Here is a 144,179-nt window from a genome sequence, read left to right as displayed (position 1 = left end):
ATCAGTCTGCTCACTGACCAGGGTGTCCCATGTCTTTTGCTTGGGTTCAGGCTCAAGCAAATAATTTCATCTCTCTGCTGGGACAACATTAACAGTTAATCGAGATGGCCAACGCACCATTTTGGCTGCTCTGGAAGCTACCAGGGCAACAACAATCTTTGACCCAGTAGACCAGTCTTCCCTTTCTTGCTTGCCTCGTGTGAGGAGAGTTTGTTGAGCATTAGTAGTGGAGGACAGGTAGGTGACTTTTTTAGACCTGGAGTGCGAAGTGAACAAGGTAAAGCGCTTGTTTTTGCATTACGTTAATCCTTATGCACACATACTGCCTCACAGTTTCCTGGTTTAAAAGTGGCCAAAGACTTTGGGTGTAAATTTCTTGCCAATACGCTCTCATGCACTGTTCACGTTGGAGCTGGAGAGTCATAGGATGTTCAGCAACGGAATTTTCCCCCTCCCTGTGTCCTGACGTAATCTGGTTTCTGGTTCACACTCAGGTTACCATGTGGCTGTGGTTAGCCCAGGCACGGCCCCTGGCACCCTTGCAGTGCCAACCTGTCAGTGCCAAAGGGAGAGCAGCAAGTGGGGTTGAGGGCGGAGGACCTGGATAGGGGGGTCTGAAGGGTGGGGCTGAATAGGGATGGGGAGGGCCTTAAGCTAGGGGAAGGGGGGTCATTGGCGACCCCATAGCGGGAGCTGAGTGCCTAATGCCAGCGAGTGCGGAGATGGTCTTAGCCAGCGAGTAGAGGTGGAATGGGGTGTCTGGGGCTGCCAGGGGATTGGAGTGCCCAAACTCTGATTTTGCTGGCATTTTTAGGTCTCCACTCCAAACAAAATTTTAAGTGTAGGTGAATGGTGAACCAAATAGCAGCAACCGTCGCAGTGGGACTCTCACCAGCTGCGGACAACAATTAGAAAGTTTTTTTCCCGGAGAATTGTGCCCATTAATTTTTTTAAATTCTGGGGACCATTCTTCCATCCTGCTGTGCTAATGCTTTAGCGCAGGGGACCGGGAGAATCCCACAGTGGGCAATTCACAGGATTCGCGTGCTAGTGTCTCCGAGTGCCAGATTTTCGGCAGAGTCAAGTCCACGCCTGAAATCAGCAAGGAGGCGCAAAGACTAGATAAATGGTCATTTCAATATAATTTGAATGAGATAGTGGGTCTGGGACTGAAGTACCAGGCCCATTAGCATTCCCCACCACACCAGAGTGATTTCATCCATCAGGGGTTACAGTAGCTCCCCACTTTTGGGGAACTAGCGACCCTGCTGAAGCAAAGGGGGCAGTCAGGGCTCCCCAGTAGGTCAAGTAATGGGGATGTGCCCCTGGGCATTGGCCCCCAGCACCGCCCAAGGGACACGTCAGCACTGCCCATGGGGCTTGGGGCAGTGCCAAGGGATGGAGCAAATGGGGATGAGGCCTAGGGGACAGGGCTTGATGGGGCAGGGCCTAGAGGCAATCGGTGGTGGTGGGAGATTCACTCTGCAATCGGGATCAGTGGGGGAAGAAGGAAGGTCAGCAATTGTGGTAGACTGGGGGAGCTGGGTAAGCCTGGGATGGGTGGCATCCTGTGGGGAAGGGTTGGCATTGCAGGGGGTAGATCAGGACTGTGGGGGGGTGGGGGGGTGGAATAACTGTTGAGGGGAGGTGATCAGTTTGGGGGAGGGCTGAAGATCAGGATGGGGGTGGGGGGAGGGTTCAGAGCTGGGCCTGGGAATGATCAGGGGGCCAGTGATTGGGCTAAGGGGATGCAGAGACCTGTCGTTGCAGGGGTTGCGGGGCCAGCCAGCATTCAAGCTGACCAGCAATCGGGAGGTCGGCAGTGCAGGGCTGCTGCGTATGAGCCAATCTCGGTACTGCGCTGATTTCAGCCTCTCCAGCAGGGTTAAATCTTGCCCCTTGAAATTTAATGATATTTACACCAGTGGCCTCTGCAGTGCTCAGAGTGTGGGAGATTCTTCTCTCAACTCCAACTGAAAAAAACAGCATGAATTACTCTAGTTTTCACGCAAATTCAACACATAAAATTTTTTTTGGAGAATTTTGGCCTCTGAGTTTGGGGAGTGGGATCTTTGAAATTCTCTATGATATTTTGTGGGTTTTCAGGCAGATGATCTGGATTGAACAGTGAGGATATTGAATGTGTAAACAGTCTATATTTACACAAGATTTCCCTTTGAAAGATCAAGGACTATTTGGACAGAAATTCCCCTCAGGATATAAAGTCATGCAGAAGAGTCTTTGATCAGTCGGACTGTAAACTGCACAGTGAATTATATGATCTCGACATTTATCCTCTACTCTCCCACATCCCCACTCAGCAGTGGAATTTGAAATATCACCCTCTTCTTCCTTGCCATGCCCCAGTTAAAATGGATTTACCAAACTGACTGACTGCAATTCTAATTAAAGGCAGTGTGGATACATATCCCAAGCCAGCTAGGGTCCTCTTTAAATATGCAATTTGAAATCTGATGATGTCACTGGGATCTGCCCTGCTACTTTAACTCAAGATGGGAGTAATATCTTTTCGCTGGTTGGGAAAAACCTGCTAGAGATAGCAGCCAGACCAGGTTTCTTTGTGAGGTTCTCCAAAAGTCGGCAAACCTTTTGCTGACCTGCCACACCATGGTGCATCTCACCATGGCAGGGTTGTAAAATCCGAGCCAGAATCTCTGACAGTGCAGCACTCCCTCTGTACTGCAATGGGCTCAAGTTTCTGGAATGGGGCTTACGCCCACATATTTCTGCCACTTGGGCTCATTATTTTATTGTTGAACATTAATTTCTGCAGTATGCCACAATCCACTGACTGAAATCGTCATTCGATGTGTCAATTTTCAGAGTAGCACAATTGCAGGAACATTTATATTTCCCACCTTGTGATTGCTATAAGTCTTAAATGTTTCAATTCAGGGTATGGTTGATGTTTCTGTCTATAGACTACCCTTGTTTAACATGGAACATAGAACATAGAACACTATAGCACAAGCAGGCCCTTCGGCCCACAAGTTGCGCTGATCACATCTATACCTACCAAGCCATAGAACTATCTGTAATTTCCAATGTCATTAGATCCCATACACTCATCCAGAAGTCTTTTAAAAGACCCCAGCGAGTTCGCCTCTACCACCACCGACGGCAGCTGATTCCACTCACTCACCACCCTCTGAGTGAAAAACTTCCCCCTAACATCTCCTCTGTACTTGCTTCCCAGCACCTTAAACCTGTGTCCTCTCGTAGCGACCATTTCAGCCCTGGGAAATAGCCTCCGAGAATCCACCCTATCTATTCCTCTCAACATTTTATAAACCTCTATCAGGTTGCCTCTCAACCTTCGTCTCTCCAGGGAGAGACCTAGCTCCCTCAACCTATTTTCATAAGACGTGCCTCCCAATCCAGGCAACATCCCTGTAAATCTCCTCTGCACCCTCTCAATAGCTTCCACATCCTTCCTGTAGTGAGGCAACCATAACTGCGCACAGTACTCCAGGTGGGATCTGACAAGGGTCCTATAAAGTTGCAGCATTACCTCCCGACTCCTAAACTCAATCCCTCGATTAATGAAGGCCAGTACACCATACGCCTTCTTGACCACATCCTCCACCTGCGAGGCCGATTTAAGAGTCATATGGACCCGAACCCCAAGATCCTTCTGCTCTTCAACCCAGCTAAGACTCCTACCCTTGATATTGTACTCCTGCATCCCATTGGTCCTGCCAAAATGGACCACTACACATTTATCCGCATTGAAGTCCATCTGCCACTTCTCCGCCCAGTCTTGCATCCTATCTATGTCACGCTGTAACTTCTGACATCCCTCCAGACTATCCACAACACCACCAACCTTCGTATCGTCAGCGAACATACTAACCCATCCCTCCACTTCCTCATGTAGGTCATTTATGAAAATGACAAACAGCAAGGGTCCTAGAACAGATCCCTGGGGCACTCCGCTGGTGACCGACCTCCATGCAGAAAAAGACCCATTGACAACCACCCTCTGCCTTCTGCAGGCAAGCCAGTTCTGGATCCACAAGGCCAAAGCCCCTTGGATCCCATGCCCTCTCACCTTCTCAAGAAGTCTTGCATGGGGGACCTTATCAAATGCCTTGCCGAAGTCCATGTAAACCACGTCCACCGCTCTTCCTTCGTCAATGTGTTCAGTCACATTTTCGAAGAACTCAACTAGGCTCGTAAGGCATGACCTGCCCTTGACAAAGCCGTGCTGACTATTCCTGATCATTCTAAACTTCTCTTAAATGCTCATAAATCTTGTCCCTCAGAATCCTCTCCATCAACTTACCAACCACTGAGGTCAGACTCACCTGTCGGTAATTTCCCGGGCTATCCCTGTTCCCTTTCTTGAAAATAGGAACCACGTCTGCAATCCTCCAATCCTCCGGAATCTCTCCCGTCACCATTGACAATGCAAAGATCATCGCCAGGGGCTCTGCAATCACTTCCCTCACCTCCCACAATAACCTGGGGTACATCCCATCCGGTTCCAGCGACTTATCTATCTTAATAGAATTTAAAAGTTCCAACACATCCTCTCTCTTAATATCCACATACTCAATCTTTTCAGTCTGCCACAAACCTGTAGTACAACCTCCCAGATCACTTTCCACCATGAATACTGAGGCAAAGTATTCATTAAGCACCTCTGCTGTGTCTTCAGGTTCCACACAGACTTTTCCCCCTTCACCTTTTATCGGTCCTATTCCTTCTTTTCTCATCCTTTAACTCTTCACATATTTGTAGAACGCCTTGGGATTCTCCTTAATTTTACCCACCAAGGCCTTCTCATGTCCCCTTCTGGCTCTCCTAATTTCCTTTTTAAGCTCCTTTCTACAAGCCTTATACTCCTTTAGATCCTTAACATCTCTTAGCTCTCTGAACCTTTTATACACCTTTCTTTTCTTCCTGTCCAGGTTCACCACAACCTTCGTGCACCACGGCTCCCGCGACCTACCAAAACCTCTTTGTCTCATCGGAACTTTGTCGTGCAGAGCTCCAGTCAAACATTCCTTGAAAATCCGCCACCTTCCTTCAGTACTTTTCCCCAAGAACACGTCCTTCCAGTTTATTCGTCCAATTGTCTGCCTGATGTCATCATATTTCCCCTTACTCCAGACAAACACCTTCCTAGCCTGCCTGATCCTATCTCTTTCCAATGCTATCATGAAGGCGATAGAATTATGATCTCCATCCCCCAGATGCTCTCCCACCGAGAGATCCGTCACCTGTCCTGGTTTATTAGCCAGCACCAGGTCAAGTACAACCTCTCCTCTCGTAGGCTTATCCACGTGCTGTGTCAGGAACCCTCCTGAACACATCTAACAAACTCCTCCCCATCCAAACCCCTTACCCTAGGGAAGTTTGGGAAATTAAAGTCTCCCATCACGACAACTCTGTTATTACTACATCTCTCTAGGATCTGTTTCCCTATCTGCACCTCAACTTCCCTGTCACTATTGGGCGGCCTATAGAAAACACCCAGCAAAGTTATCGACTCTTTGCTGTTCCTGACTTCCACCCACAGAGACTCCGTAGACAGTCCCTCCACAGCATCCACCTTCTCTGCAGCCATAACACTGTCTCTGATCAACAGTGCCACTCCGCTACCTCTTTTGCCCCCCTCCCTGTCTTTCCTGAAGCATCTGAATCCCGGCACCTGAAGTACCCAGTCCTGTCTCTGAGACATCTAAGTCTCTGTAATGGCCACCACATCACATTCCCAAGCAGCAATCCACGCCCTAAGCTCATCTACTTTGTTCACTACACTCCTGGCATTAAAGTAGACACACTTCAGACCCTCAGTCTGGGCACTTCCCTTCTCCATTACCCGTCTAACCTCATTAAGGATTCATGATGTGACTCCCTAGCATGTTGGTTTTGAGGCATTTTCCTCTCAGAATATTTTTCATTAGTTTATGTTGGAAAAGCTGTTGATTTCCAGTTTTTGCTGTGCCTGAGTCTCTGCTATTTCTCATTAGAACAGTATAGCCTCCAGCTATTTGTGAAATTTCCTCATGTTCTATATGAGAGGGCTTCTAAAGGTCAAGGTTCATTGGATCAATGCCGAATTAGCAAATTGAAAAGTGCCTAAACTATAGAGATCGGGCAACAAGAACAAATGACAACTGTTCTCTTTGGGATGCAATGCTTGCTGAACTTTTACAGTGCTCCCACCTATCTTGCCTTCCTTTGATTTTCTCACTATCGTCAGTAATATAAAAAGCACAATAAAGAAGTTGTATTTATCCAACTTCCCAAAGCACTCTATAGCTTATTTGGAGCATAGGATCCCTTGCACCTGTTCCACCATTCAGTAAGATCATGGCTATTCTGCATCCTGACTCCATTCATCCACCTCTGCATCATGTTCCTTCATACCATTGGCTAGCAAAGAAAACAAGTGATCACAGATTTAAAACAATGAGATGAGGGAGCAACTGCTGCTTTTTGTGGGGTGAGAGATCCACATTTCCATAATGAAGAATTGTTTCTGAACTTCTCCCCTGAAAGGGCTATATATTCAGCTTTAAAAAAAACAGAATTACAGAATTGTTACAGTAAAGAAGAAGGCCATTTGGCTAATCATGTCTGCACCAGCTGTCCAAATGAGTATCATGACTTAATGCCATTCCCCTGCCTTTTCCTTGTACCCCTGCACATTGTTTCTATTCAAGTGATCATCTAATTCCCTTTTGAATGCCTTGATTGAACCTGCATCCACTACACTTCCAGACAATACGTCCCAGACCCGAATCACTCGCTGTGTGAAAGTTTTTCTCACATCACATTTGCTTCTTTTGCAAATCACTTTAAATCTGTGCCCTTTCATTCTTCATCTTTTTCCGAGTGGGAACAGTTTCTTCCTATGTATTCTTTCCAGTTCTCTTCTCTCAGCCTGCTTCTCTCCAAGGAGCACAGTAGCAATCTCTCCAATCTATTATCATAACTGAAGTTTCTCCTTCTGGAACCATTCTTGGAAAGCTCTTCTGCATTCTCTCCAATGCATTCACATCCTTCTTATAGCGTGGTGCCCAGAACTGTGCACAATATTCCAGCTGAGGTCTAACTAATGTCTCGTACAAGTTCAGCATCAACTCCATGCACTAACTTGTATTCAATGTTCGTATTAATAAAGCCTAGATTACTGTATGTTTTACTAATACTTCTACAGATGAATACAGAACTGGCTTGGTCATAGAAGACAGAGAGCAGCGGTGGAAGGATGTTTTTCAGAATGGAGATCTGTAGCTAGTGGTGTTCCACAGGGATCAATGCTGGGATCTCTGTTGTTTGTAGATCCAGAGGAAAATGTGGGTGGTCTGATTAGTAGGTTTGCACATGACACAAAGATTGGTGGAATTGCTGATAGTGCTGAGGATTGTCCCTGTTGAGGATATAACAGGATGTGGATAGGTTGGAGACTTGGGCACAGAAATAGCAGATGGAGTTCAATCTGGACAAATGCAGGGTGATGCATTTTGGAGGATCAAATTTAGGTATGAATTATACTGCAAAAGGCAGAACCCTTAGGAACATTAACATATGGAGGGGTCTGGGCATGCAGGTCCACAGTTCCCACACACAGATGGCCAAGGTGATTAAGAAGGCATATGGCATACTTGCCTTCATCAGCCGGGGCACTGAGTACAGGAGTTGGGAAACCGTGTTGCAACTATATAAAACCTTGGTTAGGCTGCATATGGAGTATTGTGTGCAGTTCTGGTCACATTATCAGAAGGATGTGGAAGCTTTGGAGAGAGTACAAAGAAGGTTCACTGGGGTGTTGCCTGGTCTCATGAGTGTTGACTATGAGGAGGGAATGAATCAACTAAGATTGTTTTCACTGGAAAGTCGGAGGCTGATAAGACCTGATAGAGGCCTACAAAATTATGAGAGGCACAGACAGGGTGGATAGTCAGAGGTTTTTTCCAAGTGTGGGAGTGTCAATTACAAGGGGGCATAGGTTCAAGGTGAGAGGGGGAAAGTTTAAGGGAGATGTGCGGGGGAAGATTTTCACGCAGAGTGGTGGGTGCCTGGAACGTGCTGCCAGAGGATGTGGTGGAAGCAGGAACATTAGCAGCATTTAAGAGGCATCTGGATGGGAACATGAGTAGGGATGGAATAGAGAGATACAGACCGAGTAAGGGCAGAAGATTTTCTTTAGTTAGGGCACTATGATCGGCACAGGCTTGATGGGCTTAAGAACCTGTTCCTGTTTTCTTTGTTTTTTGTTCTTTGTATACACATGACAGCCTCACAACTGGCAGCGCAAACTTGGAAAATGGGCCCTTGTGAGCACTCTTATAGAAAGATGATCATTGGAATATAATTTCAGTGCAAGGCACTGGGCACATCAGAGGAAAACAGATACTTGGTGCAGTTTTTGCTGGAATTGTAAGTAGATTTGACCTTAATTAATCATGGCTGATATGTTGACTCACCCTCCACCTTTTAAGTGGGAGCCGGATCAATTCTTGAGTGGGGCAGAGATCACATAATCTGCAAATCATGTATCTTTAGAGCAGGTCTTCCCAATCAGTGGGTCACCAACCCAGTGGGGTCACAAAACAAATTTTGTGATTGTACCTCTGAGGCAGCAATGGCTATCGTGGGACTCAGACTGATGTCTGACAGCTGTGAGGCCTCTTTAAGTCCTCACATTCTTTTCTATTGGTGGGCGTGACCTAATGCACTGCACTCTGAAGCCCTGTTGCAGCTGCTGAGTAGGGGTTAGTTTTTTTCAAAGAAATGCTGCTTTTCCATCAGCTTCCCTAAAATTCAGCTTATGTTCCTCCGCTAACTCCCCTGCCCCCGCTCCAACCCCTGGTCTTGGCATAAAGCCTCCCGCCCCTGTCCTACTCCCCACTCAGCAACTGGAATAGCACCTTCCCACTGCTCAACAGCTACCGTACCCCCAAATTTTCGCTCTAGGACTACACAAAGTCTGAGGTAATAAAATGGTGTCACACCAGAAAAATGTTTGGCAATGTCTGCTTTGGAGAGAACACTGGGTCCATTTACTCTCTTGGAGTTGTTTCAGTCATCAGGGATAGGCAAACAGGAACCTTCCAAAATATTCCTTCACTGTGTTTTTTGTCATTGGACTCACAATGCCGAGTCTTTTCTCTATTTTAGAAGGTTATATGACTTCCTTGGTCACTGGGGGGACGGAGGATTCGGTGGCAGTGAAGAGAGGCAAGAGGAGACAGGTTTTTAGTCTTAACACCCTAACCATCATGAGGTGTGAGGCAGAATTGACGTATCTGCATCTTTATAAAATTCCTCTCACGATTATAGAGTTATGCTGAACAAAGAGTGTGAAGAAACAATTGATTTTTTTCCCTTTTGTTTTTCTTTTCCAGGGTAATTGCAAACATGAAAGTTGCAATCCAGCCTGTTCTAATTGTTCTATTTCTGAGCAGTGGCACTTGGTGTCAGGACATGTCAAACTATATAGAGCGCATGGAATATTTTTATGAATGCCCGAAAGAATGCCGGTGCCCTCCTAACTTTTCTAATGCCTTGTACTGTGACAGCCAAAAGCTCCAAGAGATGCCCAAAGTACCATCAAGGGTCTTGTATGCATACATTCAAAACAATTTCATTGAAGCACTTTCGGAGAAGTCCTTCAAGAACAAAACTCATTTGAGCTGGATAAACTTAAATAAGAACAAGATCACAAGCAGCAAAATCGATAAGGGTCTTTTTCAGAGGATGGAAAACCTGCTCTACCTATACTTTGATGATAATAATCTTGAGGCAGTGCCTGCACCCCTACCCAGTAGTCTAGAGCACCTACACCTGGCCAGGAACAAGATTTCCAGCATTCCTGAGGGAGCCTTCGCCAATCTAGGGAAGCTGATGGTGCTTGACCTGCAGGGGAACAACCTGAGGGACTTTATCATTGAGGCAAACACGTTTCGAGGACTGAAAGCTCTGATGCAGATCAATTTGGCCAAAAATGGCCTGAAGGCAATGCCCCCACAGCTCCCCTCTTCAACCCTGCAGCTCTTCTTGGACAATAACGCCATCACAGCAATCCCACAGGACTACTTCAGCAGTATGCCCAGGCTGTCCTCCGTCAGGCTGAATTATAATGAGATCTCTGACACTGGAATTCCCGAGACCGTTTTTAACGTGTCGTCCATAATAGACTTGCAGCTGTCGCACAACCAACTCACCTCAGTCCCACCCATCCATTTTAGTCTTGAACACTTGTACCTTGACCACAACAAAATCAAAAGTAAGTAACTGGTTATCATGAAGCCATATTGTTTTGCGAATGAGAGCAAATGCATTTCAAGCATAATTCACAAACTTGGCAAGTCACAGTAATATGGTTCAGAAATGAGCAGATATGACAGATAAGCTATTCATCATAGTTGTCCTGTTCCTTTGCCAACTCTTAGGTACTTAAAGGTACTTGAAGTAATAGATCACCAAATTGTTGGCTCTGGTATTTGTGAGATTTTAGGACAGGCGTTATGAAGTTGCAATTCTGAGGCAGAAATTTGTCTGCTGGGAGCGAACTCATCAACATAAGAAATAGGAGCAGGAATAGGTCATTAGACCCACGGAATTCCTACAGTGCAGAAAATGGTCATTCAGCCCATTGGGCCTACACGACTCACTGAAGGACCATGTTACGCAGGTCCAACCCCCACCCTATCCTATAACCCTGCACATTTACCTTGGCCAATCCACCTAAACTGTACAGCTTTGGACTTTGGAAGGAAACCAGAGCACCTGGAAGAAACCCACGCAGACATGGGGTGAATGTGCAAACTTCACACAGTCACCCAAGGCCCTGGCACTGTAAAGCAGCAATGTTAACCACTGTGCCACCGTGCTGTTCAATAAGATTATGGCTGATTATAGCCTCAAATCCATCTTCCCATAACCCCTGTTGATCAAAAATCTGAGCGTTGAATATATTCAATGACTTGACCTTCATTTCTCGTAAGAAATCATCAGAATTTGGACATGAAGATTAGTAGACATTGCAGAACTTTCTATTCATAAATTATAAAATTACACCAGACGAACCAACAGTTCTACTTGGAAGCTCATTCCACTAGTTCATTATCTATTAGATAGAAGAATTCCACCTGACTTCCCTTTTTACTCCTACATTTGAGTTTCTGCCTATCCTTGACTGCATAGGTGGGATTTTACGGCCTCACTCAAGCGAGACTGAAAATTCCTGCTCAAGGTCAACAGGCGTTTCCGTTATCCATCTCTCACCTACTCAGATTCCTTGGCGGGAGGGGTGGTAGAATTCGGTGCATGTTGTTAGACAATTTTGAATCCTGTGCAAGAGGCTATTTAACTTTTACTGTAATCATTGGAGTAGAACCTTATCAAAAGCAGACCACAGTTCCAAGTACATATCTAATTTAGTTTGCCTTGCCCACCATTATCAATGATGTCCTTGGAATACTTTGAAATCTTGGTGAAGCAGGACATTCTGTCATTCATGTTGGATGTTCTTTAACATGCTAAAGCTTTTCCAATAATTATCCATTTGACCTCTCAAAATTGTTTCAACTTCCTAATGTTATTGGGCCAACATTATATCATTTAAAGCTTCATTCATTTCCGTCTTCACTTCCTTTGAGACTTTGTTGATAAAACTGTCTGGACTCGGTGTACTATCTATTTTATTCTCTATGTCTGCAATCCTTGAAGGCCAGACCCTGGTTAAGGATCTGAGTTCCAAACAAAACAATTGCATTTATATAGCAACATTCATGACCTCAGGATGACCCAAAGTACTTCACATCCAACTGAAGCCCAGTCACTGTTACAACTGCAGCCTATGTGTGCAAGGGAAGGTTTAGAACAAATAATTTTTTTGTTAAATAGAGTTGATTGAGGGATAATTAGTGATTGAGGGATAATCACCTGTTCTGGGAATTACACATATGGAAACTGATGAAAGTCTGCCTTGGTGCACCACTAGGAGTGGGATGAGAATTGGAACACTGTCTTTGTTTCCTATATATCAAACAATGGTGACTTATATTGGGCTGCAATTTTCCAAGTTCCAGCAGTGCTTTAGAGGCCATTCTAATAATGTTTCAATTCTTTCTTAATTCGGAGATTTGTAATCAAAATCTGGAGATAAAAATGAGAAGCTTCCCCTATTTAATTTCCATTCAGTTCATGCAGTTCCATCACATGTTCAGTTTGCTTTATTTACACTGTTTCATTAGCTTTCAAAGTTAAGCTGCTGCCTTGTATGTGATACACAAAGAAATGTAATTGTATAAACACAGTTCAAAAATCTTTATAAAAGTAAAGTACTGCGGATGCTGAAAATCTGAAATAAAAACAGAAGATGCTGGAAATGCTCAGCAGGCCTAGCAGCATTTGTAGGGAGGGAAAGAAATAATGTTTTGGGTCAGTGGCCTTTTAGCAGAACTGTAAAAAGATCCAGCCTACCAGCCTGCACATTCAACAGATTATCCTGTGTCGTATCTGCATTGCCCAAATCTCATGATTTAATCAAAAACAAATTGAGGAAGAGAAGAGAAAAGATGGATATGGGATGGGGTAGAAATTGGAAGCCAGGTTGAAGAAATTTTCAGCTCAAAGCAAGGGCAGGAAGCAGCATGTGGCAAGACGCTGAACACAAAGTCATCAACATGGTCAAAAAAGAGGTGAGGGAGGTTGCCCCATGTAGGAGTTGAAAAATGTTCAATGAATCCCGTTGTGAGGTGGGCATGGCTAGGACCCATACAGGTTACCATCGCAGAACCTTTTATTTGGAGGAAAAGAGTGTCTTTGAAAGTTTGCTGGTGATACAAAGCTAGGTGGGAATGTATCTTGTAAGGAGGTCACAGAGGCTGCAAAAACATAAAGACAGGCTAAGTGAATGGGCAACAAGGTGGCAGAAGGAGTATAATACAGGCAAGTGTGAGGTAATTTGCCTTCATTGTAAGAATGGAAAAGTAGAATTTTAAAAAAAGGACATGAAACTTGTAAATGTTTCAAATTTGTAAATGTTTCTGTTTTGTTCAGAGGGGTTTGATTGTACCCTACAAGGGACACAAAGTTAGCATTCAGGTACAAAAAATAATTAGGAAAACAGGTGGCATGTTGGCCTTTATTACAAAGGTATTGAAGTAAAAGACCCTAGAGGACTTATTTCAAAAAGGGAGGGAGGCAAAATGTAGGAAACTATAGGCCAATTAGCTTAACACCTCTGTTGCTGGGAAATTTTTAAAATCCATTATAAAGGAAGTAATAACGGGAAGTTTAATCAAAATGCAATCCATTAGAGTCAACCTGGTTTAATGAAGGGTAAACGATTTGGATAAGAATATAGGATGCACAGTCAGTAAGTTTGCAGATGACACCAAAATAGGAACGGAGTGGACAGTGAAGAAGGTTATCTAAGACTACATCAGGATCTTAATTAATTGGCCCAGTGGGCCAAGGAATGGCAGATGGAGATCAGTTCAGATAAGTACAATGTGTTGCATTTTGGTAGGACAAACCAGGGCAGGACTTACACAGTTAATGGCAGGGCCCTGGGAGTATTGTCGAACAGAGAAACCTAGGGTGCAGGTACATAGTTCCTTGAAAGTGACATCACAGGTAGACAGGGTGGTGAAGGCGGCATTTGGCACACTTGCCTTCATTGGTCAGAGCACTGAGTACAGGAGTTGGGATGTTATATTACAATTGTACAAGATATTGGCAAGACCACACTTGGAATACTGTGTCCAGTTCTGGTCACTCTGCCACAGGAAGGATGTTATTAAATGGGAAAGGGTGCAAAAAAGATTTACAAAGGTGTTATTGGGACTGGAAGGTTTGAATTATAAGGCTTGGACTTTTTGCCCTGGAGCATAGAAGAATGAGGAGTGACCTTATATTGGTTCATAAAATCATCAAGGGCATAGATAAGGTGAATAGCCAAGGTATTTTCTCCAGGGTAGGGGAGTCCAAAACTGAAGGGCATAGGTTTGATGTGAGAGGAGAAAGATTTAAAAGGGATCTGAGAGACAACTTTTTCACATAGAGGGTGGTGCATATATGGAATGAGTGCCAGAGAAGGCGGTAGAAGCAGGTAAAATTACAACATTTAAAATAAATTTGGACAGGTAGCTGGGTAGGAAAGGTTTAGAGGCACATAGGCCACACATAGGCAAATGGGATTAGTTCAGTTTAGGAAAACTGGTCAGTATGCAAGAGATGGGCCGAAGGGCCTGTTTCTGTGCTTTATATCTCTATGACTTTGTGATTCTGTGAAAAGGGTGCTCTTCTCAAAATATGCCTTGGGATCTTTTAAATCCACTTGAAAGGGCATTTGGATAAACATCACATCTGAAAGTCAGAACTCCAAAATTGTAGCATTTCCTCAACACAGCATGAGTGCATCAGCCTTGATTGATATACGGAAAGCAGGAGGACGAAAAATACACACATATACTGGGAGCCTCTGACCTTGTCTGCGGCTGGGATTGTGCAGTGTCACTGCAGTGAATGGAGTTTTGGCTGAGTGCAAAATTCTCCATTCTGGCACCAGGGCAGGAATGGACAAGATCAGAGAATCCTACCCATAGGGCAGGATTTTACAGCCTCACTAGAGCAAGACTGGAAATTCCTGTCCAAGGTCAATGGACATTTTCATTGTCATTCCTCACCCACTCCAATTCCAAGGCAGTTAGGGCAGTAGAATTCCAGTGTTAATGTCTAAACAGATGGGAGACTGACAAATAAGCTTCCACAATGTCACTACTAAATAGTGGCTTGATAGGAACAGTGTGGGAAAAGAGCATTGAAATGAATGATTGTAGTGAATGGCAGAGCAGGCTCGATGGGCTGAATTGTCTACTCCTGCTCCTGTCTTCCTGTGGATTACAATCATCTATCGAGAGAGGGTGGATAGGGAGTTCCCGTTATGAATGCTAATATGGAATGTGACATATAAGAGTTAATCAAAAATTGGAACAACAGGAAATCATATTTTTGGGAACACTTGCTTCAGTTTTTTTTAAGCACAATATAGACGCAAACGTTTCATCATCATGTCCATTATTAGTTATGTAGTACCCAGTTGCTCCAACATTCCTGAAAATCTGATGCCTAAACTTAAGCAAGTTACCGTCCCCTGCAGGGCGAGAAACACATGTGAGAGACAATTCCAAACTCTGCCAGCTGAGAGCTTGAAGCAGGAAATTGCAGCAGCAATGCGCTTATGGCATCTATTGAAGATGCTAGACAAAATGCCAGCAATATCCTGGAGTACATCACCACAGGCAAGGTCCCTGACTGATCTCCACACATGGGAAAATTATCTGATCAAATAATAACTCCACTGCATATTTTGTCTATCAATTCTAATTTTCTTACATCCTTTATTTATTACAGATGTACCTGCGGGCAAAGTTTGCTGTTGTTTGAGATGGTCCCAGAAATCTTAAATTCAATAATCATTTCTCTGTGAATCTCATTATTTTCTTCAAACTGTGATTTGTACTTCCAGAAATCTCTTTGGATTATGAAAGCCTTCCTCTTATTTCTAATACTCTGGATCAAAAAATGAACTGGAGTAGCCATATAAATAATGTGGCTACAAGAGCAGCTAAGAATTCTGCAGCGATTAACTCATCCCCTGACTCCCCAAAGCTGTCCACCATCTAAAGGCATAAGTCAGGAGTGTAACGGAATACTGTCCACTTGACTAGATGATTGCAATCCCAACAACACTCAAGATGTTTGACACCATCCTGAACAAAGCAACCTGCTTGATTGACACCCCATCCACAAACATTCACACACTCCAATGCATAGTAGCAGCAGTGTGTAACATCTACAAGATGCACTGCAGGAAATCACCAAGTTTCCTTTTGGCAGCACCTTCTAAACCCACACTGGCTACAATAGAAGGGCAAGAGCAGCAGATACCCGAGAACACCATCACCTGGAAGTTCCCCTCCAAGCCGTACACCATCCTGACTTGGAAATACATTGCCGTTTCTTCACTATCACTGGGTCAAAATCCTGGAACTCCCTCCCAAACAGCACTATGGGTGTACCTACACCATATGGACTGCAGGAGCTCAAGGAAGCAGCTCAACAGCACCTTCTTCAGGATAATTAGGGATAAGCAATAAATGTTGGCCTAGTCAGTGATGCCCGTATCCCATGAATTAATTTTAAAAATTCAGAGGAGCTCCTGGAGTGGGATGCTGATTGAAGGGACGATGCCATAGATATTGGCTGAGTTGGTTGGCTGGCTGATGTGGATCAGGTTGATGCTTATCCACAGAATTGGTCCCTGTTCCAGTTGGATTTGAAACCTGCCGCCTTGCCCTGCAAATGGTGGTGGTCAAGACCTTACCCTTAGACAGAGAAGTGAAGAAGATATTCATATGCATTACCTTCCATTTGCCAATCTGGTTATTATTTAACTCATTGCAATATGGAAAATCATTCTTCTAGTCATCATACTTAATGCAAAAGTAAACATGTGTTGAATTTAACTGGGTGAACCTAGCAACTGGCATCCCTTCCTTCCTGCACTGTTAAAAACAATGGATTCTAAGGTGTAACTAATGGTGCATGAAATGAATTCAGTTGCATAGTTTGGTGGTCATCATTTTGTTGGCACGCTTGCTTGCATTGTGTGACTCTCACTATAGCCCTGATTTTAACCTGGGGCAGGATTCACAGACATGTCAAGCCAAAATGGTCAGGTTCTGACTGGATCCCCAGGTGGGGAACAAGAACTAGAGAAAATTGAGATGAGATTTGAGCCAGTATAGCCTTCATCGACCCAAAATTAAAGTCATGGACCATCACAATAATGTCATTGGATCACAGCTTTATCTCTCTAATTAACATCCCCTACATAACATTGCCACCAACATCCTCCCTCCCCAAAGATATCTGGATGGGCAGCTATCACTAGCAGCTATCACTAGACATCTGGGCAGGCAGTTAAAATTGCATGACATGTAAATGGTTCAAGATAATCTGAAATGTCGTTTTAAATTGCTCACTCCACCGACCACCATTCAGCCCACTCCTGCTGGGAGAATGGAGATAAAATTAAAGTTTTAATCTTTCTCTAAATACAAGCTGTGCCTGTGCCACTGCTCAAATCTGATCGATGGTCAAGTTTCACATTATCAGGCTTTGAAGTTCATGCGCAAAGTAAACCGCAAGTGCCTTCCTTGTGAAGAGCCTGTGTATCGAATGCCTGCAAGGTTATCCAAATCTCCAAAACTCATCCAGATTAAAGTCAAAGTCCGATTACACCAATAGCACCTAAAAAGCTTCATAAATGGATGTGTTTTTTTAAATTCATTCTTTCATGGGATGTGGGCATCACTAGCCATTGCAAAGGGCAGTTCAGAGTCAACCACCTTACTGCAGACGTGAAGTCACATGTAGGCCAGGCCAAGCTAGAAGGATAGTTTTCCTTCACTGAATGAGCCAGATGGGATTTTACAACGATCAACAATGGCTTCATGATGACCACCATTAATGTGACTAGACTTAATTTCAGATTTACTAAATGAATTTAAATTCCAGCAACTGCTGTGGTGGGATTTGAACCCATGCCCACACAGCATTAGCCTGGGCTTTTAGGATTACCAGTCCAGTCTGACCAAGATCACAAGAAATTACAAAGGGTTGTGAATTTAGCTCATCTGAATCCATTTACATTTCCCGCTACCTCGGAAAAGCAGGCAACATAATCAAGGACCCCATGTGCTCAGGACATATTCTCTTCCACCTTCTTCTGTCAGGAAAAAGATACAAAAGTCTGAGGTTACGTATAAACCAACTCAAGAACAGCTTCTTCCCTGCTGCAATCAGACTTTTGAATGGACCTACCTTATATTAAGTTGATTTTTTTTACACCCTAGCTATGTTTGTAACACTAAGTTCTGCACTCTCTCGTTTCTTTCTCCTTAATGAATGGTATACTTTGTATAGCATGCAAGAAACAATACTTTTCACTGTATACCAATATATGTGACAATAATAAGTCAAATCAAATCAATGACATTTCCACTATGTCATCACCTCTCCTGAGATTTTCTAAAGGCCTGTGTGAATGACATATCCACAGCACATGCTCAAAGTCAGACAGTCAGATAATTGGTGATCCATAACATTACAATATCCCCGGAGGAAGATGGGAATATTTGTCTCAGTTTTAAGCCCCTCCAAACTGTCTAGTCCACTCTCCACTGGCTCCCCACTATGCCATTTGAAAGAATGCACTAGAGGTACTCAACTCATTGCCCTTTAACTGCCTCTCATTAAACACCATCATGAGTAGCCCTTCCTCACCAGTATGGACTTCCTCATCATGAGACACTCATAGCTGGAAATTCATTCATATTTTTGGGTGCTAAATGTCCTCTTATGCCCCCAGTATGTTGGGCAGAAATAAGCTGCTCATCATTTTATTGCTGGGGGGCTTTTTGGTCTCCATGGTAATGAGGCCCAAGGCCCAATATCATGTGCACAATGGGCCTACCTATTCAGATGTTGGAATTGCTGACTCTTTCCTTGGGTCTGCTAAAATATTTAGATCTCTCAGCATCATTGAGAATGAAGGGCAAGATTGAAAGTAAATTCAATGGTGACCTAGCTTTTCTCTTGAATACAAAATTAACCTACAGCTGTGTTGCTTTTTAACCCACAGATATTAATGGAGCTCAGGTCTGCCCCATACCGGTCAACACAGTTGACCTGCTGCTTGCAAAGGACCAACAGCCTCGTCTCCGTTACCTACGCCTCGATGGCAATGAAATCAAACCTCCCATCCCACTGGAGCTCTTGATGTGTTTTAGGCTTCTTACTGGGATTGTGATTTAAACAAGTAAGATCTGCTCTCCAAATCAGTTCAGAGAGAGAGAAGAAAAAAAGATACGCAAGTCTTGCTGGTCTAGTGCTTGCAGTTTGAGATGATTCCTCGTTGCATACCTTCTAAACTGGATAAAAAAGGGGACAATTAATAATCTAATAATGGCAGAAACACATTGGCAGAAATTCAAGTGTGTTAGCTTGGAATAAATACTGTTAGGAACTAAATTGAAATGAAATCTCTGGCCACTAAAAGAACAGTCAACCTCCTAATATAATTGTTTGGGCAGATTTTCCAAGCCCTTACTTGTAGTTAGGTATTTGGCTCTCTACAAGTTTGGATTGGAAAATTGATATTTTTCAGTCCATTTTCATACCTACAGTATTTCAGATTAAAGTGTGATCTGCTTATTACTTCTGGTAGCAGAATCTATCCTGTGTTGAGATTATATGTTGATCCTATCTCTGTTGAATTAACTGCTCATTGTTTGATAGAGGGGTTACAAAGCATGCATTTAAGGCACATTTTAGGTCAAGGTCATGTCATCTCTGACACATCTTTCTATTTATAATAAAAATCGAATTTGGAATCTTAAGCCATATTGTACATACTCCATTCAGAGCAAAAACAATATAACTTGCTTTTTACCCCATCATCATTTGCCTCTGAGCATTGATACTTCACCTGTTAAAGCGCCACCAGGATATATCCCATATACAAAGCAAGACTACAAAGACTGGAAATCTGGAACACGAGCATGAAATGTTGGAAATCCACATTAGTGGAAGAAATTTAGAACTCTCTCCTCACAAAATGCTGTGGGTGTTTGGGTATGATTAGAACTTTCAAAATCAAAATCAGCAGCTTTGTGTTATGGAGGGTGTCAAAGGATAAAGAGCAAAGGCAGAATTATTTTTAATATTCCTTCAGGGGATGTAGAAATTATTGGCAAGACCAGAATTTGTTGCCCATCCTTAATTTACTCTTGGGAGCAGTTAAAAGTCAACCATCTTGCTGTGGGTCTGGAGTTGAATGTAGGCCAGACCAAGTAAGACAACAGATTTCTTTCCCAAAAGGATACTAGTAAGCCTGATAGGTATGTAAAACAATCAATGATAGTTTCATGGTCACCACAACTAAGACTACAGTTTCTGGTTCCAAATTTTAAATACTGCTGAATTCCACTCTCTGCCATAGTGGGATTCAAACCCAAGCACACCTGCTTATGTCTCTGGATTACTAGTCTATCAATATTCCCACTATGCTACCATCACCCCCAACGGTGGATTCACCAAGATCTAACTTGATTACAGGGTAGGTTTGAGAGGTTGAAAAGTCTACTGATTTTCCAAATGCTTCTAACCATAGATAAAAATAAAGATTGGTATCTCGGTGAGGACTTTAAGGATGGGATTTTATAGTCTTGCTTGGGTGAGATCATAAAATCCTGCCCAAGGCCAACAGAAATTTCCATCCATGGTAGGCAAGGTGGTAAGGTTTCGGCCTAAGTTTTTCCCAAACTACCAACTTACCTTTTCTCTTGCCAGATACAGACAAACGCTTCACAGCTTCTTTACATCAATGCTGTATATTCCTGTCTATCAGCCAGCTGCACCAAGTCGCCTTTTGGACATTGTCTCCATTCTGACTACACAACAACTGTCTTATCAGTCATTGGACTGAGCTTAATCCTTCATAATGGCTTAGAATTCAGTGATATGCTGTAATAATCTAAACGGTAATTTCAAACAATAAATCATGAAAGAAAATTAACTACAAAACAGAAACAAGAAATAAAAAGAAACTTTTTTAATATTTTCAGTCGATCAATAAGTTTGTACATTACAATTCAATTCCGTAAATGTACAAAACCAATCCATAAAATGCTAGAAACAGACAGAAGGTCAGTCTGGTGTCTGAGAGTCATTCAGTCCATCATTTCCCAGCTGCTCTTTGAAAGAATTATCCAATTAGGTTCCACTCCCTTGTTCTTTCCCCATAGCCCTGAAAATTCGTATATAGATCCTTCTTGAAAATTACTGTTGAATCTGCTCCCACTATCCATAGAGGCAGTGCTTCACAAATTGTGACAACACACTGCATTTAACAAAACTTCTCACTCACTCTCCTCCATCTTAATTCTGTTACCAATGACCTTAAATACTTACTGACCCTAAGTGGAAACAGTTTTGTGATTTGCAAGTAGATATCTGTGTAGTATTGAGCAATTGGTCCCAGTGAAGGATTACTAGCACATTACTATATACTTGAATTGTGCTATATATAAAAGGAGAAATGCTGGAAGTTTATATCACTGCTTGGGAGCCTAATGATCGTCAGCTCACCTCATAACCAACTCCCGAAGCATGGAAACTATGGGCATAAATGCCATCTCACTGAATTAACTGGACATTCACAAGGGAACTGACGTGACACAATGACATATTGTGATCTGATAATACTGCTAAAGCATCACAAAAATATGTTCTGAAACACAATTGTTTTATATTCTTAGGAGCAATAGAGAAACCTAGACAGTATGATAGAGGGCATGTCTATGTTTAATTAGATTCTTATGCATCAAATGTGCTTTATTATGCAATAATTTAGAGTTAAGAAGCTTATAATAATAGAAAGCTGCTGTGTAATATGTACGTCATTACAGCATTGCAAAACTTTACAATAAACATGCATGGACAAAATTAATTTATTTGCATTTCTGATAAATAAGCTACTGGGGCATTTTTATATTATCACAAGAATAATAAAATGTCAAAGAAAATGGTATCTGTCTAACTTATTATGATTCGTGGAAAGGGGAAGACCTATAGGATGAGCTGACTAAAATTTCAGATAAACATGTGAAATTGTGATTTTGTCCAAAAATTCTCCCTGTGCTGTTTGGTGAAAATAATTAACTTCTAGCATTATACTACTGCTTAGGCCCTGGGGACAGCTCTTTTAGCCAAGTTTTTTCTATTTTCTAGTCATGCACTTAAGGCAGATTTTCATCTGTTCCCATAGCTAGTAGTTCCCTGAACAGGTCGCTAGTCTACCACCATGGGGCTTATAGTGTGAGGGGCGCCACTCCACATCAAGCATGCTGACTAGGAATCTCCACCCATCTTACTGCCATCCGTTGGCAATGTTTGGAAGGATTTATAGCTTGACATACTGAAACCTATTTGACCTCATTATGAACATACCTTCCTTGACCATCAAGTCCTGGGTGGGACTCAAACCCAGAGCTTCTGGCTCAGAGGCAGGGATGCTACCCATTGTGCCAAATGAACTTTAGCCAAATTTGTATTCTACTTCAATGCTTACTGACTCTTATTGGAAACAGTTTTGTGATTTGCAAGTGGATGTCTATGTAGTATCGAGGACATATCCTAGTAAAGGATTAATGGCACATTAGTATGCACTTGAATTGTGCTATATATAGAGGGGGAAATGCTGGGAGTTTATGCCACTGCCTGGGAGCCTCATTGATCACCTTGCAAACTCAATCACATAACGTCCACGATCGACTCCTGAAACATGGAAATGATGGGCGAGGCTCCCACAAGAAATGCCATCTTGCACCATATGCTTGTTAAATTAACTGGACATTCACAAGGGAACTGACATGATACAACAACATATTTGGATATCTCATTGCGAAACATAAGAACATAAGATCTAAGAGCAGGAGTAGGCAATTCAACTCCTTGAGCCTGCTCCACCATTCAATACAGTCATGGCTGATCTCATCTCCACCTTCCTGTCAGCTTCCCAGAATCCCTCATCTCGCTATTAATTAAAAATCTATCTATTTCCTCTTTAAATTTGTTTAGAACATAGAACATAGAACACTACAGCACAAACAGGCCCTTCGGCCCACGAGTTGCGCCTATCACATCAACACCTACCAATCTATAGACCTATCTATAACCCCCAATCCCATTAAACCCCATATACTCATCCAGAAGTCTTTTAAAAGACCCCAGCGAGTTCGCCTCCACCACCACTGACGGCAGCCGATTCCATTCACTCACCACCCTCTGAGTGAAAAACTTACCCCTAACATCACTTCTGTACTTTTCTCCCCGCACCTTAAATCTGTGTTCTCTCATAGCGACCATTTCAACCCGGGGAAATAGCCTCTGAGAATCCACCCTATCTATTCCTCTCAACATTTTATAAACTTCTATCAGGTCGCCTCTCAACCTTCGTCTCTCCAGGGAGAAGAGTCCCAGCTCCCTCAACCTAACTCCATAAGGCATGCCTCCCAGTCCAGGCAACATCCTTGTAAATCTCCTCTGTACCCTTTCAATAGCTTCTACGTCTTTCCTACAGTGAGGCGACCAGAACTGCGCACAGTACTCCAAATGAGGCCTGACTAGGGTCTTATAAAGTTGCAGCATTACCTCCCGATTCCTAAACTCAATCCCTCGATTAATGAAGGCCAGTACACCATACGCCTTCTTGACCACATCCTCCACCTGCGAGGCCAATTTAAGAGTCCTGTGGACCCGGACCCCAAGATCCTTCTGCTCTTCAACACTACTAAGACTCCTGCCCTTGATAGTGTACTCGTTCATCCCGTTGGTTCTGCCAAAATGGACGACTACACATTTATCCGCGTTGAAGTCCATCTGCCACTTCTCCGCCCAGTCCTGCATCCTATTTATGTCCTGCTGCAACTTTTGACATCCTTCCAGACCATCCACAACACCACCAACCTTTGTGTCATCAGCGAACTTACTTACCCATCCCTCCACTTCCTCATCCAGGTCATTTATGAAAATGACAAACGGCAAGGGTCCTAGAACAGATCCCTGGGGCACTCCACTGGTGACTGACCTCCATGCCGAAAAAGACCCATCCACAACCACTCTCTGCCTTCTGCAGGCAAGCCAGTTCTGGATCCACAAGGCCAAAGGCCCTTGGATCCCATGCCCTCTCACCTTCTCAAGAAGTCTTGCATGGGGGACCTTATCAAACGCCTTGCTGAAGTCCATGTACACCACGTCCACTGCACTTCCTTCGTCAATGTGTTCAGTCACATTATCGAAGAACTCAACTAGGCTCGTAAGGCACGACCTGCCCTTGACAAATCCATGCTGACTATTCCTGGTCATGTCAAACCTCTCCAAATACTCGTAAATCTTGTCCCTCAGTAGTCTCTCCATCAGCTTACCAACCACTGAGGTCAAACTCACCGGTCGGTAATTTCCCGGGCTATCTCTGTTCCCTTTCTTGAAAACAGGGACTACATCCGCAATCCTCCAATCTTCCGGAACCTCTCCCGTCTCCATTGACGACGCAAAGATCATCGCCAGGGGCTCTGCAATCACTTCCCTCGCCTCCCTCAGTATCCTGGGGTACATCCCATCTGGTCCCGGTGACTTATCTATCTTGATAGAATTCAAAAGTTCTAACACATCCTCCTCCTTGATATCCACATACTCAATCTTTTCCATCTGATGCAAATCCGTAGCAAAATCTCCCAGGTCAGCTTCCACTGTGAATACTGAGGCAAAGTACTCATTAAGCACCTCTGCCATTTCTTCTGGTTCCACACAGACCTTACCCCCTTCACCTTTTATAGGTCCTATCCCTTCTCTTCTCATCCTTTTACCTTTCACATATTTATAGAAGGCCTTGGGATTCTCCTTAATCTTACCCGCCAAGGTCTTCTCATGACCCCTTCTGGCTCTCCTAATTTCCCTTTTAAGCTCCTTTCTACAGTCCTTATACTCCTCAAGATCCTTAACATCTCCTAGTTCCCTGAACCTTTTGTACACCTTCTTTTTCCTCCTGACTAGGTTCAACACAGCCTTCGTGCACCACGGTTCCCACGACCTACCAAAACCTCCTTGTCTCATCGGAACGTTGTCATGCAGAGCTCCAGACAAACATTCCTTGAATATCCGCCACCTTCCTTCGGTACTTTTCCCTAAGAATGCCTCCTTCCAGTTTATTTGTCCAAGTAACTTCCTGACTTCTTCGCATCTCCCCTTACTCCAGACAAACACCTTCCTAGCCTGCCTGATCCTATCTCGTTCCAATGCAATTGTGAAGGAGATAGAATTATGGTCACCATTCCCAAGATGCTCTCCTACCGAGAGATCCATCACCTGCCCTGGTTCATTCGCCAGTACCAGGTCAAGTACAGCCTCTCCCCTCGTAGGCTTATCCACATACTGCGTCAGGAAACCTTCCTGAACACACCTAACAAACTCCTCCCCATCCAAACCCCTTACCCTAGGGATATTCCAGTCGATGTTTGGGAAATTGAAGTCTCCCATCACGACAACTCTGTTATTAATACATCTCTCCAGAATCTGTTTCCCTATCTGCACCTCAACTTCCCTGTCACTATTGGGCGGCCTATAGAATACACCCAACAAAGTTTTCGACCCTTTGCTGTTCGTAACTTCCACCCACAGAGACTCTGTAGATAGTCCCTCCACGGCATCCTCTTTCTCTGCAGCCATGACACTGTCCCTGATCAACAGTGTCACTCCACCACCTCTTCTGCCACCCTCCCTGTCCTTCCTGAAGCATCTGAAACCTGGCACCTGAAGTACCCAGTCCTGTCCCTGAGACATCCAAGTCTCCGTAATGGCCACCACATCACATTCCCAAGCAGCAATCCACGCCCTAAGCTCATCTACCTTATTCACTACACTCCTTGCATTAAAATATATACACTTCAGCCCCTCAGTCTGGGCATTTCCCTTCTCCACCCCCTGTCTAACCTCCCTCTCATACTGCCTGCAGTCCTCCCCTACCTGGGAGCTAACCTCCTCCGTCCCAGTCTCCCCATCACAATTCCCTCTGTGAACACAGGGTGTTCACTCTGGGGTACAGGATTCCACAGATTCACAACCCTTTATGTGAAGTAATTCCTCCTCATTTCTGTTTCAAATCTTCTACTCCTTAGCCTAAAACTATGGCCTCTTATTCTAGAATGCCCAACAAGGGAAAACATCTGCTGTACATCCACTCTATCAATCCCCTTTAGCATCTTATACACTTCAATTAGATCTTTTCTCACTCCTCTAAACTCCAGCGAGTATAGGTCTAAACTGCTGAATCTCTCTTCATAAGACAAGTCCTTCATCCTTGGAATCATTCTAATGAACTTTCTCTGAACCGCTTCGAATGCATTTACATCCTTCCTGAAGTAAGGGGGCTAAAATAGTGTGCAGTATTCCCCATGCAGACTTACCAATGCCCTATACAGTTGTAACAGCATCTCTCTATTTTTATACTTGATTCCATTAGCAAAGAATGCCACAATTCCATTTGCCTTCCTTATTACCTGCTGCATCGGCATTCTAAACTTTTGTGCTCATGCAGAACACCCAGATCCCTCTGCACTGAAGCATTTTGAAGGTTCTCTCCATTTAGATAACAAATTGCTTTTTTATGCCTACCAAAATGGATAACCTCACATTAGTCCATGTTAAATTCCTTCTGGCAAATTTTTTGTCCATTCAGTTAACTTAATATCTATTTGTAAGTTTTTTATTTCCTCATTGCAAGTTGCTTTCCCACCTATTTTAGTGTCATCTGCAAATTTGACTATCGTACATTCTATCCCTGTATTCAAGTCATTACTATAAATTGTAAATAGTTGGGGCATGAGGACTGAACACTGTGGCACCCCACTAGTTACAGCTTGCCAACCAGTAAAAGACCTATTTATCCTCATTCTGTGTTTTCAGTTCATTGGCCAATCCTCTATCCAAGCTAATACATTAGCCCCAACCTCATGGAATCTTACTTGGTGTATTAACATTTCGTGTGGCGCCTTATCAAATGCCTTCTGGAAGGCCACACATTACATCTACAGAATTCCCATTATCCACCCTGTGAAGAACTCCAGCTAAGTAGTCAAAAAATAATTTACCTTTTATAAAACCATGCTGACTCTGATGGATTGTGTTTTGACTTTCCAAATGACCCATTACTATTTCTTTAATAATAGATTGCAATAATTTTTCAGTAACATTTTAACCTAACTAGTTTAACTAACTGGAAATCTTTGATGACACTTCAACTGGCAATCTCTCGATGCAATGAATATGCACTGAATTAAGAATAAGTAGCACACGGAATCCTGGAATGGCTACAGAATAGAAAGAGATCACTCTGCCTGTCATGTTTTTGCCATCCTTTTGCAAGAGCAACTCAGCTAATCTCACTGCCCCAGCATTTTCACAGTAGCTCTGCAAACCTATTATCTTCAGGTCATTACCAAATTCCAAATTGGAGTTTGATTACCAAATTCATTTTCAAAAGCCACAATTAGATCTTCTCCTTTGCAGATTATGTTTTCCAGATCCCAGCTATTCACTGCATAAATTAGTATTTCCATTGGTTCTTTTGACATTCATCTTTCATTGGAGCCCTCTGGTTCACAACTCTCCTGCTAATAGGAATTGTTTCTCCCTATCTATTCTGTTCAGACCCCACAAGATTTATTGTGACCGAAGTACTCTTGAAATGTAGTCATTGCTGATCTGTAAGAAACACAGCAGTCACATTTGCACACACCAAGGTTCCACAAAACAGAAATATAATAATAATCAGATCACCTGTTTTTTGTGATGTTTTTTGAGGGTCAAATATTGGCCTAGACACCAGGAAGAACTCCTCTGCTCTTCTTTGAGCAGTGGAATCTTTGATCCCCATCAGGGAGGGAAGATAGAGCCTGGATTGAACTGCTCATTGAAAAGACAGCACCTCCAACAGTGCAGACTTCCTCAATACTGTATGGGAGTGTGAGCCAGAATTATGTGTAGAAGTTCTTGATTGGGACATGAACCCATCTCCTTCAGACTCAGAGAGAATATTATCAACTAAGCTACATCAGACACCACCATGGCTAAATGAGGATTCACCAACACTGAAGAGGAGAATGGAACAGCACAACTGATGAGAGTGTAGAAGGATGGATTAGTAAATTTGCTGATGACACCAAAGTTGGAGGAGTTGTAGACAGTGAGGATGGATGTTACAGTTTGCAGAGGGACATAGATAAGCTGCAGAGCTGGGCCGAGAGGTGGCAGATGGAGTTTAATACAGAAAAGGGTGAGGTGATTCACTTTGGTAAAAGTAACAGGAGTACAGAATATAGGGCTAATGGAAGGACTCAGTAGTGTTGACGAACAGAGAGATCTCAGGGTACTTGTGCATAGCTCCCTGAAAGTTGGCACCCAGGTTGATAGGGTTGTTAAGAAGGCATACGGTGTGTTAGCTTTTATTGGTAGAGGGATTGAATTTCGGAGCCGTGAGGTCATGTTACAACTGTACAAAACTCTGGTGCGGCCGCACTTGGAGTATTGTGTACAGTTCTGGTCGCCGCATTATAAGAAAGATGTGGAGGCATTGGAAAGGGTGCAGAGGACGTTTACCAGGATGTTGCCTGGTATGGTGGGAAGGTCTTATGAGGAAAGGCTGAGGGACTTGAGGTTATTTTCATTGGAGAGAAGAAGGTTACAAGGTGACCTGATTGAGGCTTACAAGATGATCAAAGGATTGGATAGGGTGGACAGTGAGAGCCTTTTACCTCGGATGGTGATGGCTAACACAAGGGGACATAGCTTTAAATTAAGGGGTGGTAATTATAGGACGGATGTCAGAGGTAGGTTCTTTACTCAGAGGGTAGTAAGGTCGTGGAATGCCCTGCCTGCAGCAGTTGTGGACTCACCAACTTTAAGGGTGTTCAAATGGTCAGTGGATAGGCATATGGATAACATTGGAATAATTTAGGTTAGAGGGTCATTAGATTGGTTCCACTGGTAGGCGCAGCATCGGGGGCCGAAGGACCTGTACTGTGCTGTAATGTTCTATGTTCTAACTGTGAGAACACCACTGAAGTACCAAGGAGGCAGTGTGGCACCTTAAAGGGCAAAAAGGATCCAAGAATAAAGGTAAAGTCCACAAGTATAAGTGTATGAGGGTTGAATTGGAAAGAGAGGATGTCTTGGTTAGGCCTTTCTCTTCCAATCACCACTACTTTATTAGAACGTAAGAATTAGAAGCAAGCGGAGACCCTCAAGCCTGTTCCACCATTCAATTAAGATCATGACTGATCTTTTATCTCAAATCCACATTTCCCCTGTACCCCCACATATCTGGTGGAGTAAAAACAGAAACTGCTCGAAATTCTCAGCAGATCAGGAAGCATCTGTGGAAAGACAGAGTTCCCGCCTGGATTTTCTCACACCAGTGGAGATTGGGTTGGGATCTGCCAGGGGGTCGGGGGGGAGGGGAGGTGGTGGTGGTGGGTGGTCACATCAGGACAGTTCATCGATGTGTTCCCACCTCCGTGGGACTTTCCCAAGGTTGACTGCTTGTTCCATAAAAACACAAGAAATAGGAGCAGATGAAACCACTCAGCCCTTCGAATCTGCTCCACCATTTGATAAAGGCTGATCTGATGTGGCCTCGACACCACTGTTTTGTTTCTCGCACCTGCCCTCCCTCCCCAAACCTCCCCACCTCCTTGGTCATAATCAAAAATCTGTTTAACTCAAAGAACAAAGAGCAAAGAAAATTACAGCACAGGAACAGGCCCTTCGGCCCTCCAAGCTTGTACCAACCATGCTGTCCAGCTGAACTAAAACCCCCTACCCTTCCAGGGATCATATCCCTCCATTCCCATCCTATTCATGTACTTGTCCAGACGCCCCTTAAAAGTCACTATTGTATCTGCTTCCACTACCTCCCCCAACAGTGAATACCAGGCACCTACTACCCTCTGTGTAAAAACTTACCTCGTACATCTCCTTTAAATTTTGCCCCTCGTACCTTAAACTTATGCCGTCTAGTAATTGACTCTTCCACCCTGGGAAAAAGCTTCTGATTATCCACTCTGTCCATGCCCCTCATAATCTTGTAGACCTTTATCAGGTCGCCCCTCAACTTCCGTCATTTAAGTCAGAACAAACCAAGTTTCCACAACCTCATCTCATAGCTAAAGGCCTCCATACCAGGCAACATCCTGGTAAAACTCAATCTTGTATATATTCAATGACCCGACATCTATTGTCCTCTGAGGGAGAGAATTCCAAACAGTAATGACTCTCTAAGAGAAGAAACTCCTCCTCATATTTTCTTAAACAGAAGACATGCAATTTTGAAACACTGCTCCCTAGTTCTAGATTCCAATTAGGGCCAACTTTGTGTCATTTTGAGCTGAACTTACATTTTGCCAACATCAGAATGACATCCTCGGAACCCTCAATTACAATGCTAAGGTTGTCAGCTCAATTGGATGATCTCCTGGTGGAAGGCCAGAGGCTCCACGATGGGGCTGTGAAAGTGGAAAGCTGCAGCCTAATCCCATGAATAGGATGAGTTTCCCCTTTAACCTGATAGCCCAAGAATCTTGGGCTTTTCAATTTATATTGTGATAGCAGGCAATAAGGGTGCCTCCATATTGAGACACCATTGCCACCTCCTAACAGTGTCCATTTCTCCTCATGAAGCTGCTGGCCTGACATAGCTATGGACCCTTTAATTGGTCCTTCTGGTTTCTTGTCCAACTGCCATCCTGAATCAGATGGAGCTCCTGGAGAAAGATTCTTAATTGGGTAGATCGAGACTGACATCCTGCCACACGTACTTCTAGGTTCTTGACCTGGAACTGCATCCATATATCAGGATCCGGACAATCTCGGATCGATGTTTCAGGTCGATAGTGTTTATATCTGGTAGGCCTGGCCAGTGGTAGTAGGCAGCAAGGGGGAGATGTGCCAAACATTGAACAGGAAACCTCACCCCATCATAGTCCCTACCACCAGCTTTTACTTTCAGTGGAATGGGGAAAGATGTAACCAGCAGCATAGGGGATGGGAAGAATGAAATGGGTTCTTAGGCAGAATGGTGACAATAAGCCTGAATTCCCAAATTTCCACTATGGCCAAGACAACATTGCCTGGAATTATTGAGAAAAAAAATCTCAATGCTAGGAGACTTGTTTCCTCTTTTGCACAAAAACAATGATTCTGAAAAATGTTAATATTACGCAGATGTTTCATTCTGAAGGTAATTTTTTGGCTTCCTGCTCTAAATGTCTCCTCCAGGATCAAATGTCTCTTCCAGGATCAAATTCAGAGCTGCATTCCAAACAAATTTCTGTCTAAAGTAATAAAGTTTGGAAAGTTACCTTTCCATTTAGTGTCCCGTCTTACCTCTCTGCAATCTGTTGATGCTATAGATTGTGCTCCTTTGGACAGTTCCTGAAATACTGTCCTGTTCCTTCCTGTAACAGCAGCTTGCTTAGATCAAGGCAGATTGTGAATCCCTCACACCTGCACAAACAATCCCCGCACAAGTGCAACTTTCTAGTCTTCTTCAAACATTCCCTTCATAAACAAGCATTGGTCTCTAGGAATTAACTCAGTTTTGCTGCTTTATTTAGGCTTCTTTGTTTGAAAAGGAGCTAATCTCTCAATTGCAGCATTGCCAAACTTTCAGTATTTGAAAACAACATACCACAAAACTTTTAAATTAAGATTCTCTTACGTGACTATTGCAGCTGCCTTGGCCTGTAGCATCAATGCATGGGAGCAGGTTTTAGGGTGAGCAGGGGAAAACGGGTGAGCACCAATCTTGCCTGATGCAAGTTTGTTGCCTGGGCTGTTTTAACCTCATATTCACCCTGCCAGCCTTCTGCCAGATGTGAAGAGATAGCTGGTCAGATTTGAGTGGGTCAAGAATTGTTGTCCCAGAGGCAAGCTATGGGAGGGAAAAATTGAGGCCATCATGGGTGGACAGCCATTGGGAAGTCCTTCCATTGTCCTTCCTTCCTGGTTGGAATTCCAGCTCCTCTTGGTCACAAGGGAAAATGTTTGAATTAACTTAAGAAGGTCTCCTCCTTCTTCCTGCTGGAATTTGCAGAGGTCAGTGGCATTGACATCCAAATGTCATGGGCCCCACTTTGCATGTTGTAACAAGGCTCCTACAGAGTAAGCTGGCGACCTATACAAAATGGTCCAGTTAAGTTGATAGTCGGTGGGGATCGAATGGGAAAAGGATGATCAGTCTTACATTGAAACTTACCTAGATTATACACTGCAGAATGTGCCCATTTGCTTCAATTGCTCCATAGGAGCCTCCTCTGATAAGGATTTAAACTGGGAAGTTCAGATTCTCTCTTTACATGGAACAAGTTCTGACAGTGCTCAGGCGGACATTCAGTACTATCTTAGATCTGAAGCCATCTATTTTTATTGTGCCAATTGGTATGGTACATCGTGCATTGGCTGGGCATGGACAGGTGCCTCACTGAGGATGTTTTGAACTGAGGCCACAATGCCAATAGAAGAAGCACCAAGGGACAACTTATACACCTCTTTAGGGTTGGCATAAAGCAGCACTGGCAGAGACCCAGGGCAAGTTGTCAACTAGCTGCTTGACCACAGCTGGCAGCCTGAATGGGCAGGGGAATTGAGTAAAGATAGAAACTGCCAACCTTGAATTAAGTAAAATACTGATGTGTCAGTGTGGTTCGTAGAATCTTGCTTAATATGTTGACATCAAACTGACTGAAACATGAAGATCATCGGGGAAAACAAACTGTAGTTAAATGTAACTCACACTTTCAAACTATATCTAAATCATAGAATCCCTAGAGTGCAGAAAGAGGCCATTCAGCCCATCGAGCCAGCACTAAAGTTCAAGTCCAATACAAGATCTTGACTTAACTTTGCGTGACTGGCAAGTACCCAAGCAGATATTGGCTTTTATCTGTGCATCGGTCTCAGTAGTTGTATGCATTGTCTGGTCTTTTGGTCTAGTCTGGCACTCTGGCTCTGGTCTTCCTTCCTTCCTTCTCTCCTTGTGCTGGTTGTCGCAGCGATGTTCACCGTTGTTGTAGCTCGTTGGTGGGGTGAGAGAGAGAGAGAGAGAGAGATTCCTGATTGCGCAGCACCCGTTATACCCTGTTTGGTTTCACGCCCCCTTTTGGCCATTGCCAATCAATTGATCAGAACTTGATCACCCTGAGTGATAAGAGGGCAATCAGGTGCTACCACACCAACCTCTGGGGGTGTCCCCAACAGCCGTGTCTGTAGATGCTGAAGGCACATAGGTCACATACCTCCCTCCTAAATAAGGGTTCACAGTGCCCAGAAAGTCTCTTTCATCCTGGAGATGAAACAAACCAGTGTGATTATAAAGTTCCTTTCACCCTGGAAATGACCCATATCCTGTTTATTCACTCATCGCGTTGCAGTCTTTTTGTCTCTGTCTTTAAACTGTAGCCTGTCATTCTAGTTCTTGCCCAATTGTCCCAGAGTGCTTTACAAATTGCCATTTTAGATGGCCCGTTTGGCCACAAGTACTACATACATTCAAATAATAACAGAACATAGGGTCAGGAAACTACACTTTGTACTCAATCTCCTCTAATCAGGCTGCATTGCCATCTTGAATTCAGTTCCCTTTCCCATAAACACAAGTGCCCAGTCTGACATATTCCTGATCATCACAACATTGGACATGAGCTTTCAGACATTCCGTCATCCTTTTTATCTTTCCCATGCCTTGCCTTTCTGTACACAGTACATAGCTTACAAGACCATACTCAGTAAAAATGTTTTAACACATTGTGTGTTGGTCCCACTGACTGCCCAGGACATTGAGATCCTCGGGCTGTGTGGTCTTTCATTTCTGCAAAGAGGTTTAGCCAAATGGAACAGCATGTTGATAGAAAGTCACCAGCCTGAATTTTCATGAGGATGGAGAGGGTCCCTGGGTTAATCAAAATTAGAGGAAAGATGTAAATCCATGAAGGAACAGTTCAGGGAAGGTTTACCAGACTAAAACATTGAATTATTTTTGAATTATTGAAGGCTGCTTTTCCGAGGCTGAAATTAGACAATGTCAATGGATTGGAGGCTAGTTTGAGTGATGGATTGGGCTTTGTTCAAGATTCTTTGTGGTTTCTTGCGGTCTTGGACTGAGCAGGATCCATACCAAGCCGTGACACAACCAGAAAGAATGCTTTCTATGGTGCATATGCAAAAGTTGGTGAGAGTCATAGCAGACATGCCAAAATTTCTTAGTCTTCTGAGATAGTAGAGGCATTGGTGGACTTTCTTGACTATAGTGTGGGCATGGGGGGACCAGGTCAAGTTGTTGGTTATCTGGAAACCTAAGAACTTGAAGCTCTCGACCATTTCTACTTCGTCCCCATTGATGGCAGCACAGTAATAGAGTAGTTAGCACTGCTGCCTCAAAATGCAAGGGACTTGGGTTCGATTCCTAGCTTGGGTCACTACCAGTATGGAGTTTGCACATTCTCCCTGTGTCTGTGTGGGTTTCCTCCGGGTGCTTCAGTTTCCTCCCACAGTCCAAAGATGTGCGGGTTAGGTCGATTGGCTATGCTAAATTGTCCCTTAGTGTCAGGGGGACTAGCTGGGGGTTGTGGGGATAGGGCCTGGGTGAGATTGTGGTTAGTGCAGACTCAATGGGTTGAATGGCCTCCTTCTGCACTGTAGGAATGCATGGGGTTATGGGTATAGGGCCTACGTGGGATTGTGGTTGGTGCAGACACAATGGGTTGAATGGCGTCCTTCTGCACTGCAGGGATTCTATGATGTAGACAGGGGTATGTCCTCCACTACGGTTCATGGTTAGAATGTAGAAATCGCTGTGGTCACAATAGATGAATAACACCAATGGGTTTAAATTGAAAACTACATGAAAGAGAAAGGAGAAGGATAAACTTAGATGGTGTCAGAGGAGCTTGGAAGAATTAGACTGAATGATTTGTTTCTATGTTGTAATTTTAATTTAGTATTAAACTATTCCAGAAAATCTAGCCATCTGTGCAATGTCATTTCAATCAGTAAAGAACGCCTGATCCAGGAGTTAAATTCGACAGGAGTATTTTATGAATTAATATTTTTCTTCAGCCAATTTTCCAACAATATTTTCCTCACACTATAAGCCTTGCTTTCCAAACATCGGGACTCTGAGTGGAGACTGGGTGGTGTTCTCCGGCCTCCCAGCTGCATGTTTCTCGGCAGTGTGCCGTTCACTCGTGGCGGGATTCGCTGGTCCTGCCGCTGTCAGTGGGGTTTCCCATTGATGTCACCCCAGCTTGAGGGGGTGCGCTGACAGCAGGACCAGACAATCCCGCTGGTGTGAATGGCCGGAAAATTCCATCTACTTAAATGAATGCCTCAATTTCTGTATTATGCATTGAGCAGCCAAGGCTCTTTCTGGGAGTGCAAGTACACAAATTTCTCTGGCATGGCAATCACTACACATTGCATTGTGGCAGAAAACCATGTGGGCTTACTGGCCATCGTGTGTGGGGTCGTTAAAGCTTTGTGTCAGGACTGTTCAGTTCTAAATTGTATAGAAAAAAACTCAGCACTGTGCCCCACTGAGCAGTTCAGTAACTAAGGGAAAAGAGTAACATTTACATGGTACCCTTCACAGTGGAGAAAAACTGCAGCAGGCGACAGTGCAGAGGGACCTCGGGGTCCTTGTGCATGAGTCGCAAAAACCCAGCTTGCAGGTACAGCAGGTGGTCAGGAAGGCAAATGGGATGCTGGCCTTCATAGCGAGGGGGATTGAATATAAAAGTAGGGAGGTCTTGCTGTGGCTGTATAGGGCATTGGTGAGAGCGCAGCTGGAGTACTGTGTGCAGTTTTGGGTGCCGTACTTACGCAAGGAGGTTTTGGCCTTGGAGGGAGTGCAGAGGAGGTTTACTAGGCTGATGCCGGAATTGAGGGGGTTGAGCTATGAGGAGAGGCTGAATAAACTAGGCTTGTACTCGTTAGAGTTTAGAAGAATGAGGGGAGATCTCATTGAGACGTATAAGATGATGAATGGGATGGATAGGATAGAGGTGGAGAGGCTCTTCCCGCTCAGAAAGGACAGTAGGACTAGGGGGCACAGCCTCAAGATGAAGGGGGGGCAGTTTAGAACAGAGTTGAAGAAGAACTTCTTCACTCAAAGGGTGGTGAATCTCTGGAATTCTCTGCCCATTGAGGTGGTGGAGGCTGCCTCGCTACATATTTTTAAGACGCGGGTTGATGGGTTTTTGATAAGAGAGGGGATTAAGGGTTATGGGGAGAGGGCGGGAATGTGGAACTGAGCCACGACAGATCAGCCATGATCTTATTGAATGGCGGGGCAGGCTCGAAGGGCCAGATGGCCTACTCCTGCTCCTATTTCTTATGTTCTTATGTTATGTTCTTATGTCCCAAAGGACAAGGCAGCCAACAAATTACTTTTTGTTGTGTTGTCACTGTTGTAATCTAGCAAACATGGCTGTAAGTTTGCAGGGAGCTGGAATGGCTCAGTGGGTCGCTCTCTACCCCAGAGTTGAAAAGGTCTGGGTTCAAATCCCACTCTGGGACTTGGTGACTATTATAGAGCCAGCAACTAGCCAGTGTGTTGTTTCTGGTTCCCACAGCTCAGGTAAATGGGGTAGGTTAGCAGGAAAAGGTGCATCTAGTTACAAAACCAAAGTTGTTGATGTGAATGAGTGATTATGCAGTATTGTGGCAATCCATATAACATGAGGAAAAGGAGATGGTAGCCAGAATGATTTGGCTTTTGTGTTGTTGGCTGAAGGATAAATATTGGCCAGGATTCCCTGGCTCTTCTTCAAAACAGTCCATCCATCTGAGTGGCTTACGGGCCCTTAGAAGAATTTCCCATCTGAAGGACAGCAGCTGTGATAATGCAGCGCTTCCATAATACTACGCCAGAGTGTCATTTTAACCTTTTCACTGAAATCTCCGGTTGTTGGGGGTGGAGTGGTAGAGTGGTGCGAAAAAAATGGAAGGACTCAGAACAAGGGAACTACCAACGAACCACAGCTGAGAAAGAAGATTAGCATAAAGTTAAGCATTGCAATGAACCTAAATTCTTTGTAAGGGGAAAGATTTCCTGCTTTAGGCATCCCTGTTGCACTCTGAAAATCTGCAACCCCAGCTGTGAGTTTCCATACAATTAATTTAACTTAATGGAAAGTTTTGCCTAGGAAAGGTACTTTGCAAATGATTAATGTACAAATAAAATTAAACAGCAACTTCAAAAAGTAGTCAGTAAAGAAATGTGATTGCAATGCTTTGTGGTGAAATTCCAATGTGCGCATACATTGATAGGTCTGTATGAAAATACTGACACAAAACAGATTGATGTCATTGTGAATTGGAAATAGAATTGTGAATAAGTGTGTTCATGTATGTCAATTTTCCTAAGTACTTTTCATTAATGGTTAATCCAAGAAATAAGTGAAACTGCAAACATTCAAAATTGTGATCAGTTATGGATTAAAAGTAGGCTGTTAAATTATTTATTGTTTATTATTCTGTTCCATGGCTTCTAAGCATGTCCCTCAGTATTTTTTCTGGCACATCTTAATATTTTCTGGCACTTCTCTGGGCAATTCATTCTGATTTACTCATTAAAAATAGAGGCTTGCTGTTTTCCTCCACTGTTTTTTGGACTGCAATCAACACTCTCCTCAGCCCCCAGGAATCACAAGCCAAATAAGCCTGGCTTTTGTCAAAGACAGCTGGTCCATGTCAGAATTAAACTGTATGACCGGTCTCTGTGGGCACTGGGACTAACAATCTGGACTTTTAGCTGTAGGGCTTGGTTTAAATTCGGAATCAAGTTTCCTCTGATTTGGTGGGTTTGTTATCATGGAATTGTCAATGCACAAAAATGAGGCTATTCAGCTCAGTGTGTCTAATTTGAAGGTGGAATGGTGGCACAATGGTTAACACTGCTGTCTCACAGAGTCAGGGACCTGGATTTGATTCCAGCCTTGGGTGACTGTCTGTGTGGAGTTTGCACATTCTCCCTGTGGCTGCTCCAGTTTCCTTCCACAGTCCAAAGTTTGATGGATTAGCCATGGTACATGCATGGAGATAGGGTGAGACCAGGGGCAGAGAGTAAGATGCTCTTTTGGAGAGTTAGTGCAGTCTCAGTGGGCTGAATGGCTTCCTTCTGCACTGTAGGGATTCCATAGCTAGTGCTAGTTCTTCAAAGGCTCAATTCACCGAGTGTCACTCCCCTGTCTACTTCCTGTAGCACTGCACATTCTTTCTTTTCAGATAAATGATCAAACTCCCTCTTCAATGCTCCAATTGTCCGTTTGTCCACCATGATCTCAGGCAATGTGTTCCAGATCCTAACCATGCTTCCAGAAAATGTTTTTCCTTGTGTTGCCATTGTTTCTTTTGCTAATTATCTTAAATCTGTGTCCTCTGGTTCCCGATCATTCCACCAATGAGAATAGTTTTTCCATATCTCTGTCCAAATCTGTCATGGCTTGGAATAGCTCAACTCACTCTGAACTTTCCCTTCTCCACAGAAAGTAGTCCCAACTTTTCCAATCTATCCACATAACCGAGGTTCCTCATACCTAGAACAATCTTTTAAATCTTTCCTGTATATTCTCCCAATCATGCCCTCACATCCCTCCGAAAGTCCAGAACTGGATACAACACTCCAATCTATTACATCAACTGCGACCATTATTCATATCCCTATCATTGCCATTATTTATAAATAGTGATGAAACAATGTTCCAAAATACTTCCACAGAGGCACAATCATAAAACAAATGGACAAGTTTACTAGACTGTACATGGGGAGACGAGCAATAAGACCAGGTAGATACTGAGGTTGGGGTTGAGTAGAGAAAGATTTGTGTTCCTGGATAAGCATAACTCAATAGTAACAAAATAAAGTCATACCAATTTGTCTGGAGATAGCTGACTGTAATTCCAAAATTCAAACCTTAGATGTCCTTGGGATTGATTTTAACTCGTCACCCAATCATTAATGGGAAAGTGGCAACCTGAAAACTAGTATTCGTCTACACTGACATTATGACTCATCACTATCTTGGTTGGGGTCTTTAGACGGGTGGCCAAGGCGCACGTCTTTTTCAGACTGGAAGCCATTTTCATACGAATATTGGAGTCCTATAGTGTGTAGGGAAATCCCATTGTGATATTGAAACAAAAAGGAATAAGATGTGTGCTGCACAAACTCTGTCCCTTGTACCATATGACCCAATGGGAGGCCTACCAGAGAGAGTCCAATAAGGTAGGAAAGAGATCCAAAAATAACACCAAAAATCACTTTACTTTTTTATTTTTGTGGGGCCAGGAGAGGCAGAGTCTCTGCTATTGACACCAGAAATATATTTCAGACAGCTGAGGGCCCATGAGTGCCATATATGAGATTAGCTCCTATGGACCCCATTCCTGCCTTCAACCCAGTGCACCCTTTGTGTTTATTCTGTTTTCTGAGATGGTCATGGAGCCCCTGAGTTTTTCACAAACACCCACCCAGTATGGTAAACTGCCTGCCCTTGCTCGATCGAATTGGATGCCCAAACCTGAACGTGGAAACAGTTCCGCCCTCCAGCTGCTGGCTTTGTGGTGAGCTTCACTTGATCCATTGTTTCGGGTATGCAGCTTCCCAGATCCACCTCATGTCTATTTTTGATGAATGTTAACAATTGCCACTATTGCGTAAATGTGTGTGAGCAGGCCTGAGGGAAAGGAAGATTACACAAAACTGGTCCAGTTCAGTCTTTTAAAAAATTGTTACAATCTCTTTTTGTTTGATCTGTGGTAATCCAATTGGGATTAGAGAAGACAGAAGAGGGGTGTTTTGGAAGATTTTGCTTCAAGTGTGGAGTCTCATCAGACTGAGCTGAGGATTTTTAAAAATTTATTAGTGTCACAAGTAGGCTTACATTAACACTGCAATGAAGTTACTGTGAAAATTCCTGGCCTTGGAATTGGCCTTTTGAGGGAGGATATTCCTCTCTCTGATCTGTATCAATTGAGGTTAAGAGCAAATAAATGGAGGGCATTGATTGAATGGTTACTCAAGCACACAGAGATAATTACTGACACAGGAGTAAAGTGAAATGAGGAGATATACACCTGTAATGTTTCATTCTGTAAAGAAATCTATACCAAGTAGACTTGCCTTGTGTTTCTTCTTAACCTACTCGCTACCCAGATTATTCATTACCCATGCTCCCATCCAGGATGAGAATGGGAACTGGTGTAATTACCCTTAAAATCTTGTGACATAAATTTGACAATCTCATCCATTGCAATCTGATGGGGTGGTTATAGGTTCACATCAGTCCAGAGGAATTGATGTGTAATGTAGAAATTTAAGGTATGATGGTGGTGAAGTGGTAATGTTATCAGAGATCCGGCTAATTCTCGCGGAAGAGGGGTTCAAATCCCATCATGGCAGCTGGTGGAATTTAAATTCAATTAATAAAATCTGAAATTGTCTCAGAAATGGCGTCCATGACAACCATCATCAATCGTTGCAAAAACCCATCTGGTTCATTAACATCCTTTAGGAAAGGGGATCTGCCGACCTTACTTGGTCTGGCCTACATGTGACTCCAGGCCCATAACAATGTGGTTGACTCTTAACTGCTCATTGAAATGGCCGAACAAGCCAACTCACTTCAAGGACAATTAGGCATGGGCAACAAATACCCAATTGCAAGTGACATCCACATCCCACGAAAAAAATCATTATTTAGACTTTCCTGGCCCCCCATTGTCCCTGCGTTGCTCTCATTTAATCACAACATCCCTTCAACCATGAATCGAGTATCTGCCAGGAGGCCCAACTTCAGTAGAAAATAACCAAGCTGATGAAAAATCCTACCAATCTACTATCTTTGGATTATATCTGAGAGGATGAAGTAAAGGAATCCCTACAATAAGCCTAGGGTCTTTTAAGAGACTTTTGGATAAGTACATGGGCCTTAGTAAGATAGAGGGTTATACGTAAGCCTAGTAGGTAGGGACATGTTTGGCGCAACTTGTGGGCCGAAGGGCCTGTTTGTGCTGTAGTTTTTCAATGTTCTATGTTCTAAGCCCATCAGACATTCAGCATCTCTCAATTTATTCACCAGTCTGTTGGATTTGACTGATTTGACGAAGGGGCAGATTCCCGAAAGCTAGTGGCGTTTGCTACTAAATAAACCTATTGGACTTTAACCGGGTGCTGTGAGACTTCTTACTGGATTTGACTGATGCCAGGGAAGATCCTGAAGGTTCACTGACTTTGCTCTGGGGAGCTACAGGCTTCAGCTTCACTCAGTACCTGTCAGCCCTTGCATTCTGGTTTTTAGTTGTACAACAACAACAAAAATGGCAAGAATCTTGAGTAGCACTGACTACAGGAGATGTACCTTGGAAAAATCAAGGAGTGTCCCTGATTGGAAGATCACTCTGGCGAAATCACTTTGCGTATTCTATCTGCAGACAAAAAACTGACTTGAGTTTTCTCTTCATAATTGTTGATGTACTGACCTCTACTGGTACTTCTCAAATATAATTTATTTTAAAATTTATGTGGCAAAAATTCCTTACCCAGTAAGATAAAATTTCAACATTAAGAGAAAGTTCATCAAAAAGCAGATTGCACTCAAATTTGATTGAATTTTGAAAGATTCAAATCTCAACAAATGTCCACGCATGTTTCTTTTTTCACTATAGAATTATTGAGGCTGGAAAATTGTAGAAGTAGTTTCATGATGTTGAGGTTCTGAAATGAATAAAATGGTTTAAGATCAACTGTTTTTAATTAAGCACCCAACAAAAAAAAACTTTTTTTTGCTAAATATCTGTGTTCACTACGAGGAAGGGATAACAGTACTGGAAGGCCATCACTGCTCTGTCTGGTAAACTACAGAAATGAACACTTTCAACTGGACCTGACAATGGGCATTTTGTTTTTAACACCCCTGCTAGAGAACTTAACACACTTGTCCCCATCACACCCCAGGACTTTCCATCCACTCTGCATCTTCTCCTGTAACCTCAAAATTGTATCAAAAAGCACACAATTGCACCAGTATCCATTTTTCCATTTGCCACATTGACCACTCCATGGCTGCCAACCTTAACATTATCCGTGTCCAAATTGTGGGCAGTTCTGAACACCTGCCCAGTTTGAACTGGCTGAAGGCGGCGCAGACTTCTTTTAAACAAGACACTTGCAGCCAGCTGCAAGGGAAGGTTTGATGATATTGGCCCAGCCTGCATTTAAATCCAGGTTCTAGGAATGAAAAGCTTAAAGTTCAGCAAAAAACTATTTAGGATGGATACACTCTGTTATGACCAATGCAGCTTAATGACAAGGAATCCTCACAGAATGGGTAAAATCTGTTTTGGAGCTAATCTCAAAGGAACTCAAAGTCTTGAAGAAATATGAGTTATATCAGAACAAGGTTGTGGGAAGCTCATGGACTTTTGTGTCACTACAATTAAGATCTTTTATCTGTCTCTTCCACTTTCCTCACTTCCCCTTAAGTTTTACCTTAAGTTTTTCCCTCCATTATCCCTCCAGAGATTTCCCTGGTTTCTCTTGCCATGCCCTCAATGAACTTACCTTATCCACAAGACCAAAATCCAGCTGTCTTGACCCTAAACTACTGACTAAGCCCTGCCCTCTAGGCCCTGCTCCCTAGGCCCCAATGCCTTGACACTGCATGATGCCTGGTGGGCAGTGCCAAGGTGCCCCCCTAGTTACTGTTGCAGAGTGGCAGTGGTCCCCACCTCCTCGTCTGCCCCCCAGTTGGCCCTGTCCCCAAAGGCTCCATCCTTTGGCACTGCCAGGTGCTTGGTGGACACTGCCAGTGTGCTAGGCTGGCAATGTCAGGATGCCCAGTGGACAGTGCCAGAGGGCTAAGCTTACACTGCCAGGCTGACACTGTCCATGGAGCACTACCCTCTGCCCCCAGCCTTGCAGGTGTGGCCTGAATGGTCTCTGTCATGTCCTTGTTGAGGGGGACCATATGTAATCCTCGCTGGAAAGAGCCTTCACTAATGAGGCCACAGAGGCATTCTATTTAATTTAACTATTACAATCATCCCAATACCCTTTTAGGGCATGAAGCTGATCTCATCAGATATCTGGTGCCGGTAAGATTGTAAGAGGCGAGAAATCGGGCACGAACCTGATTTCTCGGATCTTTCACAATCTTAATCGGCTCACTCTGCCCATTGGCCAGCAGAGCAAAAAAGGTAAGATTGCAGCCATAGAGTTTTTTAACACAAAAGAGGGTTTTCAGCCCATTATGTTTGCGCCTCCTAAATGACATCCTCTGTGACTTATTGGTGCTTATGCCCTGAATCTCTCAGCAGCCTGTTAGGATTGCCCAGACTTCTTGCAACTACATATTCCCTGTCCAGCTGAGTGAGATTGTTCTCACCTGATTCATAATGCTGATAATATTAATGAACATTAATATTGTAATATTAATAATAATTATATCAAATAATGATTTGGATGTGAGAACCAAATACAACATTTCAAAGTTTGCTGATGACATCAAACTAGATAGGAATGTGAGTTGTGAGGAGACTGCAAAGAGGCTTCAAGGATTCAGACAGGCCAAGTGAACGTGTAAAAATATGGCAGATAGAAAATTCGAAGAGCCAAATTCTCATGAAAACAGGAGAAAATCCTGTTGGTTTATTCGTGGGACTCGCAGAATGAATCTCCCACACTCTGAGCACTACAGAGGGCCTCAGAGAGATTCACACTGAAAATCTGGGGGTGGAGTCTATTCCCATCCGAGAGGCTGGCAGCATTGCGTTGAGCGGGCTATTGCGCAAGCACTCATCTGTCAGCGCCGAGATCAGCGCATGTGCAGTGGCTGTTCATCGTCAGGCTCCGGACTGCTGGCCAGCCCTGTGACTCCACATTGCTGCACCTCCAACCCCTTCCACTCCCTCAGTTGCTGGCCTCCCAGATCTCTCCAGACTAGCCCCGATGTCTTCCCCCACCATCCACCCAGCAGCCCTGAGGAGCCCCCCCAATTGGATGGCCAGTCGTGATCTCCTTTTCCATGCTTCTGTCACTGACCCCTGTACAGAGTGACAGTGGGACCCCCCCAGCCCCACTGATCGACTTCCAACAGGATCCACCTCCCAAAGATCTCACCCCTCTGATCCTGCCCCCTTGGGTACTGTCCAATGCACAGAAGGCAGTGCCAAGATGCCTCTTGGGCATTGCCAGTTTACCCCTTGGGCAGTTCCAGGGGGCCAGGGTGGCACTGCCAGGCTGCCACTGCTCAGGGGAACACTCCTCTTATCCCTGACCTCCTGGATGAGCCTCAATGACCTCTGGTCTCTCCAGTAGGGTTGGGCACCTGTTCCTCGCTAGTGGTGAGCAGTAGTAAACCCTTCTGGAGTGAACCACTCCTGACGGTGTGGACGGGAAGACACCACCAGTCCCTTAATGACATTGAAAATCAAATTTAAATATTGAAATCATCTCCGTGCCGTGAGTTGATGACTCCAAAATACCTGGAGCTGGAGATGCATGGTGGCTGTGGTGCCTAGCAGGGAGCCTGCTAAATGGCCTGCACTGATGTCTCCTGGCCCGTTGCACTGCTCGAGCAGCATAGCGGGCTGGGAGAATCACTCCCATAATGTGCCTTTAATGACAATATCTGAATAAAATTTCAGATTGCACAGCATCCAACTCTACCACACTACTACCTTTTTTAACCCTTTCTATCTCACTACTGCTTTGTTCAGCCCTTCTGCTGCCTCTGCACTGCCCACCTGCTGATCTCTCATCCTAGATGAGTAGCACTTTCCTCCAATTACACTTGCAGAGACAGAATCCATTCTATTTAACCCTCATCATGAACTCTGTCCCCTTGTCATCAATTTAACTTCCACTCCCATCCATTATCTCAAGCTGAACCAGACTCTTTGCAACTTGATGTCCTATTCCAAGTGGATGTGCCTTGCTCTGCTCCTGTTGGGATGGGAGTTAGGCTTGGGGTTAAGGGTCATTTCAGAAATTCTGGGGACTAAGCGGAGAAGATCAAGACCAGAACCTTGGTCCCATTATTTCTCTGTAGTGGAGACAGAGAAGCAAGGATCCCTGGAGGCACAGTGGTCAGGAAAACTGGCTCCAGAGTTTAGGTTTATCATACAATGAAACAATTTCTAGCTCCTGAGCTTCCACTCGGTTTTCCTAATTTTCTGCTGCACCATAGCTGAGAGATTGGCGAAGTGTTTGGAGTAAACAAAATAGCCAGTTTTAACCAATGACACCGTTCCTCTGAGGAGATGCTGCAAATCACCCTTAGAGGAACTTTAGCTTCAGATGGCTTTGTTCAACAGAAAATGGCTGTAATTTGCAGATGCGTGTCTACATTTAAGTGCTGAATGTGACTAAACACCTGTCTTTACTAGAAAGAAAATCCCCATAACTTCTCTACCATAGAAGCCAAGGAAGCCAAGTCACTGAATATATTTAGAAGGAAATAGGCTCTAAAGGCATCATAGGATATGGGGACAGCATGGGAGTAGAGTATTGAGATGGAGGATCAACCACAATCATATCAAATGGCAAAGCAGGCACAAGGGGCTGAATGGCCTACTCCTTTTTTTATGTTTCTATTGCCTATAACAATGTTATGAATTATGATCACTTGCTTCAATTGCATTGTCATCACAATTTGGCACCTGCCACCAAGATAATTTTTCAAAAATTTTACTGTCTGTCTCCAGTTCTTTCTTCTTTCATGAGCTTTTTTTTTGTTTAAACTCACAGTGTGATATATCCTTGAGTAAATATTAGCAGACTGGCTTCCAGGTTAATGCTTGAAGCTTGATTTGTAGCACATATCTAAATTTCTCTTCTGGCTGTTAGTGTACAGGGAAAGGTGGCTACCATTCAAAAGCTGCCTAATGAGATTTCTTATACTATCACATATTCTCCCTTCAACCAGATGTCAACAGGGTGCAGCAGAAAGGTCATTGAGCATTCTTTTAGCTCCCTGATGAAGTTTTTGTGTTCTTGACACCTCTGGTAGACTATTGCCACACAACCCAGAGAAAGTATGTGAAGTATTTCTGGCATCTTATATATCTTGCACGATTCTCCTCTTAGATGTAGCGTACAACGACAGCAATCATGCTCAAGTCTCTTGCTTGACATTAGAGGCTGATGACCATATCTTTACTAGGATCCCATCTGGAGTGTGCGTGATCTGTTGAGACCCTGACTGTCACTGAACTTATAATCCAAAGGGCCAGCAGAATGGTCTAGGAACATGGGTTCAAAAGCTAGTTTCAGTAATTGTCACAGATTGCTGTTAAAAAAACCCATCTGTTTACCAATGTCCTTTAGGAAAGGAAATCTGCCGTCCTTACCCAGTCGGGCTTACATGTGACTCACAGCAATGTGGTTGACTCTTGACTGCCCTCTGAAATGACCTAGCAAGCGGCTCAGATCAAGGGTAATTAGGAATGAACATCAAATGCCAGCCTTGCCAGTGATGCCCACATCCAATTAAACATAGGAAAGAGAGGAGTGGAAATCTTACAGCTATTCCAATAGACCACCGCTCCATTGTCTGGTCATAGTCAACAAAACAGCAACAAATTTTCTGACACCTGGATTTGATTGGTTCCAGGAAGAGTTTTGGTAATATGGGGGTGGAATTTCCAATCATATCCACAAGGCCAATGAAATCCAGGTTGGGCCTTGGGCTGGGAACTGCAGCTAGCATTTAGACCTCTATTTGCAGGAGCAAGGTGCCCAATGGTTCAGCAGGCATCCTGCACATCAAGTGGCTTCTGAATTGGCAAGTCCTTTCTCGGTTGTACTCTTTGAACGTTAAATGGCAATGGTGCCTACCATTCCCATACTTCTATCTTCATACTTTATTCACCACATACTCCTTTAAGGAATTGAACATAATTTGAGATGTGAATCATAGTGGGGCAGACAGCTCCTTGGTTTATGCCGCATCTGAAAATTGTCACCTCCAACAATGTAACATGCCTTGATGTGTGACAATTTATGTGCTCAAGCTCCAATAATGGAATTTGAGGCAGTAGTGTAGATATATTGTGTTGTCATCACTGGACTAATAATCCAGAGATCCAGGATAATGCTCTGGGGACTCAAGTTCAAATCCCTCTATGGCAAATAGAGAAATTTGAATTCAATAAAAATCTGGAATCAAAAGTCAAATGACAACCATGAAACTATTGTTGTAAAAACCCATCTGGTTCACTAATGTCCTTTGGGGAAGGAAATCTGCAATCCTTCTCTGGTCTGACCTACACGTGACTCTAGACCTACAGCAATGTGGTTGATGGTTGAATGCCCTCTGAAATAAGAAGCTACTTAATTCAAGGGCAATTAGGGATGAACAACAAATGCTAGCTCAGCCAATGGTGTCCACGTTTCAAGACTGATTAAAAAACTTGGCTGACTCAGAGGTGAGAGTCACAATTATCACCAAAGGCCGGATGGGTTATTGTTTGGACTACAAGTAAATAATTTGTTTCAAATCCATTGAGCATTTATGCAAAAACAATGCTAATTGTCATTTTTAACCTAACATTTCCAAATAGCACATCCAGAAATCTTGTGTAATCTGTCCTTCTGAAATAAGACAAAGAATAAATAACTTAAGAGTTCATCAGGACTCAGAACTGAGTGAAGACATCAGACACAGAGCAATGAAACAGAATAAAAATCAGAGACCTGAAATTAAATTTCAGAGATAGATAAGAACATAAGAACATAAGAAATAGGAGCAGGAGTAGGCCATCTAGCCCTTCAAGCCTGCCCCGCCATTCAACAAGATCATGGTTGATCTGAAGTGGATCAGTTCCACTTTCCCACTTTCTCCCCATAACCCTTAATTCCCTTGTCTACCAGATCCAAAGAGGTGGGAACAGTAGAAAGTAAAAAAACAGATTTGCATTATATCACCCATTTAGAATTTTTATCCTGGGTTGTAGCATAAGATAACAACAAAGGTAATGTGAATTAACTCCACAGAGGCCAGTGTCCCTTCACCAGACACCTTTCATTTACAAACTCAATTCCTCTTTAAAAAAAAAAATGCTTCAGGTAGAAAGTCAGAATCCAGAGCATCAGTAGCATTGACCTTCCTCAATATATGTACAAGTGAGGCTCCCTGATTGGCAGGCAATCATTGCCTCAATCAGGGAGCTCATTCTCTGAGAGGCTAACCTCATAGGCCTCATTGAGGTCATTACAAAATGACTTAATACATCATTGGAAAAGCCAGAATTTATTGCAGACTCCTAATCGTCCTTGAGAAGGTGATGGTGAACCACCTTCTCAAACCACTGCAGTCCATGTGGTCTAGCTACAAACACAGTGCTGTTAGTAAGGAATCCCAGGTTTTGACAAAGTGAACATAAATATAACATGATTAGACAGTGTTATAGATCCAACCATGTGACTCAGAGAGTAAATTGCAGATAATGGGGTTCCTTCATATTTGCTGCCCTCATTCCAATGGATGGTGGAGGCTGCAGCTTTGGAAGATGCTGTCAAAGGTGTTGCCTTGTTTTCCTGTAGTAGTCTGTCCATGCATCCTTGTGGCCACAGCTCATTCTGACCAGATCACCATCTCAAGACTTTGGTTTGTCCACTGATGACAACTGAAGCCAGTACATGAACCAGCCAGCCATAGTGTAGTCACAGTAGAATTGGCTGGCTTGCTGCAGCCACTGTAGTTTCCTTGATTCATTTCATACAATCGACATGGCAAACGTTTTTGATGCTGGGTTGGATCAGTCTACAGGAATACAACAGCACAATCATGTCCCTGTATTAGTATAGATCCTGAAGTTGATTTTTAATGGTCCAGATTTTAGTTTAAGAATAGCAATGAATAACAACTGGCAGAAAACAAAAGCAGAAAACAAACACAGATACCATATCCAGGATCTGCTAATCCACATTTAAAAAAGGAAATCCAAACGTTGCTGTCAACGGAGTGCACTGCAACAATACTCAGAATAGACACAGTTCTACAGTCAATATAATGCTGTGTAGTTGCCACATTTAACCAATAGTCATCCATTAAACATGCCTGAGAACATGAGAGCTGATGCATTTCAGAGAGTATTTTTAATGGCATAGATGATAATCACTTCCAAACAACTTCTCTGGCCCTGAAAATGTAACTTTACTAGTGTGGGTTTCATTCCTTCAGAATTCAAATATTGTTGGAGTCTTTCTTCCTTTTTCTCTCACCTTATCGCTCTCTCTTAATCCCATCTTTTTTATCTTACTTTCTCTGAGTGTTTTAAATCTCATTTATACTTCTTGCTTTAAAAGCTGTATATCTCAACGATAATTTTCCAGTCTGCATTGTTTCTTGCCTACTCACCGATCATAAGATCGTAAGATATAGGAGCAGAATTAGGCCATTCAACCCATTTGCTCTGTCATTCAATCATGGGTGATAGGTTTCTCAACCCCATTCTTCCACTTCTTCCCCGTTACCAATGTCACAGATTTTGTGCAGAGGATCTTTTGTAGGACAGAGCATATAAAGCACTGTCCGATGCCAGAACTCTCCATTCACCTGACGAAAAGGGAGTCCCCTCGAAAGCTTGTGAGTTTACTATCAAATAAATCGGTTGGACTAAAACCTGGTGTTGTCAGACATTTTACTGTGTTTACCCCAGTCCAACGCCGGCACATCCACATCATGCGTATTTCAGGCCATTATTCTTTGTACCACATCAGTTCATCAACACAGGTTGTTCATCTAATTGTAAAACTCTTCCAACTTTGAGAAGTTTACTATTTTGAATTTGATGTTTGTGGAGCTTTGCTTTGATACCAGTTATACTGGCTCAGTTTTTCATTTATGTGAATAAATCAGATATCAACACAAGGGGAATGATAACAATGTTTGCTGATGATACTGAATTAGGGAGCATGGTAGGCTGCGAAGAAACACACAAGAATTGCAGAAGGACATGGAGATTTAGTAGAAGAAACAGATAGGAAACAGCTGCAGTGTAATGCAGAGAAAAGTGACTCATTACACTTGTTTTTGGAAAAGAAATAGTAAAAGATTCCTAACCGAATGCAGGAATAGAATCAAGGTACACACCAGGAGTATGATGAAATACCCTCCAACTGCCTGGATGAGTGCAGCCCCAAGAAATCTCAAAAAGTTCAACACCATCCAGGACAAAGCAATCCATTTGATTGACATCCCATCCACAAACAATCACTCTCTCCTCCACCAGCACACAATAGTAGCGGTGTGTAGCATCTATAATATGCACTGTAGGAACTTACCAAGGCTCCTTGGGCAGCATCTTCCAAACCCAGGTCTGCTACCATCTAAAAGGACTAGGTAGCAGATACCTGGGAACATAATCACTCATCATCCTGACTAGGAAATATCTCGCCATTCCTTCACTGTTGTGGGGTCAAAACCCTGGAACTTCCTTCCGAACAGATCTGTGGTGTGCTGACACCACATGGGCTGCAGCAGTTCAAGAAGGCAGCTCACCACTACCTTCTCAAACACAAGTAGGGATGAGTAATAAATGTTGGCCGAATATTTTAGTATTCCATCTTGGGAAAGTGAAAAAAAAACACAGCGTAAAGAACAGCTCCACTGGCCAGTACGGAGGAAAAGCAAGATCCAGATAAACATTGTCACTGTTGATTATTATTGATTAATTAATCAATGCACAATCAGGCCTCGTGAAGCATGAGGTTGACCTCAGCAGAGTTGGGCCTCAGGACGGGAGTTGGACATTTAGGGGGCGGGGACCTTATTGCAGGGGTCAGGCCTTGGAAAGGTGGGATTTTGGACCTTGGGGTGGGTGAGGATTGGTGAGTAGGGTCTTGGAGGTTGGTGTTGGGTTGCATCAGGTTGGGCCTTGAGTGGGGAGAGGATGGATTGGGCCTCGGGGTCTGGATGTCAGGTCAAGTCAAGCATTCAGGTGGTGGTGAGAGTGAGATTTAGGTTCTCATTTCATTTCATGGGAGTGGGGGGAACAGCGTGGGAGGTCAGAGTGGTGGAGGAGACCACTCAGAATAATCCAAAATTTGCGATTTAAATCACATTTTCAAATGGTTCCAAGTGCAAGGCAATTGCTTTTCTGGGCAACTGTTGTGCAAACCTCATCTGGAAATATCCAAAGAGGATTCCTCCATGCATCTTTGGGATACTCAGCCCTCTCAATACAATGCTGCGGAGCTCAGAAGTAACAGCCCAAATTATTTGCAGCATGGTTATAATCCATGTAACCATGGATTGGCCTTGTGGGATCTTTTAGTGTTTAAGTCTCTTTTCGGAGCTATTCATCTAACCCCGTCATTATGTCCTTCTTTTCCTTCCTCCTTCATATATTTAACTAATTTTTGATCGATTGATCTACGGTAGTCATTTCAACTATTCCCTCTGCCTACAAGTTTCAGCATCCTTAAGATAAAGAGGTTTCTACTGAATTTGGAATTTGGGAATGTTTCAATCTTTCAAGGAGCTTTGAGGGTGTCCTTGAAGCATTTCCTCTGCCGTCCTGGGGCTCACTTGTCACGTCAAAGCTTCAAGTGAAGCAATTGCTTCAGGAGTCTCATGGCAGGTATGCAGATGATGTGGCCCACCTAGCGGAGCTGATTGAGCGTGGTCAATGCTTCAATGCTGGGAATGTTAGCAGATTTCTCTGTTCTGTGCAATAGCGATCGGCCCTCTGCCCCCATCCCCTGTACAGATAGGGCAACTGCCCTTCCCCACACACAGTCCGGTCGATCACTGCCACAAGGATGCTAGTTGCAGATTGCGCAGTGCTCCCCCCCCATCTGATCCCAGTAGCAGAGTGTGCAGCATTACCCCCGCCTGCCTCCCCTTAAATCCTGCCCCTTAAATACTGTTGAAACGAGAAACATGTTGCTGGAGCTTTTCATCTTGCACCTATCAGGACAAATGCAAAAATGCCAAATTTCAAACAATGACAACAATTTAAACTGCAGGAGAAAAGGGGGCTGATTGGTCGAGGCCCGTTAGCTAGGCAGTTAGCATGTTTTGAGAATAATGCCAATCATACAGGGACCAATCCCCATTTTGGCTGACTGGGGTGTGCTTCTTCACTCTGCCCCACAGTAAAATCAGAGCAAAAGCCAAGGTTCAGTGATTCTCGAATATTTGAGGATGTAATCTATCATAGAATCCTACACAGTGCAGAAAGAGGCCATTCGGCCCATTGAGTCTGCTCCAAACACAATCCCATCCAGGCCCTATCCCCATATCCCTACATATTTACCCACTAATCCCTCAAACCTATGCATCCCAGGACACTAAGGGGCAATTTAGAATGGCCAATCAACCTAGCCTGCACATCTTTGGACTGTGGGAGGAAATCAGAGCAGCTGGAGGACCACACAGACACAGGGAGAATGTGCAAACTCCACACAGACGAACCCAAATCCCTGGAGCTGTGAAGCAGCAGTGCTAACCACTGTGCTACTGTGCCACCTTAACCTGTAGAAGAGGTCAGTAGTTCTTTTAAGTGAAGATTGTGTCTAACTGTATTGAATTTCTTGGGGAGGTAATATGGAAGTTTGATGAGGATAGGGCACTTGATCTAGTCTGCTTTAATTTTGCAAACCTTTTGGCAAGATTCGAGATGGCAGAGTGGTCAGCAAAGTAAAATCCTATGAGATCCAATGAAAAGTGACCAGTTGGATCCAGAATTGACTCACTGTCAGAAAGTAACAAGGGTTGGCAGGTAATTTGGTGACTCCAGTGGGTTCTACGGGGCACAATACTGGGTTCCTTGATTTTTGTGGCAGATAATAATGATTTAAATTTAAACGTAGATGACATGATTAAGGAGTTTGCATGAGATATTAAAATTAGACATATATTTGATAGTGAGGAAGAATAGTCGGGATTTTCCACGCAATCTGCCACATATTTCGTGGCAGTGGAGACAGCCTCCCATTGGCCGGCAGAGGGACCTTCTGGTCCTGTTGTTGTCAATGAGGTTGGCCATTGACTGCACCCCTTGCTGCCGGGAAACCTGCACAGGGGTGTGCCATCAGTGGGACTGGAAGATCCCATTGGCGTAAACATCTGGAAAATTCCAGTCACCACGGAAAGTTATCAAAGGATTGGTCAGATGGAAAGGAAAGTGACAAATACAATTCAATCCAGAAATGTCAGAGCTGATGCATTTGGGGAACGCCAACAAGGCAAGGGAATACTCAATAAATGAAAGGGCACTGGGAAATGTTGAGAAACAGAGGAATCTTGATGTTCATGTCTACAGAGCCCTGAGGACGGCAGACAAATGGAGAAGGTGGTTCAGAAAGCATATAGGATATGGTTCTTTATTAACCAAGGCATAGAACACAGGAGCGGGGAGGTTATGCTGGAACTGTATAAAACATGAGTTACACTGCAGCTAGAGATCTGTGTACAGTCTGGTTACCACATTACTGGAAGAATATGATCACATTGGGGGGGATGCAAAGGAGATTTACTAGGATATTAAGATAAAAGCAAAATACTAAGGATGCTGGAATCTGAGATAAAAACAGAAAATGCTGGAAAATCTCAGCAGGTCTGACAGCATCCATGGAGAGAAAATAGACATGATGTGGAGATGCCGGCAATGGGCTGGGGTAAACACAGTAAGAAGTCTCAGTGAGATGCTTTGACATCTTCTCCAGAGTCTTCAGCATATCATTGATGAAGATGAACATCTCACCAGGGCCATCCTCACACCTCCATTTCTTGCCTTCAAACAACCGCACAACCTCAAACAGACCATTGTCCGCAGCAAACTACTCAGCTTTCAGGAGAACAGTGACCACAACACCACACAACCCTGCCACAGCAATCTCTGCAAGACATGCCAGATCATTGACATGGATGACATCATCACATGTGAGAACACCATCCGCAAGGTACATGGCACATACTCTTGCAACTCAGATAACGTTGTCTACCTAATATGCTGCAGGAAAGGATGACCCGAAGTATGGTACATTGGGGAGACCATGCAGACGCTACAACGGATGAATGGCTCGATAATCACCAGGCGAGACTGTTCCCTTCCTATTGGCAAACACTTCAGTGGTCACAGGCAATCGGCCATTGACCTTCGGGTTAGCATTCTCCAAGGCGGCCTTCACGACACACAACAACACAGAATCGCTGAGCAGAGACTGATAGCCAAGTTCCGCACACATGAGCACGGTCTCAACCGGGATCTTGGGTTCATGTCGCACTACCTGTGACCCCCATGACTTGCCTGGGTTTGCAAAACCTCGCTTACTGTACTGTCAGGAGACAATACACATCTCTTTAACCTAATGATCTCTCCACTCACATTGTCTGCATCTTGAAAACTTGAATAGCAGGTTAGCTGTGAAGGCTCACATTCTAATCAGTATTCTGTAAACTGTGTGTGCTGTTGAATGCTCTGTCTGAGGCCAGAAATCTCCATTCACCTGATGGAGGGGCAAACCCCGAAAGCTTGTGAATTTACTATCAAATAAATTGGTTGGACTTTAACCTGGTGTTGTGAGACTTCTTACAGAGAAAATAGAGCCAACGTTTCGAGTCTGGGTGACCCTTCGCCAGTTAAGAGCAAGGAATATCAGCAGAGATTTATACTATGAGGATGGGAGGGCCGGGGGACGGGGGGGGTGCTGTTTCTTCTTCTTTTCATCTCATACATCAATTTTTATCATGCTTCTTTCTCATTTCCATTTTCCACTTCTCCATTCCAGGTCCCCTTCTTGCATAAAATCCTACTCCAAGAGTTCAAACACCACCAATGGCAACTGATAGTACTTGACAATTTGTGGACTGGCAGCATCAAAAGAAATCCACTGGGTTCACCAGTGACTTACAGAAAATAGAGCCAACATCCCATTGCCCAATTAATCTATGTGTAACTGTAGAACCCATACAATATGATCAACTCTAAATAGTCTCTGAACAAGCTATTCAATGATAAACTCAATCACCCAAGATGTCAACACCACATTGACGACATGTTCTATTCTAGATAATTGCGAGGTGAAGGATGGAACTGAATCTATTCTTTACATACTTATAAGCTTTTGTTTATGGTGAGATGCATAACAATTTAGAACAATGTTTAGACATTCATGTATCAAAAGTCTACAAAGGATCTCTAAACTCAGCTAATGTTCTGGGGGCCCAGGTTCAAATCCCGCCATGGCATATGGTGGAATTTGAATTCAATAAAAACATTTCTGGAATTAAGAATCTACTAGTGACCAGGAAGCCAGCTGATTCACTAATGTACTTTAGGGAAGGAAATCTATCATTCTTACCTGGTCTGGCCCATGTGTGGCTCCACGATCAATGTGGTTGACTCTCAAATGCCCTCTAAAATGGAGGGCAGTTAGAGATGGGTGATAAATGTTGGCTCAGCCAGCAACATCTGAATGGCAGGAATTTTCCTCTCTACACTTAAATTAATTTGAGGTAAAGCATTGTCAACATCAAAATTACTTTTGATTTTTTATTATCGTCACATGTATTAACATACAGTGAAAAGTATTGTTTCTTGCGTGCTATCCAAACAAAGCATACCATTCATAGAGAAGTAAAGGAGAGAGTGCAGAATGTAGTATTACAGTCATAGCTAGGGTGTAGCGAAAGATCAACTTAATGCAATGTAAATCCATTCAAAATATGACAGCAGCAGGGAAGAAGCTGTTGTTGAGTCTGTTGGTACGTGACCTCAGACTTTTGTACCTTTTTCCCAACAGAAGAAAGTGGAAGAGACAAAGTCCGGGGTGCATGGGGTCCTTAATTATGCTGGCTGCTTTGCTGAGGCAGCATGACATAGACAGAGACAATGGATGTGAGGTTTGCATGATGGATTGGGCTACATCCATGACCTTGTTTCCAAATGCAACAGTAGTTTATGAAAAATAATATCTCACAATAACATTTGCGTAAATCTCTGAATAAAAGTGGCCCTTGGATAATAGATGGTGTCGGACTGAAGGCTTTACACATCAGAATGCAAATGTGCAGTTATTGGCAGAATCCCATCAGTTTTGGATTGGAAGATTCACTAACAGAAAAAGTTCTTGTTGCACAGATCCAGCTTTGCTACAGCAGGACACTCCTGTGTTGCAGATTGTGGAAAACCTTTCATTTACATAGACCACAGCTCATTTGGAAATCTTACAATGCTGTGTGGCTTTTTTGCTGAGACACTTGCAGAGGTAGTAGCATTAGGTTACACGAGAGTAAACACTTTGTCCCAAAGACCACTCTTTGCAGCAGCAGCAGCACACACTAAGTAAAGAGCCAGCTCCACTTCATTCAAGGGCAGCTCCTGAATCACATAAATGTACCTCCCTCTGGAGTCCTGAATTGCATCATCACTGGTCTACATCTTGCTACTTTGGACCATTTCAGAGGGTAGCAGCTGAGGGTGAGTATTTGGGCTTTTGGATTCATTTTAAGCATCTAAATTTTTCATTTTTTGGTTTTCATCACTGTAAAATTATAAGACAACCTTACGCATACTAGGTGCCAATTTTACGTGACTATTCCTGATGTAAAGTTCTTCACTATCCTGCAAGAATGATTATATAGTGGTGGAATCAATTAAGATCATAGTTCTGTATGGCAAATACAAAACTGATACTGAAAACATTTGTTCAATAAACAAAAAAAGTCTACTGTTCTAATTTCCAATCGATTGAGCATGCTACGGATGAAAATCTTATACTAAATTCTATGCAGTGACATACAGGATAACAAAGAGCAAACTGTTTTACCTTTTGGGCTATCGGGGGAATGCCAGAAGCTTCATTCAGCCAAGTTAAATAAGACCTAGATAGATACTGACAGTCATACAAGTAAATTGAAAGCAAGCCTACCTCTGAAATATTTATCAGCTCAACTCTTAATTTGCAATGAGAGAAACCGAAGCTTTCGTGAAAAAATGTGAAAGGTTCTGAAATCACTGATCATCTCTTCCCATTTTATTCATATTTAAAAAGAGAAACTTTTTCTGAATCTGAAGTTAACCTAAGCATTCATTAAAATATGAGCTGGCTTGACGGCAGTCGTTATGTTAATTTGATTCTGTCTACAGCCTTTGAGCCAGATTGAGTGTATTGGCTAAAAAGAGACACAAGGCTTCATTTGTAGCTCATCCGTCCAAATATTTTACTCTTTTGGCTGAAGAGTTTGTGTGAAGAGGTCTGAAAAGGAAACTAGTGTGAAAGCCATGGGTTGCACAGCAGTCCTCTGCCCCCAGAGGAATTTCATACAGTCGTGATGAGAGGAACATCATACACACAGACCTGCTTTCATATGGGAAATTCTGTCTGTAAATAGAAATGCAATGAAAAAAGTTGCCAGCCTGCACTAGCTGAATATAATTTGTTCTGCATATATACAAGGAGGCATTATTTGAGATGGAAGTAGCTTTCTTGAAGGAACAAGCCCTTGAATTTCAGTTGCTTTGTACTAGATAAGTTCTATATATTAGGCATAAGTATTCTTTGTTCTTTGCAACATTGCAAAGAGTAACTATTTCGTTTTCACAAGATCATAATCTAGATACCCTAAAAAGAACTGTGAAGATTATTTTTGACTACACAAATTATGAACAGAACCATTATTCCTGCAAGGTAGAGCAGAAAATGCAGTGCCACTTTCAAAAATATTAAGGGAGCTGTTTCTTTATCTCTTTAAGAATTACAGAATGAAGACCTTTGCCTCTGTAGTATTGTTGGGACTTCTAATCCTAGAGGCTGCTTTTGCTGCTCCTACGAAGAATGAGGAGAAAGCCAAGAAATTGAAACAGATACAATTACTACCTGATGATTTTGCAGAGCCTGAATTTATGAATCAGGATCCAACGAATTACTATGATTACGGCGACGAGCTGACCATTAACGAGCCACTGGTAATGGTTTTAACTTTTCCAAGGACAACTGTTCTGTTGCATACTCTTTGAAACTTCTAAAAAATAGTCCCTATCTTTTTGACTAGAATATATTAATCAGTAAGAGGGCTTTGTTACTATATTTAATAAAACAACTTTTCTTCAAACTGATACTGGTAATAGTTTGAAGGAAATATTTTATAAATTGTCCTGTGTTGATGTTGTTTATAAGCTTGGCATCGGTTCCAGTGGTTAGATATCCCCTAAGGGATAGATAGTTAGCCCAGATGAACCATTCAGTGTTAAAGACTAGTTTCCATTCCAATTCTCTTCCTACATGTAGTGGTGCACTAAGGCAGACCTTTGTTGGTTTCCATCGCTAGTAATTCCCAGAACAGGTCACGAGTCAGTCACCAGGAGCTTATCGTTTGAGGGGCACCACTCCACATCAAGTGTGGTGGATCAGGAGTCTCTCCCACTCTTACTGTGAGTTATTGGCGTGTTTGGAAGGATTCAAACCTAGAGCTCCTGGCTTAGAGGCAGGGATGCTACCCATGCACCACAAGACTCCTGAAGGCCAGTTTCAACAAATTAATTACATTGCTTTTAAAGTGTCACATAGAACTGTGTCTTATTAACTCCTGTGTGTCACATAGAACTATGTCTTATTAGCTCCTGCGAATGAATTGTGTGGAAATTATGAAATTATTCTTTTCATTCACGACATAACAATAGCCAAGATGTCATAGAATAGTAAAGACTACAGCACGTGATGGTATTACTGCCCAAGAACAATTTAGTTCCATTTAGATAACACTGGAGAACCAAAGGCACTTTTGAACAATTTTATGATACACTGTACAAATAATCGTAGGCTATTAGCATCTAGTTTAACTATTGGGTTATTTTAGAAACTTTTCATAACAAACTGAGCAGACTGCTACTCTCTGCTCAGCTTATTGACATGCTTGCCATAGCTGCTAAACGACAATGCTGATTTCAATGATTTGGTTCTGGAATGTGACCTCTATGACCAGCATGATGGGGCTCAACACTAATGAACCAAAGGCAGCAGAGTTCAGTTCAGAGTCCATCTAGAGTCTAGGGATTACAGACAGTCAGACTCCTTGCCTCACAGGCTGTCGGTTAACCGAGCCTGAATTCCTGGAGATAGAAACACACATTGGAAAATAGTGTGAGTTTACCATGCCTATGTGGCTGTGTGGGATGTTTAATAAACTTTATAGATTATACTTTAGGAATGTCATTTTGGGATGGAGGAATAGTATGCTTGGTGCTTCCATGTTTAAGCTATCCAAAACAAAACAGTATGCTATGAAAAGAAGTGTATATAGAATGATTTTGTAGATTTAAAGAAGAATAAATGATTTATTGAATCCCTACAATGCAGAAGGAGGCTATTTGGCCCATCAAGCCTCCACTGACAAAAATCTCACCCAGGCCCCATCCCCTAACCTCATGTATTAATGCTGCCAATCCCCCGACACTAAGGGGCAATTTAGCATGGCCAGTCACCCTAACCCACACATCTTTGGAGTGTGGCAGGAAACCAGAGCACCAGGAGGAAACCCAGGCAGACACAGGGAGAATGTACAAGCTCCCGAGGTCAGTCAACCAAGGTCAGAATTGAACCTGGCGCCATGAGGCCACAGTGCTAGCCACTGTGCCACCATGCTACCCGGTGTATAAAATTCTCTAAACTTATGTAATAAACATGGCCATGATTACATTCTCATTGGCAAGAACTGCAACTTTGGTTATCATGGATCATCATTAGGTGGCAATATTCATTTGCAAGATTCATTAAAAAAAATGTTTACACCATCATAGCATAAACATAATGATGCGGAGAGCACTCAGAACAAAATGAATTATGAAATAAGTTTACATGGTTGCATATCTTGTTATGCTCTTCAAACAACGCTTAAAACTCCAAGCCACTGAAGTGCTCTGTGCCACTACTAAGATGCACTTGAAATCCTGAATCAGTGAGGAATGGGATTAAATAATGTGATAAATATGGCAGGAAAATTCTCTGGCTAATTGACAAAATAATATTTCTAGCAACAAACTCAGTTATTCAAACAAACATACATACATCTGAGAGTCAACAAACCACTATATCAGCTTTCCATCATTTGCGGCTGGCTCTGAAGCAGATTCCATATGAAAATATGGAAGATATTCAGTCACATTTTACTAATCAATGAATTATAGTGTCCATGTTTCTTCCTTCATAATAAAATGACCACAAGTCATATTGACATTCCCTTTTAACATCACAGTCAACAGTCCAAATCCTAAATCTGGGTTCAGACACAATCTATGAGACAGAACAAAACCATCAATGCAGTGGAAAATTCTAATCTTTGAAATCAAACCAATAACATGGTAAACCATTGGGTCTCAAGCATTATATTCAGCAAACTAAATAAGAGTGACAATTGCTCTTTCACTCATTTTGTATGTTGAGAAACACAATCAATTCCCTGAGCAAGAACCTGATCATGCGTTTACCTGATCGAGTGCATGTCTAATATCTCAGGAATGTTCCACAGCCAATTAAGTGGAATCATAAAATGATTACAAAACAGAACGAAGCCATTCAGCCCATTATGTCCCTGCCATCCCTCCTTAAGACACAATTTAGAAGTGCTTTTTAGGTGCAGTCGCTGATGCAATGTAGAAAATTTGCATAAAACCAGCAACATGAAAATGACTAGGTCATTTATTTTGGGTGTTGATTTCTGGATAAGCTTTGTTCAGATGCACCAGGGACAACTCCTCAGTTCTTTGATATAGCCCAATGAGTCCTTTCACGTTCACCTGGGAAGGCAACCAGAACCTTAGTTTAGCATTTCATACAAAACGGAAACACCTCCAACCGGACAACACTCCCTCAGTACGGCACTGAAGTGTCAGTCTTGTAGAGTTTTGTACTTGAGTGCGATCTGAACCCATAACTCTTTAACACACAGGTCTGTCTGCCAGGGCAGAATACATAGCAAAATGCCACAAAATGTTTCAAACATAGAAACCACAGATCCTAAAGAGAACGTTATTATTTCTAACCTTGTAGCCGCTGCTGGGACATTTAACATATATAGTCTAATAGCACAGAAGCATTCTGAATTCCCCTCTGCTCAACTTTAGTAAATTGGTTAACAAGTTGGTTTCATTTCCTATCCGTTCTATTGTCGCATCGGTTTAACTTTTATAAACAGATGCACAATTATATTAAAATTGCACAGATGGGGATTTGATACCAATGCTTTAACCAGTATTAATTTAGCTTGCAAAGCTGAAATTAAATCAACTGAAGACTAACACAAAAATCCACCATGACTTCTTACTAATTTCAAAATATTTTGACAATAAGGGAAAGAAGTTTTGAAAATGTTTTGTCCTCTCTCGATAACTCACCTTTCAATGAAAGTACGTTGAAATTTCAAACTGCTTCCTCAGAAATATCCACAGCCTCAATGGCACCACTTGCCCCCATTCAACATCATCCTCTCACGTTCCAGTCTCAAGCTGACACGGCAACAGTGAGCAGAACTAAATCACTTGAGCCCAATCCCAATGGATCACTCCACTAACTATGTCAGGTGTTCCTCAAAACTGGTGGCCAACTATTAGGAAATCACTCAAATAGGTTAACACTAAATTATTATTGATTGTATGTATGTACTGCAAAGAGTTGGGAACAAGTGTGATTTTAAAAATAAAAACAGATAGTTTTGCTGTTGCTAATATAAAGAACATGGTTCAACATCGCTGATGAAATGTGTGTATGACCACATTTGGTGTGCTTTTTCTCATAAACCACTGTCTTCCGACAAGTATTCATTGCATAATATAAGAGTGATACATTCACTTTTATTGATTTATTATTTACCTCTCATCATGAAGAAGTACATTTTGTAGTGCAGTGGCAAGTCTACCTGCCTCTGTACCAGTTTTGAGCAGCGTTCCGAGTCCCACCCCAGAACTTGAAGACTAAGGAAGGTGTGTCCGTAACCTGTAAGCAGATTGATTATCAAAGTGGAAATCCATACAATGCTCTGAGGGTGAGCAGGAAAGTTTCCTGCTTAACTGGGCTTAATGTGAAGTCTGACTCCAATTCTCTTCCCACACTTAGTGGCGCACTAAAGGCAAATTTTTGTCTGTCTCCATAGCTAGTCATTTCTAGAACAAGTCACTAGTCTGTCATCAGGAGCTTATATCTTGAAGGATGCCACTCCTTGATGTGGAGTTCTGCCCCTTAATCTATAGCTTTCGGCAATCTGGAAAAACTAGCCTGGGAAACAGTCTGTGCTTTGCTCGCTTTATGCATCAATAGGTGTGGGAAGCTTCTGAGTCTAATTGTTACAGTGAATGGAATTGCTGAAATTAAGTGAACAACTCATACCTTTATCAGCAAAAAGCCAGCCTTGGCTCAGTGGTAATACCCCCAGCTCTGACTTAGAAGATGGATGGTTTAAGCCCCACCCCTGAGTGTTAAATGAAGACTGTAGTCTGACATGCTGTTCTAGGCACAAAATTTAGCTTCAATACCCTGAACTATGGGCAAGGAAATTGGTCAAGTTTGCTGATTAGAGGCCTTTCTGGAAGTGTGTGTGTGTGTGTGTGTGTATCCAGTGGGGTCAGGAACCTGTCATTTTCTTCACAGAATGAATTAAATTTTTGGTTGACAAGGGAGTCAAAGTTTATGGGGATCAGACAAGTAAGTGTCTTGTCTGATCCCACAATCAGGTCACAATCAGATTAGTCATGATCTTACTGAATAGTGAAGCAGGCTTGATGGGTTGAATGGCCTATATCTGCTCCTATTTCTTCTGATCTTATGTGATGCCAATTGTCACAAAAGTTCACAATCAGGAAATTACAGATTCATTACTTCGATTTCAAAGAAAGAACAAAGAAAATTACAGCATAGGAACAGGCCCTTCAGCCCTCCAAGCCTGCACCAACCATGGTGCCCGACTGAACTAAAACCCCCTAGCCTTCCAGGGACCACATCCCTCTATTCCCAGCCTGTTCATGCATCTGTCCAGACCCCCCTTAAAAGTTACTATCATATCTGCTTCCCTCACCATCCATGGTAGTGAGTTCCAGGCACCCACTAACATCTGTGTAAAAAACATGCCTCGTACCTCTCCTTTAAACCTTGTCCCTCACACTTAAACCTATTTCAGTTTTGATAAGTTGCTGAAGGAAACATTGAATCAACACTTTCCAACCCACTGGACGAAGAGGAGGTTTTGACGAGACCTTCAACATGGCTACTGGAAAGAAAGGCCACCCTTCGTCAATGTAATTGAATCTTTTGAGGAAGTTTTGAGTTGGTGGATGTGAATAGGCTGGTTTATAATCTGTACCTCACCTGCAAAATGTTTTGGACAACATAGCAAGATAGGGCCTTGTAGGATGGTGACCAGGATTTTGAGCTGAATAAGAAATTTGTCACATCATTGTAAGAGAAGATGGTTAATAGTTTTACATGGAGTTTCTCAAAAATTGAAGTTTTTTGGTGATCCAGGTGATGGCATAGATTTTCAGGTGATATAAAGATTTGTGGAAATGTTAAATGAGAATACATAATTATGTTGGAGAAATTAGTCTGGATTTGATAGGTGCCATTTAATTTAACAGAATATAATGTTATGGATGAGGGAATTTTGATAACTTTCAGTTGACCAAAAATTGACTGCTGATTGAACAACGCCTTGTTTATAAAATTCATATCTTTGTTTTCAAATCCCTTCACAGTCTATTCTTCTATCTTCATCAGGTCCTTCAGTCCTACAACCCTTCAACCCTCTTAAGGTTTCGACACTCTAATTCTATCTTCTTGAACATCCCTGTCCCAGCTTGTGAGTCTATTGTCAAATAAATCAGTTGGACTAAAACCTGGTGTTGTCAGACTTTTTACTGTGTTTAATCATCCCACCATTGGTGGCTGTGTCTTCAGCTGCTTGGGCCCTAAGCTCTGGAATTCCTTCCCTAAACCTCCCTGCCTCTCTTTCTTTAAAGATGCTGCTTAACACATTAAAACATTGGCCAAGATTTTGTTTACCTGTTTTAATATCTCCTAAGTAGCTCTATGCCTAATTTTGATAGTGATGTACTTTCAGGGTGCTTTGGAACAGCTTACTATGTAGAAGGTGCTACATAAATATTGCTATTGCTATTTAGATTTTTACTGTGGGGCTACTATGAGCAAATAGCAATTGACTATGGATTCCTGATATAAAAATATGAGAATTGGCTCACAATCACATAGCACTATGTGCTTTGGCTGATAACATACCAGTTCACCTGATTGAGTAACTGTTCTATCATCTTAACAAACAGGAATTGGATACCTAAGCATTGGTGTCATCCACAGCAATGTATCTGAAAATCTATTCCTTCAGACTTTTAAAGATGTCTGATTCAAAGGAATTGGGTTTAAAACTGCATCTTTGGTCCTTAGTAGGTCTGGCTAATCCCCAGGGACATCCTCTCGGTTACCAGATTTATGATGAGGTGATTCTTCTGTCTGATCGGGAATGGGTGGACAGGTGACTGATAAAATTTAATGCGGAGAAGTGTGATTCATCTTGGTGGGAAGGATGAGGAGAGGCAATATTAAAAAAAGGGTGCATTCTAAAGTGGGTGCAAAAGCAGAAGGATCTGGGGCTCTGTACAGAAATCATTGAATGTGGCAGGACAGATGGAGAAAGGTGTGTTGTCGTAATGTTGTTACAATGGTATAACCCATGGGAGATTGTGTAAACAGATTGTGGGTTCGTTCATTGAGATTAAGCACATGAGAACATATATGGGTAGAAAGCTTAAAGACGTTAACAGAGAGCTGTGTGTGAGGGGTCTGTCCACAGGCAAAAGTGCAACTAAGACTGGGTCTCATGACATAGTTCCCTTTAAGTGATGCTGTGCTGCTACCTCATGAAGGCATATTACAACATCCCCCTTATTAAAAAAAACATGCCCCTTCTTCATGTTTAGTTACAATTTCATGAGTGTATAGAACTGAAGAAGCTATAAGTCTCAAAAGCAGAGAGGGAATCTGCTAGTAAACCCAGATCTTGAAAACGATAGCCTTGTCTGGAAGCGTCTTTGGTTTCTCATGGTGATCTATGAGATTGTCATTCTTGGATGGAAGGAATCTTTTAACATTTTAAAGTTCTAATATGTATATTTTGCATAGCTGATAACCACTAGATTCACCTAATAATTATTTTGAAATAGATGCAATATCCAGCTCTTGGTGTCTACACGACCATATCCATCCAATGTGCTTTCTGATTGGATAATGTTAACAATGTGACATTCAGTCATGTGAAAAGCTGAGACCAATCAGATCTGAGAATTTTGTATTCTACAACAAACAGAATTCTACAACAAGCAGGCATTACACAAAAGCAGAAAAAAGGTTCTAAAGTATGATGCCCAGGTCTGTAAGGGACAGCAGCATGGCATCACTAGGAGAGAAGTATTCTGCCATTTGTCCACTCATTCAAAGGCCAGTGCATGGCTGAGCAAAGGTTTGAAAAACTAGATTAAAGGGCAAGTCAGTTATAAAGTATATATTTTTTTTAAATTCCCATCAGCTGCTGAAATTGCAAATTTCAAATCTCCTAACAAGAAATGAGCAGGATCCCAAGAATGTGACCCATTTTCTAATATCCTTTGCGTGCTTGTGCGGTGGCTTTCTTCACAGCTTGGAATGTGGGGATAATCCATGAGGTAATCAAATACTGCATTGGGCAGGAAGTCACCCAGACAGCAGCAACTAAGGAATATTTGATTCAGTTTTGTGGCTTTGAGATGAAAGGGGACAAGTCACAATTCAGTAATCACAGACATTTTACATCAGTGAAACAAGTCAGAAGAGGCCTGGTTGGAAAATCTATGCTTTTTCTGCTGGTTCTTCAATGTATGCAGGAGTTGAAACATATTTCAAAATTGAACACCAGCAACAAATTTTACTGATAATATTTAAGATAAGCACCTTGCACTTTTGGCCCAGGAGATTCACTCCATGTGATATCAAGAAACAGTTGGAGGCACGGGATACTGCAAAGGCAATAGGCCCTGATAGCGTTCCAGTAATGGTTCTGAAGACTATGCTCCAGAACTTGCCGCTCCTCTAGCCAAGCTTTTCCAGTACATTTACAACACTGGCATCTACCCAACAATGTGGAAAATTACCTAGGTATGTCCTGTACACAAAAAGCAGGTCAAATTCAACCCAGTCAATTACTGCCCAATCAGTCCACTTTCGATTATCAGTGATGTGATAGAAGGGGGTCATCGACAGTGCTATCAAGCAGTACCTGCACATCAATAACCTGCTCAGTGATGCCCAGTTTGGTTTTCGCTAGGGTCACTCAGCTCCTGACATCATTGCAACCTTGGGTCAAACATGGATGAAGGAGCTGAATTCCAAAGGTGAGGTGAGAGTGACAGCCCTTGATATCAAGGCTGCATTCAACTGAGTGTGGCATCAAGGAGCCCTGGCAAAACTGGGATCATGGGTATCAGAGGGAGAACTCTCCACTGGTTAGAGTCCTATCTGGTACAAAGGAAGATGGTTGTGATTGTGGAAGGTCAGTCATCTCAGCTCCAGCACATCTCTCCAGGAGTCCTCAGGGTAGTGTCCTAGGCCCAACAATCTTCAGCTGTTTCATCAATGACCTTCCCTCCATCATAAGGTCAGAAGTGGCGATGTTCGCCGATGATTGTGCAAAGTTCAGCATCATTTGCTACTCCCCAGATACTGAAGCAGTCCATGTTCAAATCCAACAAGATCTGGACAATGTCCAGGCTTGGGCTGACAAGTGGCAAGTGACATTCGTGCCACACAAATGTCAGGCAATGACTATCACCACTAAAAAACACTCTAACCACCACTCCTTGACATTCAATAGTGTTACCATCACTGAATCCCCCACTGTCAATATCTTTGGGATTACCATTGACCAGAAACTCAACTGGACTCACCACATAAACACAGTGGCTACAAGAGCAGGTCAGAAGCTAGAAATACTCCAGCGAGTAACTCACCTCCTAACTCACCTCCCGCCTATCCAGCATCTACAAGGCACGTCAGGATTATGATGAAATGCTCTCCATTTGCCTAGATGGGTACAGCTCTAACAACACTCAAAAAGTTTGACATCATCCAGGACAAAGCAGCCTGCTTGATTGGCACCACATCCACAAACATCCACTCCCTCCATCACCAACGCTCAGTAGCAGCAGTATGTACTATCTACAAGATGTGCCGCAGCAATTCACCAAAGACCCTTAGACAGCACCTTCCAAACCCACGATCACTTCCATCTCGAAGGACAAGAGCAACAGATACATGGGAACACTACCATCTGCAAGTTTTCCTCCAAGCCACTCACCATCCTGACTTGGAAATATATCACCGTTCCTTCAGAGTCGCTGGGTCAAAATCCTAGAATTTCCTCCTAAACAGCATTGTGAGTCAATCCACAGAACATGGACTGCAGAAATTCAAGAAGGCAGCTCACCACTACCTTCTCAAGAGCAGCTATGGATAGGCAATAAGTGCTGGCCAGCCAGCGACGCCCATGTCCCACGAATGAATTTTTAAAAATCAGAACTTTAATCCAATTTCATGTACTGCTGCATATTTCTTCTTTCCTCTTTGGATTTAGAAACTCTGCCTGTTATTACCATATAGTTAGGTTTGGCCACACATAAAACATAGAACATCTTCTATTTGGATCTGGAAACTCTGCCTGTTATACATTTATGGCTTTAGGGCTTGCTAAATCTCGCTAACTGTCCCAGCTGGAGACAATACACATCTCTTTAATCGTGTTTAACCCTCTCTCCACCCACAGTGCCTGTACCTTTAAGACTTGATTACCTGTAAAGACTCACATTCCAACCATTATTTTGTAAATTGAGTTTGTGTCTTTGTATGCCCTGTTTATGAACTGAAATCCCATTCATCTGATGAAGGAGCAATGAGTGCTCCGAAAGCTAGTGGCTTTTGCTACCAAATAAACCTGTTGGACTTTAACCTGGTGTTGTGAGACTTCTTACTGTGTTATACATTTAGCTAGATTTAGTCACTAATTAAGAACTGCAAAATATCAAAACTAGTAACAGGAATAGGCCATTTAGCCTTTCAAGCCTGCTCTGCCATTCATTTTGATCATGGCTGATCATCAAATTCAATATCCTGATTCCTCCTACCCCCCCAATTCACCCCATATCCCTTGATCCCTTTAGTCCCAAGAGCTATATCTAATTTCTTCTTGAAATCAGACAATCTTTTGTGAGAGTGAATTCCACACATTCACCACCCTCTTGGTGAAGAAATTTCTCCTCACCTCAGTTCTAAAAGGTGTCCCTCAAACTATGACCTTTTGTTCTGGACTTCCTAACCATTGGGAACATTCTTTATGAATCTACCCTGAGAAAGGAATGATTGGTCAATTTTTTCTCCATCCACCAAACAAATCAGGAAAAGTTAGATGCAGTTATCATTCTGATTAGAAGTTACTCATTAACAAAATGAAGATTATTAACCCATTTCTTCCTGCAAAATGAGATCATAAAGCCCTTGAAAAATAGATATTACACTACTTGTCAAAACTCAAAATTGTACAGCTTTGAAGAAGACATTCTATCCATTCTGTCTCTTTGATAAAGCTGTTCAATTAGTCCCATTTCAATGCCCTTTTCTAATATCAAGGAAAATCTTTCCTTTTCAAGTATCTAATCAAAATTATCAATACAAAATGGTTTATTGGATGTGGTTCATAGCTAATTTATATGGACAGATTACATAACTTGGCTTGTAATCCCTTGAGTACAGAAGACTGGAGCAGAAGATTTTAAAAACTCATCCATGGGCTGTGAGCCTCATTGGAAAACTGGCATTTGTTGCCCATTCCTAATTGCCTTTGACCACCACCATTTTGGTTCAATGTTGTTAGGAATAGATTTCTAGGTTTTTGACCTAACAATGTCATAAATTTGGGCCTAGCCAATGATACCCAAATCCTATGAAAAATTGAAAGAAGTACTCCAGCGCAGTTCTGAGGGATAATTGCACTATGAGATATGCCAGGTTTTGGAAAAATACGTTAAACTATGGTACCCTCTGCCTGCTTGTGTAGCTGTATAAGATCCCAGGGCACTATTTCAAAGATGAGGAGGGGGTTTCTCTCCCTTGACCTGGCCAATGTTTTTCCCTCAGTCTACATCACAAAAACAGAATGGTTGTCAATTATCATATTGCTGTTTGTGGCAGTTACTGAGTGCAAATTAACTATTGTGTTTCAAAAAGTACTTCATTGGCTGAAAAGTGCTTTAAGACATCTGATGGTCATGAAAGGTATTACATGTGCAAATATTTCCTCAGGGTTTTGTTGTTGGCCACTTGGCCTTTTGGCTAAGATCAAGTGTACTATCAACATGCTGAGCTTGCTTGAAATCATTAGGTTACATTTCAGCTTCATTTGAAGCAATTTATAAAAGCGGCATCTCGGCCTTTTGGCTAAGACGCAAATGAGATCAAGCCTTAGAGGAGGTGCAATGCATACTCCAATCAGCTTGGATCACGTAGATCTAGCCCAAGACAGGAGGTGAGAGCCATGTCTTGTCAGCTTGAATCGGGAATGTTTCAAATTGTTGAATCTCTGAATTGGACTTGATTGGATTGAATTGGAATAAAAACAAAAAAAACCCATTATCAGCTGCTACAACAATGACCTTACCTCCATCATAAGTGCGATGTTCATGGATGGTATCATACTTAGAGTTTTGGACTCCTTACATATGGAGGGATTTAATTACATCGAAAGCTATTCAGAGAGTGTTCACTTGGTTGATTTCTGGGATGAAGAGTTTGCCTTATGAGGAAATGGTGAACAAATTGGGCTTGACTAGAGTTTAGAAGAATGAGAGATGAACTTATTAAAACATATTAGATTTTAAAGGACTTGACAAGTAAGATGTTAAGAGAATGCTTGCTTTTGTGGGGGAATCTACAACTAGGCAGTATAGTTCCAGAATTAGCGGTTGCTTATTGATGATAGAGATGAGGGCATTTTTTTTTCTCTCAGAAGGTCATAAATCTTTGGAACTTTTTACTCTGGAAAGCTGTGGGAGCTGGGCCATTGAATATATTCAAAGCTAAGATGGACACAGTCTTGAACTACAGGGGAGTCAATGGTTATAGGAACAAGCAGGAAAGTAGAGTTGAAGTCAAGATCAGATCAGCCATGGTCTCATTGATTGGTGGAACAGGCTTGACGTACAGCATACTACTGCTCCAATTTTCTCTGTTCACAATGCCACACAGAATTCAGTACAATTCATAATTTCTCAGTTACTGAAGCAGTTGATACCTGCATGCAGCAACATCTGAACAACATTAAGCTGAGGTGATAAATGCCAATTAATGTTCAAGGCACACCATTGCTAGGCAATCATGGTATCAACAAGAGAGAATCTAATCATCTTCCCTTAACAATCAATTCCCATTTGTAAATAAGACCGTAAGCAGGTCTGGAGCTGAGGAGACCTGATGATCCTAAACTGAGCATCGATGAGCAGGTTATTGTTGAGTAGGAACAAAATACTATGGATGCTGAAAGTCTGAAATAAAAACAAAAAATGCTGCAAAGATTCAGCAGGTCTGGTAGCATTGGTGGAAAGAGAAATAGAAGTAAAGGGTGCAATTTTACGGCCTCACTCGACCCAAGGTCATAAAATCCAATCCGAGGTCAACGGACCTTCCCATTGTCCGTCCCTCACCGGCTCCAATTCCCATGGCGGGCGGGGTGGTAGAATTCTGGCAAACGTTTTGAGTCCATGTGGTCTTCTTTATACTGGGGAGCCTGAAAGCAGATCGGCTTGCAGAACACCTTCTCTCAGTCAGCAAGCATGACATCGACCTTCTCATTGCTTGTCATTTTAACTCACCATCTTGTTCCCATACCCACATTCCCATCCTTGACTTGCTGCAATGTTCCCCTGAAACTGCAGGGAAAGCATCTCATATTCCAATTTGGCACTCTACTTGAGTTCAAAAACGTCAGGTCATGAACTCTCTCCTCCATTTTGATATTTTTCCCCAATCCCTCTCTCCCACAGGGCCACCTGTAACTTATTTTGCTTTGATAGAGCACCAATCCTTATTCTACAATTAATGCATTCTGCTATCTTACCTTTATGCCATCATGAACATCTTCTTTAGACTTTAATACACCATTAACAGTGCCTTTGTCTTGTGTCCATGACATCTTTGTCAATCTCTCCTGAGTTCCCATCTATTCCTGAACTTCTATTCTGTTCCACCTTCTCCATCTCCCCTCTCCAGCAATATAATCCATCACATTTGTACTCCTTTTTAGTTTTGAAGAAGTCACATGGACTTGAAATATTAGCGTTACTTCTCTCTCCACAAATGGTGCCAGACCTGCTGAGTCTTTCCAGCATTTTGTTTTTATTATTGTTGAGTAAATGCTGCTTGATAGCACTGTTGACAACCCCTTTCATCACTTTACTGATGATCAAGAGTAGACTGATGGCTGGGAGTGGGGTGGTAAATGGCTGAGTTGGATTTGTCCTACTATTTGTGGACATGACATATCATCATGCAATCATAGAATTATATAACACCCTACAGTGCATTCAGCCCATTGAGACTGCATCGACTCCATGAGAGTGTCTTACCCAGGCCCACCTCCCCCTACCCTACCTCCATAACCCCACATATTTACCCTGCTAATCCCTCTAACTTACACATCTTGGGACACTAAGGGACAATTTAGTAGAACCAATCCACCTAACCTGCACAGCTTTGGACATTCGTGGGAAGTTTTCCACATTGTTGGGTGGATGCCAGTGTCATAGCTGCATTGTACCAGCTTAACTATGGGCAAGGCTAATTTTGGAGTGCAAGTCTTCAGTACCACAGCTAGGATGTTGGCAGGATCCAAAATATTTGCCTTCAACTATTTTTTCATATCAGGTGGAGAGAACTGAATTGGCTGAAGACTGGCATATGTGCTGGTAGAGAGGAGGTTAAGATAGATCATCCACTTGGTGTTTCTGACTAAAAGTGGTTGCAAATGTTTGAGCCTTGTCTTTTGAACTGACATGCTGAGTTCTGGGTGCTCTGCTTTCTTCCCACTGAAAAAAGATGCACAGGTTATGTTGGATGACCATGCCAAATTGCTCCTTAGCACCGGGGGATTAGCAGGGTGAACACATGGAGTTATGGGGATAGGGTCTGGGTGGATTGTGTCAGTGCAGGCTCGATAGGCCGAATGGCCTCCTTCTGCACTGTAGGGATTCTATGATTCTATGACTTAGACCATTATCTGGGTTTACTCATGCCCACATTTGGTGTAAACCTAAGAGAGATGCTAATCCTCTTGGTCCTACTCATTGACCAAACCTCAACAAGCAACTTTATTAAATGAGTTTAGAGAGAGGGAGAGGGTCAGACCTTACAAGATACACTTTAGGAAGCACTTTAATGTTCCTCTTGTGAAATGGATGTTGGGAATAGGGATCAAAGGCAAGTGGATTTCTTGCTATTAAATTCTATGTAATCTCTGATACCCATATCCAAATGTCCTGACAGTGTGCTCTAGGCGAGTAACCCTTTGCGCTGGCAAATGTCTCGCCATACATCCCTCTACAGGTTTAGTGGTATGTTACAATGAGAGAAATAAAGGCAAGCTATAAGTAGCCGAAAATGTAACATTAGAAATAGAATTAATCCTAGAAAAAGGCATACTTTGAAATGACATCTTCAAAAGGCATTTTGTTACATTCACAAGGTTCATATTTGAAGTCCACAATTTGCAACAATTTATGGTATGTTCTCCCATTGGAAATGGGTGTTGCTGGCAAGGCTAGCATTTGTTGCCCATTCCAAATTGCCCTTCAAATGAATGGCTTGCTGGGCCATTTCAGAGGGCAGTTAAGGGTCAACCAAAGACTATGTAAGGGCGGCAGATCTCCTTCCCTAATGAGCAATTGTGATCCAGATGGGATTTTACAACAATTGATGCTAGACCATCACCATTACTGAGAAGATTCAGATCTTTTTGAATTAATTAAGTTTAAGATCCACCAGTTGCCATGGTGGGGTTTGAAACCCTGTTAGCAAAGTATTAACCTGGATCTCTAGATTAACAGTCCAGTGATATTACTAACTACTATACCACCATCTCTCCCTGAATGACTTAATATCGAATGAAAGAAAATCAAAAGTTAGAAAATAAGAAAACCAAGACATTTTTGTCTGGGTATACAGTCTAAGAACTATTAGTACTGAAATAGAATTTGGACACATGAGTAAGTTTGATGCAGTATGGACAAATTCATTGGCTGTTAAGTACTTTGAGATGTATGGTAGTTGTAAAAAGTACTATATCAATGCAAGTCTTTCAGTTTTAGAAACTTGTCAAGATTGTGTTTAGGCATCAGACGTTACTGCCCTCATGTGGTAGGAGACAGCACACAGATTGGATTGTGACTGTCCCAGTTGCAAAATATAAAATCCAGGTAAACGTGGAATGTCTTCTTCAAATTAATAAACTTAATGGTGCCTTTTTGGTCCTATAGATCGAGATTGGTAGTCTGGAACCTTCCGGGAACAGAGAACTTGTTACCTATGATAGTGACTACGAGGAAGAAGAGTTTGTGCCCCATGAACCTTTGGATCCTGGTGCTCCCAGTGTGCCGGGTCTCGTTGGCCCCGAGTCGAAGGAAGGTTTGTAGCAGCAACAGTGTGAGATTTTATTCAGAATCTGGGTCTATTTGCACTAAATGGAATTTTGGCTGATTGCCACAATTTACATTCCCAGTATTTTACAAAAGTGTAAATATAATTTAAAACTTAGTGTGGTTTATACTCATTTTTTCGCTTTTAACGCCACAATTTCTGAATGAAGGTTTTATTTTCAACATATTTGTTGGAGGTGACAAGGGCCCTTTTGTAATTTGCTTTTCATTGTAATGTTGGCTGCTTAAAGGAACGTTTCCTCAGAATGCTCCACCACAGCGTGTGACTTTCCGCTGTTTATGATCTGACCACAGCAGACAAAAACTATTCAAAAGTGTTAAATTACATCGAAAATTCCAGACTCCGGCTACATTTATTTCATGGACAATGAAGTCAAATCCAAACGCAACATCCACATTGCCTGCAAAATTAATACACAGGGATTTGCAGTCCAATAGGCTGCAATATGAGTGTTTTAAACCGAGATCAGCGTTCAAAATTGTCCCAAATATGAAATATGTTTCAACTGATATTCTCCACCCTCTTCCAAACCTCACTTGTTTTCCTTGAACAGGTCATGTTTTATTCATGTAGCATATCACATGGCAGCATCATGTTTTTGTTACCAACCTAGTATTCCAGAAAACTGGACAAATAATCCAGAGACATGGGGCCTTATTTTACCATTTTGATTCTAAGTGCTGGGCGGACTTGAAACTGGGAGTATTTCAGATCTGACTTTTAGACCTGTTCTTCGGCACCCCCATATGCGCTCTGCCTACAAAAATATCAGCGAGTCTGAATCGCACTGCACAAGCCTGTGGGTGGGGCTTAGCGCACCTGAAATGCTGCAGCTCCGATCGGCACCTCCAACTACGCACGCACAGAAAAAATGATAGAATGCTGCTCCTCTACCACATCCCTCCTGGGTTCAATAATGCCTCTCTGTGGCCCCACAAACATTGCCCCACCCCCCCAGCATTGCTGACCCTCTTATCCCCCCCACCCCCTCCACCACCCAGATTGATTGCAAGCCCCCCCCACCCTCCCAATCGATCTTAAGCGGAGAGTTGTCAGATGCTAGGCACTTACCTCCCCACTGACCCTCACTGATAGAGCACCCGAATTGGACTTATGTGGAACATGTCTGTTTTACGCTGATTCCGGAGGCTGAATGTAATGGTAAAGGGGGAAGTGCCTGTAAAGTTAGGCATGTAGCCCATTAAATCAATTTAAACGGGCATCGTATCCGTTTCAGTCCCGATTGCGGCGATTTCTGGGCCTTGATAAAGGGAGAACTGGCGGAGAGGCGGGTGCGGATCACACTACTCACCTCATGCCTGACTTTACCATGTTTTTATGCCCGAAAATGGACACAACGCGACGGTAAAATCGGACCCATGAGTTCCTAACGTCACTGTAGCAACTGGGGAATTTGAATTCAGTTAGTTAAATACATTTAGAATAAAAAGCGAGTACCAGTAAAGGTGACCATGAAACTACCAGAACCTGTTTGGTTCACTAATGTCCTTTGGGGAAAGAAACCTACTGTTCTTACCAGGTCCAATGCATATGACTACAGACACAAAACAATGTGGTTTGCTCTGAAATGCACACAAAGCATTCAGTTATATTCAAGTCTTTCTCAAGAGTAATCAGGGCTGGACAATAAATGCTGGCCTTGCCAGCAACACCCACATCTCACCAGCATTTTTAAAAAATCTTTAATTTTTAAGTAAGTATTAGCAATTTCAAGTTATGTAAGTTTGACGTAAGTCAGAGTTATACTAAAAGATGTGTCATAAATATTGTTGTTACATCTGGTACTTTCCCAAAACGCTATAAAATTCATTGTATACTGTAGGGATATCTTTTCATCCTCTACACACTCAATATTTATGATTTGTCAGTGTATGACAACAGATGTATTATTGTGAAAAAGAAATTTGAGGAAAATTAAGGGAGCCTCTTGATACGTCCAAGAGAAGACTTTATAGCAACTGCCAAGAAATGCATTATCAGCACCCTTCAATCTATGAAAGGTGAATCTTTGAGAGGGAGATAAGCTGCCACAAGTGCCACATGCAAAGTTTCCAAGTATTGGTTGTTTTTGGCCTTGATTGGTGCCTGTTACTAAGCTGCTCTAGCAACTGGTCATTCTGATACTGCATGCTCACAGGAGGTGTCGCCATTTTCCTTTTTCACAGCTTATGATTCCTAGGTGCGATAGTTGATGTTTAGAACCTTCACGTCACGCTTGAAGGCATCCATGAAACACAGACCACAATATCATAAGATATAGGAACGGGAGGAATCCATTCAGCCCTTAGACCCTGCCCCACCACTTAATGAGATTGTGATGACTTCAGCCAGGCTAATAAGGTTGCTCAAGTATGAACTACCTGATGAATCCTAATTGATGGTTAAAATCAGGGAGTTTCATGCTCCCTATTTAAAGAAGGTCTGTCAGTCTCCCAGCCTGCATTCAGCAGGGAGCAACTGGAAAACTGGTTATGTACAGATGTATGATGTAAATAAAGTAACTTGGTGACAGGACTTTTCACCTCTATGGAGTTATTCCAGAGATCATGGCTGATCTAACACTCATAAAGTCCATTTTCCTGCCTTATCTCCTTACGTCCCCCATTGATTAAAAACATAACAGAAAGTGTTCAAGGACTCAGCCTTCACTGCTTCCTTGGGTAAAGAAATCCAAAGAGTCACCACTCTTTGAGAGAAGAAATTCATTCCCAAATCCATCTTAAATGAGCGCCCCCCCCCCCCCCTTATTCTGCAACTATGTCCTCCAGTCCTGCATTTTCCCATGAGTGGAAACATCCTCCAAACATTTGCCCAGTCTAACCCTCTAAGAACTTTATGTGCTTGAATTGTAGTGCCTCTTATTTTTCTGAACTCCAAGCAGTACAGACCCAACCTGTTTAATCTTTCCTCATATGGCAGTTCCTCCATATCCAGGATCATCCTAGTAATCCTCCTCTGTATTACCTCCAGTGATAATATATCTTTCCTTAAGTAGGGAATCCTCACAACATTTGAGAAGTATCTAGATGAAAATGGCATTAGAATAGATAGGTGTTCAGTGGCAAGCTGAGACGTGATGGGCTAAAAGGCCTTTTTATATGCTGTAAGATCTTTCAGTATTCTACTGGCCATCTAGTTTTGGCTACCTCACCATACAGAAAGTCCTTTGGTATGCAAAGTCTTCCAGCCTACGAGGGTGCTGAAATCTCCAAAATCACCTATTTAATGAGTGCCAACAAAGTTGGAAGCTCTACCTTCGAAAGGATTGCAACATTTATGATTTTGTTCTGCCAGATAATGTGACAGACTGAGAAGATGGGAATTTTCAAGTTTGTTTTGCTGGCTGTAAGTCATTTTTCTATCATAGCAGATAACAACAAGATGCTGACAATACAGGCCCCACATCATCAGCTTGGTCCCAAGGGTCATAGAATCCCTACAGTGCAGAAGAAGGCAATTCAGTCCATCAAGCCTGCACTAACAACAATCCCACCCAGGCCCCATCCCCATAACCCTTCATATTTACCTGCTACTCCCTTTGGCACTAAGGGGCAGTTTACCATGACCAATCAACGTAACCCTCACATTTTTGGGCTGTGGGAGGAAACCAGAGCACCCGGAGGAAATCCATGCAGACATGGGGAGAATGTACAAACTCCACAGTCACCCGAGGCTGGAATTGAATTTGGGTCCCTGGTGCCATGGGGCAGCAGTGTACCACCATGCTGCCCCAACTGAATGTTTTTCCATGTGCATTTCATGACTCCTCCAAAGGTGGTTACTTCTTTCCTGATTTATGTATCAAGCTCTGCTTCAGGAGGTAGATTGCCTGGCAAGAACTTAGCATGTCATAAATCATTCATGTGAATCCATTGTAACTGCATAACCTCCATACTTGTTATCAAAAGAATTCAGAGGCTTAAATGCCAATTATACTGACATTCTCAAAAGAATGTCAAATGTTAGATTATGAGAAGAGACACATAAATTAGATTTGTATTCCTGCAACATAGACAGTCAAGGAACCATTTGATTCAGGTTTTTAGGGCTTGGAACTGACCTGAAAGGGTAGGTAAGAGAAACATTTTCCGCTGATGGGGAAGCTTAGAACAAAGGGACATAACCTTAAAATCAGAGCCAGCCAATTCATGAAAGAAATTAGGAAACATGTCTTCACACAAAGGGTGGTAGAGATACAGAACTCCTCTCCACAAAAACAGTAGATGCTAGATCAATGAATAAGTTTAAATCTGAGACTAATAGATTTTTGCTGGACAAGAATGTGAAAGGTATGGTGCCAGGCATCCAGATAAAGCAAAGATATAGATTGGCTATAATTTATCTAAATGGTAGAACAGGCTTGAGGTGCTATCTGGCCCCTACAGTTCCTATGAAGATTATGGCAAAATAAACCTAGTGAAATACGTTTAACTGTTATTGTTGAATCGTAAATGAAAAGCTTCAATAAGCCAATATTCATTTTCTGGTTTTATCCCTCAGGGCTTTCAACCTGTCTTATGTGTACCTGCCTGAGTGGGTCTGTCTACTGTGATGATACAGATATTAAAAACATACCCCCCCTTCCCAAGGGGACCACCCACTTCTACGCACGGTTTAACAAGCTCACCGACATAAAGAAAGGAGATTTTGATGGGCTAAGTACGACTTTATGAAACTTCAAGCATGTAATTAAGGAAGAGAAGACAATGTTACTATCTGATTACGTAACATGTCTTCTAATTTTGTTTCAGAATGTTTTAGGTGCTTGCAAGCCTGCTTTGCTTCGGTTACAATATACTGGAAGTAACAATGAGATACTAAGCAGCCAAAGTGCTTTAATGTTTTAAGTGAAGGGGCTTATAGCATTGGCCATGGGTGATGTAAACGGATTTAAGGTGTTGATATTCATAGTCCACAAGGACTTAGAGGCATCTCCCTCTATTAAAGAAAGACAAGTGGTTATATAGCTTGCGGTGCACCACTCTGCATCAAGCAGGGGATAAACTAAGGAGGCATCACTCCATGATCAATACAGGAATTGAAACCATATCATTGGCACCATTCTGCATCACACTTGAGCCTTCTAACCAGCTGCCACCCAGCCCCCATAGCTCAGCCATGATCTAGTTGAATGGTGGAGCAGGCATTTGATCCTATGGGACCTCCTTTGAAGGTTCTTTTCAAACCTTGGCAATGCTCTTGGGGTGCTTTATTGGAAGGCCATCCTAACTTCAATACCCATTTTTTTGATAGTCTCCAACTGCTAATGCTTCAATGAGGATTTGATAGGGTAGTCAGAGATTAACTATATCCTTCGGCGGAGAATTTACAAAAAAGACAGCATAACCCTAAAATCAGAGTGAGGCCTTGGGTGATGTTGGAATGCACTTCTTCATACAAAGGGCAGTGAAAATCTAGAACCTCTGCCCCCCCACAAAAACCTTTTGAAGATGGGGGTGGGGCATCAATTGAAAATTTCGAAACTGAGATTAGAATGACATGAAATTCCTTTGTGTATCGCTGCTGGAGATGGTGCTATGGAGGTTTTATGTCACCTTCCTGAGTGTCACAGAGCCACCAGCATCAGGAAAGGAAACAGGATCAGACTGTGGGGCAAGGAAGCAGGATTAGAGGTGGCAAGGGAGGCAGTGCAACCAGGAAGCAAAGACAGAAGTCAAAAGCTCTACAAAAAGGAGGAGGAACCGTGTAAATAGCCTTACTTACATTGTAATACTGACTAAATATATTGGAAATGGTTGATCTATTCCTTATATGGAAGCCACATTATCTTAGTGTTACACTGAGTTCAAATGAGTACATTTCAAGCTGCTTATTTTGGTCAGGCAGGTGTTAAAACCATATAGATATTAAGTGGGGACCATTGTATTTGTTACTTGCTCCATGAAGAAATAATTAAGGCTTGTTTCCAAATGTATTCACTGTGATTTTCTTTTAACCACCTCAGATCACCTAAAGAGGATTGATGTGACAGGTAATAGGATTTCTTCAATTGACGAAGATGCTTTGAGGCAGCTGCCTGAGTTGGTGGATCTGATGGTTGCTTCAAATGAACTTGTGCAACTCCCTGAGCTTCCAAAGACAATGGTCAGCATTGATGCAAGTTACAACAAACTGCACAGCAATGGAATAAAGAAAGAGGCATTCAAAGTAAGACTTATTATTATATTCTTTAGCATATCTCTTTTGTTAGATGTCTTTCATGAAGTCAACTTCCAAATGCCAAATGCAAAGTCCAATCAATATGATCGCTGATTCAGCTTCCTCAATGCAGCAGATCTTTGCTCCTTAAGTATATCAGCTATATATCTGTCAAAATCTTTTTGTCTATACACACTTCTCACCTGCACCATCTAGTGGTGATATTCCAACCATAAAACCATAGAACACCTACAGTGCAGAAGAAGACCATTTGGCCCATCGAGTCTGCACTGACTCTCCGAAAGAGCATCCTACCCAGGCCCTTCCCTCCGCCCCATCCCCGCAACCCCACGTATTTACCATGGCCAATCCACCAAATCTGCATATCTTTGGAGTGTGGGAGGAAACCAGAGCATCCGGAGGAAACCCATGCAGACACAAGGAGAATGTGCAAATTCCACACAGTCAGTCACACTTGGCTGAATCAAACTTGGTTCCCTGGCACTGTGAGCCAGCAGTGCCACAAGTTACTTGTCATATTTTTTGTGTCAGTATTTCCATTTAGGCATTCCACATTTATGGTGTAATTTGCCAATGTAAATGCCAATATCACAATTATTGTTGACTCGAAGATAACTTGGAGTAGCTTTCGAAGAGCCAGCAGCCATTCTTTTCCACATCAAAATCATTAAATATTAAGGAATTTTCTTCAACCATTTAAGTTTTTTTTACTTGTTACTTCATAATAAATATTCACTCTCAATATCTTCTTTGTTAATATCTTGTATTAATGAGAATTACCCTCATTAATACCTTGTACTAATGAGGGTAATTCTGACCCTGGGTATTAGTATGAAGTGGGTGATGTCTGTTTAGCTGCCTGTTGTACACCACTCCCGATTCAATTTAACAGAAATTAAATTGGCAAACAATGTTTAATGGACAGCTTAATCTATAATCACCTGACTGACACCACATGAATGTCGAAATCATCCCTGTATCAGGAATGCGGTGCAGTTTGAAACAAAAGTCCCTCATTAGTCAAATAACCCAAATCACGAGAGAGTGGCACTGATTCTCCTGCCTGCAATCTCCCCACTCAGGTTATAGAATGAATGAAAATTCATTGTCAGTCAAGAAGATAATTTAATTGAAAATTGATAGCAATGTCTAGCTTATCCAACTGATGGAAAGATAAATGTTAAAGATGGTTCACTTTGAGCTTGTAGAACTCTCATCTGACGAAAGGAAGAAGTTACATTGATGTGACTCCATTTCCAACCTCAGAATACCCCGAAGTTATTCATGGCCAACAATGTAAATTCAATGTTGTTTTGTATGAAAATATGGCAGTTAGGTTGCATAAATTAATCTTCCACAAAAAGTAATGAGACGAATGATCAATTCATCTGGCTTTGCAGTGTTGGTTGAAGGATTATCTTGATTTCTGCTTTCCAAGCTGTTTAACAATGGCAACTTTATGAAAATGTCTGTCTAGTAGATAAAATTTACAGATAGAAAAGCATTGTAGGATGTGTCTATAAGATTACTTGTTGTTTTACAGAGATTGGATATTTCTTTCAGAGATCAAAGCAAAGTTATATTAAAATCCACAAATCTTCAAGATTGAAAGTCTATAGTCGACGTGACGTAAATGCATTGAAGATGGCACAAAAAGAACCATAAACTGGGCCAAGACCTGAACGCGCCATATCTCATCTTTCCCCATTTGCTTCCAAGAGCCTTTTTTGGGGCACTGTCTCTCTTGCTCCCCATGTCACAGAGAACAGGGGTCTCCTAGACCAAGTATTTTTTGATACCCGATCTGTCAACTAGCGAAAGTGGGACCAAGCTAGTGGTGATGATCTGACCCTTAAAAAGTGTTTGCAGTTTTCAGGCTTCCTGACAATGTGATAGGACATATGGACATGCAGGACATCTGGGAGTTAGGCTGCTTCTCCAGAAAAATGCACCGCTTTTTTCGGCCCTTCTTCTTTGGCGGTCCTCTTGATTGAGGATGACTTGCTTCCTTTGGTACAATAGATTCTGAGATGCCTGATCATCCAATGCACAATCTGCCATATGCGATGTTTGGAGGATTGAGTAGATGGATTGTTTGGAGGCTTGTACCCTCTCTCCAATGCTGCAACTTCGCCTCTGCACATTCCTGATAAAGTCTCTTGATGTTTTCAGGAGAATAAAACTTCTCCATATTATAAGGTCACAAATCAGAGAATACTATGTCAATGGGAATGTTTGACCTTTTCAGGAATGCTTTCACAACATCTCTAAAGCGATTCCACTGTCCTCTTGGGAGTCTCCTGGCATGACTGAGTTTTGAGTAGAGCATTTATTTTGGGAGTCTGGTGTCAGGCAAACAAGTGACATGTCCTTAACACCTCGATGCTGGGCTGGTTACCTTGGTTGTGTTCTGCTGTGCACCCTCTTTCCTTGAAGGATCTTGCAAAGACACTACTGATGGTACTTCTCCAGTGTTTTGAAGTGTCAGCTATAGGTTGTCCAAGTCTCCAGAGTATATAGTAGCGTGGGGATCAGTGCTGCCCAGTAAAACATGACCAGTGTCTGTAATAGTACTGGCATTCACCTGAAGTATGCAAATAGAGTAACTTTCTACTTGAACTCTGAAAAGGGGCCCAACACAGCCCACAAATTGTCATCCTTCACTCTCTCCACAGGCCACTCCCAAACCCAAGCTCCCATTTGAAGACAATGGAAAATAGGAATGTGGATTCACTCCCACCCATTTTTGATTATCACAAAAAGCCAAAAGAACCCATATCTGTTGGCTCTTGTCAGCACCGTAAAAGGTACTTTGCGGCTGCAGTTCATTTCAGGCAGACTTTTACAAATTCTCAAATAATGTTGTTCCTCAACTTACTGAATTTTTACAGCAAAATACTGTTTGATGAAAACTTGATTCAGGTAAATGCTATGGTGTGGAGCAGCCAGCGTTGGACTGGGGTGAGCACAGTAAGAAGTCTGACAACACCAGGTTAAAGTCTAACAGGTTTATTTGGAATCACAAGCTTCTGGAGCGCTGCTCCGCCCCTTCTCTATCTATGGGTCAAAATCCTGGAATTCCTTCCCAAACAGCACTGTGGTTGTACCTACACCACATGGTCTATAGCGGTTCAAGAAAGCATCTCATCACCATTTTCTCAAGGGCACCTAGAGATGGGCACCTGATGAAAGGAGCAGCACTCCAAAAGTTTGTGATTCCAAATAAACCCGTTGGACTTTAACCTGGTGTTGTGAGATTTCTTACGGGTAAAAGCTGTAAGCATTAGTAATCTTGCACTAAGGAATGAGCTTTACTCTCTATATCAATCTTCAACAGAGATGACAATCACAGGTATTTTGCCATAGCGTTGTGCAAATTGATATTAACTGATAATTGGTGATGCATTCTTTTCTCATTGTTTCTTTTTCTTTTTGATTGAAAGGATATGAACAACCTTGAGTACCTGTACCTGGCTGGCAATTCCCTGAGTTACGTCCCCCTTCCTCTGCCTGAGAGTCTGCGTTCTATTAACCTACAGGTATAGCATTCACATTTATCGTGGGAATCCCAATAACCTGTTGTCACCACTCCTTCCAAAATGACATTATTAGGACTGGGTGCCAAATCTAGAAATATGATTGGGAAGATTTTTATATGTAGCTGAGTATGAAGATGACTGTGCTTTTTTTAGCATGAGCAAAGAAGCAGAACCAAGTAGTAGCCTGTCAGTGGTGAGATGGAGTTTCTTACTTGGCACAAGTTAGAAGTGTGCCGGAATACTCCCCATTTGCCTGGATGAGTGTAGCTCCAGCAACACTCAAGAAATTCAATACTATCAAGGCAAAGCAGCTTGTTTGATTGGCACCCCAACCACAAATTTTCACTCTCTCCACCACCAATGCAAAGAGGCAGCAGTGTGCATCATCTACAAGATGCACTGCAGAAATTCATCAAGGTTCCTTAGGCAGCACCTTCCAAACCCATGACCACTAAAAGGACAAGGGCAGCAGATATATGTAGAAACCACCATAAGACCATAAAACATAGGAGCAGAATTAGGCCACTTGGCCCACTGAGTCTGCTCCGCCATTCAATCATAGCTGATGTTTTACTCATTCCCATTTTCCTGCCTTTTCCCCATAATTCCGGATCCCCTTATTAATCAAGAACCTGTCCATCTCTGTCTTAAAGACACTCGAAGACCCAGCCTCCACAGCCTTCTGTGGCAAAGAGTTCCACAGATTCACCACTGTCTGGCTGAAGAAATTCCTCCTCAACTCTGTTTTAAATCTCTGTTTAGTCTGAGGTTGTGCCCTCTGGTTCTAGTTTTTCCTACTAGTGGAAACATCCTCTCTGCGACCACTCTATTCAGGCCTCGCAGTATCCTGTGAGTTTCAATAAGATCCCCCTGATCTTTTTAAATTCCAATGAGTACAGACCCAGAGTCCTCAACAGTTCCTCATACGACAAGCTCTTCATTCCAGGGGTCATTGTTGTGAACATCCCCTGGACCCTTTCCAAGGCTAGCACATCCGTCCTTAGATATGGGGCCCAAAACTCCTCACAATACTCCAAATGGGGTCTGACCAGAGCTTATACAGCCTCAGAAATACTTCCCTGCTCACGTGTTCTAGCCCTGTCAACATGAATGCTAACATTGCATTTGCCTTGCTAACTGCCAACTGAACCTGCAAGTTAACCTTAAAAGGATATTTAACAATGACTCCCAAGTCCCTTTGTGTTTCTGATTTCCTAAGCATTTTCCGATTTAGAAAATAATTTACACCCCCATCCCTCCTTCCAAAGTGTATAACCTCACACTTTTCCACATTGTATTCCATCTGCCACTTCTTTACCCACAGATTGGACACAATCTGCCCAAATCCTTCTGCAGCCCCCCTGCTTCCTCAATATTACCTGTCCCTTTACATATCCTTGTATCATCTGCAAACTTAGCCACGGTGTCTTCAGTTCCTTCTTGCAAATCATTAATGTAAATTGTGGTCCCAGCACTGACCCCTGAGGCACACCACTAGTCACCGGCTGCCATCCTGAAAAAGACACCATTTGCCCCACTGTCTGCCTTCTGCCATCAGCCAATCCTCTATCCATGCCAGGATCTTAATCTTAACCCCCAGCACTTAACTTATTTAAGTCTCCTATGCGGCACCCGGGCATTTCTCTGTAAGTCGCTCACCATCCCGACTTGGAAATATATTGCTGCCATTTCTTCACTGCTACTGGGTCAAAATCCTGGAATTCCTTCCCAAACAGCACTGTGGTTGTACCTACACTACATGGACTACAGTGATTCAAGAAGGCAACTCATCACTATCTTCTCAAGGGCAACTAGGGATGGGCAATAAGTGATGGTCTTGCCAATCATGCCCATATTCCATAAATTAATTTTTTAAAAAGACCATCTTCGGGTCAGTTGAGACTCCACAGCAGCAGCCTGGATGGTCTTGGTGACCCCACTGATGTTGGGTGGCTATACAGTCTGGAAATGGTTTAAAAAGATTCACTGCTGCCATGGATCCTCAGCTGTTATTCCTTGACATGGTAGTTTCAACCACAAGTAGTGATGTGAGGGAAAGCAGATTGTTGGTGTGTTAAGGATGTCCTTGAGTTAGGGCAGGCTTGGGTGGGTGTAAACCATTGTGCACAGACAGAAAGAGAAAGAGAAAATGTTGCTCTGCTAACACTGTTTAATTTTCCTCCCTTATGATAGATCTCAGCAACTAATAACTTTTACATCAGCCATATGTTGGACATCTGCTTATCTCTTCAAGCTATCAGAAGAATGAATACAGACACTTGCACCACCTCAAATAGCTCAGTTTTTTACACAAACCAATCATCATACTAAATACAGCCTCAGGAATATTCTCACTCTGCTTATCATGCAATCGTAGAATGATAATCATTACACTTCTCGATCACTTTTCTATGCTGCAATGAGTCACTCCCTATTCTACTATCATTTCCCTACATATTATATGATCTTGTAGGTTCCTTCATGTCCCCTGGGACCAAACCAATGTGTTCCACAGCTGTTATGAATTCACTTTAAGTTTCTAAGCTATGACAATTCTTGGGGAAGTATCTCACAAGTGTGGCATATCCGATCAAGCATGGGCTTTACTGTCATCTTGCTGAGCGGTCTCAGCTTTCTCTTTCTTCTCTTTTCCTGTTTCCAAACTGTTCCACCCCCCACATGTAAAGTGCCTGTTTCAAAGCTACTTCCAATCTCAACGGCCGATGGGCGGGGCGAGCCAGTAAGATCTTCCGGGTCACTTGCCTCCGTGGCCTCACAAGTGAAGCTTCTCTCCAGGAAGGATCATATATGATCCCTATCAATGGGGACCAGACATGATGGCCTTGCCAGTAGGATCGGAGGCCATTGAGGCCCCCCCAAGATTGGGGACACACGGAGTTTTCGCATGGGCATTGTCGACCTCGCACTGCATACCAGACACCTTGGCACTGCCAGCCTGACACACTGGCAATGCTATGGGGTGGGGCCTGAAGGGGGTGGGTGGGGACCACTGCACACACTGCAACAGCAATTGCGGGGGGGGGCAAAGGGAACGCTGCATACTCTGCAACCAATGATTGGCCACTCCTAGCGTGACCAGTCTGTGCAAGGGGGCAGGAGTTTTAAGCATGATTGGTCCAGACAGGGACAGATGATGGATGGGGTGGGATGATCAGCTACAGGGTTTCACAGTAGTGATTGGGCAGGTGTGATCGGCCATGAAGGCCAACTATAGCTGCAGGAGGCAGTGACAGATCTCTGTGCTCACAGAACACAAAGATCTGCACATGTGCAATTGTACCCTCTATTGCTATCAACCAGCTTTTGGGTAAGCTAACCCTGCCCACTTCCCCTACTGGCGAGAAACCGGTTTGGCCTTGTTTTCTGACAGAATCAGGTAAGATTCAATTTTTAAGACGCCCAAAAAAAGCATAAATTTCTCCCCTTTTCATGCTCATTTGGCACTTAGAACATTTTTGGTACGATCGCCCCCTCGTCTTCACCAAGGATCAATTATTAAATGTTTTTCCATTTCTAACTCAATGTATTTATCAAGCTCTTAACAGGAGTTTCATTTGATTTTACATTCAACAATTCAATCCCTCTTGGGAGATGGGGTTCAGAATAGAAATTCACAGGATTCTTTCTCTAGTTTGGTCTGAAGTTCTCTTTTGCATCTCCCAAGAGATTGTGCAGCTGGTTGGTGATGACAAGGGATGGAGGGTGGGTGTTGCAGGGAATGTGGATGGAGGAATGGTGTGCATCAGTTGTACCATGACAGTCTGAGACAAACATGCTGCACTAGCTAGCCTTCTCCTGTATGTTGTTGTATGTTTAGGGAGAGAATTCCAGTAAGTGGGATCTAGGAAAGGCTGCCAGCTATGAGTCAAAGAAATACTGACATGATCCAACAAAAAAATGGAGTTAGAAAAACAGAGAATGGTTGTGCACAGTGTTAAAGCAAGGGTTATAGAGCTGGGAGAAACTGCAGAGATAGGGAAAGATCAGGACACAAACAGACACAATCCTGAGTGTGCCAACAACTAATTTAAGATAATCAGTTGAGTTCATAATGTGGCTTATTTACACTCATACACAAAGACCCATTCTTTGCAACCAAAAGAAATATGTTCAAACCTTCCACCTTTTTCAAAAGATGCAGGAGCTTGGAGAACCTATTGTTCCCCAATGCTTTCTCCATGGCAATGCCTTGAACAGTCAGAGTCAACTTGCTAACTAATCGGCAGCCTTTTCTCCTGTAGTATATATTGTAGTGATTGTTTGAAAGTTGGCATTTCTGCATTTGTCCTGATCAGTGCAAGATAAAAATCTTCAGCAGTATGCCTTTCTTTTCAGCAATGTTCTGTATGACTAAGCAACTATCTACATCCTATTAAACTAACGTGCTGGTTTTTTTTCATGTTTTCAGAACAACGATGTTCAGCAGATTGATGATGACACTTTCTGTAATTCAACGGACATCTACTATGTTCGCAAGGCCCTAGAGCTGATTCGACTGGATGGAAATCCCATTAATCTAAGCAAAACACCTCATGCCTATACCTGTCTGCCCAATGTGCCTTTTGGCAATTATTAAAGATCTGTAATCCTGTTAACAGTGTGCACACAAAAAAAATTCAACAACAGACCAAAACCTTTCATTATCATGCTTAGAATTTTCAATGGCAAATACTGTTTTTTTCAAAGGATTTGCTTAAATGCTACACTCACAGTCTAATAATCAACTTAAACATCTCAGTAAAGAATGATCACAATTTAAAAGAATTATCTGAAATGCTGGGTAATAAATTAAGAGATAGAAAAAGTTGTAAATGTTTAATTTAAAGAAAAGCTACTTTGGAATCCAATCTGTATTGATTCTCCCAAATAATATATGTTTAGTACATTATTGTTATTCGTTAAGTAATATATATGCTCCATCAGCGTATTTTCAACATATTCCTTGTTTTAAGCCTGACTTTATAAACAGAACAATTTCTCTTGCCTTTTTATTCCTTTGAAGCATTTTTATTTTATTGTTAGAGTTTAATGGACCCAGTCTGCCTTGTAACCATTGTTCCTAACTGTACTTGCAGCATGAATAAATGCCTCATTAATATTTTATTTTAGAAGCCTCTTAATATGAAAAAAAATTGAATCTTTGTGTGCAACCCATCAGGACGAATTTAAAAAGTTACTTATAACTAGATGTTGACGCACCGGGATTAACTTTTCTTTTGGTCCTGATTGATTGAGGAGGGACAAGCAAGCTGAACCAAGTAAAATTTGTTTGCGACAATCATTTCTTTGAATTGCATTTTTTTACAAAACTATCATTAATGTGGAACTTGGCTTACAGATGTTAAGTGCATTCATTTATTTATGTAAATTAAAGTTTCAAACATTTTGTTTAACCTTTTAGGTCTCACTTAAATGCTTTCTTGATCTCTGGAATGTACTGCTTTGAGTCAGAGTGGCGAATCTGCACTGGACCAATAGTTTTTTTTGAGGTAGATGCGTACATGGGGAAGAATTATATGTGAAAATGTAAATGTTAAAGATCTCCATTGCTGATCCTGACAAGACTTCTGGGGTCAAAGGGAATTTTAATATTTGTAATTGTTGTGAATGTGATGTCTGTCTCTTTAAGACAATACAGCATAAGAGGTCACCTGATTTGAAGAACCAATGAAAACTTAGAGTGAGTGATCACACCAGAGGGTGGTGACATCCTGCAGGGAGAATCTTTTAGCAGCCATGAAGTAAGCACCTAGAGGTGCAGATTTACTGTATCTAAGTTTCTCTTATTAATAAAAACCTCAAATCTATTGACAATGCTAGAAAGCCACAAAATAACTGCAGTCTAGTGGCAGATGCCCACCTGCCCCAATATCTTCCAGAAAACTGAGGCAATGCTGCTCTGTCTGGTAACATGGAAAATAGGAACAGGAGTAGACCATTCAGCCCTTTGAACCTGCTCTGCCATTCATTATGATCATTGTTAATCAACTCAAAAATTGAAAAGAAATTTGAAAACTGACTTCACAGCAGTGAAGCTAATGGGTTGGTGAGTAACTGATGTTACAGATTGTATTTAAATAGCTAAAGTTAAAATAAATGTATCATTTATTGGGGAAAATATTATTTATTATCTCCAGCTAGATTTGTTATACTCTAAGGCATTAATTGCAAATTTAAGACCTGTCAAGTGAGGACAGCCAAGCGGAATGTATGGCTTGTCATATGGGGAGTCTTGGATGCTACCAGTGTCCAAGGTGACCTTGTGCAGGAAGTGTTCCCAGTTGCAGAAGCTGGAGCTCCAAGTTTTGGAGCTTGACCAGCAGCTCCAGACACTGTGGCACATCTGTGAGGCTGAGAGTTACATGAATAACACGCTTTAGAGAGGTGGTCACACTGCAGCTCAAGGGACTAGAGGAAAGAAGAGAATGAGTGACCACCAGATAATCCAGGAAGAATATGCAGGTAGTGCAAAAGTCCCCTGGAGTGCAGCTCACTAACCGATATTCCATTTTGGAAGCTGATGAGGGCGCTCAGAGGGGTGCAGTGAGAGCCAAGCTTCTGGCACCACAAGCGGCTTGACTGTACATGGGGAGGAGGAAGACGAAAGGAAAAGCAATAGTGACAGAGGATTCTTTAGTCGGGGAGCAGACAGGTGTTTCGTGGACCAAAGATGTAATCCTAGGGTGGTACGTTGCCTCCTTGGTGCTAGGGTTATGGATCCTGAAACGGGAGACTGTGGAGTTAAAGGTTGTGCGACATGTTGGCACCAACAATGTGGGCAAAGTGTGGAATGAGGTCTTGCATCAAGAATTCAGGGAGCTAGGCAGTAGATTAAAAAACAGGACCTCAATGGTTGTAATCACTGGATTACTTCTGGTGCCATGTGCTAGCAAATGTTCCGTGTACATAAGAACATAAGAAATAGGAGCAGGAGTAGGCCATCTAGCCCCTCAAGCCTGCCCCGCCATTCAATAAGATCATGGCTGATCTGAAGTGGCTCAGTTCCTCTTTCCCGCTTTCTCCCCATAACCCTTAATCCCCTTGCCTACCAAAAACCTATCAACCCGTGTCTTAAATATATTTAGCGAGGTAGCCTCCACCACTTCAACGGGCAGAGAATTCCAGAGATTCACCACCCTTTGAGTGAAGAAGTTCCTCCTCAACTCCGTTCTAAACTGCCCCCCCCCCCAATCTTGAGGCTGTGCCCTCTAGTCCTGCTGTCCTTTCTGAGCGGGAAGAATCTCTCTACCTCTACCCTATACATCCCCTTCATCATCTTATACGTCTCTATAAGATCCCCCCTCATTCTTTTAAACTCCAACGAGTACAAGCCCAGACTATCCAGCCTCTCCTCATAGCTCAACCCCCTCAACTCCAGTATCAGCCTAGTACAAATGGGACAGCCTATACCTGAATCACATTGGGGCCAACATCCTTGCGGGTAGGTTTGCTAATATTTTTGAGTGGAGTTTAAACTAGTCTGGGAGGAAGGACACAGAGTAATGGTAAAATAGAGACACATCATGCTACACTAAAAGAGGCAAGTCAGAGTGAGTTCAGATATGTTGAGTGTCGAGAAAGTAAGGCAAGGTCGGATGGTCTTTAATGTTTGGAATATAATAGGTCAGACGAATGAGTTAAAGGTGTGGATTGACACATGGAAGTATGGCCATCACAGAAACATAGGCCAGAATTCTCCCAAAAGAATTCAAAGTGTCAAATTTGTGTGGAAACTGGAATAATTCATACTTTTTTTCAGTGGGAATTCAGGGAAGAATTTCCTACACTCTGTGCACTGCAGAGGCCACCAGCGTGAATATCTTTAAATTTCAGGGGCCTATCCCCGCTAGAGAGGCTGAAATCAGCACGCTGATTGGCCACTGTGCATGTGCCAATCTGTCAGTGCTGAGATCAGCGCATGTGCAATGGCCTGCACTGATGGCCTCTTGATTGATGGCCAGCCCCATAACCCCTGCATTGCCGGCCCTCCGCACCACCCCCCTTCCCCTCCCCACCCACGACCTGATTGCTGGCCTCCAACTATTCCCGGGCCCAGTCTTGAGCTCCAGCACCCCCCCCCCCACCCCGCAGTCCTGTTTTCCCTCCCCCCCCCCACAGTGCCAATCCCCCTTCACACCCCCTTCCCCACTTCACATCAGCAGCATCGGGCCACCAGTTCCCTGAAAGTGGGAAGCTTCTCTAAACCCCACTGGGGTGAAATACTCTGGCCAGGGAGGGGAAGGGGGTGGGGTAGAGGCAGCTGGGAGGGGTTCGATGTTGGCTTCAGTCCTGGTCACGCTAATGGCATTTGAATTAAATTAAAATTACGATTTAAGTACTTACCCATCTCCCTGCTGACTTCCGGTGCGGAGCAGAAGCTGCTGGGAATTTGGCTTTTGGAGATGCTATTGTAGCGGGAACGCATGGGCAAAGCCCACACATTGCCCGCTGCAGGATTCTCCTGGCCCACTGCAGCAGGATGGAAGCATCGCCCCAATAGTTCAGGGAAGGGCAACTCAACATTCCGGGTTACACGATTGCTTGGCGAGACTGAGGAGGTTATAAAAAGGGAGGTGATGTAGTACTATTAATTAAGGAGTCAATTACTAGTATAAGAAGCGATGATATATTAGAAGGGTCTTCAAACAAGGCTTTGTGGTAGCAGTTAGGAATATAAAGAGGGCAGCCACATTACTGGGATTATTATAGGCTCCCAAAGGGTCAGTGGGAAATAGAGGAGCAAATATATAGACGGTTCACTGAGATGTGCAAGAGTAATAATTTCAACTTTCCTAGCATAAATTGGGAAAAACATAGTGTAAAGGGTTAAGAGAGGGCAAATTTCTTGAAATGTATCCAAGAAAGCTATTTGTATCAGTATGTAGATGGCCCAACAAGGGATGGTGCAATGGTTCCGTTTCTGGGGAGCAAAGCAGGAGAACTGTTCATTGTAGCATTGGGGGAGCATTTTAAAGATAGCAACTAAACAAGGAGAAAGATTCCCTGCAAAAGACAGCTTTAGATTAGGGGAAGGCAGATTTTATTATAGTAAGGCAGGATCTGGCCAAAGTTGACTGGGAGCAGCTCCTTGTGGAAGAGTCTACAATAGGAGGCATTCAAAAAGAAGCTGGGGAGAGTACAGGTCAAATGTAGGAGCAATAAGACCAGAGAACAGTGGATGTCTGGGACAATTCAGAACTGGATGAGAAAGGGAAAGGCTTTTACCTTGTCCAAAGGGAGCAATTCAGCTGCAGCCCTAGAGGAATATAGGAAATGCAAGAGAGAACTGGTTAACCAGTTAGAGAATAGGGCCCATTAGAGACCAAGGGGGCAATGCATGTGAGAAGCTGCAGGATACTGGAAAGGTGTAAAATAAATACTTCTCTTCGGTCTTCAACCAGGAAAAGGAGAAGGTATGTACAAAGTTCAGGAAAAGGGACCGTGAGGCGTTTCCACAATTTGAAATAGGAAATGTGGAGGTATTTGAGATTCTGACAGGCTTAAGAATGAACAAATCCTCAGGCCGAGAATTGGGAGGATAGGCAGGAAATTGTGGGCACTCTGACACAAATTTTTAATTTCTCTCTGGCCACAGGGAAAGTGCCAGAGGACTGGACAATGGCTAATGTGGTTCCACTTTCCGAGAAGGGTAGTGGAGATGAACCAGGAAGCTAAAGACAGGTGAATCTCACATCAGTGTTAGGGAAACTATTGGAGAGAATTTTGAAGGCAAGAATTAACATCCACTTGGATGGGCATGGCTTAAATAGGGATAGTCAGCATGGAAGTCATGCCTAACAAATTTGCTTGGCTTCCTTCTTTAATTTTCAGTTTAACTGTCAACTCAGATCCAGCACGGATCAGTTGGCAGAAGTATGCACAGACATTTTCAACCGCTTTTTACAACAATCTGAGTCCCTACCTGCTTCAAGAAGTTGACCATCATCCCAGTACCTAAGAAAAACCAGGACAATGGTCATGCCTTAATGGCTCTGACGCCCATCATCATGAAGTGAGTGCTTCAAAAGGTTAGTCATAGCACAAATCAATTCCAGCCTCCTAGAGTACCTGGATCCACTACAATTTGCCTACCACCACAACAGGTCCACAGCAGATGCCATTTCCCTGGCCCTGCACTCAGCCTTGGAAGACCTAGATAACAAAGACACCAATGTCATACTCCTATTTACTGACTACAGCTCAGCCTTCAATACCATTATTCCCATGAAGCTCATCTCCAAACTACGTGGCCTGGGTCTCAACACCTCCATCTGCGATTGGATACTGAATTTCCTAACTCTCAGATCACAATCAGTAAGGATAAGCAATAACACCTCCACGATCATCCTCAACACCGGTGCCCCACAAGGCTGTGTTCTCAGTCCCCTGCTATACTCCTTTAAACAGTGGATAGCACGTATAGAGAGGCGGTTACAAAGACTCCGCAGGCAGGAAGGGAATGGATGACCACCAGACAGAGCAAGAGTGACAGGCAGGTAGTGCAGGAATCTCCTGTGGCCATTTCCCTGCAAAACATAAGAAATAGGAGCAGGAGTAGGCCATCTAGCCCTTCGAGCCTGCCCCACCATTCAATAAGATCATGGCTGATCTGAAGTGGATCAGTTCCACTTTCCCGCTTTCTCCCCATAACCCTTAATTCCCTTGTCTGTCAAAAAACAGATATATGGCTTTGGATACTCTTGAGGGGAATGACCTCTCTCAGGAAAGCTGCAGCAGCCAAACTTATTGCACCATGCTTCAAAGGGGAGGGGTAGAAAGTGTGCCAGTGCAATAGTTATAGCGGATTCAATTGTAAGGGGAATAGACAGGCATTTCTGTGGCCGCAAACGAGACTCCAGAATGGTATATTAGCTCCCTGGTGATAGGGTCAAGGATGTCTCGGAGCAGCTGCAGGATATTCTGAAGGGGAAGGGTGCACAGCCAGTGGTCGTAGTACACATTGGTACAAATGACATAGGTTAAAAAAAGGGATGAGTCCTAAAAGCAGAATACAGGGAGCTGGGAATAGGAAGAATTTTAAGAAATCGGACCTTAAAGGTAGTGATCTCAGGATTGCTACTGGTGGTTAGCACTGCTGCTTCACAGCTCCAGGGTCCTGGATTCGATTCCTGGCTCAGGTCACTGTATGTATGGAGTTTGTCCGGGTACTCCGGTTTCCTTCTAAAGATGTGTGGGTTGGGTTGATTGGCCGTGCTAAGAAATTGCCCCTTAGGGACGCATTGGTTAGAGAGATTAGTGGGTATAATATGTAGGGATATGGGGGTAGGGCCTGGGTGGGATTGTGTTCAGTGTAGACTCGATGGGCCAAAGGGCCTCTTTCTGCACTGTAGGGTTCTATGGTGCCACAAGCTTGTCAGGATAGAAATGATAGGATATATCGGATAAATATGTGGCTGAAGAGATAGTATCGGGGGAGGGTTTCAGACTCTTGGCGCATTGGGACCAGTTCTGGGGGAGGTGGGACCTGTACAAATTGGATGGGTTACACCTGGGCAGGACTGGAACTGATATCCTAGGGAGTGTTTGCTAGAGAGGTTGGGGAGAGTTTAAACTAATATGCCAGGGGTTGGGAACCTATGTAAGGGGTCCGAGAAGGAGGGAGCAAGGACAGATTGCGGGAAAAAATTCCAACTACATGAAAAATCAGGAAAACAGATAAAAGGAAGAACTCAGGAGATGTTATGAATTGAAGTGTTCGAATTCAAAAAGAAGGTATAAAAACTAGCATAAGGGCACTTTATCTGAATGCTCTTAGCATTCAAAACAAGGTAAATGAGTTGACGGCACAAATCATTGCAAACGAGTATGATTTGGTGGCCATTACAGAGACCTGATTGCAGGGTGGTCACAATTGGGAATTAAATATCCAGGGATATCAGACTGTTGGGAGGGACTAACACGAAGGTAAGAGAGGTGGTGTAGCTCTGATACTTAAGGATGACATCAGGACGGTAGTGAGAGATGATACAGATTCTGTGGAGAAAAGGATTGAATCCATTTGGGTGGAAATTAGAAATAGTAAGGAGAAAAGGTCAGTAATAGGCATAATGTACAGGCTACCAAATAATGACATCATGGTGAGGTGAGAAATAAACAAAGAAATAACTGGTGCGTGTAAAAATGGTACAGCAATTATCGTGGTGGATTTTAATCTACGTATCAATTGGTCAAACCAGGTCGGTCAAGGTAGCCTTGAGGAGAAGTTCATAGAATGTATCCTCAATAGCTTTCTTGAACAATATGTAATGGAACAACAAGGGAACAAGCTGTACTCGATCTGGTCCTGTATAATGAAACGAGACAGGAATAATTTACTGATCTTGCAGTTAGGGATCCTCTTGGAAGAAGTGATCACGGTATGGTTGAATTTAAAATACAGATGGAGCGTGAGAAGATAAAATCCAAAACTAGTGTCTTGTGCTTAAACAAAGGAGACTACAAAGGAATGATGGCTAAGATAGATTGGGGGCAAAAACTTTTTGGTGGGACAATTGAGGAACAGTGGAGGACTTTCAAAGCGATCTTTCACAGTGCTCAGCAAAAGTACACACCAGTGATAAGGAAGAACTGTAGAAAAAGAGATGATCAGCCATGGATATCTAAGGAAATAAAAGAAGGTGTCAAATTGAAAGAAAATGCATACAAGATGCGTGGCAAAGATTAGTGGGAACCTAGAGGATTGGGAAATATTTAGAGGTCAACAGAAAGCCAAGAAAAAAGCTATAAAAAAAGTAAGATGGATTATGAGAGTAACCTAGCTCAGAATATAAAAATAGATAGCAAATGTTTCTACAAATATATAAAATGAAAAAGAGTGGCTAAAGTAAACATTGGTCCTTTAGAGGATGAGAAAGGAGATGTAATAACTGGAAATGAGAAAGTGGCTGAGGCATTGAACAGGTATTTTGTGTTGGTCTATACAGTGGAAAACACAAATAACATGCCAAAAATTGATGACAGCAAGGCTACGGCAAGTGAGGACCTAGAAACTATCATTTATCATGAAAGAGATAGTGTTCGGCAAGTTAATGGGGCTAAAGGTTGACAAGTCTCCTGGTCCTGATGGAATGCATGCCAGGGTACTAAAAGAGATGGCGGAAGGAATAGCAAATGCACTAGTGGTAGTTTACCAAAATTCGCTGGATTCTGGGATGGTTCCCGCAGATTGGAAAACAGCAAATGTGACACCACTGTTTAAAAAAGGAGGTAGACAAAAGGTGGGTAACTATAGGCCGGTTAGCTTAATTTCTGTAGTAGGGAACGTACTTGAATCTATCATCAAGGAAGAAATAGCGAGACATCTGGATATAAATTGTCCCATTGGTAAGACGCAGCATGGGTTCATGAAGGGAAGATCATGTTTGACTAATTTGATGGAATTCTTTGAGAACATTACATGTGAGTGGACAATGAGGAACCTGTGGATGTGGTGTATCTGGATTTTAAGAAGATGTTTGACAAAGTGCCGCATCAAAGACTGTTACATCAGACAAAGGTGCACGGTGTTACGGATAATGTATTAGCATGGATAGGGGATTGGTTAATTAACAGAAAGCAAAGAGTGGGGGTAAATGGGGGTTTTTCTGGTTAGCGATTAGTGACTAGTGGTGTGCCTCAGGGATCAGTGTTGGGACCGCAATTGTTCACGATTTACATGGATGATTTGGAGTTGGGGACCACGTGTAGTGTGTCATAATTCACAGATGACATTAAGATGAGTGGCAGAGCAAATTGCGCAGAGGATGCTGAAAATCTGCAAAGGGATTTCGATAGTCTAAGTGAGTGCGTGAGAGTCTGGCAGATGGAGTACAATGTTGGTAAATGTGAGGTCATCCATTTTGGTAGGAATAACAGCAAAATGGACTATTATTTGAATGGTAAACAATTGCAGCATGCTGCTATGCAGTGGGACCTGGGCATCCTTGTGCAAGAATTACAAGGAGTTGGTTTGCAGGTGCAGCAGGTAATTAAGAAGGCAAATGGAATTTTGTCCTTCATTGCTAGAGGGATGGAGTTTAAAAACAGTGAGGTTATGTTGCAGCTGTATAAGGTGCTGGTGAGGCCAGTACAGTTTTGGTCTCCTTACTTGAGAAAGGATATATTGGCATTTAAGGGGGTACAGAGGAGATTCACTAGGTTGATTCTGGAGTTGAGAGGGTTGGCTTATGAGGAGAGACTGAGTAGACAGGAGCTATACCCATTGGAATTCAGAAGAATGAGGGGAGATCTTATAGAAGCATATAAGATTATGAAGGGAATAGATAAGATAGAAGCAGGGAAGATGTTTCCACTGGCAGGTTAAACAAGAACTAGGGGACATGGCCTCAAAATAAGGGGCGGCAGATTTCGGACTGAGTTGAGGAGGAACTTCTGCATACAAAGGATTGTGAATCTGTGGAATTCCCAGTGAAGCAGTTTAGGCTACCTCATTGAATGTTTTTAAGGCAAGGATGGACAAATTTTTGAACAGTAAAGGAATTAAGGTTATGGTGAGCAGGCGGATAAATGGAGCTGATTCCAGAAAAAATCAGCCATAATCTTATTGAATGGTAGAGCAGGCTCGAGGGGCCAGGTGGTCTACTCCTGCTCCTAGTTCTTAAGTTCTCATGTATGCCTATGACTGTGTGGCCAAATTCACCCCCAGTTCAATTTTAAAGTTTGCTGACAACATCACTGTAGTGGGTCAGATCTCAGACAATGATGAGACAGCGTACAGGAATGAGATAGAGAATCTGGTGAACTATTGTGGCAACGATAATCTCTCCCTCAATGACAACAAAACAAAGGAGATTGTTATTAACTTCAGGAAGCATAAAGGAGAACATGCCCTGCCTATGTTAAGAGGGATGAAGTAGAAAAGGTCGAGAGCTTCAAGGTTTTAGATGTCCAGATCATCATCAACTTGTCCTGGTCCCTCCATGTCAAAACTATAGTTAAGGAAGCCCACCAACACCTCTACTTTCTCAGAAGACTAAGGAAATTTGACTACAACTCTCACCAACTTTTACAGATGCACCATAGAAAGCATTCTTTCTGGTTGTACCACAGCTTGGTATGGCTCCTGCTCTGCCCAAGACCGCAAGAAACTACAAAATGAAGCTCAATCCATCACGCAAACCAGCCTCCCATCCATTGACTCTGTCTACACTTCCCACTCACTCGGCAAAGCAGCCAGCATAATTAAGGACACCATGCACCTCAGACATTCTCTTTTCTTCCACCTTCCTTCGGGAAAAGATACCAAAGTCTGAGGTCATGTACTAACCAATTTAAGAACAGCTTCTTCATTGCTACTGTCAGACTTTTGCATGGACCTACCCTGCATTAAGTTGATCTTTCTCTACACCTTAGCTATGATTGAAACACATTTTGCCCTCTCTCGTTTCCTTCTCTATGAATGGTATGTTTTGTCTGTGTAGTGCAACAAACAACTTTTCACTATATGTTAATACATGTGACAGTAATAAATCAAATCAAATATCTTTCCAGTTCTCCATCAAACATAATAGTGTGTTTGTTTAGAATTTTGTACGGCCTGATTCTGCATTACTCATTAGGTTGACTTTGGCCCAATTCTGTCAAATCTTTTCTAACCATTTTTCCATCAATGCTGGATAATTGCTCTTCACTATCGGTAAAGACAAATCTGCTGTCTGTACATTAAGTTGCATAGCTACTTCAATGCGGTTCTTCAGTGGAACCACTTCACCAGTGTATGTCTTCAATAACCTTGAAGGTTACAAGGGAACGTGTCTGAATATTTCCCTGTAGACAGTCTCTGGTACCAGTGAGACTGCAGCCCCAGTGTCAACTTCCATCTTTACTGGTTGTCCATCCAGCAGTGGGGTGACCCAGTATCTATTCATAGAACCAGCAATGGAGAGCATATTCAGTGATGATTCATCCTCAGACAGCGTGTGTTTGTTTCTCTCGACCGTTTTGCACAGCATAAACACTTCTTCTTTTGTTCTGTTTACATGCTGCTTTAATTTGTTCTTTTATTTTTGTTTGTAGCTTGCTTTTTTTCCAGCAGGCATGACCGATGTGACCTCTCTTTCCAAAGCTTCTGCATTCTGCAGCTGAATGCCCTGGCTCTACGCATCACGTGTACGAGTTTGTGTTTCAAAACTCTTAGGCATTGATTCAGCCAACATTTTGTGTATCTGAGTACTCAAACTCGTTGCGGAGTTTTTTTGTAGCCAGTACCATTGATACAGCAGCTTCCAGCTCGATCGCTGGCCAGCCCTGTGACTCCCACATCAACAGTTGTGCAACCCTCCCATGTCTTGATCATTGCCCCCCAAAACATGCCTGGGCTAGGCTCAATCCCACCACCCCCCAGCCCACCTCAATGTCTGCTCCCACCTTGATTTCCCTACATTTCCCCCCCACCCCCCGCAGAACCAGCAGTCCAGACCCACTCACCCCATCCCCACAGCCCCTCCCCCCCAACTCCCCAACTGCACCCCATTGGCCTGCCCTGATCGCTGACCTCTCACCCTCTGTCACAGCCCAAATGCAGAGTGGCAGTGGGAACCCCCCCGCCCCCCCCCCCCCCCTCCCCAACACCCTGCTCCTCATTAGGCCTCACCCCTTTGGCACTGCTCAATGCCCGGTGGGTTTAAGAGAGAAAGCAGATAAGAAGGAATGGGAAGGTTTCAAAGGGCAGCCACCAAAGTGCAAACCCTCTTTCTTACCCACCCTTTAACCATCATAGCTCCCACCTGCAGATTCTCAGTGGCTAGTGCCAAGATGTCCCCTGGGCATTGCCATTTTTCCCCTTGGGCAGTGACAAGGTGGCAATGTCCAGGGGGCACCCCCCCCCCCCCCCCCACTGTCTGAACCTCTGAGGCCCCCTCCACTTCACTCTAGTGGGGTCAGGCCACCAGCTCCCTGCAAATGGGGAGCTATCCTAGCCCCACTGGAGTGAAATATTCCTAGCAGTGGGGGGTCGGGAGAAACTAGAGGGCCTGCACACTTCAGTCCCAGGCCCACTAATGGCATTTAAATAGCATTTAAATTCTAATTTGCATAAGTTATTCAACTCCGCGCTGATTTCTGGCGTGGACCTGATGGTGCTGGAAATCCAGTGCTTGGAGAATTGTGGTGGCACCCAGCGAGGCACCTGTGAAACGGCCTCCGCTCGAGTCTCTTAGTCTGCTGAGCCACAAAAGCAGCACAGCGGAATGGGAGAATTGCTCCCATAGAATTCTCTCAGGCTGGACAGACTGGATACAGCAATGATGTTTCCTCTGGTTAAGAGGGTCTAGAACAAGGGATCACAGTCTCAGGATATGGGCAGGTCTTTTAGGACTGAGGTGAGGAGAAATTTCTTTATACAGGAGGATAGTGCACCTCTGGAGTTCTCTACCATAGAAAACCATGGCGATTAAATTACTTAATATATTTAAGAAGGAAGTAGATTTCTCTTAAGGTGCCATGGAGTACGGTATTGAGATAGAGGATCAAAGATGATCATGTTGACTGGTGGGTGGATCAGGCTCGAACAGCCTACACCTGCTCCGATTTTCTGTGTTTCTATAAAGCATTGCAGGGCAGTTCCACTGGTCCCAGCAGAGGCATCAGTAGCTGCTGCCAGCACTGCAGCAAAAGAAGACGAGGAGCCAGTAAGTCCAAGGTCTTGTTGCAGGAGGGTTTAAGTAGGTTAGGGAGAGGGACAGAAGTGGGTTTAAGAGAGGAATTGAGTAAGAAGAAATGGGATGATTTCCAAGAGCAGCCCCCAAATTGTAAACCCCCTTTCATTCCTACCCTGTAACCATCATAGCCCCCACCTGGCTGCCTATGCCAACCATTATATGGCATGGGCAGAGTATTATCAGGGTCGACTGGTTTGATAATAAACCGAATTGATCATTAAGTACTTATGTAAGTATGGCTGGGGGCTGCAATTTTGGTGCTGGCCCACCCATCATTTTATGGGAGTGTGCGCTGAGGGGTGAGTAGGAAGGTGGTGGGGTGGATGCCCAAACTTTTTAAAGCCCCTTCCCTCCCTTTGGGAAACATACCTGTCTGAGGAGCACACAAAATTCAGGCCTTTTGAGTGTATTTCTCCAGAACTTACCATGTGTTGCTATGGTACAATGGCTGCAGTAATGAGTGATGTGACACTCTATTATCATGCATGGATATTTATCTATAGCTCCTAAATCATTTTGGAATAATATAAAAATACAATAAGTAACAAGTCTCAGCCACCCATAACACTGCATCGGAAACCTAAAGGCACCAGATCTTGCAATCTTTTAAAGTGTAGTAATGGAAAAGTTGTGGAAATTGTGTCTGAACTTCGGATTACTGCTCTCAGATCAAGAACTCCCCATAAGCAGCACCAGGATGAAAAATTACGCCACCGTGCAGTGATCTAATTTATTTCAATAGCTCACCTGCAGGTGACCGATCTAAACTGCAGTTGTTCTGGTGAGTGACCCTAAACAGTTTCCAGAAATTATAGAAGCTAAATTATCAACTGTTATCACGATATTTTCAGATTGAACTATTGAATAGGCCATTTTAACATGCATTGAAAATAAATGCATAATTGTTATTGTGGTTGATGATTATGTGATCACATTCAGAGGCTTTTGTTTGTGTCTTGACTGTTGTGTAAGGCGTGGGTATGCAGTTGTAAAAATATATTTAATTGTTATTTTATTGAAACTAGAACAAAAGCTGTTGCTTCTAGATGCGATTGGCTAAAAATGGGTTGGAATAAAAAGCTATCAAGCACCTCAATGCTGTTCTCATAATACAGGATGCAAGTACCTAAGGTAGGTGGATAGTAAAAGAGATATCATACTGATATGTGAGTTTCAATTGGAATGTACGCTTCAAAGATTGGCAAATCTTCTGGAATTTTTTGAGGATGTTGACCAGTACGGTGGACAAGGGTGAACCAGTGGATGTATATTTGGACTTTCAAAAAGGCTTTGGACAGAGTCTCACACAAGAGATTAGTGAGCAAAATTAAAGCTCATGTATTGGGAGTATTCAGTGCATTCATGAGGATAGAGAACTGGTTGGCAGGCAGGAAGCAGAGAGAGGGAATGGGTGGGCCCTTTTCAGAGTGGCAGGCAGTGACTAGCGGGGTACCGCAGGGTTCAGTGCTGGGACTCCAGCTATTCACAATACACATCAATGATTTAGACAAAGGAATTAAATGCAATATCTCAAAATTTGCAGATGACACTAAGCTGGGTGGCAGTGTGTGCTGTGAGAAGGATACTAAGAAGCTGCAATGTGACTTGGACAGGCTGGCTGAGTGAGCAAATATTTGGCAAATACAAAATGTGGATAAATATGAGGTTGTCCACTTTGATGGCAAAAACAGGAAGGAAGATTATTATTTGAATGGTGGCAGTTTAGGAAAAGGGAAAGTGCAGTGTTGCCTGGGTGTCATGGTGGAACAGTTGTGGAAGATTGGCATGCAGGTAAAGCAGGCGGTGAGGAAATCTAATGGCATTCTGGTCTTCATAGCAAGAGGGTTTGAGTATAGGAATAAAGATGTCTTGCTGCAGTTATACAGGGATTTGGTGAGGTCACACCTTGAGTAGTATGTGCAGTTTTGGTCTCCTAGTCTGAGGAAGGACATTCTTGCTATTGAAGGAGTCCAGCGAAGGTTCACCAGAATGATTCCTGAAATGGCAGGACTGACGTATGAAGAGAGACTGGATTGACTCAGCTAGTACTCACTGGATTTTAGAAGAATGAGAGGGAATCTCATAGAAACCTATAAAATCCTGATGGAACTGGACAGGTTTGTTGCGGGAAGAATGTTCACAATGCAGGGGAAGTGCAGAATTAGAGGTCACAGTCCAAGAATAAGGGGTAAGCCATTCAGGATTGAGATGAGGAAGAACTTCACTGAGAGTTGTGAATCTGTGGAATTCTCTATCACAGAAAGCTGTCAGGGTCAGTTCATTAAATATGTTCAAGAGGGAGTTAGACGTGGCCCATGTAGCAAAAGGGTTCAAGTGGTGTGGAGAGAAAGTGAGACTGGGATACTAAAAGTGCATGATCAGCTATGATCATATTGAATGGTGGTGCATGCACAAAGGGCCAAACAGCCTACACCTGCATCTATTTCCTATGTTTAACTGAACACTATATGGTTTATAATGACAACTTTTTACTTTTACCCTCCCTTACCTTACAAAATCTTGGAGGCTTGTTCGCTTTTCCTGGGACCAATCCAAAGGTACATCAGAGCCTTCTGGAATTCACTTTGATTTCTCCTTTGTTCCAGCTATTCTAAGATACGAAATTACATGGGTATACTTCCATTAGCTTTTGGCTAAGCAATCCTCCAATTTTCCTTCAAAATCTTATGACTATGGACTTCTCAGCTGAAATTTAGGCTTCTCCAAGCTGTTAGTTTTCATGTGAGTGTCACTGTCGATTACTTCCGCAAGCACCAAGCTAGGCAAATCTTCCAGTCTCTCTTTCTCTCACAAATTCTAATCTACACAACACAAAACCTCAACAGTCTTCTGTGAGAAGCACCCAGATAAATTAAACAGAAGAGCCACTAACCACATTAGTCCATCTCCAAGGCAATGTGGCATGCTTTAGGATGCCCCTAGAGATGCAAATGAATTATCTTTTTACTTTCAAAAACACTTGGATTCTGTGAGCCAAACCTTAACCTGGATGTGAAAATTACTTGCTGGATTTAGATCATAAGAGTTACTTAATGCTCACTAATCTCAATTACGCAAGGATATTTTGGCCTTGGAGGGAGTGCAGAGGAGGTTTACTAGGCTGATTCCGGAGTTGAGGGGGTTGAACTATGAGGAGAGGCTGAATAAACTAGGCTTGTACTCGTTAGAGTTTAGAAGAATGAGGGGAGATCTCATTGAGACGTATAAGATGTTGAATGGGATGGATAGGATAGAGGTGGAGAGGCTCTTCCCGCTCAGAAAGGACAGTAGGACTAGAGGGCACAGCCTCAGGATAAAGGGGAGGCGGTTTAGAACGGAGTTGAGGAGGAACTTCTTCACTCAAAGGGTGGTGAATCTCTGGAATTCTCTGCCCGTTGAAGTGATGGAGGCTGCCTCGCTCAATATTTTTAAGACGTGGGTTGATAGGTTTTTGATAGGCAAGGGGATTAAGGGTTATGGGGAGAGAGCGGGAATGTGGAACTGAGCCACGACAGATCAGCCATGATCTTATTGAATGGCGGGGCAGGCTCGAGGGGCTAGATGGCCTACTTCTGCTCCTATTTCTTATGTTCTTATGTTCTTAATATTGGATGTTGTTTCGGAAAAGGGGTGTCTCAAGAGTTCAGGTAAATATAGGTAGTTTTGGGGACCAAAAGACAGTTTCTTGTTAAATTATGTGCATTGCCTAACATTGAATGCGTAGAATATTACAATCCTCCTTGTCATGTTTTTGTTTAGTTTTAAGTTAATATTCTTTATTAATTGTTCACACTGATTGGACTGTTTCCTCACTAGGTTGGACATTATTCCTCGAATAATACCAAAACAAATCACATACACCTCTACGAACCAATGTACCAAGTTACCCTTCTGGATTTGGGATTCCGTCACGTTTAATGTCAGTCGCTGATGTTAGAATGAAGGAGGGAAGAAAGGCCTTGCATTTATATTGCCTTTTTCGAAACTACTGAACACATCAAAATGCGTTAGACCAAAAGTATATTTGAAGTGTAGACATTGATATAATATAAAAAATATGGCAGCTGATTTGCACACAGCAAAACCCCACAAACAGCAATGTGATAATGACCAGAAACGGTTTTGTATGATGATGTTTGAGGAGTAAATATTGACTAGTCAAGTGACTAGATAATTCCCTTTCTTCAAGATAGTGCCATTAGGTCTTAGCTTAATGCCAAAAGACAGCTTCTCCAACACTCCTTGTGCGTTCCTCCGTGCGCTCCTATAGTACTGCACTGGAGTGTCAGCCTTGATATTTGTGCTCAAATCCTGGAGTGGGACTTGAAGCCAAAACCTTATGATTCAATGGCAAGAGGTACCCAAACTGGACATGATACTTCAACTTAGAATTTAATTAAGTGACTATAGACAATGCAGGTGACCAACAATAACTTTGACATCATAATTACTATTGATACCCCAGTCAACTCCACATCACTGTTGACAACACATTTTAAAGTTCCATGTTTATAACCCACAGGTAGAGATTAGGGCAGAGTTAGAAACTGCCACCAAATCTGTTGTCAAAAGCACAACCTATTGACACCTTCATTGTCACTACGTAGAAACATAAAAGATAGGAGCAGGAGGAGGCCATTCAGCCCTTTGAGCCTGCTCTGTCATTCATCACAATCATGGTTGATCATCCAACTCAATAACCTAGTCCTACTTCTTCCCATAATCTTTGATCTCATTCACTCCAAGTGCTATATCTGGCTGCCTCTTGAATACATTCAATGGTTTGGTATCAACTATTCCTGTGGTCATGAATTCCACAGGCTCACCACTCCCTGGGCAAAGAAATGTCTCCCCATCTCCACTCCAAACGGTCCACGCTGAATCCCTAGACCGTGACCCCCAGCTCTGGACACCATCCACCATCGGGAATATCCTCCCTGCATCTACCCTATCCAATCTCAACAGAATTCTATAAGTCTCCATGAGATGCCCCCTCATTTGTCTGAACAGATAACATGAATATTAATGCTAAATGTGTTAAGCGGTGGAACAAGCACAAATTTAGGTAAATTAAATATTAACATCAAATCAGGTAACCGCCATTTCAAACACACAGTTAGACCGGATTATTAAATGTGTTGATGGACAGGAGAAGCACAACTTCAGACAAATCTCATATTAGTCCAGAGAACATACGTTGATATATTACACACAAGTTTAGATAACTTGAAGATTAATAATAAATCTGTAAAGCAACGGAACAACTGCCGTTTAGATTAAGTAAATCTGACGATTAAATGTGTGAATGAATGGAAGAAAGACATGTTTAGGAAAATCCACCAATTGATGTGCACAAATTCAGATGAAGTGAGTGAAAATTGAATTTCAATCCTTGATACTTGATTGAAGTTTGAGGTAAATCTGAGGGAAATTTGGGGTAATTTTGAGGTAAACTTTTAGCTAACCTTTGAGGGTAGATTTTGAGCTAAATTTTGAAATTAGTTTGAGGTAACTTTGGAGAAATATTTGAGGTATGTTTTGAGGTAATTAGACCTGTTCTATATTGAAAGTATAAATTGCCTTCTTGCTTTTGTGATCTATGTATCTAAATGCAAACTAAATATTCAGTTTGACATTTTATAGCTTTATTGTCAGCTACACTTCTGTAAAATGTCTTAGTTATAATTTGCATCAAACTGCCCATTATTATGACAGCGCCATGTACTAGTCCAGCATTACAACCCCATGTACCTACCGATCCTGACAACCCTATTTACCTGCCCGATGATACCCCATTGTGCCAGCCCTGTGTAACTGTCCATCCTGATGACCCCATGTTCCTACCCGATGTCAACCCCATGTAGTTAAATGGATTGGCTATGCTAAATTGCCCTTCAGTGACCCAAGATGTGTAGGTTAGGGGGATGAGCGGGCTGAATGTGTGGAATCATGGGGATAGGGCTGGGAATAGGGTCTGGGTAAGATGCTCTGTTGGGAGAGTTGGTATGGACTCGATGGGCTGAATGGTCTCCTTATGCAGTGTGGAGATTTTGTTATACCTGCCCATCCTGTCAACCCCGTGTACCTGCGCAGGTCTATCTGCCCATACTGGTACCCCAGCAGATTCTATATTGTGCTCGAATTTTAACTTCTTTCTCACCTTCTGACTTTAAAATTTGTTTGTCAAAAATAAAACCTCGCATCTGCACACACACAGAGATATATATATATATACATCTATTAAACATATAAACGTCAACCCCGGGCCAACTGTAGAGACAAAACAAACATCAAATCAAAGCTCCCTGGCAACCGTCATCCGGGCACTATTGTGCTGTTTGAGGCGTCACCCCGCCAGCGGGCGGACCTGATTGGTTGTCTCCCGTCCGACGTGAGGCTGCGCGCGCAGGTCCGCTGTATAAGAGACGCTTCCAGAACGTTGTCCGTTAGTGTCCGCTGGGAGAGGCGGAGGAGGCGGTAGGACAGCGCTTCAGGTACTGCCAAGGGGGCTACCTTAAAAGCGGCTCTGTTCTTTAAATAATTTTTTTTTGAAAAGGCAGCTCTTATTAACTGTGCTGGAAGGAAGGTTTCTTTTTCTCCTGCGGGGGTGTGTGTGCGCAAGTTTTGGGATCTTGGTGATTGCTGAGCTCCTCCCCGCCTCGATCCTTGGTTGTCAAGGAAGCCTTGGTTTGGTGTGTTTTAACGCCACCATTGTGCAACTTTCTCATTGCATCCTCTCTCAAAACCCTTTCTACCTGCAGAGCCCCTCAGTTTGCATTGTGTGTCTGTGTATGAGTGGCACTGGACTTCCCCCCCCCCCCCAAAAGGGCTTTTGAATCTCTCACTTGACTAGGCTTAAACTACAGAGTAGTCTTGGATTGTCCTTCCTCCCTCTCCTTCTGGTATCTTGGAGGTGATGGGAGGTAATATTGCCAATAAAGGCTGGAAGAAGCCCCGATTCTTTCAGAAGAGGTGCAAGCGCTGTAGATCTGAGCATGGCTCTGCGGGCAAGCAAAAGTGGAGGAAGAAGAGGCAGCGGTGGTGGCGCAGGTATGGAAGGGGAAGAGCCCGCAACCCCATTGACCTTGGGGCCTTGCTTAGACCTGTTAACCTTAATGGCAAGAGGGCGCCGGGTATGAGAGCCCCGAGGAACACCACTCAGTTTCTAATGCATGAAAAGTACCAGGAGCTCCGCAAGCAAGCTATAACCTTCCCCGGCTACTGGCAAGAGGAGGGTGATGACATTATAAACTACCTGCCTCACTTTGGACACTCGCGTGGGAGCCGAGAGCAAACTAATGCTGGATCGTTGAATGGTGAGCATGGACAGTCGCAAAGTGTATCTGAGCAATATACTACTGCGGAAAGAGAACCGATAAATTCTTAAAGAGGAATTTCGAACCTATATATAACTGGTTGGAAGAGAAGGTGAATTCTGAGAGCTAGTTAAAGACCCCATTCTGTTTGAATTGCATCACAGACAATTCCAGTTGGAATTCTCAATTCTGCCAAACCAGAACCAAAAATTTTAAATGCCAATTGTGTAGGGTTTTGAATTAATTTTGTAAAATAAAGATGTCAGATTTAGATGTTTCTGTCTTTATCCATCAAAATAAAATGTTGCTATGTTATTAGATTTCCATCAGGCAGTATGGCTATTTATACTCTTTGAAATTTAAAAGACCTTTTTATTTCATTCATCCATGCTGTTCTGATAGATGCGGGGATGTACTTGAAGTCTTTCAACTTGTGAGAAATTGCTCAGGCACCTCTTCCATTGACAAGATTAACTAAAATCTTTTGTTTATAATGGCTTTTTCTACCCTCCTTTTTTTGAAAGGATCTGTGTGCATGAGTTGCAAAGACTACCTGCAATCTTGCTTTACACCAGAATGGTTGGCACAATAAGCTGGTAGGCACACTATTCTATCCACAACTGAACACACACTATTGTCACTTTGACTTAGTGCTACCCATGTCAATTTTGTATTAAACTCGGGACTGCTTTTGATGATTTTTCGCACAAAGACCTGAGTGAAGGAATTTTGTTTGGAGAGTGAAAAGATGAATTCCACAATCTTTTCAAGATTGATCAACTGACAATGAAGTTAAATTTATTTGCTACTAATTATGCTGAAAATCCCAAATGCTTTTCCTTTCCAAATTTATCTGGAAGCTGCCAGCAAATGTTTGGCATGCATATTTTACATTGCATGTAAGGTATGATGATAGGGGCTGAGGTGCCTTGTAGACCCCGATAATCACATTTCGATTTGACTCGTCTTAAGTTTCCTTTGTACTTTTTGTTTCCGTTCGGGCTGTTCCCCCTCCTTTTGGGGGGCCGCCCCCTCTTTGTCCGAACGTAATTTAAGTTTGTTTACTTGGTTCGACCCACAAGAACAAGGCAAACAATTGGAAAGATTGCGCCATATAAATTATTCAGGTAATAGCCTAGAAAATTACATCACTGCCAAAACAAGTTTAATTTTCAAATTGGATTAGAAAAGATTCCAGTCTTTAAAATGGCTGTCTGTAAGCCTTGTTTGGACTTGGCTTTGAAATCTTTTGTGAGGTTTTAGTTTTACTTTTAACGCAAATATTTCATTTCAATTTCCTCCATCCCACTGTGTCTGCTGTCATCTCTGCTATAGGGCAAAAAGTGGGTAGCCTCTTTTTTAATTGTTGTGTACCTACTATTCATGTGTATGCACCCTTGCATATCGATGCTTACTCATCTTCTTATCTCACAACAGTGGGACCTCCTGAAAGGCACAAGAAACCTGTCTACAGATGGCTGTTACCCTAGGCAGACTGTTGCAGTCCAGGACCATGAAAAATGGTTGGGAGCCTGCTGATGACTGTCCATGATCTGGAGTCCACGCAGCAGTCGACAGCTGGTGTGATTTCCAGGTAATCGTGCCCACTGGATCTGCTGGCACAAAAGGCACATTCTAGCAGAAAAAGCTATCAAATGTTTGCTTAGCAAAGTTTTTTTTAAAATGGAAATCCTGTTGCCAAGGTGAAAACGTTGACTCTATCAATAACTTCTAATAATTGATCTAAATTCTCTTATGGGAAATTTTTGCAGTTTACAAAATTTTTTTTAAAGGGTGGGGGGGAAGTTTCATTTTTGTGTAGAAAATAATTCCAAAATCGGTGACTTTTTTTGCAGTCACTTCTGGCAAGTTTTTTTGGGAATGTCAGTATTCATTAATGTGAATCTTTTGGCAACAGTTTTCAAGTTGATGCCAGTGAAGTGCCTTTGCACTTGTTCTAAGCTCATTAGTTGAGGAACTTGGAATTTTTATAAAGCAGAAATAAAGGTGAGCTGTGGTTAACCATAAATTCACTTTCAGATAACCCAGGTTGAAGGCAAGATTTTGATAGGAATGTGCATAGTGTATTAAATGTGGCAGTTAAACAAATATATTTATTTCCTCTTCATAGTTTTGATACCCAGTTCAATCCTGTTTACAGGTTTTTCCTCCCCTGAAACCCAGGATCATTAAGTTACATAATTACAAAGTTAACTTTGAATTGACAATTTTTTATTCAGACTTTTCCTTTGGCTCTCTGATAATGTTCCTGTCGCCAAGAAGTTGGTTAACCCGATGATGGCAGGTCAGGCCTGCATTGGCCTCAAGTGTGTGGAAAGGGAAGTTCTTAATAAAAATAAAAAAACTTACAAATGAACTTTTGTGAATCTTGATTTGTCATCAGTGCTACAGAATGATTAGCCTTTATAATGTTTATGTTAAGTTGTCTTTCATTGCTTTAGAATTTGATATTGATAACAGGCCCATTGTGCACACAAGCTTTAGCTTTGATTGGGAAAAGTTCTTTTTGTGCTGTAATGCCAGAGAAGCACTTATACAAGTTATAGCATCCTTCACCCTTGCCTTGAAACAAAAGACACTCATAAGAGCAAGAGGAAGAAAATCTGTCCCTTAGTTGCAAAATCAAGATGCCTTTCAATAAAAGTCAGCTATAACAACATTTCCGATGAATGCAACATCTGATGTTAACAAGTTTCTTGCTGTCTTTGAATGCAAAAAAAAAGTCTTTTACCTCCAACTTAGTGTCTGGAACTTTTCAATCTTAACCTTCTGTAAGGAGGTAATTTCATCAGTTCTGTGGTTTTCTATTTTTAAAGCAACTTCTTGAATCCACTATTGCTGCTGACTGGAAATATGTCACTGTGCTCTGAATGTGCATGTGCCTTTCTGGTCAGCAGCAGGGGTCAGTATAGGAAGTAGATTACATCTGTGTGATATCCTTTGATATTGGGTTCAGACTGAGCTAGTGAAAAGTCTTGACATTTAATAACTAACCTGGAATAGCCACACCTGAAATTAGGAAAATCCAAGTTTGCCCATGATAAGGGACACATGAGTGAAATTTAGGCATCAGGTAAGTATCGGGATCTGGATGGTAGCACTGGAGGGGCTTCTGTCCTTGCATTGTCCAAAACATTCATGAGTCTGAAACCAAAAGAGAAAATGCTGGAAAATCTCAGCAAGTCTGGCAGTATCTGTAAGGAGAGAAAAGTTTTTGAGTCTAGATGACACTTTGACAAAGTTAAAAGGCATAGAAAGTGTCAGATATTTATACTGCCCTCAGTTCCCTGTGCCAGCATGTGAAGATCTCCTTGCTGTAGGTTTCTATGAAGCCCAACCACTTCACTTATGAGAGCAAAATCCAGGCTGTTGTATTCAGAAGCATCTATAGTATGAGGGCACTCCTCATTTATGGGTTCCCTCCTGTTATGTCAAAGCAAACATCTAGTTTAATTATTCTGCTTTGTATCTTTTTAGGCTTATGTGCCTGTATTGCTATCCTAAAATGGGTGGTTAAGGTGTTTGGATCAGCCTCGTGTTTAAATCTGACAGTAACAAGCCATACAAAATTCAATAAAACTGCCAACGTGCTTCAGGGAAAATGTTGGATGTTTTTAGGAGTGTGACTTTACTTAATTAGCTAGTTAGTAGTGCTGCTTTAAATTAAATGCATACTATTGTCTGCTACATAACATACTTCAGAGGTGAGTAGGGGAGGATGACTAGCCATCAAACCCTCCACAGAAGAGTTATTCAGGAGTGCATCACTGCCATCAGAAGCACGTTGAAGTGTGGGCTTCAACATCTTATCTATACTATTCAAGCACAATCTGCGTGTGTCAGTCTGCAGATCATGAGGTTTAGCAGCCCAATCAAACTGGAGTGGAAACAAGTCCAGCTCAATCCTGAGGAGCTTGGTCTAAGTCTTTTGGCTACCAACTGAAAAAATGAATGGGGCAAACAGCAAATGATGCTGCTGTATTTTACGATCAGTAGTGAATGTACTGTGTAACAATAAACATAAGCCATGCATCCTGTCTTGAGTGACTGGCTGAATTGCTTTTGACAGTTTTTCTTTCTTTCTAAACAACTTCTGCCAAAACAACCACCTGGATTTTGACTTCCAAACTGAGGCTTCTTAGTGTATCTCTGCATCACTTCTTTGAATGCACAAGAAGTGGTAGAATTGTGCCTTGACTCCCATTTTCATGTGAGCAGTATTCCCACAAAATTGGGGTTGGATATTTAGTGAGCAAGATAATGAATTCTCTGAATGTTATGGCATATTTACGAGGGAATCTTAGGTTATGGGGGCAGGCAGGGTGGAATTAAGGTCACACAATTAGATAGCCATGCTCTTATTGAGTCATGGAGTGGACAAGCTAAGGTTTATTTATTAGTCACAAATAGGCTCACATTCACACTGCAATGAAGTTACTGTGAAAACTCTATAATTGTCACAGTCTAGTGCCTGTTCAGATACGCTGAGGGAGAATTTATCATGACCAAATCACTGAACCACATCGTTGGACTCGGGTGGTGGAAACTGAAGGAAACCCTGCAGACGTAGGGGGAATGTGCAAACTCCCAAGCCAGGAATCGAACCTGAGTCCCTGGTGCAATGAGGCAGTAGTGCTAACTACTGTGCTGCTCCAAATGGCTTGCTCCAAAAGTTTTTATAATTCACTTAAAGCAGCTGTCTCCAAACTCCAATCTGGATGTGACCTGAAGTTTGGAGACCCCCGACTTAAAATATGCAGTATCAATATTTTGAAGAGGGAAAAGGTGAAATGAGACACTTATTAAATTAGTTGGAATACAGATACTAAGGTTGTAAGTGTTCATGTCAACTGTAATTAATAGCTCACAGTTATGCAATGAGGTGGCTCTCTGGTTGATTTAAAATTTTTCTCCTCTCCATGCCTGTTTCAAATCCTCAGTTTCTCTTCCATTTAGACTCAAGTTCTGATTTATTTGCATCATTCCCCCTCTTAGCAAAAATCATTAGTCTTGTCAACCTGGTGAAGCTACAACAGGACTACTTCTTGGTCAAACAGCAGATGATCACAACCAAATGATCAGATCTAAGATCTGTAGTTGTGCCATGTTGTGAATGGTAGTGAACAATTCAGATAACTACTAGAAGGAGGTTCCATTTTCTCAATTGTTGGAGGAGCACAGCACCTCTGCAAAAAGCAAACCTGAAGCATTTGCATCTACTTCTATCTTTGCCAGAAATGTAGAGTGGATGATCTATCTTGGCTGCCTGAATCTGCAAGCATCTTGGATGCAAGTCTTCAGCCAATTCAATTCACTGTAATCACATGAAGGCACCAATACTACAAAACCTATGTGTGAGCCAGTGGTGATGTCCCAGAGCTTGTGCCAAAAGTCAAGCTAATCCAGTACACCAAAAAAATTAGCATCTAGCTATGTGTTGGCCACAAAATGCATGACAAATCCAGTCTAGAAAATTGCCTTCCCATTACCCTCAATTAGGAAAGTGATAGAAGGGGTTAGCCACAGTGCTATCTGGCAGTACTTAGCTTGGCGATAACCTGTTTCCTGATGCTCAGTTTGAGTTCAACCGTATCTGTTTTCTCCTGACCTCATTACAGCTTTGGTCCAAACATAGACAAGTGAGGTGAATGTGACCACCCTTGATGTCAAGGTGGCATTTAATGGAGTGTGACATCAATGAGTGTGGCATCATGGCGCCTGAACAAAACTGAAGTGAATGGAGCCTTAGTGTGGAGAAGGGAGGAAAGCTGTCCACTGGTTGGATCTGTACTTAACAAAGGAACATGGTGGTAAAAAGCCAGTCATCTCAGTACCAGGGCATCACTGCCTAGGTACCTTTGAGTAGTGTTCTAGTTCCAGTTGCTTCATCAATGATGCCTCCCCCAATCAAAATGTCAAAAATGGGGACTAATTGCAGTACTGTGTTCCATTCATGATTCCTCAATCTGGAAAAGGTCCATGTCTGTACGCAGCAAGACCTAGACAACATTCCAGCTTCACCAGATAGATAAAGCAACATTCGTGCCAGACGATGACTTAAGAGATAATAGTTAGATTCTCTCTTGTTGGAGATAATCAGTGACATTACCTTTACTGAATCCACTATTACCAACATCATGAGGGTTACCAATGGACCTGAAACTGAACAGGACTAGCCATACTGTGATTACAAGAGCCAGCTAGAGACTGGGAATTCTACGGCAGGCATCTCACTGCCTGAGGTTCCCAAAAAAAAGCCTGTCCACCGTTTATTCTCCACTTGTCTGGATGAATGTGGCTCCAACAACTCGAAACTGGACCATCTGGGGCAAGATGTGGAGATGCCGCCGTTGGACTGGGGTAAACACAGTAAGAAGTCTGACGACACCAGGTTTAAGTCCAACCAATTCCATCTGGGACAAACCAGACCATTGCATCGCCTCTCAGATTCACCATAGAAAGCATCCTTTCTGGTTGTATCACAGCTTAGTATGAGTCCTGCTCTGACTAAGATCACAAGAAACTACAAAGTGTTGCTAACGTAGCCCAGTCCATCATGCAAACTAGCCTTCCATCCATTGACTCCATTTACACTTCCCACTACCTCAAAAGCAGCCAGCATAATTAAGGAACTCATGTACCTTGGACATTCTCTCTTTCACCTTCTTCCATCAGGAAAAAGTTACAACTGGCTCAAGAACAGCCTCTTCCCTGCTACCATCAGACTTTTGAATGGACCCACATTATATTAAGTTGATCTTTCTCTGTACCCTTCCAATAACTGTAACACTACATTCTGCACAGTACTTCTCCCTTATGTACTATATAAACAGTATGTTTTGTATAGTGTGCAAGAAACAATACATTTCACTGTATCCCAATACATAATTCAATAATAAAGCAAAATCCTGGACCACCACACTTCACATTCACTCTCTCCTCCACTGACGCACAATGTGTACCTTTATACAGGATGCAATACATCAACCTGCTAATGCTCCTTTTGAAAGAAGTCTTCAAAGCCTTGACTTCTATCCCCCAAAAAGAACAGGAGCAGCCGACCCATGGAGAAAACCACCACTTGTATGTTCCCCTGTAAGTCACACACCATCCTGACTTGGAACTATATCACTTCATTGTTACTGGATTAAAAATCCTGGAAATTCCCCCTTCCTAACAGCACTGCGAGTGTTCTGACATCACATTGAATGCAGCAGTTCAAGAAGGCAGCTCACCACCACCTCTAGGGTAATTAGGGATGGGTAATAAACATTGTTCTTGCCATCAATGCCCACATCAGCTTGTTAGTTAATTTTTTGGAATGCTCAGATTCACTTTCCAATTTCTCAGAAGACTAAGGAAATTTGGTTTGTCCACGACAACTCTCACCAACTTTTACAGATGCACCGTAGAAAGCATTCTTTCTGGTTGTATTATAGCTTCGTATAGCTCGTGCTCTGCCCAAGATCGCAAGAAACTACAAAGGGTCGTGAACAAAGCTCAGTCCATCGCTCAAACCAGCCTCCCAGACATTGACACTCGGAGCGATTTTACCATTGCGTTGCATCCATTTTCAGGCATGATGTGGTGGTAAAATGATTGGTGCCAGTTTTCATGACTGCCGCCATTTTACGAGCACCGGTTTTCCCGCACGGTCAGCCTCTCGCTGGAAATGGGCTGGCGGCAGGTTAATATATGGAAATTTATGGTAATGTTATATTACATCTTCTTAGCAAGCTCAATCATCTGGCCGCACCCCCTGCCTTATGACCTTGCCGGGAAAGGTACTCGCTGGCGAGGAATAGACGTGCTCCTCATGAATGGGGATCAGCTGACTTGGCCTCGGCGGTGGAACTGGAGGCCATTGAGGCCTCCCAGGGAGGCCAAGGGCAAGGGGGGGTTGCCCCTTGGGCAGTGCACTTAGAAAAAAAATGGTAAAATCCCCCCCACTGTCTACGCTTTCTGCTGCCTCGGCAAAGCAGCCAACATAATCAAGGACCTCATGCACCCGGGCCATTGTCTCTTCCACCTTCTTCCAATGGAAAAAAGAAACAAAAGCCTGAGCTCATGTCCCAACTGACTCAAGAACAGCTTCTCCCCTGTTGCCATCTGATTTTTGAATGGACCTATCGCACATTAAGTTGATCTTTCTCTACAGCCTAGCTATGACGGTAACACTATATTCTGCACTCTCCCCTTTCCTTCTCTATGAACGATATGCTTTGTCTGTACAACACACAAGAACCAAAACTTTTCACTGTATACTAATACATGTGACAATAAATCAAATTAAGTTGTGTATGGTGTACCTTTTTGTCCAGTCATGCTGTCAGCCTCTATTCCTTCCAAATGCTGTCCTTATTGTGTCCATGACAGTACATACTTTTTTTTCTGTGCAAATTGCCTGTGTTTAATAAAACCCATTTGCATTTAAACCATTGTGTTTTAAGAGTCTAGATGTTTTGTCCTGCATGATGTGCACACACTGTAGGAGAGAAGATCTTGAAGGATGTTTGTGTACAGTACTCTTACTTGCAATAGTTTGGAGGGGACGTGAAATGAATATCCATCCCACTACTTTTATATCAGCGGATTAAACATCCAGTATGAGGTAAAAATGTGTTGATTTATGCTACATTTTTGTTTGGAGTTAGCAATGATCCATATTCCACAATAATTGGCTGAACTGGTGTGTTCTGTAGAAGTCCAATCTTGTGGTAAGTGTCTTGGTAATTGGGTCTCCTTTTTAGGTAAGCATGTCCCTATTGCCATTTACTGCAGGTTAACTTGATTGTCCATGTAATGGTAAAAAGGATTTTCTACAAATGCCTTCAGGGAATTGTGGGCAGCTCGGAAATGAGCCAGCGCTGATTCTTACAAGCATAAGAAGCAATGGTTACAGCCAAGACAAATATGAATTGAGAGCAGTTTTAAGCAGTTTTGGGCCCCATATTTAGAGAATGATGTGCTGGCCTTGGAAAGGGTCCAGAGGAGGTTCACAAGGATGATCCCTGGAATGAAGAGCTTGTCGTATGAGGAAGGTCGAGGACTCTGTGTCTGTACTCGTTGGAGTTTAGAAGGATGAGGAGGGGATCTTACTGAAACTTACAGGATACTGCGAGGCCTGAATAGAATGGACATGGAGAGGATGTTTCCAATAGTAGGAAAAACTAGAACCAGAGGGCATAACTTCAGGCTAAAGGGACGATCCTTTAAAACAGAGATGAGGAGGAATTTCTTCAGTGAGAGAGTGTGAACCTGTGGAACTCTTTGCCGCAGAAGGCTGTGGAGGCCAGGTCATTGAGTGTCTTTAAGACAGAGGTAGATAGGTTCTTGATTAATAAGGGAGTTAGGGGTTATGTGGAAAAAGCAGGAGAATGGGGATGAGAAAAATATCAGCCACAATTGAATGGCGGAGCAGACTCGATGGATTGAGTGACCTAATTCTGTTCCTGTGTCATGTAGTCCTATGCAGAATTAGAAAGGAAAATGGTTGGAATTTTTGAACTTTGTTTCAGTGTTTTGAAATTGGATACAGCGATAGTGAGTCACTTCCAAATTCTGTGTTTCAAGAACAGAGGGTGCTAACAGGTTGGGCTGTGAACAATAGTGAGCAACAACAAAAACACTCCATGTAATGGCAGAATCCAGAACAAGGGAACATAATGTTAATGCTGGAACCACACCATTCACAAGTGAAATCAGGAAACATGAATTTAACGCATGGAAGAGGAAATCTGGATTCCCTTTCTTCCACCCCCGCAACATGTGGGTACTGTTAACTGGAATTAATAAGACTTCAGATCAATTCAATTTTTATACAATAAAGGCAAAATACTGCGGATGTTGGAAATCTGAAATGAAAACCAAGTGCTGGAAATATTCAAGTCTGCAGCCTCTGTGGAGAGAAAAGCGGAGTTAATGTTCAGGCAAATGAAGGTGAGATACAGACCAACTATGACATTAAAAACAGACACACTGGGGCTGCATTGCCTCCAGGCAAGCTGTTGAATTGTAATTGGATTAACCATTGATATTGGGAAGTCTCCTAACAAGATCTAGGCATTTTGGCAAAGATGCAAATGGGATCAAGCCTTGGAAGAGGTGCAATGCCTGCTCCAATCACCTTGGATCATATAGATCAAACCCAAGACAGAAAGTACGATGCCCATCTTGTCACCTTGGATTTGGAATGTCTCATTTGCTGAGACTTTGAATTGGACTTTGATTGTATTGAATTAGATATAAACAAAAAAAGTGTTGAATATGTTGCATTATATAATGTCTTCCACATCTTCAGGATACTTAAAGTTTAGGTTTGAGGTCCCTATTTGCTTCAAGAAGACGACCATCATCCTGGTACCTAAGAAAAACCAAGCAGTGTGCCTTAATAACTATTGGTCAGTGGCTCTGACATCCATCAGTATGAAGTGCTTCGAAAGGTTAGTCATGGCACGAATTAATTCCAGCCTTACGGACCACCTGGATCCACCACAGTTTGCCTATTGCTGCAGCAGGCCCACAACAGACACCATTTCCTGGCCCTGCACTCAACTCTGGAACACCTAGATAACAAAGATCCTATGTCAGACTTCTACTTATTGACCACAGCTCAGCCTTCAACGCTATTATTCCCACGAAACCCATCTCCAAACTCCATGGCCTCGGTACCTCCTTCTCTGACTGAATCCTGAACTTCCTAACTCACAAACCATAATCAGTAAGGATAGGCAACAACACCTCCTCCATGATCATCCTCAACACCGGTGCCCCACAAGGCTGTGTTCTCAGCTCCCTACAGTACTCCTTATACACCTATGACTGTGTGGCCAAATTCCTCACCAGTTAGACTTTCAAGTTTGCTGACGACACCACCAAAGTGGGTCGGATCTCAAACAATGACGAGACAGAGTACAGGAGTGAGATAGAGAATCTGGTGAACTGGAGCGGCAACAATAATCTCTTCCTCAATGTCAACAGAACAAAGGAGATTGTCATCGACTTCAAGAAGCATAAAGGAGAACATGCCCCTGTCTAAACCAATGGGGACAAAGTAGAAAGGGTCGAGATCTTCAAGTTTTTAGGTGTCCAGATCACCAACAACCTGTACTGGTCCCTCCATGCTGACACTACAGTTAAGAAAGCCCATCAAGGCCTCTACTTTCTCAGAAGACTAAGGAAATTTGGCATGTCAGCTACGACTCTCACCAACCTTTACAGATGCACCATAGAAAGCATTCTTTCTGGTTGTATCACAGCTTGGTATGGCTCCTGCTCTGCCCAAGACCACAAGGAATTACAAAAGGTTGTGAATGTAGCCCAGTCCATCATGCAAACCAGCCTCCCATCCATTGACTCTGTCTATACTTCCTGCTGCCTCAGCAATGCAACCAGCATAATTATGCTCTCTTCCACCTTCTTCCATTGGGAAAAACATAGAAAAGTCTGAGATCACGTACCAACTGACTGAAGAACAGCTTCTGTCCTGTTGCTATCGGACTTTTGAATGGACTTACCTTGCAATAAGTTGATCTTTCTCTACCCCCTAGCTATGACTGTAACATTACATTCTGCACTCTCTCTCTTCTCTATGAACGGTATGCTTTGTATAGTGCGCAAGAAACAATAGTTTTCATTGTATATTAATATATGTGACTATAACAAATCAAATCAAAAGCTTGCTTTTAAATGTAGTGGTTTATATTTGGAGGTAAACATGGCCACATACAGAAATAACAGATCACCAGATGGTGGCAGTGTAGGCCACTGCTCCTTGCCCACTGTCATAGGTATTTCACATTTATTTAAAATGTGAAGGACCTCAAGTTTAACATCAACCCAAAGATGGCACCTTTTGATTCCACCGCTCCTTCATTTCTACCCAGGCCAACAGTGTGTGCTGAAATCCTGAAGTGGGACTTGCCCCTGTAACTTACTGACTCAAAGGTCAGGGTGCGACTAACTGAGCCAGGGTTGACATTTCCATGCTGCTTATTTGTATCACAAGAAAGTTTAAACATTTATGAAATGGAACTGACACTTGGCATTCACAAGAGGGCCGAAGTAGCTCGATAGAATTGTGTGGGAGTCTCACATCAGCTAGATTAACTCAGGGTTTGGAAAGCAATTTAGCTTGTTAAATCACCTTGAAATTCCTTGTCAGCTGTGACAGCCTGTTTGATCAAACCAAAAGGATTCCTTGCTCTAATAGTGTAATGCATGCATCAGCGTTAACATGTTTTGGCATTTTGCTCCACCAGTATGGCGCCCATAGATATGACTATATTGTGGAAACCTCCTACCTGTTTCTGAGTTAGGGACTATGTCAGAATTCATTCCTCAATGATCAGACTGAGGCAGATCAGAACATTTAGAGGTATTTCTAAGCACAGTGGTGGATTCTGTGGGCAAGTCTGGAGCTATTCAGCTGCGTAGTGCTGGTTCACAAGTTAAAAGGGTAAGGGAAATCACCTGGGAAAATTTGTTTTTTATTCCATGTAGTGGTCTTCTTGATTTTTTACTAATCTAAATTTCACCTCATTCTTGTTTCTTATTCGAACCAATATGGAAAGTTGCTGTTGATTTTATTCTTCTTGTTGTTTATTCTTGACAAGAATAGACAGTTGGGCCACTCCGGATTTAATTTTCTCCTTTCCCTGCCACATGTTATGGGGGTGGCACGGTGGTACTGGTTAGCACTGCTGCCTTACAGTGCTAGGGACCCGGGTTCGATTCCCAGAACCTGCACGTTCTCCCTGTATCTGCTCTGGTTTCCTCCCACAATCCAAAGATGTGCAGGTTAGGTGGATTGGCCATGCTAAATTGCCCCTTAGTGTCAGAGGATTAGAAGGGTGAATATGTGAGATTGCAGGGGTAGGCCTGGGCGGGATTGTTGTTGGTGCAGACTCAATGGGCTGAATGGCCTCCTGTACTATAGCGACGTATTTGCCAAATCTCTGAAGCAACTAATTCAAAGACGACGTAAGACCACCTAGACTTGAACCCACTATGTACTGTGTTTGTTGAGTGCATTAAAGTGCAATAAAAGTATGGCTGCAAATTGCAGCTGAATGTATTTTGACTTGAAATATTTTAACTGAGCACTAGATGGCACTCCAACTCACTAGGCATTATATTCCATTTTGGCTGAGAAAAAATATAAAATACAGCCTTGCTGCCAGTAGACAGATGAGTATTTGCAACAGAACTTTAACATTTATATTAGCATCTGGTGCGTACTCGCCATCATTTCTTCCTTTTCTCTCATTTGTTGCCAGTTTTTCACAGCACCAAGACCATTTTGGTCGAACTTACAAATCAATGCTGATTGCAATGTCACAGTAACTGCATTTGGCACTGCAGTCTCGTTTCCCTCTCTATGAACATTATGTTTGTATAGCAGGCAAGAAACAATACTTTTCACTGCATGCTAATGCACGTGACAATAATAAATTAAATCTCATTTCAACCTTTTGTCATATGGTTCACTGTATAACTTGCTATCTCCCTGCCTGTCTTTCTCCACTCAGAGTACATCTGCTCTTGCTTGTGCTCTCTATGGATTCCATTGATCCTGTAACCAGGTTCTGATAACTTTACTGATTATTCCACCTTTCCTTTACCAGGATTTAATTCCTTGGGGCACTTTCTGTGTCAACTGTTTGCAAAGTACAAGTTGCTGGCACGAGGATGGGACATGCTGACCAGAACTTAGTGAAGTGTCATTTGAATGCAATTGCTCAGTAGCCTAGGTACATTCGTACACTTTCTAGGACACAGACAATTATTAAAGAGCATAAAGTCATAGAGGTTTACAGCATGGAAACAGGCCCTTCGGCCCAACTTGTCAATGCTACCCTTTTTTAAAACCATTAAGCTAGTCTCAATTGCCCGCATTTGCCCCATATCCCTCCATACACATTGTAACCCATGTAACTATCTAAATGCTTTTTAAAAAACAAAATTGTATCTGTTTCTACTACTGCCTCTGACAGCTTGTTCCAGGCACTCATCACTCTCAATGTGAAAATATTTCCCCATTGGACACTTCTGTATCTCCCCCCTTTCACCTTAAACCTATGCTTAATTTTAGACTCCTCTACTTTTGGGAAAAGATATTGACTATCGAGATGATCTATGCCCCTCATTATTTTATTGATCACTATAAGAACTCCCCTCAGCCTCCTAAGCTCCAGAGAACTTTTTTTTTGCTGTCGATAATCGCAGCTGGTGGCACAGTGGTTAGCACTGCTGCCTCACAGTGCCAGCAACCTGGATTGGATTCCCAGCTTGGGTTACTGTCTGTGTGGAATCTGCACATTTTCCTCGTGTCTGCGGGGCTTTCCTCCGGGTGCTTCAGTTTCCTCCCACTGTCCAAAGATGTGCTGGTTAGGTCATGCTAAAATCCCCCTCAATGTACCCGAACAGGTGCTGGAGTGTGGCAACTCCGGGATTTTCACGGTAACATAATTGCAGTGTTAATGCCAGCCTACTCATAGCTAATAAATAGACTTAACTATCAAAATATAATTTGTGACGAATAGAAACCTGCAGGACACAAATGATGGCTGTCCGACATACAAGCCACAACAAAATAGAAAAAGCACAATTATTTACTAATGTGTTTCTGCCATCCCTCCTGTAGCATGATAATTTAGTGGAATTATAGGCTGGGTTAATCTATTTGTTTCTCTGTGTACAAAGGCAGGGAAATATTCTGAGCTGTGTAGAGCATGTCCCAGACTTATTAACTATCTCCTCAGCATTCATGATGCGTGTGTTGTGGAATATAAGTATCGGTGGATGCTAATTTCGGGATAAATGGCTGTCACTTTTGTGATCCCTATATATTATTCAAAGCCTCTGATACTTCAGATCACGGGCTTTAAGCCATTTTGGTATTTAATACCCACCAAGACTATTTCTGGGAACTCCAGCTCATTGAAGTGATTTATTTTTATGCAGAGAGACGCAGGCAGTTGCACTATAATGCAGTCCCCTTCCAGGGTCAAATTCTGATTAAAATCGTAGGTTTTTACACTACCTTCAAGTAACATAATCTGGTAGGTGCAACCCTGTTCAAAAGAAAATCCTCTCTTAAGCCTTTAGGACTTGCAGTGTGGTTAATTTTATACTGTATTAACTGCCAAGGTGTCTTTGCTTATTCTGATCTGTAGCAGCATTTTGATTGCACCTTCACAAAATAGATTATTGAGTGTAATTAAAAATGCATGATAACTCAGCGAACACTGTTGAGTGGCTCCTTTTACTTTCTTATGATTTTGCCACACCAGTCCAGTCTGCAGAAACAGCCCATTGACTCTTGGTCATGCCATTTTAAGCTATATGCTGATTTTGGTATATGTGGTAACGTGGCCCCTTTTAACGGCCCCATGATCGGGCTGGACCCTATGGAGTGGCCGCACAGGAAGCCTGGCTAATCAGGAGTGAGGGGGTGGCACGGTGGCACAGTGGTTAGCACTGCTGCCTCACAGTGCCAGGGACCCAGGTTCCATTTCCAGCTTGGGTAACTGTCTGTGTGGAGTTTGCACATTTCTCCCTGTGTCTGCGTGGGTTTCCTCCAGATGCTCCGATATCCTCCCACGTTCTGAAAGATGTGCTGGCTAGGTGCATTGACCCGAACAAGCGCCGGAGTGTGGCGAGTAGGGGAATTTCACAGTAACATCATTGCAGTGTTAATGTAAGCCTTACTTGTGACTAATAAATAAACTTTACTTTTCCTTTGGGTATGTCCTGGGATGGGGAGGACTTTCAGTTGGAATTAGAGAGTAGAAGAAAGTGTGAATATTTAGGTCAGACCTTATGCTCCTATTTATATTAATTTAGTAAAGCTTTTGTTATTGGAGCCACATCAGTGTACCTCAAGTTGGTAGGAATACTGACCTAGTTTTGATCACTATAATGGTTCATCTATAGTTTAAGTGAAAATTAGTTTGAGGAACCATGAAGTCTGTGACCTGATTGATTTTCACTGCTTGTGCATCGAGTCAGAAGAGATAGGTGAGGCGTTGAATGAATACTTTTCTTCAATGTTCGCTAAGGAGAGGGGTCATGTTTTTGAGGAAGAGAGTGTGATACAGGCTGATAGGATAGAGGAGGTAGATGTTCTGAGGGAAGATGTATTAGCAATTTTGAAAAACCTGAGGGTCGATAAGTCCCCTGGGCCAGATGGGATATGTCCTAGGATTCTTTGGGAGGCAAGGGATGAGATTGCGGAGCCTTTAGCTTTGATCTTTGGGTCCTCACTGTCCACGGGGATTGTGCCAGTGGATTGGAGAGTGGTGAATGTTGTTCCTCTCTTCAAGAAAGGAAATAGGAATGACCCTGGTAATTATAGACCAGTTAGTCTTACTTCAGTAGTCGGTAAGTTAATGGAAAAGTTCCTGAGGGGTAGAAATTTATGACCATGTTGGAAAGATGCAGCTTAATCCGGGATAGTCAGCACAAATTTGTGAGGGGTATGTCTTGCCTCACAAATTTGATTGAATTCTTTGAGGCGGTAACTAAGTATGAAGATGAAGTTAGAGCAGTTGATGTTGTATACATGGATTTTAGTAAGGTGTTTGATAAGGTTCCCCATGGTAGGCTGATGAAGAAAATAAGGAGGTGTGGGATAGAAGGAAATTTGGCCGATTGGATAAGTAACTGGCTATTTCACAGAAGACGGAGGGTGGTGGTGGAGGGAAAATTTTCAGACTGGAAGCCAGTTACCAGCGGTGTACCACAGGAATCAGTGCTTGGTCCTCTGCTATTTGTGATTTTTATCAATGACTTGGAAGAGGGGGCTGAAGGGTAGGTCAGTAAATTTGCTGATGACACCAAGATTGGTGGAGTAGTGGATGAGGTGGAGGGCTCTTGTAGGCTGCAAAGAGACATTGATAGGATGCAGAGCTGGGCTGAAAAGTGGCAGATGGAGTTTAATCCTCATAAGTGCGAAGTGATTCAGGGTTCTGAGAAATAAGAACATAAGAAATAGGAGCAGGAGTAGGCCATCTAGCCCTTCGAGCCTGCCCCGCCATTCAGTAAGATCATGGCTGATCTGTCGCTGCTCAGTTCCACTTTCCCGCCCTCTCCCCATAACCCTTAATCCCCTCTCTTATCAAAAACCCATCAACCTGCGTCTTAAAAATATTTAGCGAGGCAGCCTCCACCACTTCAACGGGCAGAGAGATCTTGGGGTTTATATCCGTAGATCCCTGAAGGTTGCCACTCAAGTGGATAGAGCTGTGAAGAAGGCTTATAGTGTGTTAGCGTTTATTAACGGGGGGGGGTTGAGTTTAAGAGCCATGGGGCTATGCTGCAACTATACAGAACCTTGGTGAGACCACATTTGGAATATTGTGTGCCGTTTTGGTCACCTCACTATAAGGAGGATGTAGAAGCATTGGAGAGAGTGCAGAGGAGATTTACCAGGATGCTGCCTGGTTTGGAGGGTAGCTCTATGAGGAAAAGTTTGGAGGGTAGGTCTTATGAGGGAGCTGGAGCTTTTCTCTTTAGAGCGGAGGAGGATGAGAGGCAACTTAATAGAGATTTATAAGATGATGAGGGGGATGGATAGAGTGGACGTCCAGAGACTATTTCCTTGGGTGGATGTGGCTGTTACTAGGGGGCATAACTATAAGGTTCATGGTGGGAGATATATGTCCGGGGTAGGTTCTTTAGTCAGAGAGTGGTTGGGGTGTGGAATGCACTACCTGCTGTGATAGTGGAGTCAGGCACTTTAGGAACTTTCAAGTGGTTATTGAATAGGCACATGGAGCACACCAGAATGATAGGGAGTGGGATAGCTTGATCTTGGTTTTGGACATAGCTCAGCACAACATTGAGGGCCAAAGTGCCTGTAACTGTGCTGTACTGCTCTATGTTCTATACTCTGTCTCACTGCCTGCCAGTAACTCCAAGAATCATACTTCCATGTGAATTTTTTTCTTGAACTGAAATTTTTAAATCACTAACTTCATATCATATTGTACATATCAGCTTGCCTCAGTGGGTAGTACGTGTCAGAAGTTTGAGGACTCAGTCCTGTGTTTTCAGAAGGGTCTCTTCTAATGCAGATAATGAAAATATAACAGAACTTACTCCAACTTATAAATCAAAGAAAGGGTTTAATGAAGAAACTTCATTACTCCAAACTTGGGGCCTTGCCCTCGGTCACTCCAAGCTCCCCACAATTCCAAACAAGTTCTTATTTATAGGGGTTAGCTGACTTTAAATCACTTTCATTGGTTCCATGGTTAATAGGATCAGCTGACCCTTACAGCTTATTACCATTGGTCACATTACATCTAATAGAAAGTTGTCACCGATTACATTCTAGCAAGTCCCACCGTTGAGATTTGAGCACAGATCGAGGTTGAAGCTCGTTTGGAGTACTGAATGAGTGCTGCACTGTCTTTAGGATAAGGATTAAACCAAGATCCTGTGCACCTTCTCAAGAGGTCATAAGATCCATGGCACTATTTGGAAGATTGGGGTTTTGTCCTGACTTGTATCCGTCCTTAAATCAAAACTAGATTATCATTTCGTTCTGGCTTGTGCAGATATTTTGCCATGTTTTTTACATTCCAACAATTCAACAGTGCTGCATTGGCTGTAAAACACTTTGGAAAATCTCAAGTTCATGAAAGGAGTGATATAAATGCAAGTCTTTCTGTTCCACAGGAAAGATACCAAAGCACCATTTTAAAGAAGACAGGGAATTTTCTCCAGTCCCTGGCCAGTATTTATTACTCCCAACAACACACGTTATCTGCTCATTTATCTTGATTTTGGGACCTCATTGTAATTGAATTGTTTTCTCATATTATGTCAGGGGGAGGTAATGGCATTGTTAGAGGGGATATCCTTCTGGTGTTAGTGGTATTATCCCTAGACTATTAACCCAGAAACTTAGTTAATGTTCTCGGGAGCCAGGTTTGAATCCTGCCATGACAGATGGTGGAATTTGTATTCAATAAAATATATCTGGAATTAAGAATCTATTGATGAAACCATTGTCGGAAAAACCCATCTGGTTCACTAATGTCCCTTAAGGAAGAAAATCCTTGCCCGGTCTAGCCAACATGTGACTCTGGACCCACAGCAATGTGGTTGACTCTCAACTGCTCTCTGAACATGGGCAGCCAGGGATGGGCAATAAATACTGGCCAGCCAGCAACACCCATGTCCCACAAATGAATTTATAAAAGTAATGACATGCTTAAAAGTGCTCCATTGACTGTAAAATGCTTCATGTCCTGAGGTTGTAAAAGTCCCTTTTTGGACAGACTGGAGCTTGAGCCTTGAGTTGTTTGAGACATTTGGGGAAAATACCTGCACAAGTAGGGTCAAGCATAGCGGGCAGTGTTTTCAACCACGTAGCATAGGTTCCAGTACAGTGTTATCTAACAGAAATTGTTACCTCGCCACACAACACTGTTTTGGCCACCTGTAGTTGTAATAGGAAAAGCCTCACATGATGCAGGTGAATGTACTTCTTTCACTAAAGTTTACAACTCTGGCCTGAATTTCAGGAAGAATTCACTGCCACGCAGCTTCTAGGCAGTTGTGCAGCAGTAGTCCCAGTTGGTGTCTGTAGCACTTGGCCCTCATAATTGAGGATGTTGATTTCGTCCTTGCTTTGCAAGTGTGTGGCTGGATACTGCTTGCTGTTTACTTTCAGCCATGTTAGAGCCATTGATTATTTGTTGAGCTTTCTTCTGGCTGGAGAGGTTATTCCGATTAGCTGTGCTGACTATAATGTTGGCAACGGTACAGTGTTCTTACCTGTTTGTACCACTTAACGATTTTCTGCCAAAATGGTAATGTAAAGTAATTAATGACTGAGATCACGTGTCCAATATCACACTGGCAATTACTCACTTTTATTTGCCAGTCAAAAATGTTCTTGGCTGTACCTGGGATTGCCATTTTTTTTAGTCTAGTCTCTCATTTACAAAATCCAGCAGCCAGTTTCTCACAGTAAGATGCCACAAGCAACAATTTGCTCATGATCAGCCTCCCCAGCTCATACCGCCTTCTCAATGATGAGAAGGATGGGCAACAACCTTGGCCTTGGCAGCAACACTCCCACCCCATGACTGAATTAAACAAAAATCTCTGCTGTTGGTTCATAGCTGAAGGGAGAATTCATTCTCCTGTCTTAGAGTGGTGTAACGGAAATTTTTACACTCAGCTAAACAGGGGGCTTCCAGAAGGATATCCCCTCTAACAATGCAGCAATGCCTCAGTACTGCACAATGGATTTTGTGCTCATACCCGTGGAGTGTGACTTGAATCCGCTATCTGCTGATTCAAGTGAGCACTATCACTGAATCCTGGCTGCATGACACTTTAAATATTTAGGATATCATAAAGCATTTTACAGTCAAAGAATGTTAGTGTAACCTGCCAGAGATTGATAAATTTTGCACAGGAAGTGCTCTAAGACTGACTTTATTCATCTAAGTGGAGTATAATTTAGTCCACTGCCATATCATAGAACTTCAGCTGTCAAGAATGGGTCTGGGACACGGTGAACTTGGTCATGGTAAAGGACGCTTGCTGTTGTGAACAGCTGTGGCTCAAGAAATCACTTGGGAAGGAAGAAGGAGATTTTTTCGTTAATGAACGTCAATTAAATAACCTGGATCTGATGGTGTTAACAATTCGGTGATTCAGAGTCCACATTTAAACCAAGCCAGGAGGCCCCATGTCAAGACTTTTTGGGTGCATTTTCAAATGACGTTACTTTGACAGAGTAGAATTTCTGAAGTTAATTTTTATTTAGTTCTGTGCTGAAGCATCTGACGAGTCAGAGTGCTTGTGAATCTGAATCAGAGGGTTTGTGGCTTTGAGCACCACTACAGTCTAATCTTGGATTATGAAGTCGCATTTCCTTCAGTTCCACACAGTTGGAGGTCTACTGGTTAAGACAGCAAACAGAGGCCCCATCTGCCCCCTCGAGATCCCATCACACTAATGTGGAAGAGCAGGGGCATGAGCCCCATCAACATCAATAAGACATCATGTCATTATTATAAAGCTTTGGCTGCTGCCAGGTTTTCCCATGTTGCAACATTTCAAACAGGTACTTAATAACTTGGGGCTGTCTGAGGATGAAAAGGATGCTCTTAAAAATTCAAGACAAATGAGTATTAAACCAACTGCTACTTCTATTGCACCGTCATCCCACTGTGCTGTGTGTAACTATCATTTTGATCTATTAAAAACAGGCTTACAATTTCATTATGTATAGCACCCACAAGCCCCATTTGTCCTGTTCGCTGAACTTTCCATGACTCAAGGAGACACGGTGACCCAGTGGTTAGCACTGCTGCCTCACAGTGCCAGGGACCCAGGGTTCGATTCCTGGTTTGACTCACTGTCTGTGCGGAGTCTGCATGTTCTCCCTGTGTGTGCGTGGATTTTGTCTGAGTGCTCCGGTTTCCTCCCACACTCCAGTATTAAGTTTTGTTTGATAGGTGGACTGGCCATGCTAAAGTAATCCTTACTGTCAGGGGGACTAGCTAGGGTAATGCATGAGGTTAGGGGGATAGGACCTGGGTGAGATTGTGGTCAGTGCTGGTTTGATGGGTTGAATGGCTGCCTTCTGCACTGTAGGATTCTATGATTCTATAATTAAGACTGCCCTTCCCTAAACTAATTATATCAAATGCTGCCTCTCTTCCTGCATCAAGCGCTGTCTGAGACAGGTTGTACCCAGTTTCATGTTGTAAACTCCTCATGTCCACCAGGAATGGCTTAATTTATAACATCTTAAAATGCTAATTTCATTTTTAAACCTAAATTGGCCTTTAGGGGCATGAATCCATAAGCTTTTGGTCAATGAATTTTTATTGTTTATGATAGAATCTAGGATTAAGTATCAGCAGATTTTATATCATGCAGCGTGGGAAGGCTGCTTGCTGTTTCATGGATGAATATTTTATATTGTCACATCATAATCCAAGTACATTGGTGCAGTAACATGTTGTCCATGACCTATCTAAATCAATCTAGATTGGTACGAAATCCATTTAACTATGTGATAATGTTGTGGTATGAAATTGCCGTGCCATCTTTTTGAAAGCTCTCATGTTTTTATTCTGCTTAAACTACGGGATCTGTCAAAGTGACATCAGAAATGGTATTGTACAAATCTTTGCTGTTGCTACGGCAATGAAGGCAATTCTGCATTAACTCATTCACGGCTGTGCGGAACTTAAGACATGAAGTACTAAAACTGTTAATAAAATTTGAGATTCATTTCTGGTTATTCATAAACCCTTTAAACATATGAAAAATATTCCACTGTCTGTGTGGACATTGCAGATTCTCCCTGTGTCTGTGTGGGTTTCCTCCGAGTGCTCCAGTTTCCTCCCACAGTCCAAAGATATGCAGGTTAGGTTGACAGGCCACGCTGAATTGACCCTACCTTCAGGGGGATTAGCAGAGTAAATGTGCGGGGTTACGGGAATAGGGCCTGGGTGTGATTGTGGTTGGTACAGACTCGATGGGCTGAATGGCCTCCTACCTATTGTAGAGATTCTATGATGTATAGACAAGGATTTTAAATGGGTGTTCTTGGGGGAAAAGCAGAGTGGGCACAGTCAGCAAAAGTGTATGAAAGAAGACGGTAAACTAGCAAGGAGGGTGTTGAAATAGTCAAGTTTGGAAACGAAAATGGCATGCATGAAGATTTCAATCTTAAATGCTGAGATAGAGTGAGTAATTTTGATAATTGACAGGATGTGGGCTTTAGCAGCTGAGCTCTGAGACTCATGTCTGACCATGTAGAGACAAACAGGCAGAAAGATCAGCAACTATGGTTGAGATACAGCTGGTTGTTGCTGGCATACAGAGCAACGATGGCACCTTGGGGAACATACAGATCAGGGGATGACCATCGGGGCAATGTACTGACAATCTGCAGGGGAGGAAGCCATAGAGGAACCTGCATTGCCTTTGCGTGGTTAACCATTCTATCTAAAAAGAGCTGATGTCATGCCAAATGTTATACATTGGTTAAAGACGTCAAGGATGGATAATCCACTTGCAAAGGATGCCGTTCAGACATTCTTGAATTAATATCATTCCTTTCCCCACCTCAAACCAGAGGCTCTTTAGAGACAATGTTTTGAAGTGTAGTCACTGTTGGCAAAGTAGTATCATGGAAATTAGTATTTTTCTGTATCTTAAATTATGATCATCAGCACGGTAAAGCATCCGACAGAACATTAGATGGAACCATGAAAATTAAACAGCTTAACAGTCACACTTGACGATAATCTGTTTTCATCAAGCTCCTGTTCCAATGCTTCAAATTTAAATACTTATCCCTTCTCTCCAGTGCCGGAATTATTCTCAGATGTTCTTCCTGACTCCAGCCGCCCACCTCATCACAGGCACTTGTCTGGGGTTTGAACTATGTTAATCCAATGCTGTCAAACACCCTTCCTGAAAAACTCACCCTCTATCCATTCCCTCTCCTTTTCCAAGGCCATCCTTAAAGCTACTTCTAGTTAAGCGTTTGGGGGGCCCTTCTAATAAGTTTATTTATTAGTCACAAGTAGGCTTACATTAACACTGCAATGAGGTTATGTGAAAATCCCCTAGTCGCCACACCCCTTGCCTGTTCGGGTCAATGCACCTAACAGCGCGTCTTTCAGAATGTGGGAGGAAACCAGAGGAAACCCATGCACCCACGGAGAACGTGCAGACTCCACACAGACAGTGCCCCAAGCCGGGAGTCGAACCTGGGTCCCTGGTGCTGAGAGGCAGCAGTGCTAACCACTGTGCCACCCTGGCCTTGTCCTACACCACCTGTGTAATCTGTTTCAACCTATACCCGCTCTCTGGTGCATTGTGGTTCCAACTCTGGCCTTTTTCACTTCCCTCTGTCCTCATTAATGGCAGAGCCTCTATTTGCGTCTCTTTGTTTGGAATTCTTTCCGTAAAATTTTTCAGCCTCCATATCCAATTTTGTTCCCAGAAGGAAAAAAAGTAAAATCTGGGCAGTAAGAATACTGGTCCAAATTGTCCTATTGGGTTATTTTTAAAGCTAACTTCTCCACGTTCCTTGGTCACCTGAGTTAGGAATGAGATTCAATCTGCTTACATGTGAAGCTTTTTTGGATTATCTACCACATTTAAAGGCAGAAACTTTATTTTCTGCAATGCAATTTGCAAGTTTTTCCCAGTTTTAACATGCACTTCATTTCTCCCCTCTAGATGGTGCTGTGTTTCAAGTAACAATGGTAAGTTTTTTATAAATTATATAACCCTTTAGAAGCATTACATTTGTGTTCAGATACTTTCACCAGATTGTAACAATGGTGTCTACCTGTACCACCATTCTTTCCATTTCCACTCTTACTAGTTAGCATTTAGGCTCAAACATTCATACCATTTGAGTTTGAAATGGTTTAGATCTTGGTGCAGATACAAAGACCTCACTGGTTGTACATATGAGGTAGGCAAGTTAAATTGGCAAGATCATCTTCAAAACCTACTGATTCATCGCTGTTAGGGTTGGTTTTGTGACAATTTTTGGAATTTTGAGTTTCTGCTCCAAAACCCTCATTCTGACAACGTAGAAGTTTATTTATTAGTCACATTAACACTGCAATGAAGCTACTGTGAAAATCCTCTACTTGCCACATTCCAACGCCTGTATGGGTACACTGAGGGAGAATTTAGCATGGCCTGTGCACCTAACCAGCACGTCTTTAAGACTGTGGGAGGAAACCGGAACACCCAGAGGAAACCCACGCAAACACGGCGAAAAAGTGCAAACTCCACACAATGACCCAAGCTGGGAATTGAACCTGAGTCCCTGGCACTGTGAGGCATCAGTGCTCACCGCTGTGCTGCCATGCCATCACCATCCAGTATATTGAGTAGATACGAAAGCACCTAGTGATTCCTGTCTTGAGCCAGGATCCTATTGCCCGTGGACTCGTGCTAAAAATTACATGTATAGAAGTAGGATAAGGATTGAATTGTCCATTTGAGATTCATTTGAGAGCCTTTGAGATTAAGTGAGGTAAATTTCAGGACAGCGGTGTTGTACATCACAATGTACCTGTCAAAACAGAAGGACAACAATGGGACAACACAGGGAAAGTTTTTTTTTACATTCTGCCCCACAATGTTCATCAAAAGTACACTTGTGTTTTCCTGGCCAACAAATATTAAATTGCTGTGTTTTTCTTTTAAGTCCTAGATCAATGTTGGTGCGCTGTCTGTGAGCTGAAAACTGTAGCTGTCTTCTGTGAGCGAAAATAGCTTTTTGTTTGGTGCAGCTCTGCCTTCTGCCGTTGCTAAGCAATAAGAGGACTCTATGTTCTGTTGAGGTAGAAGAGAAACCTACAGGGCTAAAGCCTATACCATTAATTTTGAAGTTACACAACAGACACCATAGTCAAACCTGTGTGACTTGTGTATTTGCAGGGGCCTGCTTTGGCTTTTCACAATTTCTAACAGGACTTTGTAATAAGTACATGAAGTGTGCTCCCAGTTGTGCCTCATGGCCATGGAGCCTAAACCTTCACAATAAATAGTGGCGGAAATATTTTCTTTTTAATGGTGGAATAACATTCACTGCCTTCATTTACCTCAGCCCAGCTACCCAGGCAATCTACTTGAGGACATGGTGGGATTGTACGCTCAAATGAACTATGACTTTCAGGGGAGAGAATGTAAAGCAGGATGGCAATAAGCATCGATTCAGGTTATTTATTAAGAATCCAGTTTGTGCTGTGGGATTTGAAGATCTCTCTTCTCTTAGACAGCTCCTCAGAGTTGAGGATGAGTTGCTTTCACACTAAACATGTGTTCACCTCATTGGAATGGTGACACAGTGGTTAGCACTGCTGCCTTACAGTGCCAGGGACCCAGGTTCAATTCTGGCCTTGGGTCTCTGTATGGACTTTGCAAGTTCTCCCCGTGTCTGCATGGGTTTCCTCCAGGTACTCCGGTTTCCTCCCACTGTCCAAAGATGTATAGGTTAGGTTGATTGGCCAGGGGAAAAAGTTGACATTAGTATCGGGGGGTGGCGGGGTTAGCGGGGTAAATATGTGGGGTTGTGGGATTGTGGTCTGTGCAGACTCAATGGGCTGAATGGTCTGTTTCTGCACTGTCGAGATTCTATGAGGTGTCCAGTGGGCCGTACAGTCTCTGTCACAGGTTGGCAGACAGTGGTTGGAGGAGTGGGTGGGTGAGGTGCCCGGGTTCCCGCCCACTCTTTTTGTCATCCACACTTGGCTTCAGCTTGCTCTTCGTGATGAAACTCTGTTCAGCTCCTTCCCAGATGCTTTTCCTCCATGTGGACCAGAGATTCCCAGATGTTGGTGCAGCTATTGCACTTTTTTACATTGGCTTTGAGGGTGCCCTTGAAACATTTCCTCTGCCCTCCTGGGGCTTGCTTGCCATGTTGAAACTGCAAGCGAAGCACTTGTTTCAGGAGTCTCAGCGTAGGTATGTGGACGATGCGGCCCGGCTAGCAGAGTTGGTCAAGTGTGGTCAATGCTTCACCTTTGGCCTGAGCGAGAGCACTGACATGGCAGGTGTGCCAATGTCAATGGATTTGCAGGATCTTACAGAGACAGTACTAGTGATAATTCTCTAGGGTTTTGAGGTGCCTGTTATATATAGTCCATGTCTTTGAACCATATGGGAGGGTGGGGATCACTACTGCTCTGTAGACCATGAGTTTGGTGCTGTGTTTGAAGTTAGTCTTCAGACATTCTCTTTCTCAGGTCACTGAAGGCTGCGCTGGCACACTGAAGGCAGTGTTGAACCACGCTATTGATTTCTGCCCGCATTTGAAGTATGGAAAGTGGTCTGGTATCTAATGGACAAGGTGCCAGGAGCAGATGGAACCCCTGCCAAAGCACTAAAACATAGCAGAGAAGCACTAATGGCGCAGTGCATGACCTCATTCCCTTATCTGGAAGGAGGAGAAAATGTCAGAAGATGTTGGCAGCAGTAATTGTGATCTTGTTCAAGAAAGGTAACAAATCCGACCACAGTAACTACAGAAGAAATTTCCTGCTGTCAGTCACTGGGGAGGTCACCGCAAAAGTCCTCCATAGTTACCTCCTCCCTGTGGCTGAAGAGCTCCTTTCCAGAGTCTCAATGTGGTTTCTTCCCACAGACATGATTCTCACCCTGTGGCAACTGCAAGAGAAATGCAGGAAATAACTCCAATCCCTCCCAAAGGTTTTCAACATTGTCAAGCATGAGGGATTATAGAGCACCCTCCTCTGTTTCGGCTGCCCTCAAAGGTTTGTTACCATCCTTTGCCTGCTCCATGATGACATACAAACCACGATCCTGATCAACAATCCAGCACAGTCCCAATCCACATTCAAACTGGGGACCAAGCAGGGTTCTGTCATCGCACCAACGCTGTTCTTGATCTTCCTTGCTGCAGTGTGCCATCTCACTTTCAGCAAACTCCCTGCTGGAGTGGAGCTAACTTACAGAATGAACAGGAATCTGTTCAAACCCCCATCGCCTGCAGGCCAGATCCAGGGTCGCCCCATCCTTGACACTTGTGTCTGTGCGCACTTGGAGGCCGAGTTCCAAACCATCAACGCTTTCACCAAGGCATGTGAAAGCATGAGCCTTACACAAAACAGCCGTAAGACTCAGATCCTCTACTGCACTGCCTGCATCGATCAAAATCCATCACGAGACTTTGGACAACCTGAAAATGCTACGTAATTCGGCACAGAATTGGGCAATTTAGCCACACTGGCCTATGCCATTGTTTATGCTCTATGCCAGCCTGCTTCATTTAGCCCCATCGGTGGCAAAGTGGTTAGCATTATTGCTTCACGGTGCCAGGGACCTGGGTTCAGTCCCAGCCTTGAGTGACTGTGTGGAGTCTGCATATTCTCCCCAATCTTCCTTTGTCTCAAATATTTCTCTTCGCCCCTCTTTAAATGCATGTCTGTTCACCTCAATTAAATACAATGAAAACATCTCCTCTATATGCACCTTGTTGAAAGCTTCATAATTTTAAATTCTCATCTTCCCCTTTTAAAGTGGAAAGAGCCCTAACTTTGAAACAAAGAAACAGTTTTAATTGTCTTGTGTTCAATTCATAATGAGCTCATGTTATCTAAGGCAGTTGCTCAACATCAATTCCCTGCCCTTGTAGCACACTTAAATCAGGAGGGTGCTTAAACAGGAGTGTAAGCTAACAATATTTGACATCAGTCATATAAGGAGGTATTATGACAGGTGACCAGGGGCAGAGCGGTTCAGGGAGGGAATGCAAGAGCTTTGAATCTCAGCAGTTGAAGACGTTGCCACTTATGGAAGAATGATTCAATCTGGGTGTGCAAGAGGACAGAATTAGAGGAATGCAAATGTCTCTTGAGGCCTACAAAGATGGAGCAAGCCATTTGAAAACTAGAATGAGGATTCTAAAATCAAGATATTGCTTAGGTCAGTGAATAGGTGATAGTTGAACAGAACTTGATGTGAGTTAGTAGAGGTTTTAATGAGCTTGAGTTGCTGAATATGAGGCGATGGCCATGAAAGCATTGGAATAGTTAAGTCTGGAAGTAACAGCAAGGAAGACAGTTTTATGGAAGTAGCTGTAGAAGGTCTTGGTGATATGGATATAAGAAAATGAGAAATAGGATTAGGTATAGACCATTCATCCCATTGGGCCAGTCCTGCCATGTTCAGTAAGATCGTGGCTTATCTGACTGTGGGCACAACACTTTCCTGCCTGCCCCAGTAACCCCCAAGTGTGCCTCTTTGTAGATCAGAAATCTGCCCAACTCAGCCTCAAAGATATTCAATGACCATGCTTTCACTGCTCTCTCGGGAAGAGAATTCCAAAGGTTAACAACGTTCAGAGGAGAAATTTCTCCTCAGAAGTTACAGGTGCAGCTAATAGTTAAGGCATTGCAGTTGTGCTTGGGAGCAGTGATGTGGGAGATCCGTTACTTTGCGGGGGAAAAATTAGTGTGTCAGAACTGAGCTGTCAGATAGTGTAGCTTTAAAACTGCGGCTGACATTGAAGCAAGAAATAAACCGGATCTATTCAAGTCTGCATGAAAAAACTAACTCAGATTGATTTGGACTGAATTCTCAACTTGATGTACGATGCATAATGAGTGGAGGATCAATATAGAACCACTTAATAATCAACTGAAAGATCATGCAATTCGATTCTAAAGGAGCAAATATTGTCATCTTTGAGTTGCTTCAAGAGCTTATACAAGCACTGCTAAAGCATTGATTCCTGTCATTACTGAGTGTAAAAAGATGGGAATAAAGGAATATTCGGAGGCAAGTAGAAATTAAATTTTGAACGGAAAAGCCTTTGACATGCTTTTTTTTTTAGATAACCTGGCTAATGTTTATCCTAGTAATCAATATGTGGATTATCACATTATTAGTGGGATCTGCTATGCAGAAATTGGCTGTCACGTTTCCTACATTACAGTAACTACATTTGGAAGCTACTTCGTTGGCTGGAAAGCACTTAGGACATCATGAAATGCATTCTATAAATGTAAGTCTTTCAGGAAGTTTTGCTGCACTGTTATTTCATATGGCTTGGTCCATTTGTTGTGTGCAATGACATCATAAAGGCCAATGGTTATGTGGAGTGTAGAAGTTATTTAAATTTACAATGACAAGTCAGTATCATTCAAACTGGTAATAATATAGGAAGTTCCAAGGCAGAAATTTACAAACTATTTGGCTTTCTGGTTTGTTGTAGATCGATTGTTTTGACACCTTTCCAGACCACTCATATAAAATAGCTGTTCCTATGAATTTTCAAGAATGCAAAACTTTAAACACAATCAGGAGCATTTGAATGTCTCCATCATTTCATTGGCTGTAAAGTACAAGCATCTTGTAGTTGTGAGAAATTCAAGATAAATACAAGTTCTTTCTTCATTGATCTGGTTACAAACCTTCAGTTTTAAAACCCATGCTATTGTAGACTTAGCAATTCCATTCCTACCCAGCCCTGCAATATAATCAGACAAAGTTACTTTTTGTTTTATATATGTTGTAGTCGAGGATAGGGAGTGATTGGGAATTTTCATTTCTGCTGTTCGCAGTTTCAGTATTAGTGTCTGGTGTTTTTCACATTTTTATTGTTTTTTTTGGGTTATTTTAAAAATATAATGTACAATATATAATGGATAATGTAAACAAGATTTGATAAATTATTGTTCTGATTGCTCACTTGCTGCCTGTAAAGTGAAACACTTTGAAGATTAACCTAGTTGGAAAAGCGCACAGCCACATAGAAGATAATATTTCCAATTATAATCATCAGAAACTACTATCAGTGTATCCTGAGTAATGTGTTTTCTAATTGACTACCGGATAATACAGGTGCCAGTCTAAATTTAAAATGTGGTCACTTATCCAGCTGTTTTGGTACCTGAGAATGTCTAGGGCAGGTACAAAATTTGCAGTACCGGGAAAACTGAGATATGATTAGCTGTAGAATAAAGCTTCTTCCGTGCTGTCAATGTACATGATGTGGAGTTGCCAGCATTGGACTGGGGTGGGCATAGTAAGAAGTCTCACAACACCAGGTTAAAGTCCAAAAAGTTTATTTGGAATCATGAGCTTTCAGAGCACTGCCGTGTTTGTGAACCCACCTCACCCCTCATCTGATGAAGGAGCAACGCTCCGAAAGCTCGTGGTTCCAAATAAACCTGTTGGACTATCAATGTACATGACTTTTACAGTCCCAGAAAAGACCCCAGTTATACTCAGAGCATTTTATGTTTCCATTTCCAGACTTTCTTGATGTGTCATCCTCCATTTCCAGATGGATTCATTGGGACCCATGTTTACTGTGAAGTTCAGTTTCACTGCATGCGCTCCTCTTACCACTGCTGATGCCCATGGATTCATTTGGACTTCTTCCTCTAGTTAAAAATACATTTTCACACAACTTTTATTTATCGCGTAATCAGCTCCAGCAGGCTGGAGAAAAAAGGTTATTAAATTACACCTTGTTAAAGACTACACAGAAGGACAGATCACCATAGCAACTTGCAGAACTTGGCTACAAATCAGCTGGAGACTGAATTATCTTGGCTACATGAAAGACTCTGATACTCCCTTTTATAACATTCAGTCACAGAAATGCCAGATATCTATATGTGAACCCACCAATCTGTCCCCTCCCCTTGCTTACCTATGACCAAGTTGAGGGAGGAAGAGACTTCGGATACCAGTGCAGTATGTTGTGTGTTAAGCATTGATGCTAACATCATTGAAGAAAGAACTCTCATTCATAAACCATCTTTTGTGATCTCCAGGAATCCCAAAGTATCTTGCTGCCATTGAAATCGGTTTAAGTGTAATGATGGATAAGCTCTAGTGTATAGAAATTATACATTTTATGTAGAGAATAGAGTTTATTCACATAATTTGTAGCACGTTTGGACTGACTGGATAAACCACTCTCTCCAAGAAAACATTGTAATTCACATCCCACTGGACTATGACTTTATATTCTATTTATTCTACAGTATATTCTAAATGGGAGGAATATCCTAGGGTTGTCGTTTTTCAGTTACAATGTGATTGTACCACGTTTCTAGTGATGCTGTGAGTGTTTTACCACAATAACATTTTTCCTTTTTAAGGAGCTTCTGCATTTACACAGTTGACAGATTGTTAGACTTGTTCTCATGTGTGTTGACAAGGCAACCCGTTGATGAGCAAAATGAGTGCACGAACAGGTGCTTGACTGTGGGACAAAGCTGACATAAAGTCCTATTTGAAACTCTCAGCTGTTGAGGGTATGACTGCCCAGATATGTTTACCACAGGAAACTACTCTCCCAAGAATTTCCTCTGAACTAATGACAAAATTACAGAAGGATTAGAGTTACTGTCAAAGAGAATAGTTTTCATGTATTCGTCACAATCTGTTTTCAGTCTTTATTTGGAAGGCACCCAAATTAAAGTTGTGCAGTTTGGCCTGTGTCCTACTAAAAATGAATAGCATGGATCTTAATGCCACTAATGTAATTTATATTATGGGTATGTCTTAACTGGGTAAAGCAAGAGTGGTGTTTCCACTGTAGTCTTTTTGAAAAACACATGGTATGTTTATAAAATTGCTTATTAATACAATTTATTTGTATTGCTGATTGTTTTGATAGAAACCAAGTTTATTTAAATTTAGCTTGCAAAACACAGACATACCTGCTTTGACTTAGGTTAACAATTTTGGAGCTTTCAGAGAGCACCTGGAGAGAGGGAGAGACTACAGTTCCAGGTAGCAAATGCTCTTTATTTTAAAATGAAAATGAAACTTGTTCTTTTCTGCAAGCTTAGCTCCTCCCATTACAACATGACTCTGTCCCTAATCAACCTAATCATCAGTCAACCTAACCAAGGCTCACATGACTCTTCATAGCTAGTCTAAAATCCCAGGAGAACATAAGTAAACAAAAGGTCCATTAACTCTACAAAGTAACACATTCCTAGCTAAAATCAATTAGTAGCCTGAATTCTCAGCATTTGAGCTGCATTTTTTCCCCAGACAAATCGACTGTTGCCTCTTAAAGCAGCCCCACCTTAAATGTAAAATGTAGCAAAATAACACAGTGTCATCACACCTCAAATAGGCCAACTTTACTCAATCTTTCCTTATTCACGGAATCAATCTGTCCCAGGCAGGAATGTTTTTCCTTGCACAAGGTGATCGAAACAGGTAAGCAGAATTCCAAGCATTGCCAAAGCCTAAATATTTGTATTTATAATTTCCCCAAAGTAGGCTCTTCATTTAATATCTTGTTTTAAATTGTAAATCCGACAGGGGAGATAGTGGCATGGTGCTATTCTCATTGGACTAGTGATCTAGGGTAATGCTCTGGGGATCCAGGTTAGAATCCCACCACGGCAGATGGTGAAATTTTAATCCAGTAAATAAAAGCTGGTATTAAAAGTTTAATGATGACCAGGAAACAATTGTCAATGTTTGCTAATGTTCTCTGGGGAAGGGATTCTGCCACTGTTACCTCGACTGGTTTACATTCGACTCCAGACCTCCAGAAGCAATGTGGTTGACTATTGACTGTCCTCTGAAATAGTCTAAACAAGCCACTCAGTTTAAGGCAATTGGAGATAGGCAACAAATTCTGGCCCAACCAGTGATGTCCAGATTTCATGAATGAACAAAAAAAACTGCCACTGTAAAGAACCAATGTGACGGGGTTAATCTTAGATTTGCTAAAAGTTTATTTAAAATTATCCTAAGTTATTTTAATGAAAAAGCTAATTTAAAACCATCTGCAGAAAATGAATTCTTGCATTTTAAAATGAATTCATTAAACTTGTGCATCTTGCATGAACTCGGCAAAGTCTAGCGTGAAATTGCTTGACAATTTTGATCTCTTGGGAAGTCTATTAAGTGAGTTAAGCATGCACAGTTTTAAATTCAGCCTATCGCTTCCAGCTCACTAACTTAGAGTGCAGATGTTTCCATTGAAGAGAAATTGGAAAGGAAGTTATGCTGCATCTTTAATCCTTCATGCTTTAATCATTCATGTCACATATCAGGAATATCCGTTCAGGAGACGGTTATTCCTTTACGTGACACCAACAGATTAAAGTGCATTTAAAAGATTCAAAGCATTCATGATACCACACGTGATTAGAAGAATGTGAGAGTGAGTGAGTGATTTTAGTAATCTGCAAATTCAGAGCAGTACAATTGTAGATGAGCATAGCTAATTGTAGATATGCATAGCTAATATTTTAGTGCATTTGTTCAAGTCAGCCAGTAATTTTGTTTTGAAATTCAGAGGCATCTATTTGCTGTTTATTGACAGATTCTGCGCAGATGGCACAGTAACTGCATAGCAGCCATGTGTGTACATGCAACACTATGGAAGATGACCTTCAACTGTGTTAAGTGCTTGCCTTGTTGATTTTTTTGGTGTGACAGCAGGCTCTACTGAATAATTCTCATCTCCCACTGACAGATAACATCCTTTCTGCCTGCTGTCTCTAATGTTGTACCAAGAAAAAGCAGGTGCTCTGTTTATAAAGTGGGTGAATTAATTGCACAAATAAACGTAAGTGGGTACAATATAATTGGGATTACAGAGATATGGCTGCAGGGTGACCAGAGGTGGGAACTGAACATCCAGGGGTTCTGTATTTAGGAAGGACAGACTAAAAGGTAAAGGCAGTGGAGTTGCATTGCTGGTTAAAGAGGACATTAACATCATACTGAGGAAGGATATTAGCTGCAGCAATGTGGAATCTATATGGGTGGAGTTAGGAAACACCAAGGGGCAAAACCAAGGGTTGTATGTTGACCCCCAAACTGAAATGTGGTGTTGGGAATGACGTTAAACAGGAAATTAGATACACACATGATGAAGGAACATCTGTAATTATCAGTGATTTTAATTTGCATACAGATTTGGCAAATCAAATTAGTCACAATACGGTAGAGGAGGAATTCCTAGCATGTATATGAGATGGTTTTCTGTACCAGGATGCAGGGAGCAGGCCCTTCTAGACTGGGTATTGTGTAATGTGGAAGGAATAATTGACATTCTAATTGTGAAACCTCTTGGGGATGAAGGACCATAACATGATAGAATTTTGCATCAAGATAGAGAGTGACATAGTTGATTCTGAATCTAGGGTTCTGAATCTTGATACAGGAAACTGCGATGATATGAGGCACCAGTTGTCACTGATAGACTGGGAAATGTTACGTAAAGGGATGAGGTGGATGAACAATGACAAACATTCAAGGAGCACATGGGTGAACTGTAACAATTGTTTATTCCTGTCTGGCTCAAAAGTAAAGCTGGAAATGCGGCCAAACCATGGTTTACAAGGGAAATGTGAGTGTATTAATCCAAGGGAAAGACACACATTAGCCAAGAAAAACAACAGACTGAGGATTGGGAGCATTTTAGAATTCAGCAAATGATGTCCAAGGGATTGATTAAGAAGAGGAAAATAAAGTATGAGAGTAAGCTAGTGGAGAACATAAAAACTGACGGTAAACATTTCTACAGGTATGTGAGAAGAAAAAGATTGATAAAGACAAATGTTGGTCCCTCACAATCAGAAACGGGAATTTATAATGGGGATCAAATAAATGGCTGACCAACTGAATACATATTTTAGTTCTGTCTTCACAAAGGAGGACGCAAATAAAATACCAGAAATGTTGGGAAACACTGGGTTTGGTGAGAGAGAGGAACTGAAGGAGATTATTATTATTAGAGAAATGGTGTTAGGGAAATTGATGGGATTGAAGGCTGATTAATCCCCAGGGCCTGATAATCTACTTCCCAGTGTATTTAAGGAAGTGACCTGAGAAATAGTGGATGCATTTATGGCCATTCAGATAGTAATCTGGCTGCCCGTTTTGCTATCAAAGTGGATAACCTCACATTTATCCAAATTATACTGCAGCTGCCATGGTTTTTTTCCAAATGGTAGGCAGTAACTAGTGGGGTACCACAGGGGTCAGTGTTGAGGCTCCAGCTTTTCACTTTATACTTTAATGATTTAGATGAGGAAACTAAATGCAATATTTCTAAATTTCCTGCAGACACAAGGCTTAGTTGGAGAGCGAGCTGTGAGGAGGATGCACAGACGCTTTGGTGTGACTTGGACAAGTTGAGCGAGTGGGCAAATGAATGGCAGCTGCAGTATAATTTGGATAAACGTGAGGTTATCCACTTTGGTAGCAGTCACTGGCAGCCAGATTGCTATCTGAATGACCATAAATTAGGAGAGGGGAATGTGCAATGAGACCTTGGTGTCGTCATACACCAGTCATTGAAGGTAAGCATGCAAGTGCAGTAGGCAGTTAAAAAAAGCGAATGGTATGCTGGTCTTCATAGCTAAAGGATTTGAGTGCAGGAGCAGGAATGTCTTGCTGCGATTATGCA

General features: G+C 42.5%; 2 protein-coding genes and 2 long non-coding RNA genes across 4 annotated transcripts in view; all 4 read left to right on the top strand.

Annotated features, from left to right (window-relative positions):
• The first annotated feature begins 9,396 nt into the window (after nucleotides 1–9,396).
• On the top strand, nucleotides 9,397–18,870 carry kera (keratocan). Its single transcript, XM_080191763.1, has 2 exons — nucleotides 9,397–10,264; nucleotides 18,698–18,870. The coding sequence occupies exons 1-2, from the start codon at nucleotides 9,397–9,399 to the stop codon at nucleotides 18,868–18,870; spliced, it is 1,041 nt and encodes a 346-aa protein (XP_080047889.1).
• A 38,568-nt stretch (nucleotides 18,871–57,438) lies between these two features.
• On the top strand, nucleotides 57,439–87,799 carry LOC145344564 (epiphycan-like). Its single transcript, XM_080191762.1, has 6 exons — nucleotides 57,439–57,642; nucleotides 73,282–73,429; nucleotides 77,984–78,142; nucleotides 79,449–79,651; nucleotides 83,107–83,202; nucleotides 87,632–87,799. Exons 1-6 carry the CDS (start codon nucleotides 57,439–57,441, stop codon nucleotides 87,797–87,799), a joined length of 978 nt encoding a protein of 325 aa, XP_080047888.1.
• A 1,222-nt stretch (nucleotides 87,800–89,021) lies between these two features.
• LOC145344269 (uncharacterized) lies at nucleotides 89,022–110,554 on the top strand. The gene is made up of 3 exons (XR_013886850.1): nucleotides 89,022–89,269; nucleotides 101,927–102,032; nucleotides 109,655–110,554. It is a non-coding gene; the product is annotated as an uncharacterized LOC145344269 (long non-coding RNA).
• A 31,033-nt stretch (nucleotides 110,555–141,587) lies between these two features.
• The window catches only part of LOC145344270 (uncharacterized), a 9,232-nt gene continuing 6,640 nt past the window's right edge, over nucleotides 141,588–144,179 (top strand). Inside the window, exon 1 of the long non-coding RNA XR_013886851.1 lies at nucleotides 141,588–142,163. This is a non-coding gene — a long non-coding RNA (uncharacterized LOC145344270). The remainder of the gene's footprint in view (nucleotides 142,164–144,179) is intronic.

This window comes from Carcharhinus amblyrhynchos, chromosome 6 (assembly GCF_965287045.1).
Source record: "Carcharhinus amblyrhynchos chromosome 6, sCarAmb.v2.hapA, whole genome shotgun sequence".
In the NCBI taxonomy this organism is placed as follows: domain Eukaryota; kingdom Metazoa; phylum Chordata; class Chondrichthyes; order Carcharhiniformes; family Carcharhinidae; genus Carcharhinus; species Carcharhinus amblyrhynchos.
Note: the sequence above shows the minus strand (reverse complement) of the source record. Positions and strands in the feature narration are given on the sequence as shown.

Coding starts and splice junctions, on each gene's coding strand:
- kera (XM_080191763.1), top strand. CDS start 9,397: ATGAAAGTTGCAATCCAGCCTGTTCTAATTGTTCTATTTCTGAGCAGT. Junction 10,265..18,697: donor TGACCACAACAAAATCAAAA/GTAAGTAACTGG, acceptor TTTAACCCACAG/ATATTAATGGAGCTCAGGTC.
- LOC145344564 (XM_080191762.1), top strand. CDS start 57,439: ATGAAGACCTTTGCCTCTGTAGTATTGTTGGGACTTCTAATCCTAGAG. Junction 57,643..73,281: donor TGACCATTAACGAGCCACTG/GTAATGGTTTTA, acceptor TTGGTCCTATAG/ATCGAGATTGGTAGTCTGGA. Junction 73,430..77,983: donor TGGCCCCGAGTCGAAGGAAG/GTTTGTAGCAGC, acceptor TTTATCCCTCAG/GGCTTTCAACCTGTCTTATG.